The sequence below is a fragment of the Lethenteron reissneri genome, chromosome 43 (assembly GCF_015708825.2).
Source record: "Lethenteron reissneri isolate LAM-NWPU_2019-01 chromosome 43, ASM1570882v1, whole genome shotgun sequence".
Lineage (NCBI taxonomy): Eukaryota > Metazoa > Chordata > Hyperoartia > Petromyzontiformes > Petromyzontidae > Lethenteron > Lethenteron reissneri.
This window is the reverse complement of record NC_083821.1, coordinates 6,646,287-6,764,174: the sequence shown is the minus strand read 5'-3', so window position 1 is coordinate 6,764,174 and position 117,888 is coordinate 6,646,287. Positions and strand designations below refer to the sequence as shown.

The 117,888-nt window shown below is 45.5% G+C and overlaps 2 protein-coding genes across 4 annotated transcripts; both read left to right on the top strand.

The window, feature by feature from the left end:
• Positions 1 to 13,171: 13,171 nt before the first annotated feature.
• Positions 13,172 to 66,831, top strand: LOC133353350 (protein delta homolog 2-like). 3 transcript variants are annotated; one of them, XM_061569523.1, is made up of 13 exons: positions 13,172 to 13,392; positions 19,440 to 19,636; positions 23,549 to 23,702; positions 29,942 to 30,061; positions 41,648 to 41,761; positions 42,348 to 42,461; positions 44,270 to 44,383; positions 49,406 to 49,519; positions 51,979 to 52,092; positions 58,050 to 58,247; positions 63,484 to 63,579; positions 64,612 to 64,952; positions 66,695 to 66,831. In XM_061569523.1, exons 1-13 carry the CDS (start codon positions 13,329 to 13,331, stop codon positions 66,719 to 66,721), a joined length of 1,767 nt encoding a protein of 588 aa, XP_061425507.1. In that variant the 5' UTR covers positions 13,172 to 13,328; the 3' UTR covers positions 66,722 to 66,831. The 3 variants fall into 3 exon arrangements, with proteins under 3 accessions (XP_061425507.1, XP_061425509.1, XP_061425508.1); XM_061569525.1 differs by lacking the exon at positions 44,270 to 44,383; XM_061569524.1 differs by lacking the exon at positions 63,484 to 63,579.
• Positions 66,832 to 88,331: 21,500 nt separating this feature from the next.
• Positions 88,332 to 110,622, top strand: LOC133353410 (serine/threonine-protein kinase 35-like). Its single transcript, XM_061569669.1, has 5 exons — positions 88,332 to 88,883; positions 95,336 to 95,619; positions 97,702 to 97,911; positions 102,366 to 102,719; positions 105,735 to 110,622. Exons 1-4 carry the CDS (start codon positions 88,568 to 88,570, stop codon positions 102,564 to 102,566), a joined length of 1,011 nt encoding a protein of 336 aa, XP_061425653.1. The 5' UTR covers positions 88,332 to 88,567; the 3' UTR covers positions 102,567 to 102,719; positions 105,735 to 110,622.
• Positions 110,623 to 117,888: the final 7,266 nt, after the last annotated feature.

The window sequence follows — 117,888 nt, the reverse complement described above, 5'->3', positions numbered from 1 at the left end:
TCTGTGCCACCGTTAGATCGATTCATAATTCAACGAATACCTGGTGCGGTGTATACACATCGGCAGCAGGGAGACAAAGGCGGTCGGGTGTGGTGCTGGCCACCCACTCCCTCGTGTGCCGTGCCGGCTTTCATAGATTCTCGCTAACGGCACTTGACCCAACAGTCTGTTAAGGCTATAGGGGTGGGATCTTTGTCATTGTTTCTGAGTGTACGAAAGCGATGAGCGGTGGCGCAGTGGTTTGCGCATTGCGCTACAAGCCACACTTCTAAACACGACGATCATCTTGAGTTCGACTCCCGGGCCACGGCTAGCATCACTGCGACGTTTAGAACGGATTCCTGAGCCTCACTCTAGGTCAGCTCGGCCTGAATACAGTACCCGCTGCTGTAAAAGCTTTCGTGACTGCAATGATTCATACTCTTAGTTTTGTCGGTAAAGTCACGTAGGTAAAAAATGAAATTAAAAATAATAAAAATAAAATAATAAAAATCACGACGTTTTGGAGGCAACACAAGTCTCCGTCATCCTGATGACGGAGACTTGTGTTGCCTCCGAAACGTCGTAATTTTTACTAAACGAGTATCTTGTTCGCTAGGTAAGCATCGAGAACGGGGAGACAAATACAAGCGCAGCGCTGCCAGACCATAGCCTCGCGTTCAATGTCGACCTTAATGGGCGATCTCCTATCGATACCAGGGAGGTCGGCAAAGAAAACAACAACAACAACAACAAGACATTTTTCAAAAAAATATTCGGTAAAAAAAAACCAGCTCAATAGTCCAAGAGCCGCAATGCACTGCGTGGTCGTGAGCACGAGACGTCGGTCCTTAATACATCCACGTGTCAAGAGGCAGTTCCTTAAAAAGCCGCATGCTGCTTCGAAGCCGCAGGTTGGCGATCCTGGGTCTATGCAGCAAGGCTCAACGAGGGATGTGTGCCTCTGTGTCTGCATCTTTGCAACATTTCCACCGGCACGAAAGCTTAACACGGCGCTGAAATCCAATAATAATTTCACTAATTTCCACGGATTGTTGCGGGGGGAGGGATGCGACGCACATATCGTGCTCCGCGTAACTCGCTGCTTTTTGTTGTTGTCGTTGTTGTTGTCAGAAATTCGTCGCAATGCAATGGACGCTGATTCGCGAATAATGCGTTCATCGGGTGCGACGCGTGGCGTGGATTTGTAAGCGGAGTCTGAAGCACGCGGGCGTCAATCTGCTGCGAGTGCAACGCACTGCGAACTCGGAATCGATTCCCAGCAACGGCTCTAATCATCAGTGGCAAAGCGGTATCAGAAGCGGTGCTCTCGGTCGACTGCCTCTCTACCCTTTGGGTCGATTGAACATCAAAGTGTTACCTTGATACGTCGTGTAAACTGTCAGCATCGGCGAGACAAAGGCAGTGCGAGGCGGGGCGGTGGTGATGTCCACGCCACCCGTTCGTACGCCGCGCTGGCCTTAATAGGTGCTCGCTAACAGCACTTGCCCCAGCGATCCGTATCATTTACACGTCAGTGTGTTGTCTGTATTGCACTGGGCCGCTCTGGCTACACGCGCGCGCGCCCTGCGTTGTATGTCCGAGGAGCGGTGGCGAAGTGGTTGGCACGCCGCGCTACGAACGCAGCGGCCGATTGCTCCATCACGGGGCGTGCGAATAACCCGAATCAGGGACCGGGCATCAGAGATTCGGCGGAGCCGTGAGTTGCGGCCACCGATCCTGAACGATCGGCCCACGTTGCAGGCAGCCGCTGTCTCCACTGCTTTCGAAGTGGAACGGATGAGATCCACTCCGCTTTAATATAGCAGGCAATTTGGGTCGATGAACAGCATCTAAAGTTACATCTTTAATCCGCTGCTACGAATCCTTACGAAAGAAGAAGGGAGGAGGAGTAGGAGGATGGTAACGCTGTCAGCTGGTAAACGATTCTGGCGCGGGCCTCCTCTACGTTGACTCAGCCCTAAATAGGAGCTCTGTCAACATTGGCGGTGGCGAGGCGATGCGGGGCGAGCGTGCGCAGTGGAATGGGGCTCGCGAGAGTCAAATGACCCCTTTGTCGCGTCCTGCTGCCCTTGATGCAAGGGGGGGGGGGGGGGTCTGCAACCTGCGGCTCCGGGAGCCGCACGCGGCTTTTTGCTTCGTGACGTTCATTTGTAACACCAACAACAACAACAAACAATAACCACCGTCTCGTCTTCACCCGCCACGGTGCCTCGGTGGCTCTTGAAATATCGAGGGGGGTTTTTGTATTATTATTACCGAATTAAAAAAAATGTCTTCTTGTTAATTTGATTGCTACCCCCCCCCCCCCCCCCGCTTTAATAGGTGCTCGCTAACAGCACTTCAGAGTCTAACCTGATTAATAACGTAATAAAAAGGTCGTCTTTTGTCACTCCACTGTTGGATGAAAGCAACCCCTTCCCTCGCACACCGTGTCGGAACACGGAGGGGGGTTTGACCGAGCTTGACCACGCCAGTTCAGTGCTGGTTGGGGCTGAAATACGAGGGAGTGTTCAGATCTCGCGAACAGGTTCGGACATTGCTCGCTGGCGATGTTTTGATAGCCGCGGGCGCGAATGAAACTGCAGCGGTGGGTCCCGTTCACAGCTCACCCTGCTAACAAACCACGCCACCACTCTCCCAGCCGCTACAACGCAGAGCTTCGCGTTGAATAGGCTCGTGTGTGTGTGTCAGTGTGTGTGTGTGTCAGTGTGTGTGTGTGTCAGTGTGTGTCAGTGTGTGTGTGTCAGTGTGTGTGTGTCAGTGGATGTGTGTGGGGAGCGGTTAGCGCGCTGAACTATGAACCTGGCGACCAGAGTTCGAATCTCGCTCACGGCCAACACCAGTGACGATTATCTGATCCGGTCCTGGACCTCCCCTAGGTCGACTTAGCCTCAAATGTGTACCTGGTGCGGTGTATAATCATCGCCACTAGGGTGATAAAGGCGGCCGTGCGTAAAAAAAACACACTGACCTGGGCATTATGAAACAAATGCAACGTCCTAAACAAATTCGTAAAACTAATTTCGAACAAAAACAGCAAGTCGAGTCGAACAGTGCTCGCTGAGTTTAGTTCGTTAAATGACGGTAAACATCCCTAATTCATATCCTCATTCACGTGGACCGGCGCTAAAACAGTGCCCGCGTCACGCCACGGGGCACACTCCGCTCAATGAGTGAACCGTAGGGGCAGTACCGGATTAAGCTAGTGCGGGGCCTGTAGTATATCTTGTAAAGAGGCCCTAAATTAAAAAAAACACGTAAATATTAAAACACAAATGTTTTACTTGCATAGTAAAGTAATTGTATTTTTTTTCGTTTGCTATACAGCCAGATAATCCGACAAATCGCTAACCTTAAACACCCAGTCGTTCATAAAAGTTGAAGGCGGTATAGTACTATAGTAATAGAGCAAGTGCGGAATCACTGAATCGGAAATGATAGCTTGAAAGCATTTAGCGCGGGGCCCTTGAAAGTGCGGGGCCCGTAGCCACCACACGTGTAGCTACTACACGTGTAGTAGCTACAGGTGTAGCTACTACACGTGTAGCTACTACACGTGTAGTAGCTAGTAGTAGCTACTACACGTGTAGCTAGCTACTTGTGCTACTGGGACAATCCGGCACTGCGTAGGGGACGAGTGCCATTGATGGGCAATCACGACTGGCACGACCCATCCACCTGTCGAACGGAGCTGTGGACAAGTGTGTCTGGCTGCGTCGTCTGTGCGCATTTAGTGTTTGTGACTGTGAGTATTGTATGTGTGTTGAACTTCTTTCACACCGTACGTAGCCAACCATTTTGTGTGTGTGCGTTGTCTGTGTGTGTGTGCGGGTGATCTGTGTGTCTGTGCACAATGACTGTGTGTGTGCGTGTATTGTGTGTGTAAGTTGTCTGTGTGTCTGTGGGCAATGTCTGTGTGTGTGCGTTGTCTGTGTGTGTGTATTGTCTGTGTATATGTGTACAATGTCTGCGTGTGTATGTTTGTATTGTGTGTGTGTGTCTGTGCGCAATGTGTGTGTGTGTGCTTTCCATTTGTTGTGAGGGAACGGTGGCGCAGCGCTTAACGTCCTGCAATATGTACCTTGCCACCCGAGTTCGATTCCCGCTCACGGCCACCAAACACAGTTAATAGACGATTGTCTGAACCGGTACTGGACATCCCCTAGGTCGACTCGGCCTCAAATAAGTATCTGGTGCGATGTGTAAATATCGCCACAAACGAGACAAACGTGGCGGGGCGTGGTGGTGGCCAGCCACCCACGTTGCCTGCTTTTGTAGGTGCTCGCTAACAGCACTTATATATTTTATAAAAATGTTTCTGGGAAGTAAGTGTTATTTTCCAATTGCCTCAAAAGTACAGAAAATGGCTATTATTCCCTGCAAACTTTGCTTTTGTGACCAGCACAGTGATATTTTGAAATGTACTTATTTTCAATGAGAAAACGTGGTGTGCATTTGTGTAATTCCTTCACATAAAGTCCTGGCCACAAAAGCAAAGTTTGTGGGGAATAACAGCCATTTTCTGTACTTTTGAGGCATTAGCAATTAGAAATAACGCTTACTACCCAGGAACAAACATCGCTTTACATAGTGTAGAGTAGCGCGCTCACCGCTACAAGACCGCACGCAAACACAAACACGCACACACACACGGCCAATGTCAATGTTAACCATGGCTCTCCAAACCATCATGGGACGTGAGAATAGGTTTTCACCTTTTTTCTGGCAAGAAAACAGGTGTTAAGATGTTAAAACACCAAACTGAAACCTTTCACAAGGAATCATGTCTGCGTTAACTGCAATACTTGTGGTCAGAATGCAAACAAAAACATACTCTGTTTAACACGTAAGCTTTCGCGACCAATATGAATCATAATAAAGTTTTTTTGGGTTAAATCGCGTTATTTATATATGTGTCATAACCCTCCACCACCCGACACGGCCAATCAGCAAAAAAGTGTCACGTGGACAAAAGACAAATAGTTAGGGTTAAATGTTGTGGTTTCACTCTTCAACACACCGGTGGGCTAAAGTAGTGAACTATTTGTCTTTTGTCAACGTGACACTTTTTTGCTGATTGGCCGTGTCGGGTGGCGGAGGGTTATGACACATTTATAAATAACGCGATCTAACCCAAAAACGTTTATTATGAAAAACACACTCTGATAATATAGGCATTGTCTTTGAAACTGATTGGTCCACACCATAGACAGCTTTCTTTTGAGCCTCGTCTCAAACGGTGTTAGACTAGAGGACGCCAACAGGCGTACAGCTCAAAGACAATGCCACTATCAAAGTAATGAGAGCTCGGGGTGAGCATCTACATCATGGGACTTCCTTTGCCAGTACCAAAATATGAATAAAGGTTTTCCCCCTTTTTTCTGGCAAAAAACTGGTGTTAAGATGTTTATCAATCATCGCGGGGCGTGCAGCATGCACACAACTCCATTAGTGTCGGATCGGGCAGAACTGGCCAACGTGTCAACGCGTGCCTTGGTGCCAGAGAAAGATAAAGTGCCGGAGTGTGATGGAGGCCTTGCTCCTAACCACCTTGTCGCCATCCTGTACCAGCAGGTCGAGCATGACCTCTGGGAGACAACCATAACCCCAGCGCCTTCCACCTTCCTCGTCTTCTACCCCCTCGCTGCCGAACCCGTGGCGCTCTTCACGTCGTCCAGCCACTTCATCGTCCGTCCCTTCTCCTGCTGATCTTCTCCGATTCCAAGCCGCGACTTTTTAAATCCTTTATATTAAGTTCACTTGCTTGCTTGCTTGCTTAGGACCGTGCAAATCTTTCGGTCGTTTTTAAACCCACTTTCCGTGATCCAATCGAGCTGACATTTTGCACACAGACTCGTTGTGCGTGACAATTTATTTTCGTGAAAACATTCTTCCAAAATTTTACACTTTTTAGGAAAAAATAAATTATATTTAATTACCAATTGCTTAATGGTGGCAGGCAATCATCTGACCCATAGGTGGCAGCCATCTCAAGCCAGAGGACGAGAGGACTCTAGCCGCCCGTTTCAAAGACCAATGTGGGCTGGGTTGTGGCCCATTGAACACGCATATAAAGGATTTATAGTGAAAAACTTTGTTTTTACGGGTAAATGTTTTTCTCTTCCAGCCCTTCATTCCCAATTCCCTGACCGAAGTACACTTTTTAGGAAAAAATAAATTATATTTAATTACCAATTGCTTAATGGTGGCAGGCAATCATCTGACCCATAGGTGGCAGCCATCTCAAGCCAGAGGACGAGAGGACTCTAGCCGCCCGTTTCAAAGACCAATGTGGGCTGGGTTGTGGCCCATTGAACACGCATATAAAGGATTTATAGTGAAAAACTTTGTTTTTACGGGTAAATGTTTTTCTCTTCCAGCCCTTCATTCCCAATTCCCTGACCGAAGTAGAACGAGTTTTTTTTCCTTTTTCCCTCCAGGATCGCGACTTGCAAATGTGGAAGTCGCGCGCCTAACTCGTCCCAGAAATTGAGACACGTTTGCTCGTCCGGCCTCTCCCCGGCTGAATGTGCTCAACGCGATTTTATTCCAACCGGAGAGAGAGAGAAGAAAGCTGCCCGCACGGCTTTTACGATCGCCACCGCGTGTCCCCGTGGGTGGCGGACAGGAAGCCGATGAAGGACGAGGACCAAGATCTCGTCGTCGTCGTCATCATCTCTTGACGCAAATGAACCACGATTCCTCGCTGGATCTCGTCAAAGGAGCATAAACCGCCATCACTCGACACTCCGGTCATCTCGCAGTAGCGGTGGCGGATTTTTGGCTCGGCCATCAAACAAAGACGGCGGTCACCGGCATCGCGCGGCGCTTTCAGATGCGCTTCTGCGGCCGTCTGGAACGCTCTTGCGTCCGATATTCAGAGCCACTGGAGATAGGCGCGTTTACATCTAAATTGGAAACTCGTTTCTGTAGAACCGCTTTGTGTGTTGAGTTTGTTGTCCTTCCCCCGCACCTCCGATTATCACGGTTGACTACACAGCCCTTGGGGAATGCATACTCTCAGCTGCATTGGTTCAGCACAAACAAACTCTAAACCCGTTTGGGCATTCAGCAGAGGTCAGTCTTGCTTGAACCAATGCCGGTGAGCTGCCAGAAGTCTACAGGCAAGGACTCTCGTATGCATGCCTTGAGGTTCTTTATCTGCCTGCAGGAAGATGATTCTAAAAAATGTACCCGTAAAAGCAAAGTGTTTCACTATAAATCCTTTATATGCGTGGCGGCTAGAGTCCTCTCGTCCTTTGGCTTGAGATGGCTGCCACCTATGGGTCAGATGATTGCCTGCCACCATTAAGCAATTGGTAATTAAATATTATTATTTTTTTCCTAAAAAGTGTAACATTTTGGAAAAAAATGTTCACGAAAATAAATTGTCACGCACAGCGAGTCTGTGTGCAAAATGTCAGCTCGATTGGATCACGGGAAGTGGGTTAAAAAACGACCGAAAGATTTTGCACGGTCGTAAGCGCGCAAGCAAGTGAACTTAATATAAAGGATTTAAAAATACAAGTTAACACAGGTCCTTCTTTCCCACCATCTGAAACGAGTCTCAACAGTCGAGATGCTTTGTGTGTTGAACTTCTTTCGCACCGTACGTAGCTATCCGTGCTCATCGCAGCTGCGGTGGCAGGACACCACTACAGTAATAACGTTTCTATTTTCAGTTTTAGAAATTGAACCACTGTACGTACTGCCAAACAAGGCACCACCTGAAACGAGTCTCAAGACTCGGCGAGGCGTAGTTGTATGTTGAAACTTCTTTCGCACCGTACGTAGACAGCCGTGCTAGTCGGAGGTGCAGTGGCAAAGGCCAACGACAATTGGCCTTTCGGCTCATCAGAGTTTTAGGAATGAAACGACTGTGCCGGATTAGAGCGGTGGTGCAGTGGTTAGTGCAACGATAGCCGAGCACGGCCAAGGGCAGTAGGGAGGCGATGATCGAACTGATCGCGGTCCCCCCCCCCCCCCCCCGTTACTAACCTGCACTGGCCAGAGTGGTGAAGTATGGTCAGAGGACCCCCACGACCGACGCGGCGCGGAGAGAGCCTTCATCCAGCAGTGAATTAACAGAGGGCTGCGATATATGCTATTATCACACGGTACAGTTGTGTGTTCACAAATAATGTTTACACGTGGAAATTTTACCGTATTTAATTTTCCGTATTGTCCGGATTTACAAGACGCACCCTCCCCCCTCCCTTCATCGTATTTCAAAGCAACAGCTGGTGGGGGTGGTGCGTCTTATAATCCAGCGTGCGACAACATTTGTATAATTCTTTGGGTCTTTCGGTAAAGTCACGTAGATAGGTTCAAAGCAAAGAACAACAAAACGACGACATTTCGATCGCAGCACAAGCTCTCGTCACCCGATGACACGATCTACGCGATGAACCCATCACCGTGACTCTACCGACAGACCCAAAGAACATGAATTCCTGCAGTCACGAAAGCGTCAAGATTTGACATTTGCATAACTCCATTGACAGCGGGTGATGGCACGCGAGCTCGGTGATCCGCGAGAATGCGGCAGTGAGTCGGCAAATAAAAACCCCCGTCAATTCTCTCGTTCGAGCCCGTGGTGCAATGCCCACCAGAGAACAGCAGCGGGCAGAAGCGACTCTCGAAGCCAAACGCGGTGGTCGGTGGGTCGCCACGCGCTCTCTTTGATGTCTTCAAATATCACACTTAATTTGGAGCTTTCGTGACTGCAGGAATTACTCTTTGGTTCTTTCGGTAAAGTGACGTATAAAGAGAAAATAATAGATTAAATACTAGCATACGACGTTTCGATTGCAACACAAGCAATCGTCATCAGGTATAAATGAAATAGAAATACAAATCTAGTATACTTGGAAATGTAATGTAATACAACAGAGAGTCGGATAACATAACAGTCAACACGCTATCTGGTTGATTACGTTCTTCCTGAGAATGCTAAATTTGAGAGAGAGATAAAATACAGAACCAGAGTGTACATTTCTCAGTATACTAGATTTGTGTTTCTATTTCATTTACACCTGATGATGATTGCTTGTGTTGCAATCGAAACGTCGTATTCTAGTATTTAATTTATTATTTTCTCTTTATACGTGACTTTACGGAAAGAACCAAAGAGTCAAATTTCGATTTAAAGCTTTCGTGACTGCAGGGATTCGTCTTCTTGGTTCTTTCGGTAAAGTTACGTAGAATGGAAATAAAAAAATAATAAAAATAAAACATAATAAAATAATTATCACGACGTTTCGGTCCAAACCGCAAGCAGCCGTCCTCAGGTGGAGGACAGGTCTGTCGAGAAGACAGAGACTCTGTCTTCTCGGATGATGATGACGATGATTATGACGACCTGTTCTCCACCTGAGGACGGCTGCTTGCGTTGTGGCCGAAACGTCGTGAGAATTATTTTATTATATTTTATTTTTATTATTTTATTATTTCCATTCTACGTGACTTTACCGAAAAAACCAAGAAGAGAAAAAAAAGTCTTCAAATATCACTCGGCGCGCCCAGCGACGTGGGCTGCGGCCTTTCCGCTGTAGTTACAGCAACCGAATGTCGTGTTTGAAGCCTTGCCAAGTGCGCGCAGGTCTTGAAACCCGAGTGACATGTGTGTATGCTGGGCTTCTTTCGCACCGTACGTAGCCAACCGTGCACACCGGAGGTGCGGGGGAAGGACAACAAACTAAGCACGAAATGCGGTTTTAAACAAATTAGTTTTCAATCTGGATTTCAAAGTGCATAGCTCCAGTGGCTTTCTAATATCGGAACTCATTGATGATCTCGTCAAGGAGCATAAACCATCACGGGAACTCCGGTCATCCTCGCAGCGGAGGCTTTTGGCTGGCCATCGATCAAAGATGATTTATCACCGCATCGCACGCTTTCAGATGCGCTTCTACGGCCGTCTGGAACGCTCTTCCTTCCGATATTTGGACGCCACTTGGAGCTATCCACTTTTAAACCGATTGAAACCCCATTCCTTGAGAACTAATTGTTTGTGTTTAGTTTGCTGTCCTTCCACCCGCACCTCCGTTTAGCGCCGTTTGCTACGTAAGTTGGGAATTAACTTCAACATGTATCAGAATTAAAGTATGTATTCATGCTGGAGGAATGCGATGAGCTATAGAGACCAGGATAAGGAGACAATATTGTCAGCTGGCTGCTCATTCCTCTATATGTCCCTCCACGTAACATTTGTCTATAAAAAAAATGTTTTACAAATCTCATCAGCCACACGGCCTTCTGGCAATGCACAACTGCAGCAGCATTGGTTCAACAATAAGTTACTCTGAATCGATTTGCACATTCATTGTCTCATCAGCACAAGCCAAGCTTGCTTGAATCACTCATGCTGCTGAACTGCCAGATGTTAAAGGCAAGGACCGTCGCATGCGTGGGGATTTCTCCGGGCACTTAGGAAATCACTCGCTCGACCAGATCAAAACTCGCATGCTACTGTTGTTAGCCGTGGCTGGGAATCGAACTCGTTCTTTAAATGTTCCCGATCTCGGAGACGAAGCAGAGATTTTGCCTGGCTCGCACTTGCGGATGGGCGGATGGCATCAACGTGTAATTGTAATTGGAACAGTTCAAGACACCGCTTTATCAGGATTTGTTTTGACTCACAGCAACATTCAACTCGCCTTATTAGATAATTTTAACCTGTTCCTCGGATTATATAAAAAGAGCGTGCAATGATTTAGGAATGTAAGTCCCACTGAGCCGCAGAACATTTTTTCAGAAGCGTCCTGGCCACAAATGATAGCTGAACGAAGTGGCTTACCACGTGGAAATGTATTGGTGCCACGTGCTCTTAAATGCGCGATGTCGATTCTAATCGTGGAGGGAAACCCCCGAAGGACCCGGAGAAGAATCCACGCGACCACGGTGAGAGAGAGAGAGAGAGAACACGTACACTCCAAATATACAGGCATCGCCACAGTCGGGATGGAACCCACGATCTCCTGCGTACCAGGCGAGGTAGTTGACATATCTAGATTTGAAGCTTTCGTGACTGCAAGGATTCATATTCTTAGGTTTTTTCGGTAAAGTCACGTAGGTAAAACATTAAAATTAATAAAAGTAAAATAAAATAAAAATCACGACGTTTCGGAGGCAACACAAGCTTCCGTCTTCAGGTGGAACCGTCACAGCCACGACAGCTGTATCATGTCGTGGCTGTGACGGTTCCACCTGAAGACGGAAGCTTGTGTTGCCTCCGAAACGTCGTGATTTTTATTTTATTTTACTTTTATTAATTTTAATGTTTTACCTACGTGACTTTACCGAAAAAAACTAAGAATATGAATAAGTTGACATATCGCCAGCGAGGCGACATGTCAACTACCTCGCCACACGGGACAGTGTCACGAGCAGCTGCGACTCTCGCCAAGGCATTTAGAAACCGCCATGAGCGCGATGGATGTCAGGTGTTGGAGCTCAGTGCTTCTTTGCTTCAGTCCTTGCGGGCTCTTCCCGCGGTGTAGCCGGCCACTTGAAACCATCGTCACCCGTTGGCGGCGGCAGGCATCGGTGCACCAATAGGTTTTGGGTAAAACGCGGTGATCATGCGTTGGGCACGGCCGTATGCAGGGTAGTGGTAGCCATCAAGGGGCTCTTTCGAACGTTCCTCCCGATGTCGCGTTCCATCGCCCCGAGCCAGCACACTTCCTCCTGGATAGGCACGGCGCCACGACGACGACGATGATGATGATGACGACGATGATGATGATGACGATGATGATGATGATGATGACGATAATGATGATGATGATGACGATAATGATGATGATGATGACGATAATGATGACAATGATAGCGATGATGATGATGACGATGATGATGATGACGATGATGATGATGATGACGATAATGATGATGATGATGACGATAATGATGATGACGATAATGATGACAATGATAGCGATGATGATGATGACGATGATGACGACGATGATGACGATGATGACGATGATGATGACGACGATGATGACGATAATGCTGACGACGATGATGATGACGATGATGATGACGATGATGATGATGATGACGACGATGATGAGTGAGCGCCAGGGTTGGGCATGGACGTCCCCTTGCACCGTTCGGCTTCTGTCCCAGATCTATTCTCGACAAGCCCGCATTGGCAAGGCGAGCCGTTGCAACGTCTGATTGAAGGCGAGCCGCACCGCTCCGTGAATGGATGGATCGACTTGCCGGACTGTCAACGGATGGACCCGGAGAACAAGAAGGAAGCGTGAGTTTGGATCTTCGCGCTATTAAACAAGCAGCGATCAAACTCCTATTATGAAAGTTTTATCGACGAATGCGTTGGGAGTTTTCATGTTCGCCAGTTGTGAAAACGAAAACTCGACGTGCGTTCGACCCCTGCGCGTTTGCCAATCAACAGGACTGTGCCGTCCGCCGTTAGCTATTTTACACGCGAGTTGAGCATATCGATGTCGGCATTTGCGACCGCTGGTTTCAAAAACACCACCGGCATCACCAAGCAAGACGCCGCGCTGCAGCAATAACCACACAACGCGTCGCGAGTAAGAGCGGGCAGATTTTGCCTCGGTTCTTGCTTCCGCGCGAGAGCGCACGCAAAGCGGGTAGCGGACTGCATCCAAATTTAAAATCGTCGGGTCGATCGTGAACCACTTGTCCCTTGCATATTCTTGGGTTTTTTCTTGGGTTTTATTTCCACTTGTCCTTTGTATTTTCTTATATTCTTGGGTTCTTTCTTGGGTTTTTTTCCACTTGTCCTTTGCATATTCTTGGGTTTTTTCTTGGGTTTTTTCTTGGGTTGTTTTCCACTTGTCCTTTGCTCATACGAGGCGGCCGCAAACATGACCCAACAAACTCCAACCAAATTCCCCACCCGCCCACCCACCCGCCCAGCCACCCGCCCAGCCACAATCACCAACCAGCATCCACCTCTCCACCCAGACACGTGGGCGGCACAGCAGCGCAGCAGCTGCGCTTCAATGACCCTTCACGACATTCGAAAAGAATCCTTAATTATGAACGCACGCATCAATCACGTTGTCTTTCTACTGGACGTCAAAGGCAAGTAGAGGCTATCGGAGGGTCCGAGGATTCACTCGAGTTGTGTTCTCTGTCTCTCTCGGTCTCTCTCTCCGAGTTGTCTCTGCGTGTTTCACAGCGGCCACGTCTAATTGTATTTTTTTTGCCCGTGCCTGGTTTTTGTTGTTGTTGTTGGGCACTTGTAGTTCCAACGATGGAGGGCCGCGCGTGATGAACCCGCGGGCGCTCGCTCCCTCGTGTTGCTGAGCTGGCCTCGACGACCGCTCATGGCTTTTGTAAGGACGAGATGGGCTCTCATCTTCTTGCTTCTGTACCTGAGCTGGCGCGAAGGTAAGACTGCCCTACCTCGGCATCGTCCGTGCGAGTGTCAGCGACAAAGAGCGTTGCGCATGCTTAAGCCGATTCTCATCCGTGAATTGAAGTGGACTTATTTGATGCAGCGGACAATCACGTTAGTTTCGCTTACAACGGGTTTTCTTCCCACTTAACTTATCAATATTTGGGGCACTACTTTCTCAAGACTCACTACGACAAATTCCAAGGTGACAAAGTCATCACGGCCAAAGTTGGTGATGCGTCCGCACCTCTCGCTATCGCTTCCTTCCTCCTGCTAGATCCTGTAGTCGACCACGAGTAAGTGTTTTCACACTTTGTTGATTCGCCCCTGATCTAACTTTCCCATATACAATCGTCATTTTCTTTCCACCCCCCAAATCACAATTTCCGTTGCATTTCTTCCCTATCTCTTTTCTATTCTTGTTTCTATTTCCACTATTCTCCTATTTCTCTATCTCTCCTTAGATCACAGCTGAAGACTGCTCTGCTTTACGATCGCTTTATGGCGGTCGCTTGGAATTGTAGAGCCGTGGTTTTGGTTCCTTATGTTGTTGATGTGTCAATGAAAATGTTTAAAAAGGTAACAACCAACCCTTCAAGGACCGCTCTTACAGTCTCACTACTACCATCTATCTTCAGGTCTTCCTCTTCACTGTAGGTCTACCCATTGCATTAGGTCTTCCTCTTGGCTGTAGGTCTACCCCTTGGCATAAGGGTTTCCTCTTGGCTGCAGGTCTACTCACTGGCATTAGGTCTTCCTCTTGGCTGCAGGTCTACCCACTGGCATTAGGTCTTCCTCTTGGCTGTAGGTCTACCCACTGGCATTAGGTCTTCCTCTTGGCTGTAGGTCTACTCACTGGCATTAGGTCTTCCTCTTGGCTGCAGGTCTACTCACTGGCATTATGTCTTCCTCTTGGCTGTAGGTCTACTCACTGGCATTAGGTCTTCCTCTTGGCTGCAGGTCTACCCCTGGCATTAGGTCTTCCTCTTGGCTGTAGGTCTACCCACTGGCATTAGGTCTTCCTCTTGGCTGTAGGTCTACTCACTGGCATTAGGTCTTTCTCTTGACTGTAGGTCTACCCACTGGCATTAAGTCTTCCTCTTGGCTGTAGGTCTACTCACTGGCATTAGGTCTTCCTCTTGGCTGTAGGTCTACTCACTGGCATTAGGTCTTCCTCTTGGCTGTAGGTCTACTCACTGGCATTAGGTCTTCCTCTTGGCGGTAGGTCTACCCACTGGCATTAAGTCTTCCTCTTGGCTGTAGGTCTACTCACTGGCATTAGGTCTTCCTCTTGGCTGTAGGTCTACTCACTGGCATTAGGTCTTCCTCTTGGCTGTAGGTCTACCCACTGGCATTAGGTCTTCCTCTTGGCTGTAGGTCTACCCACTGGCATTAGGTCTTCCTCTTGGCTGTAGGTCTACTCACTGGCATTAGGTCTTCCTCTTGGCTGTAGGTCTACCCACTGGCATTAGGTCTTCCTCTTGGCTGTAGGTCTACCCACTGGCATTAGGTCTTCCTCTTGGCTGTAGGTCTACCCACTGGCATTAGGTCTTCCTCTTGGCTGCAGGTCTACCCCCTGGCATTAGGTCTTCCTCTTGGCTGTAGGTCTACCCACTGGCATTAGGTCTTCCTCTTGGCTGTAGGTCTACCCACTGGCATTAGGTCTTCCTCTTGGCTGTAGGTCTACTCACTGGCATTAGGTCTTCCTCTTGGCTGTAGGTCTACCCACTGGCATTAGGTCTTCCTCTTGGCTGTAGGTCTACCCACTGGCATTAGGTCTTCCTCTTGGCTGCAGGTCTACCCCCTGGCATTAGGTCTTCCTCTTGGCTGTAGGTCTACCCACTGGCATTAGGTCTTCCTCTTGGCTGTAGGTCTACCCACTGGCATTAGGTCTTCCTCTTGGCTGTAGGTCTACTCACTGGCATTAGGTCTTCCTCTTGGCTGTAGGTCTACCCACTGGCATTAGGTCTTCCTCTTGGCTGTAGGTCTACCCACTGGCATTAGGTCTTCCTCTTGGCTGTAGGTCTACCCACTGGCATTAGGTCTTCCTCTTGGCTGTAGGTCTACTCACTGGCATTAGGTCTTCCTCTTGGCTGTAGGTCTACTCACTGGCATTAGGTCTTCATCTTGGCTGTAGGTCTACTCACTGGCATTAGGTCTTCCTCTTGGCTGTAGGTCCACCCCTGGCATTATTCTTCCTCTTGGCTGTAGGTCTACTCACTGGCATTAGGTCTTCCTCTTGGCTGTAGGTCTACTCCCTGGCATTAGGACTTCCTCTTGGCTGTAGGTCTACCCACTGGCATTAGGTCTTCCTCTTGGCTTCAGACATTCCCCTTGGTCTCTGACATCTGGGCCAGGCTCCAGTGCCTACCACAGTATGTGTCTCTCCAACATCTTGTATATGTCCCACCCATTGCCACCTTTACATTTTTCTTCCAAACATGCAAGTCGCTTACCCTATACCCTTCAGTTTCGCATTGAACAGTATTTGGACAGTTTTGTTTCAAAAACAGAATGGTAATAATTTTAATGCCTGACTAATAAGGTGCGAAACTTTGCTACGATATTACATTCAGCAATACCTCGATATACGAAGTAGATGTGTTACTGGAGCTTCGTTCGTATATTGAAACTTCCACTATTGAATAACTTATCACATTGGTACTCATGAGCATGCGCTCATAGCCTTCGGAAATCACTATGTCATGCTATAAACACTTCACAACTTGCCATCCATATTGTAAACAAAAGACAATTCATATTGAAAATAACATTAAATTTATACCCTACATCATTCAAATAAAATACAGACATGAATTAAATAAACATCGTGATGCGCAACCCTCAACAATCCATACCTTATTGCAATTCTATTCTCATTTATATCTTACCACGGACAGAAACATTTGCAATTTATTCGTTCGTGTCAGTGAAATGTTTTTATTGCTTAACTTAATTGTTAGCTTTCTGTTCAAAAGTAATAACATCCAGAGTTCAATTTGACCCGAAACTTCTCTTTGTATCGAATACATGCGCAACATCGAGGGCATCGCTGCGTGATGTAACAGCAGCAGCGGTCCAGTCGGTCAACATGCGTGGGGCCAAGGGTTCTAGATTTGAAGCTTTCGTGACTGCAAGGATTCATACTCTTAGTTTTTTCGGTAAAGTCACGTAGGTAAAAAAAGTCACGTAGGTAAAAAATGAAATAAAAATTTATAAAAATAATAATAAATCACGACGTTTCGGAAGCAACACATGTCTCCGTCATCAGGTGGGACCGTCACAGCCAGATTTGCTGTATCAAGTGAGGCTGTATCACTGTGTTGCTGTATCACTTGATGCAGCAAATTTAGCTGTGACGGTCCCACCTGATGACGGAGACTTGTGTTGCCTCCGAAACGTCGTGATTTTTAATTATTTTATTTTGATTAATTTTAATTTCATTTTTACCTACGTGACTTTACCGAAAAAACTATGAGCATGCCAAGAGTTATGTTTACGTGGCCTGCCAGGGGTGCGGGAAAGGCACCGAGAGAGAGAGAGGGGAGAGAGAGGGGAGCGTGGCCAGGCAGGCTGCAACGCGGTCGGCACTGAAGTTAGACGAATCCGCAGACGTTGAGCCGCCGACTTTATTGACTTCACCGGAAGAACTCAACGTCGGCGTTCGTCTGCCACGTGCGTTTAATTCCCCCCCGCACACAGCCTCGCGTCACCCGATTCTGTCGCATGCGGTGTAATTAAAGAATGGATTTTATTAGTCGGACACGTCAATTCCAACTGACGTGTTGCCAATGGCGCCCTTAGCCTCGGCGTCGGCGGCGGATTTTAAAGCGCCCGAGGCAATATCACTCGTGACAGATTTTTATTGGGGAGTCGAGTGAGGGGTTGACGCCGCTTTCCGCGCCCGCTTGAAGTGAGATGCCGTCGCTCTTGCGCGTTCGGACCGTGCGCGCGTTTGGACGGCATCTCGCGTTGTCGGATGAGCGGGAAGCGCACTGCGCCACGAAGCCGGCGACCCGATTCTTAAACTTCCCCGCGTCGCTGACGGATAACTTCGCTGGGCGCGCGCCTCCCGATAGGTCTGCTCAGCCCTAAACGAGCACCACATGGTGCCGTGTGACAACATCGGCGCTGGGGGAGACAAAGGCAGCCGGAGGTGGTACTGGCCAACCCACCACCCCCTCGTGTGCTACGTTGGTCTTGATGAGTGCTCACGAACAGCACTTGCCCCAACAGTGTGTTAAAAGCTATACGGGGAATCTTTGTCTTTTGCACGCACGCTGAAGTGTACCGCGTGGCGCACTGCGCTACAAACTCGGTGGCCCCGCGTTTGACTCCCTCTCACGGCAAACATCAGTGGTTATTATCTGAACCGGTCCAGGGCCTGTCCTAGGTCGACTCAGGCTTAAATTATTACCTGGCGCTGCGCATAAGCATCAGTACAAGTCCGCAGCGACGGTCATCGTGACTTGAACTGCGTCGTTTGGCTCCGTGGCAGAGAAATTGAGCCAGGATTGGAGATTTGCAACTTTGATTCCCGCTCAGGGGGTTGAATCCGAGCAATATTGTGGTCGTCTCTCAGCATGAGCTATGTATTTTTGCCTATTGCCAAAACATACGTTGCAGCCTAGGAGAACTCTGTTAGTGCGCTGCGCTGCGAACCTGGCGACCCGAGTTCGATTCCCGCTCACGGCCAACACCGGTGACGATTATCTGAACTGCTTCTGGGCCTCCCCTAGGTCGACTCAGCCTCAAATGAGTACCTGGTGCGGTGTGTAAACATCGCCACCGGAGAGACAAAGTCAGTCGGGCGTGGTGCTGGCCACCCCCACCCCTTTCGTGTTCCGTGCCTGCCTTTTATCAGCGCTCGCTAACAGCACTCGCCCCAAAAGTCGGTTAAGGCTATACGGGCGATCTTTGTCTTTGAGACGGGATTTGTACAACTTTATTGACCCCCGGGGGGCACGCATTCGGGACGCGGGGCGGGGGAGCCGCATCGGGCGACCGCTCCCGGAGGTAAGCGTCCGATTGTCTGCCCCGGATTGTTAGATTTAATTGCAGCCCGTAATCTTTGGCGGAGCGCGAATGCCACTCTCTGCACCCGGCGTCAAAGCGCTTCGCTTTCCACACCGCCACTGGCGAAGTAAACTACGTTATCAGCTCAGGGGGTTGCGGAAATCACTCCGGTGGAGCCCCAATATTTTATGTGCGCAATTTGCGGAAGCCAAACCCGTTACTGCTCTAAATTAATTTCAATAAAACGTGGAGCGCAAATGACAGCATTTTCATCAACAAAAGTAAAATTAAACCGCGTTTTAAATATTTTTTGTTCTTTCTTACACCGTTGTTGAAAACACATCTCAGGATGGTTGTCAAGGGTGGCCCCCCCAACTCGGAGCTTTGGCGACCAAGGGGTTGGGGGGGGGGGCAAGGCACCCCCTGCCTCCAATGAATGGTCTCTGCATCGCCGCGCTTCTGCGGCCGTCTGGAACGCTCTCCCTTCCGACATTAGAAAGCCACTTGGTGCTCTGCACCTTCAAATCTAGATTGAAAAGAATTTCTTTAGAACTGCATTTCGTGTTTAGTTGGTTGCCCTTCCCCCTGCGCCTCCGATTAACACGTTTTGGCTACGTACAGTGCAAAAGAAGTTCAACATACATACGTAGGGCCGAAAGGGATGGCAAAGGCTGGCGAGCATGATTTTATTTTCATGGAATTTCTCTTCTATCCTCGCGTACGGCGGCAATGTTCACGGCAATGTTCACGGTAATATGTCCACGGGCTCAATGCCAATGTCGAGTTCTGTTGGCCACGAGAAGAATGGAGGAGAGAGTTCGTGTAATTTTGCTATTCCCCCGTTGAATGAGAGCACAGACTGCGATAATCTACTACTGCAGTAGTTTGAGTTGCATGGCCACAGTCTCACTGCAGCTTAAACGCACGATCTTATCAAGGGCCGCACCGCCCAAAGCAAGGAGTTTGACCTTCACTTCGTCCGCCTCGCTTTTGTGTGTCCGTCGGGACGCGCGTCTGCAACCAGCGAGCCCCCAGCCATGCGGCGGCGTTCTGACCGAGCGGCGGGGAGAGGTGGCCAGCCCCGGCTACCCGCAGCCCGGCTACCCGAACCGCGTGCGGTGCACGTGGGAGATCCGCGCGGGAGGCCGCGACACCGTGCGTATCCGCATGCGCTCCATGCGCATCGAGGATGACCCCACCTGCCGCTGGGACTTCTTGGAGGTAGGGGAGCCCGGCGCGCGGTCGGTGCCGCTCGACGCATTTTGGATCGGTTCGTTTCGGTTCGTACGGAGGTGGGGGCGGGGGGGCGTGGGGGCCTGTGGTTAGCGGCGACTTTATACGTTAGTTGAACACGTAGGCTTTCGCGACCAATATTATTCATAATCAACGTTTTTGGGTTTAGATCGCGTTATTTATAAATGTGTCGTAACCCTCCACCACCCGACACGGCCAATCAGTAAAAAAGTGTCACGTTGACAAAAGACAAATAGTTCACTGCTTTAGCCCACCGGTGTGTTGAAGCGTGAAACCACAACATTTACAATTTTTGAGTACGACGTTTCGCTGGTAATTGCATCCAGCATCATCGGGCAATTCGCCAGAATGGTGAGGCTCTGCTCTGTCTCCCGTTCTTATATAGAGCAGCAGCAGGGTGACGTCATCATTAACTCATTAACTCATCAAGTGCAAAGATTTGAGGGGGGGGGTTATTGTAATTATATACTAGATTAGTAATCAGGCTATTGTTACGATGCGAGTTGTAGATTAGTAATCATATACGTTGATGTCGAGGCCGGGATGAACCTCTGCTGGGAGGGCTGCGGGAGCGATGCTTGTGAACGCGAGACATTCGGGAGGATGCGTCGTTATTGCGCGGTTTGGCTTTGATGTTCGCGGCCGCAATCCTGAAGGTGGGCTGCTCCTCGTAATGATGGGTGGCCCACAGCACCTGGTCGAGTGAAGGATTCAACAATTCGAATCTATTTAAGACACGTAGGCTTTCCAGACCAATATCATCCATAACTATTACCGTTGGTACGGCTATTTTAATTCGCGCAATAGACAGGAAGGACAAGTTCAAAGGGCTCGCATAATGCATAATGTACGTTGCCTCAGTAATCTCCACCGAAACAGGTGGACTTCTCCACAAATCTGGCTGTTGCCTGATGAAGCTGGTTGTAATTACTGGCGAAACGTCGTACTCAGATTGTAAATGTTGTGGCTTGGCTCTCCAGCACACCGGTGTGCTGTACTAGTGACGAATTGGCCACGTTCTGTTTACGTGACAACCCTTACTAGTTGGCTGTGTCGGGTGGTGGCGGGTTTTAACGACACATTTATATATTTACGCGATTTCACCGAAAAAAACCTCTATAATTTCTTAATTCTAATCATCACTGTATGTATCACGTAGATTTTTGTTGTTGTGGATTTGCACAAGTTGTCCGGATTGGGTTTCCTGTCACCGCCTGCAGCCACGACGTACCGCGATGTTCGAAATAGTCGCTTGTTAAAATCAATTTCTTAAAACAGTTTTTTTTATTGACGATATTTTATTCACCAGGTTAAGCTCACTTAGCTATTCGCTCTTTTTCAGAGGTGACCTCTGCGTGCTTGATAGCTCATGTCAGTGGTTTATATCATCACACGTGGGGATCTACAGTAGCATGTGAAGGCACGTATCTTATTGTGACGGGGGCGGGGGGGGACCGCAGGAACCGAGAGACAAATCCATGCAAAGACCACGGAGAGAGAGAGAGAGCGAACACGCAAACTTCAAACACACAACAGGCATCGTCAGGGTCGGGATCGAACTCACGCCCTCCTGCATACCAGGCGAGGGAATTAACATCTCCTTGACACCGCGATGGGCCATTGTAACCTTGAATCGTCACAATTCGGTGCAGAAGGATTGGGGGGGGGGGGGAGAATAATGGTGGTGGAACGCATTGCACAGGTTTGGGGTGCATCTTGGCAGAGGTTCTTATAATTCGGGGCATACGGTAGAAATCAGTGCAAGGGTGTTCCAAGAAGTACAGAGACACAATATATTTTCCAATTTGTTTGCATCAACATGACACGCAATTATGTTCCGCAGTCACCCTCTGTCACATCATCGCACTCCTCGTCCTAGCAGCCCGCAAGCTTGCCGATTTCGATTTAAAGCTTTCGTGACTGCAGGGATTCATCTTCTTGGTTCTTTCGGTAAAGTCACGTAGAAGGGAAGTAATAAAATTATAAAAATAAAACATAATAAAATAATAAAATAAAATAATATAATAAAATAATTCTCGCTATGTTTTATTTTTATTCTTTTATTACTTCCCTTCTACGTGACTTTACCGAAAGAACCAAGAAGAAGCTTGCCAATTCCGCCGGTGCGGAAGCGTTTGGGTTTGCCTTCGTGCCTTGGCTGCACCACCACTCACACTGCTTTCACGGCCTCGGCAATGTCAAACCCGTCCTGAACATTCGGCTTTTTTTGTTTGTTCACAAAACAGATGGAAGTTTGAATGGGCAATATCTGGGTTGTGTTCCCTTTGATGCGGAACTTCCCAGCCGAGATTTCACGGAAATGTCACCGTGCGTGTGCCGAGTGTGGGCGTGCATACACGTGTGGACACAGAGAGCGCGCGGGAAGTCGCATTACTCTGCAGCTGCATGCACATTTACTACGCAGCAGAACAGGGAATGGCAAATGCGGTGCAGCAGTAACATCCTCCCATCAATGAAAAATGAAGAACGGTCCGTCGTGTGGCTGCTATGGTCACTAGAGCCTGGTCCAGCATTGCCGATTTGTGGGCAATATCCATTAAGCTGCTAAAATGTCCACGTGAAAAGCCACTTTGTTCAGCTATCATTTATGGCCAGGTCGCATCTGCGCAAAAAAAGTTAATACCACAGTAGGTTTTATCTGGTAAGGTAGAAAAAATAGTTTAGTTTTATTTGCATATTTTTTCACGTTACTTGTTTATCTTTCCTGATTTTTGCATTCCTATGGTGTTTTTGGTATTGTTTTTATAACGTTCTGACCCGCTGGACATCTGTGAAAAAGAGCTTTATAGCTCATCGGATTCCTCCAGTATAAATAAATATTCAGATTCTGATGTATGTTGAACTTCTCTCGCACCGTACGTAGCGAACTGTGCTAATTGGAGGTGCGGGGGAAGGACAACAAACTAAACACAAAACGCAGTTCTGGCGTGGATGTGGCTTTGACGATCACGATAACAAAAAACACTATCGCCCGCCTGCTCATCTGCCCTGTGTGGAAAAACAACCTCGCGCGTAAAACTCTTAAAAGACTTTTCAACAATTTTTTTCTTTTACCAGCTCACGGCCACTGAGCTGTATATATCTTTTTAAGAAGCGACCTGGCAACAAATGATTGCTCACCAAAGTGGCTTATCACGTAATTTAAAGCAGCAAAATAATTATAATTGTTTTTTTTATCAAAATGCTCTAAACGCGTGATGTCGATCGTAAATGTGTCGGGCCAAAACCAGAGGACCCGGAGGAAAAAATCCACGGGGAGAGAGAGAGAGAGAAGATTTCTTAATAACCTCAGCGTGTGAACCCTGACCCCCGCCCCCCTGAACACCCCCCCCCACACACCCCTCAACCCACCTACGACCTCTGACCCCCTCAACCTCCCCACGACCCCCGCCCCCCTCAACCCCCCCACGACCCCCGCCCCCCTGAACTCCCCCATGACCCCCACCCCCTCAACCCCCCCACGACCCCTGACCCCCTGAACCCCCCCACGACCCCTGACGCCCTCAACCCCCCCACGACCCCCCCCTGAACCCCCCACGACCCCCGCCCCCCTGAACCGTCCCCACGACCCCTGACGCCCTCAACCCCCCCACGACCCCCCCCCCCCTGAACCCCCCACGACCCCCGCCGCCCTCAACCCCCCACGACCCCTGACCCCCCTCAACCCCACCACGACCCCCGCCCCCCTGAACCCCCCCACGACCCCTGACCCCCCTCAATTCCCCCACGACCCCCGCCCCCCTCAACCCCCCCACGACCCCCGCCCCCCTCAACCCCCCCCCACGACCCCCGCCCCCCTCAACCCCCCCACGACCCCCGCCCCCCTGAACCCCCCCACGCCCCGCCCCCCCCCCACAGGTGCGCTTCACGGGTCGCGAGCCGACGCGGCTGTGCGGCAGTGACATGTCGCGCGTGCCCAACGGCGGCGTGATGCAGGGCCGCGGGGAGACCGTCATCTACCTGCAGAGCGACGACTCGGTCAACGACGCCGGCTTCCTGCTCAACTACGAAGGCACGCTCGTTCCTTGCGGAGTGTGTTTGTATCGAGCGCTTTGCGGTTCGGGGAGGGTGGTGGTTGGGGGAGGGGGCAGGGGAACGGTCGGCCGCCCTGGTTAATACCGTGGGTGTTTTAGGCACGGGAATAGAATGCGTGTGTGTGTATGGATGTGTGTATGCGCCGTCTTGCTTCACGGTGGATGTTAATGGTCCCCCCCCCCCCCCGTGGCGTTATTCGATAGAGAGTTGGCCACACGTGCGCTGGCGTCACGGTCCATATTTGGCAAATTTGAAAATGTACAGTACCAACAAATTACTGAGCTGGGTAAAACCCCATAGTTACATTATGCGCGACTATCAAACTATATCCGCCTGTGAAGCATAGCATTTTCGTGGTAACATAAATAAGCAGACAATACGTCTCCTTCCCATAGATGTCCCTCCTCGTTAAAAATAAATGCCGACTTACACATCAGTCGCAGTGCCTTCTGGGCGTGCAACATTTCAGCGGCATTGGCTCAACGCAAGCAAACTCCCGAAACGGGGCATTCGACATTCAGTGTCTCATCAGCAGTCAGCCTTTACTTGAACAGATGCTGGCAAACCGCCCGATTTCAATAGGAAAGGAACCCATTATAATTGTCTTGCGTTGGAGGAATAATGCAATGTGCTACATTATTATAATTATTGGTTCTTTCGGTAAAGTCACGTAGAAGGGAAACAAAAAATTATATACATATAAAACAATAAAATAATATAAATATAAAACAATAAAATAATACAAATATAAACCAATAAAAAAATAAAAATATGAAACAATAAAATAATAAAAATATAAAACAATAAAATTCTCACGACGTTTCGACTGCAACACAAGCAATCATCATCAGGTGTGTTTACCTTCTACGTGACTTTACCGAAAGAACCAAGAATACGAATCCCTGCAGTCACGCAAACTTTAAATCAAAATGTACATTATTATTACCAGCGAAACGTCGTACTCAAATTGTAAATGTTGTGGCTTCAACACACCGGTGGGCTAAAGCAGTGAACTATTTGTCTTTTGTCAACGTGACACTTTTTTACTGATTGGCCGTGTCGGGTGGTGAAGGGTTACGACACATTTATAAATAACGCGATCTAAACCCAAAAACGTTGATTATGAATTATTATTATTGTTGGGATGCCGACCGCATTGATGTTAACTGCCACAATCTGCGGCTGCCCGTGTGTGTGAGACGCTAAACGGTAGAGGCGCAGGCCTGCAATTGCTCGCTCACGGCACTGCTGGTGGTAGGGCCTCCACTAAGAGGGCGCTCCGGAGTGCCCCTTCTAAGAGTGTGTTTTTGGCCTACTCGTCCACACTGGCCAGACGACGCACCCAACCACGCACGACCTGGAAGGTCTAAACGAGGTCTCAACTCGTCCACAGTTTGCGTGGCTATGTACGTGTGTGTGTGCGTGTGTGTACGTGTGTGTGCATGTGTGTACGTGCGTGTGCATGTGTGTACGTGTGTGTGCATGTGTGTACGTGTGTGTGCGTGTGTGTACGTGCGTGTGCATGTGTGTACGTGTGTGTGCATGTGTGTACGTGTGTGTGCATGTGTGTACGTGCGTGTGCATGTGTGTACGTGCGTGTGCATGTGTGTACGTGTGTGTGCATGTGTGTACGTGTGTGTGCGTGTGTGTACGTGCGTGTGCATGTGTGTACGTGCGTGTGCATGTGTGTACGTGCGTGTGCATGTGTGTACGTGCGTGTGCATGTGTGTACGTGTGTGTGCATGTGTGTACGTGTGTGTGCGTGTGTGTACGTGCGTGTGATGGGAGCGGTAGTGTAGCGGTTAGCGCACTGCGCTATGAACCTGGTGACCCGTGTTCAATTCCCGCTCACGGCCAACACCAGTGACGATTATCTGAACCGGTCCTGGACCTTCCCTAGGTCGACTCAGCCTGAAATTAGTACCTGGTGCGGTGTATAAACATCGCCACTGGGGTAGGAGACAAAGGCGGTCGGGCGTGGTGCTGGCCACCCACCCCCTCGTGTACCGTTCTGGCCTTCATAGGTGCTCGCTAACAGCACTTGCCCCTACAGTTTGTTAAGGCTATACGGGGGATCTTTGTGTGTGTGCATGTGTGTGCGTGTGTGTGTGTGCGTGTGTGTGTGTGTGCGTGTGTGTGTTGAACTTATTTTGCACCGTACGTAGCCGACCACGCTATTCGGAGGTGCGGGAATCAAATGCTGCCACACAGTACGAGTCCAGAAGGTCAATAAAGCAATGTACTCACATTATTTTATTTTTCTTAGGTTCTTTCGGTAAATTCACGTAGAAAGAGAAAATAATAAATAAAATAATACCGAAGAGTAATTCCTGCAGTCACGAAAGCTCCAAATCAAGTTTGATTAATTTATTTGTATTACCAGACAGGTGGACTAATGGAACGTATTGCGTTGTACATCATGCTGCATGCACGAGTGAAGGTTGATTGATACGCAATATACGACCAGTGTAGTTTCTCAACTAATTCAACTAATTCACACCGCATTAATGAATAAACGCAGCAACTGAAGCTTCGTGAACGTGTCCAGACGAGGGCTGCAGAAACACTCAAGCTGCCACCTCACTGTCGTTTTGACACCGTTAATTACATTCAAGTCCCCCCCTTTTTTGTAAACGAGCCAAGGCGATTGGTCCGTGAGGTCAGAGGGCCCTAATAAAGACGTCACCGAAGCAGGGCCCCAATAGGACATCCTGCGTGCGCGTGCGTTGCTTCACGACTCTCGGCCATATCTTAACAACAATAATAACAACAAAAATTATCGTACGCATTCGTCAATATAACACTGTCAGCCTCATAAAGGAAACAAATATGCAACGGGTGACGTTTTGGGCGATGGTCCTCCTTCACAACACATAGAACTGAAAACAAAACTAAAACTACGTTTTGTATTTTACCAGGTAAGGCCCACTGAACAATATACTTCTTTTTCACAAATGATAGCTCAACGAAGTGGCTTATCACGTGGACATTTACGTCAGTCAAATATCTGAAACGCTTGATGTTGATTCTCAATGTGGAGGGAAAAACTGGAGGACCCGGAGAAAAATCCACGCGACCACGGGGAGAGAGACACGCAAACTCAGGCGTCAGGGTCAGGATCGAACCCACAAACTGCTGTATACCAGGCGAGGTGGTTAACATCTCGCCACAGTTTAACCACAGAGAAGCATAGAGAGGGACGTGGGGAGGCAGTTAAGGCAGTGCTAGTAACGAACGTATTGAGTGTTGCTGTTGTTGTTATTTGTGTGTTTGTGCTCCACTGCCAACACAGCAGCAGCAGCGGCAGAATCGACAAATAATTCACATAGGCCCACATCTGCGTTTAACACAAAAATACATCGTTATTGCGATCAATTTTTTTTGGCTGACGGTTTTGAATCCGTACGGCGTAGATTTTTACAGTCACCCTAGGCTCTGCGCAGAAGGCATAATCATTAACATCTTCATCATCGTCGAGCAAATCTTGGGAGACCCTGCCCTACCCTTGCTCAAACAAGCCGCGGCAATGTCTCAGCTCTGCTGCACCGCAGCGACCAGGATTCATCAAGTGCCTTTCAAGAGATGCCACATCTTGACGCTCTCTGCGTTCCGGCGAATGTCAAGTGATAGCGCCTGGCTCATCAAGCGTACCCCCCCCCACCCCCCGCGGTCCACTCGGCTGAAAAGCTCTCAATTTTTTTTTAAGTTAAACGGCAGCGATTTTCATTGCAGAAGGGCTTTAATTTGCTCGAGGGCACCACAGGACTCTTGAATTCACCCCCCCCCCCTTCCCTCACACCCCACCCCCCCCCCCCCCCCCCCCGAGAAAAATCCATACGAATCGATCGCAGCCACGAGTCTGGGCCAAACAGGACGCGCGATGATGCGAGATCGAGTTTGGGGGTCTCGTTGGTGGTGGGGTGGTGGGGTTTAGGCGCGGGGGGGGGGCGGGGGGGCGGGGGGGTGGGTGATGAGCGCTGAGAAAAGTCGGAGACGCGCCGCTGGGTTTTCGAGTGGCCCGGACCGTGCGCGCGTTCACGCAGAGCGACACCGAGCAGCGCGCACGCGCGTTCAATCGTTGCCCTTCCAGTCGTTGAATACGAGTCGCACGGACAATGATGAAAGGAAAGAACGAGAAGCCAATATTTTGGCCTGTTTTCCAAGATGCCAAATTCTTGGCCTCGTGAACCTAGAAATCGATCGTGCATGCAACACCCATATATTATCTATGGATGGTATTCAAATGATGCCGCTGCAATAAGTCTTGATTGTGAAGATTATATGTTAGAAATGTTTTGCTTCATGGACCCTTGAAGGAAGTGTTGTTGACGTGGCCATCAAAACGCCGATTGCCAGCGTGCAATATTGACCACTTGCCACCTTATAATTACTTTTTGGCTAAGTGAACCTAGGAGTGGCTCAAGCCCAGGTTTATTTGTCATTAATTGTCATCCGGATGACTAGAGCTGCAGCCGAGCATATCCATATGGTCATGATACATCATCCAACAAACTGTGCGTGTTCGATGTAATTATTTCATGGTTTATTTGAACTGTGTAGCGTTCAACAGATGGCATTGGCAGTGGCGCAAAGCACAAATGACAAAAATCAACACATTCGTCGATAACACTTTCGCCTTAAACGCAAAGCAAATATAATAAGCGACATTTCAGGCAGTGGCCATGTATAATCTTACATTTACGTGAAGAGAGCAAACACATCCATCGAAATGTTACAGTTTAACACATAGGCTTTTGTGACAATATCATCCATAATAGAGGTTATTGGGTTAGATCACGTAAATATATAAATGTGTCGTTAAAACCCGCCACCACCCGACACAGCCAACGAGTAAGGGTTGACACGTAAACAGAACGTGCCGTGGAGGTAAATCGCTATGTGCCTGATGCAATACGCTCCGAGGCTTGACTCAACCCATCATCCACCAGGGTCAATAAAATAAGTACCGCTTTTGTGGAGACTTGCCCCCCACCGAAGGCACTGTGAATCTCCACCACGAGGCTCAGGGCTGTAAACACTTCAACGCTCATTTGTGCAGGAAATCACTTTGACCTTTGACCTTCTCCAGGGTCATGCCTTAGCAACTCTGGTGAACAAACGTCGGCAAACAAACAGCCTGCATGTTGACCGATTCGTGTGCATGCAGCGAGCGATCTAATGGGCTATGGGACCTGTGCGGATGCAGTTTTCTTGTTAAATGGCTGATTAACCCCCCCCCCTCTGCCCCCCTTGGGGAAAAATAAAATAATGTATTCTTCTGCCCCTCACCTCCTGTTAAAAACAAAATAGTAATGAAATCCTCCCACTCAAAGCAACTCGACAAATTAAACGTAGCCCTAATTACAAACTTGGCCCCGTGTGTCACAGGGGTCACTGTCACACCTGGCCGGCATTAACAATTGAGGCACCCGGACGGTGACCTATTGACCTATAACCCACGCATCATCGCCCGCGTGTCGTAGAGGATAATTGTGCAGGGATCAGGAGGGGTGGGTGGAAAGCTGACCCCTCTCTAGCCATCACCGTTGCCACCCAGGGCTTCCATCAGATCCGTCTCAGCCAAGGCCCTCAGATCTATCACAACTCCTTGCTTGATCGACTATGTATATCAATGGGCTCATCAAAGAGTTAGGCAAAAAACAAACGAAACACACTAGTTAGAGACATCTAAGAAAATAATGTTTTTATCTAAAAAGAGATGATACATTTTAACCGTCATCATCGTCAGCAGCCTTTCTCTACGCACTGCTAAATGAAGTCCTCTCCATACCGCCACTTTTCGTCATGGCCTTGCGATGCCACAAAATCCACGCCGCTCCAGCGCATGGACTCATCCCATCGCTGCTCCTCTGTGGTGGCATTCAGGCTCCGTCCCAACCTTTGGCTGCCACTCCATCGCAGTCTCTCATTGCATTCGCCATCATCACTTCTCCGTGACTCCATACCCTTGCACAGGCCCACTTTATTTTCTTTTTTATTTTGTTCATGTTTCCAAATAACAATCCAATTGCATGTATGTACGTTGAACTTATTTCGCACGGTTCGTTAGCCAACCACGCTAATCCGAGGTTCGGACGCTGCAGCTGCAACTGTGCCTCCGTTGAAATATGCGATGTTCGCAGTACTAACCCAGGTACTTGCGTTGCTGCGGCATCTCTCTCTCTCTCTCTCTGTCTCCTCTCCTTCCCATCGCAGTCATCCCCCCGCCGTGCGACTCGCAGCCGTGCCAGCGGGGGGCTCGGTGCGTGGAGATCAGCCAGGACGACTTCAGGTGCAACTGTCCCAGAGGCTACACGGGGAAGGTTTGCGAAATAGGTGCGTGAGCGTCGCGGTCCATCGCTACCTCCAGCGCAGCTGAGCAATCGCACGCACGCACACACAAAGCTCTCCTGGGGAGCAAGTGCTGTTAACGAGCACCTATGATTATAATATATCTTCTTGGTTCTTTCGGTAAAGTCACGTAGAATGGAAATAATAAAATAATAAAAATAAAACATAATAAAATAATTCTCACGACGTTTCGGCCACAACGCAAGCAGCCGTCCTCAGGTCGAGAACAGGTCTGTCGAGAAGACAGAGTCAGTCAGACTCTGACTTCTCGACAGACCTGGTCTTCACCTGAGGACGGCTGCTTGCGTTGTGGCCGAAACGTCGTGAGAATAATTTTATAATGTTTTATTTTTATTATTTTATTATTTCCATTCTACGTGACTTTACCGAAAGAACCAAGAAGATGAATCCCTGCAGTCACGAAAGCTTTAAATCGAAATATAATATATCTGTCAACCCCCTTATCAGTGCCCTACCTTATTACAGACCAATTCAGTTTAACACTTAGGCTTTCGCGACCAATATTATTCATAATATAGGTTTTTGGGTCAGATCGCGTTATTTATAAATGTGTCGTAACCCTCCACTACCCGACACGGCCAAACAGTAAAACATGTGTCACGTTTTTCAAAGGACAAAATCATTCACTTCTTTAGCCCACCGGTGTGTTTAAGAGAGAATCAACAGCATTTAAAAATTTGAGTACAACGTTTCGCTGGTAATTACAATCAGCTTCATCGGGCAAGAATGGTGAAGCTCTCCTGCACCAGATTGAATAAAATGATGACGTCACCCTGCTGCTGCTCTATATAAGACAAATTCAGACATTATTGCTCACCCCGTGCCCCTTATCAATCTCAACGTTCATCCTACAAGGTCCCATAACAAGGGAGAAACACAAACAAATACACGCAAAAATGTGCCCGTATGGACCTGAAAACTCAATTCCCCTGTACAAAAATACGGGGTAAACCGTAAGGGTTGACAGATATGTAAGAAGGTTGGCACGGGCACACGATGAGATGCCTGGCCAGCACCACGCCCGGCCGCCTTTGTCTCCCCAGTGGTGATGTTTTACACGCACGCGCCACGTACTCATTTGAGGCTGAGTCGACCTAGCGGAGGCCCAGGACCAGTTCAGATATTCGTCACCGATGTTGTTTGACCGGCTTTGTAGCGCAGTGCGCGAACCACGACACTACCTGCTCACTCATACTGGCACACACTCGAACACTCGCCCACACGGTTTACCAAGCACAGCAAATAATACAGCTGCGAAGATCCACTCCCTTCCCCCCATGACGATTGGAATCATTTATTTTATTCAGGATCGTAACGCGATTCGGGACATGTTGCGATCCAGGTGAACACCTATTACACTGGTCAACAAAAAAAACATTTTTTTCTGGCCTGGACTTTTGCAGCTGTTTTAGACTAATTTCAGGGTGCTGATTCCAAATCTGATCTCAGATTTGCTCTATCACATTTCATTTTTATGCTATCGGCATATCCCATTTTCATTGATTTTACCCGAAATTAACTCTGTCACTTATGATTGCAAGTTGTTGCGAGTCAGTGACTGCTTTAGTGTTAAAATATGGTGCTGTATTTTTAGGATAGTGTGTTTATAATATAATTTTATGTAGATATCCACATTTATTTAATATTTTTCTTCTGCAGTTTTTATTGAAATGCAATATTTGATATCTCAAAAACCTGATGTGATAGACAAAAACTGATTTGGAATCAGCACCCCAAAATTACCTTTAAACCGTTGGAATACCTTATGCCAGAAAAAGTGTGTTGACCAGTGTTATCCGCCACCCTGTTCTCCTGTTACCTGCAGAAGCTGTTGGGTTTGCGAAGACTCCAACTATAAGTGACCCTATTTTTTCCGTAAACCGCTCCCTATGATACTCTTAGGTTTTTTTTCGGTAAAGTCACGTAGGTAAAAAATAAAATTTAAATTAATAAAAGTTAAATAAAAAATCACGACGTTTCGGAGGCAACACAAGCTTCCGTCTTCAGGTGAAACCGTCACAGCACGATAGCTGTATCAAGTGAGAGAAATTCTAAGAGACCCGACCTTGTATATCTACTGGTTGAGGGGGGGGGGAGCCAAGGTTGGCCCCTGGATCGGAGTTTTGTTTTATTATTGTTGTGAGGTTGGTGCAGCTGAGGCTGCTGCTAGGACTGAGCCTTTGTTGTGTAGACTGGTTGAGCTGGGAGGTGCCAGAGTTGTTAAGGTGTGGCTGCTGCTAATGAGACTGAGCCTTTGTTATGTAGATGGTAGAAGCTAGTTGCTTTTAGAGTTAAGCGCCAAATCTTTCTTATTATTCGCATTTTTTTAACCGCGGAATAAAATAGCGGATAACCCCACAGTTAATAGGATCTGTGATATCGATCCCTCACTGTACTGTGGTGAATGCAGCAGCCGCGAGTATCTGCAGGGGTCACGTGAACTCATGGCATGTACTACGACAGAAGGAAGGAATTTTACGATTTCTATTTACAATTATGATGATGATTGAATGTGTGTGGGGCTTTTTGAAGTGCTTAGTGGGCATGTAACAAAGCAACCCTCTCCGAATTAGATGAATAGTAGCATTATGATTCAAGATTCGTTGCATAGCCATGTGTAGTGAATGTAGAATGTATAACGGCCGCATGTGTCACGTGAGCCAATTACATGCAACAAATATACAAATTGAAAAATATTGATTTTAACACACACGTGAGCTTAAATATCGATATCAATCAATGAATCAATGCGACGTAACACCCCTTAATAACAACAACAACAACCACCATTTGCCACTAAGTGGCGGTGACGTCACCACGACGCTTGTGCCAGGCCATGTGCACCTTGAGGCCACGTGAAGTGTCGAACGCCCGCTGGCAGGAGGTCACGGGGCAGACCCAGGTGCCACCGGTAGACTGACTGAGATGACTGAGATGACTAGCTGATGCACCACCTGTGCCCCCTACTGTGTCAACTTCACCACCGTTTGCATCACATAGAGGGATTTGAGCCTGACTAAAAGGCATCACATGTCATGAGCTCATGATAATAATATATAATAATATATGATTATCATGACTCATTCAATTATCGTGACGAGTTGATGATCTCAACCTAGTTACCGATGACTGCACGAAGCTCACCAGTAATATTAAATTAGTTTTCTCACTTGATCAATATATTAATTTCCCTTAAATGCTCTGGTTCGATTGGCATGTAATGAGTGTATGGGAACCTGTAGCGCCCCTTGATGTGAAATAAATTGGTCAATGAAAGGGATTTCAGAAATAGTTACCTGATATCACCTTCCGTAGGCCATACTCTAACATGCATACCTGTCAACCCATACGCTTTACACATATAGTTGTACAGAGAAATTGAGTTTTCAGTTCCAAACGGCGCAAAGCCGTTTCAATACGGGCAAAAAAAATCATGTTTTTGTATATTTGTTTGTGTTTCTCCCTTGTTGATGGGACTTTGTAGAATGAACGTTGAGATTTATAAGTGCACTGGGTTACTAATAAGGTCTGAATTTATCTGTAATAAGATAGGGCACTGATAAGGGGTTGACAGGTATGAACATTCCACTGCTCTGCTCTGAAAGAGTTTCAAAAGGGGTCTTAATCTCGTATGGATATGTACGTTGACCTTCTTTCGCACCGTACGTAGCCAACCGTGCTAATCTCGCGAAGTGACACCGACAGCAGAATTAACATTCAACTCTGAATCAGATTTTTTCTCGAGCTTCCAAAGAAACAAAGACATTGCTGCGGCCAGAATGGTCCCGCACTAATGGCTCGGTGCGACCGGCCAACGACAGCCTTGTACGCCGCCCTTAATTGGAACACCTTGACATGGGGATGTGGAATTTTTACGCACGGACATGACCACGTGCCCTATCGATCGTCGAAGCAGGGAGACACTGCCGCTCACGTGACTGCGCCAGGTTGATTGCAGAAATCCGGCGGAGAAAGCGGCAGTGGTCATGTGATCTTGATTTATGTTTGGGGAATGTTTTTCGATTTTTTTTTTGGGGGGGGGGGGGTTCTCACGTGGTACAGTTGATTTTGTGCCGAGTTATATTTGCGTCATTTGCTGACAGTTTTTGTTATTTCTTTCGGGGGGGGGGATGACGAGGGGGGGGGGGGGCAGTGCCAGATTATCCCAATAGCAAAAGTAGCTACATATGTAGCTACGGGCCCCGCGCTTTCAATAGCCCCGCGCTAAATGCTTTCAAGCTATCAATTCCGGTTCAGTGATTCAGCACTTGCTCTATTACTATAGTACTATACCGCCTTCAACTTTTATGAACGACTGGGTGTTTTAGGTTAGCGATTTGTCGTATTATCTGGCATGTCTCGGAAATAAATAAAATACAATTACTTTACTATGCAAGTTAAACATTATGTGTTTTAATATGTATCTCTTTTTTTATGTAGGGCCCCTTTATAACATATGCTACAGGCCCCGCACTATCTTACTCCGCCACTGAGCGGGGTGGTCACTCGTGCGCTTCGTGAGGCTCCCCCATCCTGATCTCACGACTTTCTCGCCCGGGTTTTAAACACCGCGAGCTTAAGAGCCCTGGATGTGCGTGCGATGGCGCGCCCGCGCAGGGCAAGGTGCGTGAAATTGTTCCCGAGGCGCCCGTGACACAAAGTCTCCATCATCCGTGACACTCCGGGTGCGAGCCCTGTGACCCAAACTGGACGCGTTTCTCTCGCGTCTAAGGGCAGCAAAACAGTGGGGGGGGGGGGCCCTCCGTGGTCCTGTTTACTGCCCCGGCACCAGTATCGACTGACCGCGTGTATCGTACGAGCTACGGCGGAGAACTCGCTCGCTGCTTCAGTGAATCGTACACGGTGTTATTAGAGTAAATAAAAAATCGGGATGTTGTTTTATCGTCTCCCCTGCCCCCCGGTCTCTTGCTGGCAGGAATAGAAAAATGAAACATTTTGCTCGCGGGGAGGAAAATGGTTTTTGTGTTTTTATTTTGTTCTACTTAAATCAAACCGTGTAATGTTTGCTCAAGCATCAACGATTCAACTTGCCGTGTGTTATGTGTACAGCCCAGCCCCCCGTCTCCCCTCCAGCACGGAAGCGATGACCTCAAAGAGAGGTGCCTTGCACTCACGGTACATTTGAGTTACCGTACTATCCGGCTTATAAGGCACTCTGCTTTTTCTCAAGGTATCTTAGAGCAAACGGTGGGAGTGCTTCTTATTATTATTGTTAGCTGAGTGCATTGTCTCGTGGAAGGGTGTGTTTCCATCGACTAGTCGCTTCATCGCATTGCATGATTAGGCAGAGGGCAGAAGACACCACTGACCATTTAGAAAAATCTTCCAAATGACGTTTCTGGACGCCTTTTGGCGTCATCTGGTCCAACACCATGTGAGACTAGGCTCTAAGGAAAGCTGTCTCGAGTGTGGACCAATCAACTTCAAGGACAGTGCATACATTATCATAGTTATGTTTTTTTGTTTGCATTACGACTGCAGGTATTGTGGTCAATGCAAACATGACTCCTTGTAAAAAAAGGTGTCAGTTTTGTTGCCAGATAAAAGGGTAAAAAAACAATTATCATATTTTTCTACTGGCAAATGAGGTTCCAATGGTGTATCTGTAAGATTTATTAAAATCATCCAGAAGATAGTTCTCCAAAGCAATACCGTATTCTCCAAATAATGAGAAGCATTTTGATTTAGAATGAGCCAAACGTTTAAGGTGCGTCTTATTTTCCATAGCATCTTATAATCTGGAGAAGACGGTCAATAAATACCATGGTTACCGTTGCCCCTGAAACTTCACTCGTCAATCCCTCCACTCAAGCGTAGGACTCAGTCCACTGCTCCATTTCATCCGCACTGCGTTTAACCACCACACCGCAAGATTACGACCACACACCCACTCAGTTATCCACCTCCTCACCCACTCACCTATTCACCAACTACACTGCGTGTCACGAGAGCAAACTCACTCATCCACCACCTCCTCTCACTGACTCACTCACCAACTACACTGAAAGATTACGACCACAAACTCAGTTATTCACCTCCTCACCCACTCACCTATTCACCAACTACACTGCGTGTCACGAGAACAAACTCACTCATCCACCACCTCCTCACTCACTAACTAACTATACTGCAGGTCACAACAACACACTCAGCTAGTCACTTACTCACCCACTTACCTACTCACCTACCACACTGATGACCATGACGCTTCTCACTCTGTTATGCCCCTCGCATCTCTCCACTTTGAAATAGCCTCTTATCCTCTTTTTCAAAGCTCTTGCAATAATAATAGCCTTGTTCCATTCAAGAAAGGCGCTAACTCGTAACTATTCCAACCTCGAGAATGCTGTTCGTTGCTGGTCCCTTGACGTTTTGGACCTTTGGATGCTGTGTTCAGAAGCTGTGTTGATTACATTCAAATCTCACGCTCGCAATGCGTTTCATTAAATACTCTTTGCAAGAATTGATTATGGAATTTCAGTTCCATGTGCTGTACTATTATCTCGTAGCAGGCTTTGCAGGATGATTTATTCACAACTCTGACCGTCGCCTGATGATGCTGGTTGTAATTACCGGCGAAACGTCGTACTCGAATGGGAAATATTGTCGTTTTACTGTCCAATATACCCGTGTGCTGTACGAATAACGAATTGGCACGTTTTGTTCACGTGAAAAACCTTACTAATTAGCTGTGTCGGATGGTGGCGGGTTTAACGACACATGTATATTTACGCAATCTAACCCACGTCTTTGGAGTCTTTGCCTTCTTTCTACTGGCCTTATCATCACACTCAACTTAGAATTTTGACTTTGACCTCCAAATCTATCATCATGCCCTATCAAATATAACCCCACGCTCGCGTTTTTTTTTTAAATCCCGTCACAAACGCGTTTAACTTAAAATTAAAAACAAGCGTCCTTAACCCAAACAACTTGCAGTTAAAGGGACCGTAAATGCCCTCTGCTCCCTTGCAATTTCGTCTTTTTGTTCGTTTGTTTTTCTTGAGGGGTTAAATGCTCAATGCATGGCTCGTAACGCCAGAGCCCGAACGGCGCAAATTGCTCGTAATTGCACGCACTTCCCCGGGCCACGTTCCCCAAGAGTTCTCTGCGAGCACGCGTTACTCACTTATTCCTCGCATCTCCTCGCAAGCCAAAACAAAATGGGAAAATTCCGCTCGTTACGTCTCCACGGTGACTTTCCTCAACCTTATTCTTGGGTTTTTTCGGTAAAGTCACGTAGGTAAAAAATGTAAATGAATACAAGTAAAATAAAAATAAAATTAATTTTTATTTTTTACCTACGTGACTTTACCGAAAAAAACCCAAGAATATGAATCCTTGCAGTCACGAAAGCTTCAAATCTATAATTTCCTCACCTTCCCTCTCGCGGCAGCGCTCCCGCTGCTGCTTAAAAGCCCAAATTTGCAACCTTTCACCCGCACCACCGCCCGTGTCCCAGGTGTGCGTGCGAGTGTGGGGGGTGAGGGTTGTGTGTCGTGGAGCGGCGGCAACAGACTACGGAGGGTTCACGCGCCAACCGTTGACCCGGGAAAGCGTCGCCGAATTCTCGTGCCTCGTTTTTCAGGAGGGTCCTGCCAAGTTATTTTTCGGTTTGTTTTCCGGTAGAGGGAGATTATTTTTTTCGGTGTGTGATTTTACGTGTGGCATGTTGACCGTCTTTCGCACCGTACGTAGCCTACCGTGCTAATCGGAGTTGCGAAGGAAGGACAATAAACTAAACACATACAGCAGTTCTCAAGACATGAGTTTTAAATCAAGCTCAAAAATTGCATGGCTCCAGTGGCTTCCTAATATCGGAAGGAAGAGCGTTCCAGACGGGCGCAGAAGCGCATCTGAAAGCGCGCGATGCGGAGACCGCCGCCTTTGTTCGATGGCTCGCCAAAAGCCGGTGCTGCGAGGATGACCGAGTTCGCGTGATGGTCTGTGCTCCTTGATGAAATCACCAAAACATTGTGGTTCATTTTTGGCAAGCACTTTGTGTGCAATGAGTGCGACCTTGTAGTTTATTGATATTCATGATTAATTTACAGGCTTAATTTGGCAGATTTGGACCATGATCTCTGCACAGAATGGCCTACTCTTACGAATGACATGACGGGATCTTTAATGTTAAATGTGCAGCAGATGGCGTGTAGTATTTCTTTGGTTGATACGACAGGATGGTAATAACCAGGGCGGCCGCTGGTTTCGAACCGTGAACCTCTGCAACAACAAGCGGCTACCGCTGTGCCATGTCATGTACCCGGTGACCTGAGTTTGATTAGAGGTCATGGCTAACATCAGTAGCGGCCATGACTAACATCAGTGGCAAGTTGTGTGAGTTTTAAATGAGTGCCAGGCACTGTGTGTACACATTGCGTTGTGTACCAACTTTCATCTGAACATTGAGCCTAGATAAATACAATTTCTGATTAACCGAAAATTTTAATATTATCGAAGTGATATAAAAATATATCACAAAAAGTGACGTCGCTTCAATGGCGACTTGCCTGCTCTTTTCCCGCCAAAAGTGGCATCACGTGGTATCAGGTGACGTCACCTTTGTTATCACAACGACACGCTGAACTACCGCAGTGTTCATGAAACGTCTGGAAAAGATTCGAAATTGTCCTCGAAATACAAAATCCAAGGCTTATCCCGAGTAAAACATCAGCTCTTCGGAGACAAAAGTGACCTGGAGTGGTCCTGGGGCTACACGAGACCCTGTACTGTTCGTCTGTTGGCCTCCTTTGGTCTGATACTGGTGAGACTAGGCCCTAAAGAACAAGGTTGTCTGGTGTAGGCCAATCAATTTCAAAGACAATGGGTATATTAATTATCAGAGCATGTTTATTTGAACGTTTTGCCACAAGCAGGTGTGGCTAATACAGACTCGATGCCTTCAACGAGATGTATATTCGGTCTTCTTGGTTCTTTCGGTAAAGTCATGTAGAAGGGAAGTAATTAAATAATAAAAATAAAACATATGTTTTATAATTTTTACATGTTTTATTTTAATAATTTTATTACTTCCCTTCTACGTGACTTTACCGAAAGAACCAAGAAGATGAATCCCTGCAGTCACGAAAGCTTTAAATCGAAATGTATATTCGGTGTTTGAATATCTTAACATCTGTTTTATTTCCAGAAAGGGTAAAGCCTATGTTCTTTGGCCACTCCCTTGCCTGCCATGTCATTCTAAATAGGCGCTCGCAAACAGCACTTGCCCTACCAATCTAGTATTACTATATGGCATCTGTACGTGTGATGATCGATTAGATTGAGGAGCAATGATGAAATTGGTCGAGAGCTCTTCACTGTGATTTTATCAACCATAGTTGTGTGCAATGCCATGCGCAGCAATACTCACGTTTGGCATATAAACCTGGCATTGGTCAACGTTTGTTTGACAAGAACCCACGTCATCACAATGGACCAAGATGCATATTCAGTTAACATTGAGGATGCCGTTTCTTCGATTATATTTTGGCAAACCCTTTGATACATTTACCCGTCTGTCGATCGGATAAGTCCTAATTAGCAACATAACTTCACGTTCACATTCTTGGTTCTTTCGGTAAAGTCACGTAGAAGGGAAATAATAAAATAATAATAATAAATGACAATAAAATTCTCACGACGTTTCGATTGCAACACAAGCAATCATCATCAGGTGTGAAAACCACTTAATCGAAAGAACCAAGAATATGAATCCGTGATGTCACGAAAGCTTTATTTCGAAATTTCACGTTCACATTTAATGTATAATTAGTTCGTGTTTACGAGAGTAACCGTGACGTCCCACCTCCTTTACAGACAGACATACGCACAGAGCTAATCCATTATCGCTTCCAACCATCCCTTTGGGCTTTGTGTCCTCACCTGGAGTACTAGCCCTGAAGTTCAATCTGTACACACGTCCAGACATAACCCCAACTCCCACTCTATGTCGTTTGGCCTCTCTACGTGCTGTGAAGAAGGGCCACTGTCTGAAAGAAGATCCGCAGTGTTGTTGACGACTGTGTTGAGGTTTTTTGTTATGTGTGCTCACGCATACATACATACATCTTCTTGGTTCTTTCGGTAAAGTCACGTAGAAGGGAAATAATAAAATAATACAAATAAAACATAATAAAATACATAATAAAATACAATTCTCACTAGAGAATTGTATTTTATTATATTCTTAGGTGTTTTCGGTATTCCTGTATTTTATTATACAATTCTCACTAGAGAATTGTATTTTATTATGTTTTATTTTAATTATTTTATTATTTCCCTTCTACGTGACTTTACCAAAAGAACCAAGAAGATGAATCCCTGCAGTCACGAAAGCTTTAAATCTAAACATACATACATGTGTACATACATCTGTACATACATGTGTACATACATGTGTACATACATGTGTACATACATCTGTGTGTGTGTCTATGGAGCAGCTGCACAGTTGTTTGCGCGTTGCACTATAATCCTGGTGACCTGGGATTGATTCCTGGTCATGAATAACATCGGTGGCAAATGGTATTAACCGTGTTTAGGCCTTTTCCTAGGTCGACTCGGCTTTAAATGAGTACCATGGTGCATTGTGTGAACACAATCTGCTGTAATATAATTTTTCATTCCAGAGGTATCTGGGGCAGAAAACTATGCACCTTCAGTGATGTGGAGGGTGGTTTTCCGTCCGTTCTGGGTATATGCATTTGTGAGTCGGTGTGTCTCAGTGTGAATCTGTGTGTCTCAGTGTAAGTATGTGTGTCTCAATGTGAGCCTGTCTGTCTCAGTGTGAGTATGTGTGTCTCAGTATGAGTCTGTCTGTCTCAGTGTGAGTTTATGGGTCTCAGTGTGAGTCTATGGGTCTCAGTGTAAGGCTGTGGGTCCTAGTGTGAATCTATGGGTCTCGTTGTGAGTATATAGGTCTCAGTATGAGTCTATGGGTAGCAGTGTGAGTCTATGGGTCTCAGTGTGAGTCGATAGGTCTCAGTATGAGTCTATGGCTAGCAGTGTGAATCTATGGGTAGCAGTGTGAATCTATGGGTCTCAATGCGAGTCTATGGGTCTCAGTGTGAGTCTGTGGGTCTGGCTGATGTGGAGGAGGATGCGTCACATGCTGGGTGGCTGCTCTTTTCCATGCTGGACTCCACCAAGAGGTCTTAACAATCTGAACACCGCTGTCTCGACTGCTCGAATGAAATCTTCTCTCGCAAAACGCAGATTTTTCAGAGGCCACCGAATGGCCCGTGACAATTTGCCCGCATCTTAGCATCGTGAACCCGATCTTCGCTTGTCTCGTCTTCATGTGAACCGCGTTATACACACACACACACGGCGCTGGCGAGACAATGGTTGAAGGTCGGCTCAGAACACGAAGTGCGCCATTCTGGCTAATCAACGCCTTGTGTCACGAGCCGGCCTTCGGTAGGTGCTCGCTAAAAGCACTTTCGGCGGCAGTCAAAGATGTTAAATGTGGTGGGGGTGGTGTGGGGGTGGTGGTATCGTTTGTAATTTTTTTGTTCGCCGGTGCAGATATCGACGAGTGCTCACCGAACCCGTGCCAGAACGGAGGCCGCTGCATCGATGGCTCAGCGTCGTACACTTGCGACTGCGCGCAGGGGTTCACAGGCACGCGCTGCGAGACTGGTGAGCCCACAGTCAGCGCTCACCTCGCATCGTTCTCCCCCCCCCCCTCCTCATCCCCCTCCTCCTCTTGCATCGCCACTGGGAAGACAAAGGCGGTTGAGTGTGGTCCTGGCCACCAACCCCCTCGTGTACCGTGCCAGCCTTCATAGGTGCTCGCTAACAGCACTTGCCCCAACAGTCTGTGAATGCTTAACGGAGGATATTTGTTTTTTGTGCTGAGGTGTGGCACAGGTGTTAAGCACACTGTGTAAAGTCCTAACAACCGGAAGTTAAATTCCTCGGCAAGGATACCGTTTGGCCTAGTTGACCCAGACGACGCTCTTCTGGACCTTCCCTAGGTCAACGCAGCCCGAACTCAGCCTCTGGTGCAGAGTGCGAACATTCACGTGTCAATATCATTATCGGAACACAAACGGGAGGGGGGAGGTGATGTTGGGCATGTGGTGTTACACAACGCCACCCATTGTGTCGCACGCCACGCTTAATAGGTGCTCGCTAACGTCACGTGATCCTACGTCATACGATGGGGCCTTAACGAGGATCTCCGCCACGTGTCCGTGCACGTGCTTTATTCCCGCGGATGCAGATATTGACGAATGCATCTCGGATCCGTGCCAGAACGGAGGCCAGTGTGTGAACGGGGCGGGCTCGTTCACGTGCAACTGCCTGGCAGGATACACGGGGACGCTCTGCGACTCAGGTAAACCACAGCGAGACTTCGTTATTGACATTGGGGTCCCGACATTGCCGGATTATCCTAGTAGAAAAAGTAGCTACGTATGCTACGGGCCCCGCACTTTCAAGGGCCCCACGCTAAATGCTTTCAAGCTATCAATTCTGGTTCAGTGATTCTGCACTTGCTCTATTACTATAGTACTATACTGCCTTCAACTTTTAAGAACGACTGGGTGTTTATGGTTAGCGATTTGTCGTATTATCCGGCTGTATAGCAAATGAAAAAATTAAATAACTTTACTATGCAATTTAACATTTACGTGTTTTAATATTTACGTGTTTTTTTATTTAGGGGCCGTCCATAAATGACGTCACGCACCTGGGGGGGTTCAGACATTTGTGACGATGTGTGACGAGGGGGGTGGGGGTGAGAAATGTGACGTCACATCAAAATGCGCAACTTTAAATAAATATAGACAACACGTTCTACTGAATTAAATATACTTTTTAATAAATGTTTTCTCCTACAACACCAGAGTGCAGCGCCACATTAAATACGCACTACAATGACAATAGTTTAAAGCGATTTGAAGCATGCTTTATTTTCAAAATAGAATTATTATTTTTATTTGGGGGGGGGGCAGAGCTTTGTGACGTCATATTTGAGGGGGGGGTCTGACTTTTTGTGACGCAGTGTGACGAGGGGGGGGGGGGGTCAAAAATCGTCCAAAATCACGTGACATCATTTATGGACGGCCCCTAACTACCAGCGAAAGTTCGTACCAAAGTATGAAATGTTGTGTGGATTGCTCTCAAAAGCAATGAAAATTGTCCACACGATGCCCTTGATATATCTGGCTTCGTTGGGTGGAGGTGGGTATACCACATAGCTTGCCATTTTAATCACGTGACAAACCCATCCACAAATCTATTATGAATCCCAGTAGCATCCGTTTTGAAAGCAAAGTTAACCAGGGGTGGTGGTGTTCTCTCTACTGTCTGTTTACATGCTTCTCTACGTCGTGTCACTCATGAAGTATAGTCAAGTAACCACTTTGTATGCCAAGAAAGCACATCATGTGCTCACTTACAGCACTTGAACCCAACGTAATAACCAGTCTAACAAGGGTGACTTCTGTGTGAGTGTGAGTGTGTTCTGATGTGTGCTTAGCAGTGAGCGCAATGCGCTACAAACGTGGTGACCTGAGTTTGATTCCCGCTCACGGCCTACATCAATGCCGATTATCTGAACCGGTCCCGGGCCCTCCCCTAGGCCGACTCAGCCTCAAATGAGTACCTGGTGCGGTGTTTAAATGCATCGCCACTGGAGAGACAAAGGCGGTTGGGTGTGGTCCTGGCCACCAACCGCCTCGTGTACCGTGCCAGCCATCATAGGTGCTCGCTAACAGCACTTGCCCCAACAGTCTGTGAATGCTCAACGGAGGATATTTGTCTTTTGTGCTGAGGTGTGGCACAGGTGTTAAGCACACTGCGTAAAGTCCTAACAACCGGAAGTTAAATTCATCGGCAATGATACCGTTTGGCCCAGTTGACCCAGACGAGGCTCTTTGTGGACCTTCCCTAGGTCAACGCAGCCCGAACTCAGCCTCTGGTGCAGAATGCGAACATTCATGTGTCAATATCATTATCGGAACACAAACGGGAGGGGGGAGGTGATGTTGGGCATGTGGTGTTACGCAACGCCACCCATTGTGTCGCACGCCACGCTTAATAGGTGCTCGCTAACGTCACGTGATCCTACGTCATACCACGGGGCCTTAACGAGGATCTCCGCCACGTGTCCGTGCACGTGCTTTATTCCCGCGGATGCAGATATTGACGAATGCTCTTCGGGTCCGTGCCAGAACGGAGGCCAGTGTGTGAACGGGGCGGACTCGTTCACGTGCAACTGCCTGGCAGGATACACGGGGACTCTCTGCGACTTAGGTGAGCCACAGCGAGACTTCGTAATTGACATTGGGGTCCCGACAGTGCCGCAAATGTAGCTACAGTGAGGGAAAAAAGTATTTTATCCCCTGCTAATTTTGTACGTTTGCCCACTGACAAAGAAATGATCGGTCTATAATTTTAATAGTAGGTCTATTTGAACAGTGAGAGACAGAATACCAACAACAAAATCCAGAAAAACGCATATCAAAAATGTTATTAATTGATTTGCATTTTAATGAGGGAATAAGTATTTGACCCCCTCTCAATCAGAAAGATGTCTGGCTCCCAGGTGTCTTTAATACAGGTAACGAGCTGAGATTAGGAGCACACTCTTAAAGGGAGTGCTCCTAATCTCAGCTTGTCACCTGTATAAAAGACACCTGTTCACAGAAGCAATCAATCAATTAGATTCCAAACTATCCACCATGGCCAAGACCAAAGAGCTCTCCAAGGATGTCAGGGACAAGATTGTAGACCTACACAAGGCTGGAATGGACTATAAGACCATCGCCAAGCAGCTTGGTGAGAAGGTGACAACAGTTGGTGCGATTATTCGCAAATGGAAGAAACACAAAAGATCTGTCAATCTCCCTCGGCCTGGGGCTCCATGCAAGATCTCACCTCGTGGAGTTTCAATGATCATGAGAACGGTGAGGAATCAGCCCAGAACTACATGGGAGGATCTTGTCAATGATCTCAAGGCAGCTGGGACCATAGTCACCAAGAAAACAGTTGGTAACACACTACGCCGTGAAGGACTGAAATCCTGCAGTGCCCGCAAGGTCCCTCTGCTTAAGAAATTACATATACATGCCCGTCTGAAGTTTGCCAATGAACATCTGAATGATTCAGAGGACAACTGTGTGAAAGTATTGTGGTCAGATGAGACCAAAATGGAGCTCTTTGGCATCAACTCAACTCGCTGTGTTTGGAGGAGGAGAAATTCTGCCTATGACCGCAAGACAACCATCCCCACCGTCAAACATGGAGGTGGAAACATTATGCTTTGGGGGTGTTTTTCTGCCAAGGGAACAGGACAACTTCACCGCATCAAAGGGACGATGGATGGGGCCATGTACCGTCAAATCTTGAGTGAGAACCTCCTTCCCTCAGCCAGGGCATTGAAAATGGGTCGTGGATGGGTATTCCAGCATGACAATGATCCAAAACACACGGCCAAGGCATCAAAGGAGTGGCTCAAGAAGAAGAACATTAAGGTCCTAGAGTGGCCTAGCCAGTCTCCAGACCTTAATCCCATAGGAAATCTGTGGAGGGAGCTGAAGGTTTGAGTTGCCAAACGTCAGCCTCGAAACATTAATGACTTGGAGAAGATCTGCAAAGAGGAGTGGGACAAAATCCCTCCTGAGATGTGGGCAAACCTGGTGGCCAACTACAAGAAACGTCTGACCTCTGTGATTGCCAAAAAGGGTTTTGCCACTAAGTACTAAGTCATGTTTTGCAGAGGGGTCAAATACTTATTTCCCTCATTAAAATGCAAATCAATTTATAACATTTTTGACATGCGTTTTTCTGGATTTTGTTGTTGTTATTCTGTTTCTCACTGTTCAAATAAACCTACCATTAAAATTATAGACTGATCATTTCTTTGTCAGTGGGCAAACGTACAAAATCAGCAGCGGATCAAATACTTGTTTCCCTCACTGTGCATCTGTAGTAGCTATGGGCCACGCACTTTCAAGGGCCCCACGCTAAATGCTTTCAAGCTATCAATTCCGGTTCAGTGATTCTGCACTTGCTCTATTACTATAGTACTATACTGCCTCTTTTTGGTTCTTTCGGTAAAGTCACGTAGAAGGGAAATAATAAAATAATAAAAATAAAACATATCAAATAATTCTCACGACGTTTCGGCCACAACGCAAGCAGCCGTCCTCAGGTGAAGACCAGGTCTGTCGGGGAGACAGCGTCTGAATGGATGGCAATCGAACTAGGTTCGCCGGGTTTATAGTACAAAGGGTTTTACATACCCTCTGTGGCAACGCTCCCCTTTTCCCCCAGCATCATCGGGCGAATTGCCCGATGATAATTGCATCCAGCATCATCGGGCAACATTTTAAAATGTTGCGGTTTCACTCTTCAACACAACGGTGGTCTAAAGTAGTGAACTATTTGTCTTTTGTCAACGTGACACTTTTTTGCTGATTGGCCGTGTCGGGTGGTGGAGGGTTACGAGACATTTATAAATAACGCGATCTAACCCAAAAACGTTGATTATGAATGTCATGTTTTATCTGACACTTTGTAAATGGAACAAATAAACAAGCTCAATCGTTACCCCTGACAAGGCGGCGAGCCTAGATGCACCCGTCAGTTCGTTATGAAGGTGCATTACGCCTGGCCTGTTATATGCTTACAAAAAAACACAAATAAGCAGACGACATATCTCCTTTACATGTCCATCTCTACTATGGGAACCTCATTTGCCGGTAAAAATATGATAATTGTTTTTTTTACCCTTCTATCTGGCAACAAAACTGACACCTTTTTTACAAGGAGTCATGGACCAGATGACGCCAAAAGGCAAAAGTGCGCCTTTTGGCGTCATTTGGTCCAACCCATGTGAGACTAGGCTCTAAGGAAAGCTGTCTCGGGTGTGGACCAATCAACTTTAAGGACAGTGCACATTATCAGAGTTATGTCTTTTGTTTGTATTATGACTGCAGGTATTGAGGTCTATGCAAACATGACTCCTTGTAAAAAGGTGTCAGTTTTATTGACAGATAGAAGGGTAAAAAATACCAATTATCATGTCCATCTCTCTACGTAAAAAAAAAGTATTTCTTATACGACCCACAAGCCGCACGGCGTTCTAGGAGTGCATCATTTTCTCAGCATTGATTCAAGACGAACACAACTCTGGAACAGTTTTGACATCATCAGCACAGTCTGTATGTGTAGATGAATTGATAGCAACGACCTGCCCAGACATACAACCCTTTTTTGCCACGGCTGGACGTGGTGCCTGTGTGTTTATTATTGAGTGTGCGTGCAGACATCGATTAGTACGCGTCAAATCCCTGTCAGATTGGAGGCCGGTGCGTGGATTTGCTGGGAGCGTTATCAAGCGAGCACCCACCTGGGTTCACGTTGAGCAATTATTTATCAATCTGAATTATCAAATGTAAAAATAATTATCAAATACAGTCGTGCAACAGGCATATTGAACACAATACTCAACGCGTTTGTCAATAACATTGTGGCCTTAGAAGTAAAACTATATATAATAGTTGACATTTTTGGGCAAGGGCCCTTCTTCATAGCACATGAAGAGAAAGTCCAGAGAGACAATACGAGTTGTACGCTGCACTTCACACCATGGGGCCTTGAAGATAATTGAATGTAAATCGTCTTCTGATGAGAAGTTCTTACTGGTAGGAACCTCCTGGTTACACCAGCCCACAGGGGATTATTGTGTCCGTCCGTCGTGCAGGGAGGGGCTGGGTGGGGAGGGAGGGGCTGGGTGGGGAGGGGAGGGTGGGGAGGGGCTGGGTGGGGAGGGTGGGGAGGGGCTGGGTGGGGAGGGTGGGAAGGGGCTGGGTGGGGAGGGTGGGGAGGGTGGGGGTGGGAGGGGTGCGGCTGGGTGGGGAGGGGTTGTTCACCCCGTGGTGCCCTTATAAAACTCAACGTTTAACCTACTCACGCCGGCTTGTGCCCGCCCTCACAGTCGGCCATATTTGCGGAATACACCACGCCGCCGTTGACCCTGCAGGCCATTGACCGAGCAACCCAACGTTCCTACCAGCTCCCTCCTTAGGAATGTGTTAAATTGGCCTATGAATAGTTACGTTATTAATAGCGGTTGTGTAACAGATACAATCTTCATCAATAAAAAAAGTATGACTAAATAAACTCATTCATATTCCATTTAAAAATAAAAATAAATTGCATGCACATTGCATAGTGGGAAGACTTGTTCTTGTGAGCACAAGGCACAATCCACTTAGCAATGCATTCCTGGGCCCAGTCACCATCTGAATTAAACAGAACGACTCAGCACATTCGTCAATTCCAATAAAAGGATTGTGACTGCCCTACACCCCTGCGGTGGAGAAATATGAAAAATAAAATGTGAGGCACACAAATATTTTAATCCAAGAATCCATCTCTGCATCTTCGAATTAAAACAAACATTTTAAAACTTGTCGGGCTCTCACCTGCAATAATATTAATGTTTTGACTCGCGATATATTTGATCACATTGTTCATGTAAAAATCAATTATTGTATTTCTGGCTCATTTAGGTTTCCCCTTTGTCGGTCACTTGCCATTGTATAGATTCATACCACCGTACATTCTTTACGCAACCAAAATGGGAAACAGAATCGACTGGTGAACCTATTCATGAACACGCTGAATCCCTACTATAGTGGGGTCAATGGTGACGAAAATATTAATCGACGAAGCGTTATTTTTATTTTACTCAACGACGACTGTGGGTGAATGGAAATCACACGAAGCGTGATTGATGACTCTGGACTGCTCATCAGAGACCAAAGCACCTCTGACTATGACGCAGAGGTCGCAAACGGGTTTTGATTCCCTACCCGTACACTACCCGAAATGAGTGACAAACGGTTACTCACCAGTGACTCACGGCCTACCCGTACCCGTACCCGGCCGCACCAGGGTCGCAAACGGCTACCCGTACCCGTACCTGGCCGGGTATGGGTAGCCGGGTATCGGGTAGGGTACGTGTATCAGGTACCCGGTTGCGACCTCTGCTATGACGAGACAGACTCAACTCTTCGAAGATAATTGAGTAAACGCTATTCGAGACTGCAATGCATGAAGGAAGACCAAGCTTGGTAATTGTTCATCTCAAGTCAGTGAACCCCCGGAACGCCTGGGTCATCCAGCGGCGAGCCTTTTGACACTTTGCCGTGACGTCCTCAGGAGCGCACGTTCGGCCTGGCGCAAGCGTCTGCGGTGACTTCGAGGCGTGCGGGTGTTTGTGTTTGTGCGTGCGGCCGCTGCTGCTGCTCTCTGTCGACTTCGCAGACGTGGACGAGTGCGCGTCGAGCCCCTGTCTGAACGGAGCGAGGTGCCGTGACGGAGTGGCGGTGTTCACGTGCGAGTGTGCGCCCGGGTTCACGGGGACGCGCTGCGAGACAGGTGAGCCCTTCACGGCCGTCGTGAGGTTTGCGAGCCGTTAAAAGTAACACAAAGACACGGGCACGCAAAGACACACGCACACAGATCACCCGTATTGCCTGTAACTGACTTTTGGGGCAAGTGCTCTTAGCGAGCACCTATGAAGGCCGGCACGGCACACGAGGGGGTGGGTGGCCAGCAACAAGCCCGACCGCCTTTGTCTCCCTCGCGGCGATGTTTACACATCGCACCAGGTACTTATTTTAGGCTGAGTCGACCTAGGGGAGGCCCAGGACCGGTGCAGATAATCGTCACCGGTGTTGGCCGTGAGCGGGAATCGAACCCGGATTGCCGGGTTCATAGCGCAGCGTAGCGCTAACCGCTACACTACCGCTCCCCACTAACACACACTGACACTAACAAAGACAAAGATCCCCCGTATAGCTTTAACAGACTGTAGGGGCAAGTGCTAATAGCGAGCATCTATAAAGGCTGGCACGGCACACGAGGGGGTGGGTGGCCAACACCACGCCCGGCCGCCTTTGTCTCCCTAGCGGCGATGTTTACACATCACACCAGGTACTCATTTGAGGCTGAGCCGACCTAGGAGAGGCCCAGGACCGGTTCAGATAATCGTCACCGGTGTTTGCGGTGAGCGGGAATCGAACTCGGGTCGCCAGGTTCGTAGTGCAGCACGCTAACTGATACACTACCGCTCCCCACTTACACACACACACACTGACACACACACACTAACACACACACACTGACACACACACACTGACACACACACAATGGCGAGTCCTGTATTGATATTCTGGGCGGTGGAGGAGGAGGGCTATGGGGGGGGGGGGTAATAATTTGTGTGGGATGGTGAAGTGGAGGGAATGGGGGAAGGGAATAAATAGATGCAATCTGAAGTAAATGCCAAGACGAACCGGCACAATTTGTATTATTATTTTACCCGCTAAGGCCCACTGAGCTACGTAGCTCTTCGTCAGCAGTGGCCTGACCACAATTGGCAGCTCAACCAAGTGTCTGATGACCACGTGGAAATTAACAGCAGCCAAAAATACTACCCAACGCGTGTTTCCGAACGTGGAGGGTTAAAAAATTAACCCGTAAAAACAAAGTTTTTAACTATAAATCATTTATATGCGTGGCATCGGTTTTATTTTATTATTCATTTCTGTTTTTCTTGAGTAAGAGTTTCATTTTTATCACATTGGTATTTTTAATTAAATATAAGGAAAGTCGTATATAAGGATTATAAGGTTTTCAGTTTTGTGTGATTGTTTATATTGTACATTTGTGTTGTTTTCTTGAATAATTTTCTGTGTTTAGGAAAAATATATGATTGTGTTAGTGAAATTTTTTTTTTCCTAAAAAGTGGAAAATTTTGGAAAAAAATTTTCAAGAAAATAAATTGTCACGCACAACGAGTCTGTGTGCAAAATGTCAGCTCGATTGGATCACGGGAAGTGGGTTAAAAAACGACCGAAAGATTTGCACGGTCGTAAGCGCGCAAGCAAGTGAACTTAATATAAAGGATTTTAAAAAACGGACGAGCCGGAGAAAACAACAACCGATGTCCACGCGCATGAACCACGCATCCTGGGCATTATAACTGCTTTAAAATCATGCATCGAATTGTTGTCAATTGCGTGCCGGCTTAATAAACTGTTTGTGAGTGCATATTCTTGTAAAACCCCAGACAGGCTGCCACCTGTCTGGGTTCAACTCGGACTGCCCGGGAATTGGTGTCTGTGTTTGGGTGGCCTGGAATTCCTTTGTACGGAGATCTGGTAGCATTGTTTTGAACTTTATTGTGGTAAACCAGGCCGAGTTAGAAATATGGAAATCAATCGGCGTCTTCGTTCAGAGACAAAGGTCACCCCGCAGCCCCGTATCTCCAGTGAGCTGTCTTTGTCCAGGAAGATGCAGTGTGTGACGAATCAATGATTAAAATTCATCATCCTAACGCTCAAGTTGCGAGCACTGAGCCATGCACATGAGAATCACTTAATTTACAATTTAATCAAACTATATGGCAGCATTACTTTTAGCCTAATTAAATTAACTATTCAAAACAAACAACTTTTGCACTTAACGAGACGCCACAAGACGCTGCGTCAAGCGGCGTGGAAAACAACCCGGGACAAAGTCTGTACAACAGCACAACCGAGACTCAAAAACAGAGAGAATTCATGAACTCGCAGGGGAGGTGAATCTGTCAAACCAAGCTGCTCTTGTATTCAAACATGTGCCTGTGTGCTTGGGCGTTGCAGTTATCGCCGTGCCAGTGGCACAGAACGGGACGCACCGGCAGCATCATCTGCCATCGGTCGTCTCAGTCAGTTAACCCCCGTAACGCCTGGGTCAGCCAGCGGCGAGCCTTTTGACACTTTGCCGTGACGGGCCCGGGGAGCGTGCGGTGACTTCGAGGCGTGCGTGTGTGCGTGTGTCTGTCGACGTCGCAGACGTGAACGAGTGTGCGTCGAGCCCCTGTCTGAACGGAGCGAGGTGTCGTGACGGAGTGGCGGAGTTCACGTGCGAGTGTGCGCCCGGGTTCACGGGGACCCGCTGCGAGACAGGTGAGCCCATCCCGACCCTCTTGAGAATTGTCAGCCGTTTAAAACCTCCCCCCGTTGCCATCGAAGCGTACGTATTTACCGCTGAGATTTTTTGTCAAGATTTTGCAAGGGCCTTTCAATATTGTGTGTTCCTGAATGAACAAAAAATCAATTAGCAAATGTCCCCATGTGACTTCTCGATTTTATTGACTGTGGGATGGTGGAGGGTTATAATTATAATTAATAAAATTGACATTATTCTTACTCGTTCTAAACTATTTGTTTTTTCTAATGAATCTGAAAACTGAAACCACACATTACTCTGTAAGTTTTGTAAACAAATTGGTCATTGTTTGTATTTCCTTCCCTATTAAAATAGACGATGTTGTCTTCCCATAAAATGAACGAAGAAGAACCAGCAAATTACGGTCGTAAAATATTGTTTTGGTTAGGATGTAATGTTTTAATAAAAACGTCTTCGCTAGTACAACCGCTCAGAGATTGTGTGACACACGTTTTTTGTTTTAAACCCAAGCACAGAAATGGGCAAAGACAAAGATCCCCCCCTCATAACCTTGACAGACTTTCAGGGCTGTTAGCGAGCAACCTATGTAGGCCGGCACATGCCCAGTCACCTTCATCTCCCCGGCGGCGATGTTTACACACCGCACCAGGTACTAATTTCAGGGGATGCCCAGGACCAGTTCAGATAATTGTCACAGGTGTCGGCTGTGAGCGGGAATCGAACTGGGGTCGCTGGGTCCATCGTGCAGCGTGCTAATCGCTACACCACCGCTCCCCACACGAAGGACACACGCACACACGTGGACACACACACACAGCGGTCACTCACACTCGGGCTTGCGTAAATTCCACGTGTGATCGAGCGATCGATCGACTCACTGGATTTCCAGCAAACAAAGGGGGGGGCCTGCATGTGGAGGCCTGTGTTTGTCATATCTCGCAAAGGTGTGCCTGGATTCAAATGCCTCATTGACCGTGGTGGAGTGTGAGGGGCGCGATGCTTCCGGACCCACGCATTGTGTTCGTTTCATTAACCGGGCGTGCATTAGTCACCCGCGACAATGGACAGTTTGATCCCAATTGATTTAAACAAGGCAGCCATTTTTTATTGTGTTGGTTTTCATTGTAGAAGAATGGCCTTGTTTCGTGTCTGCGCAGAAAGGCGCCCAGCTTTCTTCGAACGAACTTCTATAATGATTAAGGCTTTGCTCAAGGAGGGCGGTTGTGGTGAATGTAACAACATTTAACTTAATATTTATAAAGATGCACATACACACTACTAACATATAACATATTTGTATCATTAGTCAATAATATTCATCATAATTAGCTCTCTGTTAGCTCGCTGAAGGTGCCTTGTACCATATCGGCCACGGGGATTCTTTTAGCCATACTTCACCGCGCTGAGCAAGTTGGAAGGGGGTGCCCTGGGACCAGTTCAGATATTACTCACTACTGATGTTAGGCATGGCCCAGGGATCGAACTCAGATATTACTCACTACTGATATTAGCCATGGCCCAGGGATCGAACTCAGATATTACTCACTACTGATATTAGCCATGGGCCAGCGATCGAACTCAGATATCACTCACTACTGATATTAGCAATGGGCCAGCGATCGAACTCAGATATCACTCACTACTGATATTAGCCATGGGCCAGCGATCGAACTCAGATATTACTCACTACTGATATTAGCCATGGGCCAGCGATCGAACTCAGATGTCACTCACTACTGATATTAGCAATGGGCCAGCGATCGAACTCAGATATCACTCACTACTGATATTAGCCATGGGCCAGAGATCGAACTCAGATGACTGGAGTCACAGTACAGCGAGATAACCACTTTGCCACTGCTCCAACCAATGCATTTATATAATTGCAAATGTATAAAATCTGTACAGCTTATTTATATATATGCTTATACAATACAGCACTGTATATATGTTTTATGTTATCGATATCCACTGGTACTGTCGTATCAGTATGCTGGGTGCATGCGTGCGCACGTAAATCTGTGAAACCCGACTGAAAATCTGTGAAAAATACCTGTACAGCTCATCGGATTCCTCCAGTAAAAATAGATTTTCTGATTCTGATAATATTGGTGTGGAGGAGGCTCCTTGAAGGATGCTGGACTGTTGGAGGCAGTTGCCCTCCAGTAACAATGGACTGCACTGCAGTCACATCAACGAGCGGAGTGCCGGGCGGCTAAAACGCAGCAAGTTGGCACAGTGGGGAGCACAGGTGGTGCATCTGCCAGTCATCTCAGCCAATCAACCCATTACACCCTGGGTTTGTCCCGTGACTTCCTGCCTGCAGCAAGCCTTACGCATTTCACGTGACGGCCTCAAAGTGCACATAGCCTGGCATAAGCACTGTGGTGATGTCACCGCCACTTAGTGGTGAATGGCAGCTCTTATTGTAAAGATTATCCAATTCCACGTTTTACTAATAGCCTATTGTGCTGAAATAGGATTATTATCTTGAGTTGTTATTTCCCTATAACTCTTTCCTTGGACTTCATTTTCTCAAAGGAGGTTGTTTTCCATCAATTACACAAACATTGTTATGGTCACAGCATGTGCACCTTTGCAGGAAACGGACAGTTATGATTGTGCACACAAAGCATATCCTTCCATTTCTGAAGAGGACAATCATACTATATTGCATTTCAATTGTCTGCAATTGAAAATTAGAGGTGAAATTCGAAAAATACTGTACATTCTGAATGCCCAACAATAACAACCATAATTCGCTACTAAGTGGCAGTGAAGTCACCACAGGTCTCGTGCACTTTTGAGGCCATGTAAAATGTTGAATTCCTGCTGATTCGAAGTCACGAGACAGACTGAGATATCTGGCAGATAAATTACCTCTCCTTCCCATTGTGCCAGCTGAATGTGCTTTAGCCGCCCGGTGTTAAGCTTCTTGTTGTGAGCATCGTTCCTCAACGCTTTATTGTTGCCGGAGGGTGGTTGCCTTCAATTGCCCAGTAGTGTTCTTCGTGATCTTGACACTATTAGTCATTTGCAAGTCCAATCAGCTCCATGTTATTCTTTACCGCATCAGCCCATCTCTTCTCTAGCTCGTGCCGTGCCCGTTTAGCCCCCTCTATCTGGCCAAATGTAAGATGCTTGGGCATGCGGTGGCTGGGTACGTGTGCTACTCACCCAGCCCATTCATCATACTTACGGACATGCATATGCACAAAATCAAAGCATGCCATTTTCCTGGCACAAATCCATAAGTGTATTATCAATACACCTGCAATTATCTAGTTATATATTTAATTACTTATACATGAATTTCGATTTAAAGTTTTCGTGACTGCAGGGATTCATCTTCTTGGTTCTTTCGGTAAAGTCACGTAGAAGGGAAGTAATAAAATAATAAAAATAAAACATAATAAAATAAAATAATTCTCACGACGTTTCGGCTACAACGCAAGCAGCCGTCTTCTTGCGTTGTAGCCGAAACGTCGTGAGAATTATTTTATTTTATTATGTTTTATTTTAATTATTTTATTACTTCCCTTCTACGTGACTTTACTTATACATGGTGAGCATACTATCAGAGCAACAAAAGGAATTTACATTCATGCATGGTTTAGACTTATTTTATTTGTAAGCCAACTCAACATGCCCTATACCATTTTATATACGCGTGGAAAATTCTAACTAGTCTTAGCTCCCCGATGTAACTCGCTGACGCACCCCAACTGGACATCAGCGCAAAAGAGCTCCATAGCTCATCGGATTCCTCCATTCTAATTAAAAAATTCTGTAAACATTCTGTTCATGGGTCGCACTGAAAGGAAGCTTGTGTTTCCTCCGAAACGTCGTGATTTTTATTGTATTTTTATTTTACTTTTATTAATTTTAATTTTTTTACCTACGTGACTTTACCGAAAAAACCTAAGAATATGAATCCTTCAAATCTAGAATGGTGTTAAGTTAGTTCCTGGCCCAAAACAATTTTTGCTGAAAATTCAAGAGTCCAATTTTTGATCGAGCGAACCTGCTGCTAAAGTGCGAGTTGGTGGAAGGGGGGCGGGCTAAAGGGGGGGGGGCGGGGGAAGGGGGGGGAGGGCTAGGACCGATCCAGATATCACAAGGCAACGTGTCTTTTCCCACTGCATATTCTCACATGCCTTTTACTCATTCCCCATTCATTCGATCCATTCATCATCATCATCATTTCCCGTCATCAATTTCGCTTTCACCGATGTCACGCATCATCACGGATTTGCCCCCCATTGCTTCCTCTCATCCGTTTCATTCACCCCACCGTACGAGTGTTGATTCTGTGTAGAGCGCCTTGCATAACGCGCTATATAAATTATTTTAAAATTAGATAGTATGTGTGTTGAACCGTGCTAATCGGAGGTGCAGGGGAAGAACAACAGCAATGACTGGAACTCAAACTCAGGTTTGCTTTTTAGTCATGGCATTACACACACACATATATATTATGTGTCTATTGTATGGCTACTTCTTCCCCCAATGCGTTCTTTCCTACGATTTGGCACAGTGTTTTGAGATGCAGGTTGCATTTATACGCTGTTCATATCCAGGTTTTATTGAAATTTTCTTGTATATGTAGCAAATGGGGTTTGGAGTGTTTGTAATGTTACCGTATAATTTACTCTGAAGATGAGGTCACATTTTAAAAATTGTATTGCCCCAAAGAAACACGGTCATACATTCCATTTCTCAGTCACTTATTACATTGGAATGTGGAATGACCACCACGCAGTTTCTCATTTGAGTAGGGAAACAATTTTAACTTCATTTAGCAAATTGGAATCAGATGTATAAGACTAGATTGGTGATGGGTAGTAATATTGATGGTGCTCTAATTTACCCTGGAGAGCCTCATTGAGTCTTAAAACTCTTTATTGTGAAAGTTCCTCTGAGTTGAGATGCGTTTGGACAATCGCATTGATGGTCATTTGGCTTCGCGTGGAAGAAAACCTGGAGGATAATAATAGGGTTTTTCCCCTTTTTTCTGGCAACAAAACTGAATCCTTTTTACAAGGCTTCATGTCTGCATTAACCACAATACTTGCAGTCAAAATGCAAACAAAAAACACACTATGACCACTGCAAGTATTGTGGTTAATGCAGACATGAATCCTTGTAAAAAGGTTTCAGTTTTGTTTGCCAAAAAAGGGGAAAAAACCCCCTATTATTATATTTTGGTACTGACAAAGGGGGTCTAATGATGAAACCGGAGGACTCGGAGAAAACCCACCACGCACACGAGCGGGAGTAATAATTAAGGCTCTGCATGGATATTTTCAAGAATCCATTGCTGTACCCCAATCTCCTGGACATTTCACAGCCCAAGCGAGCAATACCTGGTATTCCCAGGCAGTCTCCCGAGCAAGGCCTTAACCAGGTTGAAGCCTGCTCAGCTTCCACACCCTAATGAGATCGGACGCACTCAGGCTGATTGGGTCATAGGTGAAAGTGGGCCTCCAGTGTGGTCGAATGTTGCCCGAAGCCTCGTCGATTACAGCTCCTGCATTGACCGTGCTTGTGCTCACTGTTGCCACTGCTTTTGATGCTGCTGCGACTGCTGCTGTTACTGCTGCCGCCGCTGCTTCTGCTATTGCTGGTGCTGCTGCTTCTACTCCTGCCGCTACTGCTGCCACTGCTTCTGCTGCTGCGAATGCTGCTGTTACTGCTGCCGCTGCTTCTGATGCTGCTGCGACTGCTGCTGTCACTGCTGCCACTGCTTCTGCTGCTGCGAATGCTGCTGTTACTGCTGCCGCTGCTTCTGCTATTGCTGGTGCTGCCACTGCTGCCGCTTCTACTCCTGCCGCTACTGCTGCCACTGCTTCTGCTGCTGCTACTGCTGCTGCTGCCACTTGCACTGCTGTTGCTTTTGCTACTGCTGCCACCGCTGCCAATTCTGCTGCTGCCGCTGATGCCGCATCCACAGCGGCGCCGCGAGACCCTTGCCAGCCCAATCCGTGCGCGAACGGTCGCTGCGAGGGCCAACAAGGTGAAACCTTCCGGTGCGTCTGCCTGCCCGGCTTCACGGGCCGGCTGTGCGAAAGTCCCGTCGCCCCCCCAACCGCGCCACCCCCACCACCAGCGCAGCCACCGCCGCCGCCACCCACGTCTCCGCCACGCCGAGGTGAGCGAGCGAGGGAGCACGTGCGGTGCTGTTGTCTCTGGCCACTGCTTGTACGGTGCGAAAGAAATGCAACGTGCATGCGTGCAACGTGGCGATCGTTGTCGTGTGGAGGTGGACCTGTGGAGTGGAATTATATCCGCAAAAGTCCTAGTCATCTGGGTTTGTTTTGATGGTTCTGTTTTTTTATTTTATTTTAGGTCGCAGCCTCTGTCCGGTCAACGACAGCCTGCGGAGTTTTAATGAAATATTAATCCGTGGATTCCGTGGCGTCGTTCGCATCGTGCAGTCAACCAGAGCAGTGAAACATTTTGTCAAATGTTTAGTTTAGTGAATGTTGGTGTCAGGGGTGTGCAATCCCTCTCCCCGTCTCCCCCATTCGCCCTTCGGCAGCCAATTCGTAAATTCAATAAACAACCAATTACCACTGTTGGTCTTCCTCAGTGCACTGCTATCTCTCACTACGTGACTAAACAAATGCAAGTTTGCGTCCTCATTCAAGCTCTTTCATTTCATGTCGTCACGCTTTGAGCGCCGATGGGTGGCCGTCGTAGTCACTGTCACGCTCGGTGATTTACGTTTGCCCGTATTCACCGTTAAACTAAACTACAAACTAAACTTTTTATTTTACCAAGCAAGGCCCACTGAGCTATATACCTCTTTTCAGAAGCGACCAAACCACAAATGAAAGCCCAATTGAGTGGCTTATCACGTGGAAATTTATAGCAGCCAAATACTATAAACGCACGTTTCTAAATGTGAAGGTGAAAAGCGGAGGACCGGGAGAAAAATCCACGCGACCACGGGGAGAGAGACATGCAGACTCCAAATATACAGCAGGCGTCAGGGTCGGGATCAAACCCACGACCTCCTGTATACCAGGCGAGGCAGATAACATCTCACCACCGGGATGTCCAACAACAAAGGAAAAAACCCCTCTGTGTTGTTGATGGATATATTCACTGCTAGTTATGTGAACAGAAAGTCTAATACTGCTCCAACGCCAGAGCTGCGTTTACACCTGGGAATCTTCCTCCGAACAAAGGAGCGGTTTGATCGGAGCAGAAGAAAAATTTACCCGTAAAAACAAAGTTTTTCACTATAAATCCTTTATATGCGTGGCGGCTAGAGTCCTCTCGTCCTCTGGCTTGAGATGGCTGCCACCTATGGGTCAGATGATTGCCTGCCACAATTAAGCAATTGGTAATTAAATATAATTAATTTTTTCCTAAAAAGTGTAAAATTTTGGAGAAAAAAAATTCACGAAAATAAATTGTCACGCACAACGAGTCTGTGTGCAAAACGTCAGCTCGATTGGATCACGGGAAGTGGGTTAAAAAACGATTTGCACGGTCGTAAGCGCGCAAGAAAGCAAGCAAGTAAACTTAATATAAAGGATTTAAAAAAGAGCAGAGCTCGAAACGCCGATGTCAAACTCGTGTCGCACTGCACGCGGCAGGTTTGTTGAGGCCACTGAGCGAGTGGCGCAGAAGCTCCGCGGTGGAACTGATTCGCTTAAACAGAGAACGGCGTTGTGAACGCACGTTCGAAGCAGAATCTGTTGCCATTCGTAATTGACGTCTGTATACCTACGCGTTAACCGTAAGGAACCCAATGGGGATCGAGGCGAGCGTGGCCACTTGGCCAAGAAATGAGCGAAGTTTTGCTGCGTGAAACAAGCTTTAGCCTATATTCTTGGTTCTTTCGGTAAAGTCACGTGACTTTACCGAAAAAACCAAGAATATGAATCCCTGCAGTCGCGAAAGCTTTAAATCAAAATTGAAGCTTTAGCCTGTGATGACCTACAAGTTGCGCTTACTTCCTTTATATATGAGAAGTGGACACAGCTCTAATTTCGGTTATGCTAAACAGAACACCTCACTTTTGAATCAGTGTTCTCGTGTAAACGCAGCTCAGTTGTCCAGCAACAAATGGAGGAGAGGGCATCTCTGAAGTGAACAACTGTCCGAAATATTCTTTGGTTCTTTCGTAGATAAAAAAAAAGTACATAAAAAAACCACGACGTTTCGATCACAACACAAGCGATCGTCTTCAGGAGGAAAGAGGGGAAAGGTCAAGGAAGGCAACCGTTTTTAAAGGTTTCAAAAATGGGCGTGGCACAAGCGGAACGAAGTGGGCGGGGCATATGTGCCTGGGGTCAGAGAGCACCAAGGTGAAACGTGGTTTTTTATCTGTCTTAACTTTATTATTATTTCCATCTACGTGAATTTACCGAAAGAACCAAAGAAAATAAATTCCTTGCAGTCACGAAAGTTTTAAGTCAAAATTTAACTGTCCGAAATATTTCTGAAAGTATACCGAGGCCAACATCACCCTGCACAGTTGACAGACCTCACGAATCACATGCTAATTAGGGAGGATATGACGACAGTGGATGAGTGTAGTATAGTCGCAGTTTTCTAGTTTTAAAATCATAATGTCTGCTGCTTCGTGCACACAAAATGCAATATTCTTTTACAGTCTTAACGAGTAAGTTTCCGGGTTGATCTAACCTGCATCAGAGGTCGCAACCGGGTATCCGATACCCGTACCCTACCCAATACCCGGCTACCCGTACCCAGCCGGGTACGGGTACGGATAGACCGTGAGTCACTGGTGAGTAACTATTGAGTAACTGTTTGTCACTCATTTCCCAACGTCTTGTCTCTTCTCACAATTCAAGTTCCTAGAATCAACCCACCCGCGCCTGCAACATGGCTTCATCCCAGAGGTCGCAATCGGGTACCCGATACCCGTACCCTACCCGTACCCGGCCGGGTATGGGTAGAGTACGGGTACGGCCGGGTACGGGTGCGGGTACCTGTTTGCGACCCTGGTGCGGCCGGGTACGGGTAAGGAATCAAAACCCGTTTGCGACCTCTGACCTGCGTGTATGGACACTGCAGTGAATGGACAGTTATCGCGAAGCAAGTCATGTGCTCAGGAATAGTGCCCAGGCACTCCTTTAAAATGATCTGTCAACGGCTCGACGGAGCTGTGCCACGTAAGCACATTAAATTGCTGTCGTATTGATAGTAGTAGTAATGATAACCATCAATAATAACGTTCTTTTTTGTTACACAGCAAATCCTTGCAGAGACTTAAAGTCTTTTACACTATGAGACCTCCTTTACCAGTGGCAAAATATAGTAATAGGTTTTTACCCTTTCAACTGGTACAAAAAGGAGGTCTCATAGTGTAAATGTTTACCCCGAGCTCTCAATACTCTGATAGTGCGCTATCTTTGAGGTGTACGCCTTTTGGCGTCATCTGGTCCAACACCAATGGAGACTAGGCTCTAAGAAAAGCTGTCTCGGGTGTGGACCAATCAACTTCAAGGACAGTGCATATCATTATCATCATCAGAGTTGTTTCTTTTTGTTTGCATTTTGACTGATTGTATTGTAGTTATTGCAAACATGATGCCTTGTATAAAGGTGTCAGTTTTTGTACCAGTTGAAAGGGTAAAAACCTATTACTACTTAAAGTCTTGTTTTCAGGAGCAAGGGTCCTGCCAATGTTTAACCAAATCCACTCTTGAGTGTTTGGCACGGGGGGGGGGGGGGGGTGCAAAACTAGAGAAGATGCACACAAATATGGTGGGTTGACGCTCGAAAGCTCCACACATATAGATTCAACAATCTGTTGCTGCACTGTCGTCCGCTGGCCACCTCGCAGCAGCTGATGTCTGTAATCTCCCATGCTCACCGGGTTCAGCCCTGCAGAGCTGTAGGGATCTGTCGAGGTCGGGTGGATTGGGGGTTGATTGGTTTGTAGGCCATGGGCGTGGTGTTCCCTCTCTACTCGCTAGGGATACGTTGCGGAGATGTCAGGGATAATGATATCGGCCTACGAAAACCTAGCTTTTTAATAAATGACCTTAAATAAATACATAAATCAGCTATTTGATACAGGAAAATTATCATGACACAAACTCAAATTGGTTATAATAAACATAAAGTAAAGAATACATGTTAAGTTATTAAATCATAGTTCATTAATTAATTTGCCACGAAATTATGAGGTTGTGCGGTAGCATTATTCCGTTATCTCATCACTTTATCTCTCATCACTTTAACTCATCACTTTCTTTCTCTCTTTCTCGATGCAGTCGTGTAGACTTCCAGATGCAATTCGCGTATAGCTTTTTGTGTTGAGTTCGTTGTCCTCCCCCGCACCTCCGATTAGCACGGTTGGCTACGTACGGTGCTAAAGAAGTTCAACATGCATACATAGCCAAAATTGCGAATAGCAAGTTCGCGAATAACAAGGGAATACCGTACTGATAATATACAAACTCACCAGTCGTCGAGTGGAACATTATAGGTGATAAAAGAAAATAAGTAAACGTGTTATTTTCTGGAGCTCTACATTTATTAACCGCATTTTAGTTTTGTCTGTCAGCTTATTGACCCCCTGGACTCGTATTTGCCAGGAGCGTTCGTTACAGCAATAAAGCTTTGGGCCGGAACGCTTCAAAGGCAATTTTTAAGAAACATTTTCACTCAAAAGGATCTTGCTTGAGACATTTGGCATGCATGTGGAAGGAATTCAAGAGCACCTGGAGAAAGCCCATAGGGTAGCAACTCACTAATCCGCAGAAGGCCAGTAACCAGAGGTCGCAAACGGGTTTTGATTCCTTACCCGTACCCGGCCGCACCAGGGTCGCAAACGGGTACCCGGCCGGGTAGGGGTAGCCGGGTATCGAGTAGGGTATGGGTATCGGGTACCCGGTTGCGACCTCTGCCAGTAGCTCAGCAACTGACTTTGCTCTCCTGCCTTCTACAGGCCACCTCATAGCTCCACAGGCAGTGCAATAGGGAACAGCAGCGTACGGTGCAGGAAGCTCAGAGAAGCCCTTAAATTAAACGGGAAACTGCGCCCACTCCGGACTTAATCCCATCAGTATTACCGCATTCTCCGTATTATAAGAAACGCTCGTTTTCCTCCGTATTTTAAAGCAAAAGTCGGGGTTTTCGTCTTATATGTGTGTGTGTGCGTGTGCACGCGTGACCAGATTTTAATAACGTTATTGACAAGATTGGCGGTCGTTTTACTTTCCGGAGCATCTTCTAATCCGGATAATACGGTAACCGCAGTTGACGCATGGTGATGTTGGCTCGGTCGAACAACAACAACAACCACAACAAACAACAAAACTAGGACGATAAACCCAGCCGCAGTCATGACAAGCCCCCATCAGCCCGCATGTGCTGTAACGTTGCACCATGCGGCTCAGGGGATCCTGACGATCTTCTCGAGGAGACGTGGTCCGAAGCGGACCTCGCTCCCGAAGGTGGTGGCATCGCAGACGCCAACGAGTACGTGTTCACAGGTACTTGCCCTCGCGCGCCGCCACGGGACAGCTACACGCGGACGTGGAGATTATACCAAGCGTCCTGGTTTGACCGGAACACTCGCCGGTTACAGAAAGGCTGTCCCGATGTCACATCGTGCTTTTTATTTTTTATTTTTGTCACCGGTTTGGAAAATATTGGCTTCATGCCGCGCGATTCGTGACAGGCGCAAGAGGCGGCGGGTGCTGCTACCTGAGCAGTTGGCGGGGTTTCGCCAGAGGATTAGTCAGGGGCCTAATGAGCAGTAGGGTGGGGACGATGTCATAAGCGGCGAGAAGGACGAGGCCACTCACTGTGGGAGCAGGGCTCGTGATAGAGCGGCTGTGGCTTTGTAAAAAGTTGGTGAGGCCGCAGGACGGATGGGCTGCCAGCTCAAAACCATGTGTCCTGGTTGAGCCTCCCAGAAATTCGGTAGCCTCACAATCGGCCCCCTTTGCCGCACCTCACGATCAGCGATCAGGAGGAGTACTTTGCGATGCGATGCGATTACCATCAGGAATGAAAGAGTGCATTTCAATGTGACTGCGTCTCAGGTCACTGCTGAATTGAAATGTGCTTTGTCACGTGTTCATATAGTCCTTTCAGATTTTTATTATTATTAATGATAATGTTATTTACCAAGGAAAGCTTCACTGAGGCGTCAAGCATTTCTAAAGAGGGACCTGCATAGCATATTTTAACCAATTCCTTTAAGACATGACAACAATTTGTGGCACAACAGTATATTTATTTGACAAGTGCGATATTTGCAGGACAGAGATTTTCGCGGCAATTCTGCAACCCATGTTCGCTGCCATTTGCCCTCTGCGGAAACATCATAGCGTGGGAGTAGAAACGGTTCCGAAAAGTGCCGGTTTACGCATTTGGTCGCGTTCCGGCACATTCCGACTCTCGTTCCGCGACTCTTCCGTTACGCGGAGGAAATCGAGTCAGCGCGGCCTAATGTCGACCTGAGCGCTCGTGCGGGTACAGCCGTTGTCCGACCGTGGGCCTTGCCTGTGCTCGCGCAGACGATCTCTACGACCAGCTGGGCAGCGTCGTCCCCAACTCCGGCGCAGAGGTCGGCGAGGGGCGCGGCTCGCTGGCCGAGGGGCCGCTGGCGGCCGTCGTGCTCGGATCGCTGGGCGTCGCTGCCCTCCTGGGCGTCATCCTGGCGTTCCGGCTCGGCGGACGGACCCGACCGGCCAGCGGCGTCGTCCCGCCGGCGGATCCCGACCGCCCGGCCGCTAGCCGCCACTGCCGCCGGGCTCCGGTCACCCAGGCTACCCCGGCCACCTCGGTCACCCGGAGCCGCACGGGAGGCTCACGGCCGCGTTCCGCCGCTCCTGGCAAAGGGTACTGCGCCGAAACGGTACGTGGCTGTATGTGCGCACTTGAGACTGTCCCTCCAGTGCAGCGGTTCTCAGCCCGTGGGTCGTGTCTCTCGCCCCCCCGTACCAGGAAGGGCAGGTTTCGGCATGGATACCGTGCAGGAAACTTTTTTAAATGCGCGCGGGGAACTTCAGCGGCACGATTGCAGCGACAAAGGACACTGGTAGTACGACGTGACACTAAAATTTTATATATCTTTTGTATTTTACCAGGTTACGGCCCACTGAGCTATGTAGAACTTTTTTCAGAAGCGACCTGGCCACAAATGATAGCTCAACGAAATGTGCAGCAGTCAAATACTCCAAACAGAATTGTTGCTACCCAGGTCTCTATTGCAAAACAGACGTTTTGTCTCAAAAAGCAAACACTTTATTACGAAGTTCATGATGATGATAACATTTTAAGAGTGCTTAATAAATAATACAATTAATAATCATCTCTTATATGCATGGATTTTTCTTCAGATTTCCTCCTAAACGTCAAACACAAATAATTGCATCTGCCAAACATCCCACTCAAGAATCCCTCCTGGAAAGGGAAAAAAAAGAACAATGTTGACACTCAGTAAACACAAAAAAAACACGTCATTAGTTTTGGCCAAACATCCCCATGCTGAAAAAATCACCTGCAAATCGCTTGATTGCAATCGCACACAGCAGCAGCAGCAGCATCACGTGCTACTGTGACACGACGGCAAAGGCCCCCTGGAAAATCATCTCGGGACTCAGTGAGGCTTTCCTGGGTAAACAAGTGTCAGGAATAATGAAAGTGAGGCTTTCCTGGACACGTAATGGGTAACATTTTTATTGTTGTGCATCTTGGCCTCGAATTAACACGCACATTTTATAATACTAAATAAATTAACAGGTCATATGCTTCCTTCGCATATCTGTCCCGGTCACATTATAATCAAAGTGTGTCTTACACGTAGTAAATTATGATTATTTCGCTTTTAAATGCTAGTAATGTCATAATGAAACAATGTAATTCGTGATACTGCGTTGGCAGTGGTGCACAAGCAACAATGACAAAAATAACTGAACACATTCCTCAATAACGCTGTATGCTTCATATCAAATCGGTGATGTTGTGGGTCGTGACCCTTCTTAAAAGAAAAAAGAAAGATGTTGGCTTCTTTTTTATTGCTATAAAGAAGGGGGACATTTCCCGAAACATTACCTGTTATATATTCCTTTAAGGCCTCGGCGTTATTGACGAATGCGTTAGGTTCCAAGTAATTCAGAGCAATGTCCCTGCTCAAAGCAGTATTGAGGCTGCATATTCCACATTTTTGTGTTCATCGAAAATTCCAATAATACAATGACCACGGTTGACCTTTCAGAAAGTTGTACTAATTTTAATGAACATAGAGGGAGGATGGGCTGAGTTGACCCCTAACTGGAATTTCAACTCTTCTGATTGTGGGTCAAAAGCACCCTAACTGCAGCGCCACTCAGAGAACGTGTGTTATAGTGCCGTGTTCATCCATAAAAAAAAAACGAATTGAGTCGAATTACTTTTTTAAACTGGTAGTTCTGTATAAGAATGTTTGGCCAGTCCAGCTTTGACGAGTGTATTACAATTGGGAGGAAACTGTCACATTGAATCTGGAGAAAATCGATCCACATCAAGGGATAGCATTTAATGTTGTAAAAAAAAAACCGTTGACCGAATGCTCCTTTGAGTGGCGTCTAATGATAAATACATGCCTTTGATCCACAGGCACAACTGTGCATCCAATACGGTTGATTGTCCAACCGCTAGCACAAGAAAAGCCCGTGAACACACAGAACAAGCCAGCTGTGGATGCCATAACGAAGCCAACTTCCACATCAATGGATAAGCCAGCCATGGACAATGTAAACCAACCCACAACATCCACCATGAACAAACCAGACGTAAACAATTTAAACCAACCCACAGCGCCCACAATGGATCAACTGACCATGAGCAGTCTTAAACAACCCATGGATAAACCACCCATGGACACAGCAAACAAGGCAAACACCGCGAATATGGACAAGACAGCCATGAACTCAGTAAAAATTCCAACAGCTGTAACGCAGGATACACCTACCTGTTACTGAGTCATTTAAAAATACAACAACCCCAGCGATGGATAAATCAGCCATGGACTCGGATATAAACCCAACGACCACAACAATGAGCAAGCCAGTTACGGATTCGGTGAAAAAAAAGCGAAGGTCAGTTAAGAAGAATAAACCAGTCACGGACACAGTGACGGAGCCGCCAGCAGACAAGCCGGATACTGAGCCGGTGAGGCAGATACAGAGCACACCAACTGAGCCACTGCCCTTGGACACACAGGATTCAACAGGCACACGGGAAGCCCCGACGACAGACTTCCAGAACCCAGAGAACCCCGAGGACGAGGAGGGCACGCCATCAAGCGACCCGCGCAAGCCGAAGCGGCCACGCAAGAAGAAAAAGGCGAGCGAGCGCTGGTCAAAGCTCGCGAGCCCGGCCGTAGACGGCCACGACCCGCTGCCCCCTCTGACGATGCCGCGGCTGCAGCGAGAAGCGACGTTCATGCCCCCGCTCGCTCCCACCGTGGCCCACGAGCTGCAACTCTTCTCGGCCGATTTCCGGCGGCCGGTGGCCCGCCTGCCGACGCCGTACGAGGGCCGGGGCCCAGGGTTCCTGCCGCTGGAGACGCTGATGGAGAGCCGGGAGGAGCTTTCGGTCCCGTCCACGCCGCCCGCCGGCGTTCGAAGGCCGACGACGCCGATGTTGATGTCGGAGGAGAACAGACGGCCGCCGCAGCTGCCACCGCCGCCGCCGCCACCGCCGCCACCGCCGCCACCGCCGCCGCCACCGCCGCCACCGCCACCGCCGCCACCGCCACCACCGCCGCCGCCTCCTCCTCCACCTGTGATGCCCCTCCAGGCCCACAGTGGGCCGACCATGCCGGTCAAACCGGCGGGTGTCGCCCACCGTCAGGGCCACGTTCCTGCTCGTCTCTCTCCCGTCCAAAACCCTCGCTGGATGATCTGACTCCGTGCTCCGCGAGTCGCGCGAGATGTGGGGCCCGAGACACGCGCTGTTGGGCCCTTCTGCCAGTCATTTTTGGTGACCCTACACAATCTCTTTGCTGAACATTAGCTTCAATGGGGAAGTGGAAAACTGGGATTCTTTTTAGCCGATTCATGTTACAAGATGCGTTTCTGCCAGTGTCTGGGTGGTTCAAGAGCCGAACACTGAGTCAGCACTGCTGAGAAAAATGGGCTTGATTCTGAGCAGCCCTTCTTAAGTGTAGTTCGTTGATATATGTCGCAGCCTGGTTACCAACGACTGCACACACACACATAAAATCTAATCGTATAAATCGTTCCTTTTTTTTTACTTCATTTCTTATTCCAGTTCTGAAAATGAAAGCACGTGTAGTTTGACGTGCGATGAACACTCTCTGCAGGAGCATATAGCAGGTATGTTCCTTGTGTGGTATAAGACACCGTCTTGTATGATGTCTTCATCAAGGGCCGTTCTTTAACCACAGTAAGATCCATATGAACCCCAAGACATCCGTCAATAACAATGTGGCCTTATAATGAATATATAAAAGGTGACGTTTCGGGCAATGACCGTTATTCATAGCACATAGATAGGGTGGCCAGAGAGACAGATGGGACAATAGAGGTGCATTGGGGCACCATAATCGACTGTATTGGTTCTTGAATGGAATCGTGACCCCAAATCGTGATAATTCATGACATCACAGATGGTTATTCTCAGGTTTTTTCGGTAAAGTCACGTAGGTAAAACATTAAAAAAATTAAAATTAATTAAAGTAAAATAAAATAATATTTTATTTTACTTTTATACATTTTTATTTTACTTTTATTAATTTTTAATAAAAGTAAAATAAAATAATAGTTTATTTTACTTTTATTAATTTTTATTTTTTACCTACGTGACTTTACCGAAAAAACCTAAGAATATGAATCCTTGCAGTCACGAAAGCTTCAAATCTAGAATCACAGATGGTGGCAGAGGGGCGAGGGTGGGGGAGGGGTGAATGATCTCACCCCTCCCCCCGACAACCCCCTGAGGTTGCCAACTGTCCGGGTTTAACCCGGACAGCCTGGGACTTAGCAATTGATTTCGACAGAGATCTGCCACCGATGTTGCATTGAAACCCTATTAACGGTATACTGGACCGCACAGATCGCGGTCCCAATTCTGTTCACGCATTGATTCTCTTTGCTGTATAATTGAGCACTGTGAGGATTGTGGCACACTAGCGCTTCGAGTGACTGCGATGGATCAATTAGGGTTGTAGGTATGCACGTTGAACTTCTTTCGCACCGTACGTAGCCCCAACCGCGCTAATCGGAGGTGCGGGGTTGAATAATGAACAAATGTAAATTGAGAAAGTATCAATAAAGTTTACAGGGTTTTTTTTTAATGTGAAATTAAATCTCTTAGATCTGGAAGTGGAAATGTAAACTGTGAACTGGCACAAACGTGTAAGCACTCGCACTTTAGTCTTTTATCTGAACACTGTTACGGGTTCATAATTCACTTTTTTAGGGTCTGATTTCGAAAGTAAAGCGTGTGTTACAGTCCCTCCTCCAGCAATAATGATCGTTTTAACTTGAGCAGACGTGGCAAATTATTTCTGCTGCAGCAGACCGCTGTGTTGGAGATAAATCCGCAACATTTAACAATTTCAAATTGCCTGACGGTGCTGCTGGTTGCAACTACCCGCAGAGACATCGTACGAACCCAATTTGATAAATGTGTGTGGAGCGCTCTCCCAACACACCGGTGGTGCTGAATCAGTGATAGATTGGGACGCGTTTGTTCACGTGACAATTTTATCAATCGGTTGTGTCAGGTGGAGGAGGGTGTACTACACACATTTTACTTAGGCGTTCTGACCCCAAAAAATATATTACGAATCATAATTGTCTTGAAAGCCTACGTGTTCAATTTACCGTCACGGGTTTTCCTTGTCTCATTTTCTGTTGGATTTGTAATTGTTAAGCCTAAAAGAAAAACAAAACACTGGCATCGCTTCGAAAAGTTTGAGTTTATGTTGATTTGTGACGAGGATCATCTCGTTTCGCCAGTTGCCCGGCTATTTTACACGGGAGAATATCGGTGCATGAGCATTGCAGCAGCAGCAATACAATTCCAAAGAAAAAAAGCATCAACATTGCAGAGAGCAAGTACAGGATCCTTAAGTAAAAAATATTCAAAAAATACATTAGCAGGTAAGGCCCACTGAGCTATGTAGCTCTTTTTCAGAAGCGACCTGGCCACAAATGATAGCCCAATTAAGTGGCTTATCACGTGGAAAAATTAGAGAAGCATGTTTCTAAATGTGGAGGGAGAAACGAGAGGCCACAGAGAAAAATCCACGTGACCACGTAGAGAGAGACACGCAAACTCCAAATATACAGGCGTAAGGGTCGGGATTGAACCCACGACCTCCTGCATACCAGGATGACGGAGTTAACACCTCGCCACCACGGCACCCCAAGCTTGTCTTCAGGAATATACGATGTACTCCAGTGCCAATAAAGAAATAAAAATGTGATCACACACTCACCTACCATATGATAAAATGCAACCCTCCCACCCCCCTAACTTTGAACTTTAAATACAGGCGGAGGAAAGTATGACCACGATTAAACCCTGGAACCAGGGCAAACACAGTATGTTTGGTTGTGCCATGCTACTTGGATGTACAAATAATACAATTACTGTATATATATCATTATTATATTAAGACTACAAATATCGTTTAACCTCACTTAATAGATGTTCTGCTCTTGTAATATTTATCATGGCTGCTTCATGTAGTCAAACATATAGTTATACATTAATTTCATTATGCATGATTATTATCCTATAATATTTGCATTGCCATGTAAATGGAAACTATTAATGGTGTGCTGGTTTGCTGTATAAATTCCTGTTTTGTTATCAAATGTGTACATTTCTGAATTGAGACTTTTTGGGGGAAATTACTATATTTTTTTATACACGCAATCTTTGTGTGGCCATACACTCATCCGTTCATGACACGTGGAGACCATATATACAAACCTATACAGACAAAGATCCCCTGTAAAGCCTTTGAACAGACTGCTGGGGCAATTGCTACTTCTAGATTTGAAGCTTTCGTGACTGCAAGGATTCATATTCTTAGGTTTTTTCGGTACGTGACTTTACCGAAAAAACCTAAGAATACAATTGCTTTTCGATTTAAAGCTTTCGTGACTGCAGGGATTCATCTTCTTGGTTCTTTCGGTAAAGTCACGTAGAAGGGAAATAATAAAATAATACCGAAAGAACCAAGAAGATGAATACAATTGCTAATTAGTGAGCACCTATAAATGCCGGGCACAGCACACGAGGAAGAAGTGGGTGTCCAATAACTACAACCGATCACCTTTGTCTCCCCAGCGCCGATGTATACACACCACACGAGGTGTTTGTTTAAGGCTGAGTCGATCCAGGCGAGGCCCAGCACCGGTTTCAGATATTCGTAACCGTCATTGAGTGGGGATCGAACTTCGGGTCGAATGTTCGTAATGAATAGCACGAACTGCTGGTCCACCACTCAGCACAAGTCCGTGTAACACACTGCTTCTTGCAATTGATGGCAACTGCCTTCCCCATTCAAATCTCAGACATTTTGCTGATTTAGTATCATATAAGCTAGGCGCAGGAGAGTCCATCACATACATTATGGCTTTATATCTGCATATATATATATAACTTAAATCTGCGTGCCTTGCAAATATAATAAATAAAACGTCAGCCACTCGACCTGTTCCAGTGCCTCGTTCTTTTATGTATTACTCTTTAAGTATTTATGCTGAGCAGTGAAACTTATATTTGTAACTCAAATCGAAACTCATCCAATACCAGACGTATGGTGAATCGTGAAAGAGCACACTCTAATCTTCTTGGTTCTTTCGGTAAAGTCACGTAGAAGGGAAATAATAAAATAACAAAAATAAAACATAATAAAATAAAAATTCAAAAATTCTAACGACGTTTCGGCCACAACACAAGCAGCCGTCCTCCCCCGACCCAGCTTAAATATATGCTGCCAAGCTTGGCGGTGTTCATTGGGACGCTGTCTTTCCGACTGCTTTGTTTCCCTTCTACGTGACTTTACCGAAAGAACCAAGAAGATGAATCCCTGCAGTCACGAAAGCTTTGGTCAGTTCAAATGAGCGCTGAGGGCGGCGTGTAAAAAGAACACTTTTAAGATATCACCACAAATCAAACTCAGGTCATAGGATTTATAATGCTGTGCACTAACTACCGTACCATCACTCCATCCATCCCAGACATTAAATTAGTTTTGATTGTGATTTGTTGACATTATTCACCTTGCTATGTACCGTATCCGGAGATGCTTTTACATTTGAACATAGTAGTCCTGTATATAAAATATATTATTAAATACTATACATTTTTGGAGTGGTGGTGTAGGAGTTAGTGCGCTGTGCTGTGAATCCGGCGACCTGACTAAAACTCCTGGTCACGGTCAACATCAATATTATCTCAACTTGTCCTGGGCCCAACAAACCTTCAGCAACCTTTGATGACCAGCCACAATGAAGTATGATCAAACAGCCTCAATGACTGACACGGCGTAGGGGGGAAAAGGGTGTTCATATGGCAGTGGATTGGTAAAAACCGTAACAGGCTGGAAAGTATGACTGAATTTTGTTTCACTTAAAACTTTCGTGACTGCAGGAATTTATATTATTGGTTCGTTCGGTAAAGTCACGTAGATAGAAAATAAAAATAAAATGCAAAATATATATATAAAATGAAAGCAAAAAACCACGACGTTTCGGTCGCTTGTGTTGCGATCGAAACATGTTTTTTGCTTTAATTTTATTTTATGAACGAGACTTTACCGAAATAACCAAGAATATGAATTTTTTTTTAAAGGATAAGAGTGTTGCCTATAATCCTCGATAAATATACAATACTATTCGACTTGATGTAAGCCACGTCGCCTATGCAACAGAGGCAATGTATCATGCGCCTCAACGAGCCCCATATTTCATTTGCTCGCTAAATTATGGATAATAACTACGACACATTATCAATATCACCGGGAAGCGTCACCGACATCCACCGAGCCTCCACAGAGGCTACTTAACGGCTTAATCACCCCGATATCTACACAACGATGTTACAGACGATGTCACCTTGCCTCTCATATACATGGCTGTTGAACTTCTTTCGCACCATACTCTCACCGTGATAATCAGAGGTGCGGCGGGTTGGGGGGGATACAACACACTAATACAACAAGCAGTTCTAAAGAAATGAGTTTTCGATGTAGATTAAAAAGTGCACAGCTCCAGTGGCTTACGAATATATTCGAACGCCGCAGCGCTGGTCTATGACACACATTCCTGCGGAGGGAGCTGGTAGGAACGTTGGGTTGCTCGGTCAATGGCCAGGGTCAACGGCGGCGTGGTGTATTCCGCAAATGTGCCCGACTGTGAGGGCGGGCACAAGCCGGCGTGAGTAGGTTAAACGTTGAGTTTTATAAGGGCACCACGGGGTGACCAGCCCCTCCTCACCCAGCCCCACCCCTCACCCAGCCCCTCCCCACCCAGCCCCTCTTCACCCAGCCCCACCCCTCCCATTTTTTGATGCACGACGGACGGACACAATAATCCCCTGTGGCCTGGTGTAACCAGGAGGTTCCTACCAGTATAACAAGCGAGTGATGTAGCCACATTTGTGAAGCTCATCAGCTTCCCCTTGCAAATTGACGTGACAAAAATGGCCTTCTGTGGTTATTTGGTATTTCATATTTTTTTTACAAAATCCACCTCGCGGCAGGAGCCATTGCTCGATAATTCTTATTTTTATTCTGCTTAAAATCCATCTCGGCGGTTTGCGGTAGCAGGCGAGTAAAGGAGTGACTCATCACCACCATCATCATCACCCGCCCGCGTGTGTGTTGCGCGTGTGTGTGGGGAGGCGGTAGTGTAGTGGTTAGCGCTACACTGCGCTACTAACCCGGCGACCCGACTTCGATTCCCGCTCACGGCCAACACCCCAGTGATAATTATCTGAGCCGGTCCTGGGTCTCCCCTAGGTCGACTCAGCCTCAAAGGCGTACCCGGTGCGGTGCGTAAAAATCGCAACCCACTCGTATGCCATTCCGGCCTTCATAGGTGCTCGCTAACAGCACTTGCCCCTACAGTCTGTTAAGGCTACACGGGGGAGGGGGGTGGTCTTTGTGCGAGCCACCTGATGAAGCACCTCGGACGATGGAGGGCACGGAGCAGCCCCCCAATGCGTTCGGATCGATTCACGGCGCAGGCTTGGAACGCGCACTGCTCGCTCCGCCTGCTGCTGCTGCGACAACACAAAAAAACCTCGGCGTCAATCGGCCCATCGATGTGCAGGGGACACCCACCGGGGGTAAGGAATGTGCGACCGCTGCAATTGTCCCCAGCGTGTGTCCCCTTGAGAATTGTACTGCCAAGCCCTTCACGGTGAAGATCCCCCCACCAATCAGCTGCAAGCAAATGCCCACCTGCGTTACGTGTCCCCTCCCGCTGCCCCATGAGCCATGGATCAATAGGACTATGAATGCACATATGGGGCCCAAAATACAACCGCTGTCCATTTAGGCAGTGCCTCAGTCAAGCTCTATGAGCAGAATTAAGCACAATAAAGGTGTTTTGGGTTAGATCGCGTAAGTATAAATGTGTCGTAACTCTCCACCACCCGACACAGCCAGTAAGGTTTGTCACGTAAGCAACTCGCCAATTAGTTACTACTTCAGCCCACCGGTGTGTTGGAGAGTAAATCCACAACATTTACCATTTGAATATTCTTGCAAATCACCCAATGATACTGAATGTAATTACCAGCGAAACGTCGTATTCAAATTGTGAAAGTTGTGGATATACTCTCCAACACATCGGTGGGCTGAAGTATTAATCAATTTGGGCGTTGTTTATGTGACAACCCTTGCTGGCTGTGTCGGGTGGTGGAGGGTTACGACACATTTAAACTTACGCGATATAACCCAAAACACCTTTATTATGAATAATATTGGCCGCGAATGCCTCCGTTTTAAACATTGTGCACCTTCACTAAAATACTGTGCGTATATCCAGTGCTGCAATTTCAACTGGAAAAGTCCTGAACACTGTTTTGGGAATTATTGATGGCACGCCACGTGCATTTCGCCTTGCGTTGTCCTCGTTGTTCAGTGGTGGTGTGTGTACGGTGGTGTGTGTACGGTGGTGTGTGTACGGTGGTGTGTGTACGGTGGTGTGTGTACGGTGGTGTGTGTACGGTGGTGTGTGTACGGTGGTGTGTGTACGGTGGTGTGTGTACGGTGGTGTGTGTACGGTGGTGTGTGTACGGTGGTGTGTGTACGGTGGTGTGTGTACGGTGGTGTGTGTACGGTGGTGCGTTATAAACCTCCCCTCAGTGAGGAGCCACAGGTGGTGCATTTGCCAGTCATCTCAGTGGGTCAACCCATGGGCACATTTGAGCCGTCTTGTCACCTCCTACCAGCGGGCCTTCGACACTTCACGTGATGGCCTCAAAGAGCACCATAGCCTGGCGCAAGCACCGTAGTTACATCACCGCCACTTAGTGGCGATTGGAAAATCGTTGTTGGGGTTGTCATGAATTTATTAATATCAAGGCCGTAGCCATGGAGTCAACATTGGGAGGGACCAAATCTTCCAGGGTGTCTGGGGGCCCCCCCAGAAAAAAATCTAAATTTGAAAACTAATTTCCTGCCTAAAATATTTTAAAATTCACTAACAGATGGGATGGACTTTTTATTAATTGTATTACATTGCTCTGTTTTTCTTTTTTACCTTTTCTTGTTTCATTGTATGTAATGGCAGAGATTAGGGATTAATAAAGTACAACCATAACCACAATCATATAAACATAAATCTATGCATTGTTATATGAAGACAAGTCCAGATATTGTGGCCAAGGTTTAGCAAATAGTTTTTTTTTTTTACATAGCAGAGCAATGATTATTTTTAAATATTTTTGATAGCAATATATTTGGGGGGGGGACATTTTGAGCATATTTGAATATTGGGGGGGATGTGTCCACCGCAATATATATTTTAATTACGGCCTTGATTACGGCCTTGGTTCATATGCTTAAAGTATAGGAATATAAGATACAATTATAAATGATTGTTATAGAGAGGCATATCTTGAACTCTAGTGGTAGCGCCTTACACCGATAATCCAGACTCCAAGTCAGCCGAGTAGCAGCGTTCTTGAAAATATTGCGTGACAAAACGAAACCCTGCATATATATCTGCCAGCCACGTTACAATTCACAGGCTCATTGATTAATCGATTAGGCGTAATTCCTTTGCTCGTGATGCGTGCACCATATAATGCGCCTACGAATTGATTATTTATGATGTATGCGCATTGCATGGCAATATACCACGAGGCTAATAGAACGAACATGACAGAGCGGGACAGAACGTTGCGAGGCAGAGAACTCAAACAAGCCGATAAATAATTGACGGTCGGGTTGAATTGTAACCCTGAATTGTGATGATTCGCCGAATTTCTAGGGGAAGGATGGTGGTGGGGGCAGTGCCGGATTATCCCAGTAGCACAAGTAGCTACATATGCTACGGTCCCCGCAATTTCAAGGGCCCCGCGCTATAAATGCTTTCAAGCTATCAATGCCGGTTCAGTGATTCTGCACTTGCTCTATTACTATATTACTATACTGCCATCAACTTTCATAAACGACTGGGTGTTAAAGGTTAGGGATTTGTCGTATGATCTGGCTGTATAGCAAATGAAAAAATACAATCACTTTACTACGCAAGTAAAGAAAAATGTGTTTTAATATTTACGTTTTTTTTTATATAGGGCCCCTTTATAACATATGCTACAGGCCTCGCACTAGCTTAATCCAGCGCTGGACGGGGGTGTAACGCGTCCATGTCATGACATTAAACTATGCGGGTTTGAAGTCGTTATTGCACTGAGCTTTGAACTCAGCAATCAGAGACTTAATTCTCGGCCACGGCTAACATCAGTGGTCGGTAATATTCGAACTCTTCCTGGTTTCCCTCACTCTGGCCAAGCTGCTCTGACTAGTGTAGTGGTCTCGAAGGAAAACAAGGACACTTCCAGGACTGTCACGTTATAGGGAGGCCTTCATCCACCAGTGGATTGACAAAGGGCCTACATTATTCTGAGACAGTATAACATTGTGACTAACTGCTTATCTATAACTAATCATGTTCTAGATAGGCTTTGAGTTTACCCCTCACAATCACATGACAGAATATATTATTATTATTTGTATGCCTCAAATTGTGACGGCTTGGTTGACTGCAATCTGTTCCCATTGAGTCTAATGCATTTTCCTCATCTACTAATAGCAAGCATACTGGTATTTGATGTTCAATGGTCTTAACTAGAATCAAATTGATAGTATGTGTCGACAACTGTAAGTTGTCGTCATGTTAAAAGGGGCGGAGCTGTTTTTTTCCCCATAGTTTTGGGAAAGTGAGGCACAGCTGAGGCCGTGCTTTGTGGCCGTCCGCGTTTTTCATTATTGTTAAAGGGTTGTATTGTTAAAACACATTCCTGCGGAGGGAGCTGGTAGGAACGTTGGGTTGCTCGGTCAATGGCCAGGGTCAACGGCGGCGTGGTGTATTCCGCAAATGTGGCCGACTGTGAGGGCGGGCACAAGCCGGCGTGAGTAGGTTAAACGTTGATAAGGGCACCACGGGGTGACCAGCCCCTCCCCACCCAGCCCCACCCCTCCCACCCCCCACCCAGCCCCACCATCTTCACCCAGCCCCACCATCCCCACCCTCCCTTCCCCACCCAGCCCCTCCCCACCCTCCCCTCTCCACCCAGCCCCACCCCTCCCATTTTTGGATGCACGACGGACGGACGGACACAATAATCCCCTGTGGGCTGGTGTAACCAGGATGTTCCTACCAGTAATATCATCCTGAGTGCGATCACCGTTGACTAGACTAGTTGGTGTAGGAAACAGACTACATATGTAAGTGATTGGTGTGCAGAAAAATATTTTCTAAATTCAGCTTACTCACATTGTCGGTGAACCTCTTGGCTTGTCCATTATACGGTGCCCTATTATTTCTGTGGACAATGCACAGTGTGTACGTGGGGTGTCAACGATTCAGAGACAGAGTTTATAGGAGGCACCTTCTTTATTAACAACTTCCACGGTCTCGTCCGCACACTCTCCACAGTAGCTCAGCCTAGCCTGCACACAACACCAGCCGTCTAACACTGACGGCACTGACTGAGATAACCAACTACTCTCCTTCGTCGCGCAATATCTAGCGGAGACGTTTAGTGACAACGGCGACGAGACGACAGCGACGACAAGATTAGTCCACTCCCAGAACCGGCAGCCTCGAGCCCCCCCCGCCCCCAGCTCCTTTTATGCTCCCAGCGCGGCCTGGCTCCGCCCTGACCGCGCCTCCCTTCTCGAACCCGCTAGCAGGTTCCAGGGGCCTCTAGGCGGGGTCCTCCATGACCGTTGCCCCAGTTCCTCCGCTCTGCCCACACCCCGTGCTCACGCCCTCACCGGCGTGTGTGCTGCCTGTCCACTACAGTGGCCCCCGCTGTCCACCAGCTTGCGCTATTACACTACACACACGTGTGACAGGAGGCTCATGGGTCCCTATTTCTTAAAATCAGTTTTGTTTCCTGCACCAGGTGGAATTTATTTTAACATCGCCGCCAAAGAAGGGGAACCGGTTTCTGGAGAGAAACAAAAAAATTGTTAACCGATTTCATAAACATTTGCACAAATATTAAATACATATTTGCGTAAATGTTTATAAAGACCGTCCGGCATGACGTGGGCTTGTTGCGGCCTTATGCTCCACCTTCGAGCAAAGAGAAGTAAGTAAGTCATACGCAGTACCTCAATTGTGGAATGATGCCTCATTAATTCTTGCATTCGAACATGGCATTTCCAGTCACATGAAGTGAAATCCAGCCCATAGTTTGTGGAATAATTTACACGTGGATTTCAGATTTACTTGCATATAAACATGGACTGAATTACTAGGTTCATAACTACATATAAAATGTTCATTTAATATACGCCGCTGTGAAATTCTGGCATTCACACATAGCGAGGCGCCATAGGTTTAGATGACACATTCGTTATCTGTGTTAACGGGTCGTACCACGTGTTGTTCGGCATGATGTCCGACGATCCGTTCTGCGTGCTGGGAGCTTCTTTTACAAATGTATGTTGAACTTCTTTCACACCGTACGTAAGCCAACCGTGCTATTTGGAGGTGTGGGGGAAGGACAAAAAAACTAAACACAAAAAGCAGTTCTAAAGAAATGAGGTTTCAATCCCGACTTAAAAGTGCATAGCGCCAGCGGCTTCGTAATATTGGAATGAAGAGCATTGCAGACAGCCGCAGAAACGCGATGTGATGAGGGGCCGTCCATAAATGACGTCACGCACCTAGGGAGGGGGGGAGGTCAGACCTTTGTGACGATGTGTGACGAGGGGGGGGGGGTTTGGGGAAATATGTCGTCACATCAAATTCGCAAATAGACTTTTAAATAATTATTTTCTCCTACAACATCAGAGTGCAGCGCCACATTAAATACGCACTACAATGACAATAGTTTAAAGCAATTTGAAGCATGTTTTATTTTTTGGGGGGGGGCAAAGCTTTGTGACGTCATATTTGAGGGAGGGTCTGACTTTTTATGACGCCGTGTGACGAAGGGGGGGGGGGGGTAAAAAATCGTCATTTATGGACGGCCCCTGAACTGTCTTTGTTCGATGGCAAGCCAACAGCCGCTTCTGCGACAATGATGATGATATTCCTTGACGACATTCAATTCTTGAAGCTGCTGCCAGCACGTGGAGACATCTGACATCGGGAGAGCTATGTGCAGACTGTTAGAGCAAAACTGTCAACAGCCACGCCAGTGACAGATTGTGGGCAGTTAGTTCAATCCTCATTTCTTATGGTTAAACCGCCCCCTGGTGAGCTTTTGTGCATTTCTGCAATTACATTACTTTAGTTGCAGGGCTCTGTTGACATCATTTTCTGTCACCATTGGAACCTCCTTTGCCAGTAGCAAAATATGATAATTGGGTTTTTACCCTTTTATCTGGCAACAAAACTGTTTGCATTCCGACCGCAGGTATTGTGGTCAATGCAAACATGACTCCTCGTAAAAAAAAAAGGTGTCAGTTTTGTTGCCAGATAAAAGGGTAAAAACAACTATCATAATTTTTTGTTTTCTAGATTTGAAGCTTTCGTAAATACATAATCAATTATACTCGTTGGGTTTGTCGGTAAAGTCACGTAGTTACCTAGGTACCTCCGTGACTTTACCGAAAAAACCAAAGAGTATAATTTTCTGAAATTTGCCAACAATGTCCATTGAAACGATGTTATTTGATGATGTATTTATAACCAGGTGAGAGCGCATTGAGTCAAACATCTTGAGCATGCGACGCCTCCGATTAACACGGCCGGTTATTGTACGGTGTGAAAGAAGTTCAACATAGTCTTTCCAAAAGCAAAATAAACTAAAAAAAACTGAACAAAAAACTGCTGCATCTATCACACGAGGAATTAAACATATTGTAAAGCGCAATTCTCTGCAACGCAAATCGGCTTTGGGGCATATTTGCCTCTCAGATTGAACACAACGCAAATTACAAAAGTAAGTTACAGAAATATTCAATATGACACAGATACAGGGTAACTATTGTGCCAAAAATGTAAACAAAACGCAATTGCAAATGAGGGTATCGTAAATAATCAACAAAAGTAATGTAACGGTGTATGTATGTTGCGTTCTTGGAGTTGTAAGTAACGTGGTGCACAATTAATTTCACGAGTTTCATTCTTAGGATCTGCAGTGCTCGCAGTGCAAGCACAATAAGAACACATCGTGTGGATAGAGTGTATGCATGTCAGGAGTGCAAAGATGCACATATGTATCATATAGTATCAATCCGTAAAGCTGACGATACTTGCAATGAATTGCATGTTTAAAAAAAATTATGTTTTAGATTGGTATACCGTTGTATGTAACGGGCGAATTGTTAATCGGATAGTGGTCATAGTATGTACACACATTAAGTGCCAGTTGGCATTACCAACGGCAGAATGCATTCTGTCGGAATAACTGATACGATCAGACTACAATGCATGCAAGAGACTCATGTCTGCTCTGGAAAACTGAAGGAATTGTCTTTTTTTTCCCTTTAAATAACCGCCACATTGGTATGTTTGAAAAATGCACGCGGGGAGTTCATATGTTTGGCAATCTAACTGCCACAGGGCATCTTACGTAATGCAACGGATGGCATTTCAAAGACTTTGCGTCCATGGGAACTCTGCATGGCACTGAATCTCCGATTGGCATCTGTTTGCACAAACCCTGAGCCGCATTAACCAGGAAGAAAATAAACAGACTGCATCACTGCCTGCCATGAATACTGTCTTTACTGCACAACCGTGACATGTATTGGCCTGGACTAACCCCGTAATCGGAACGTTATAGCTTTTACGTGCCATTGCATATGTGAAACAAGTAAACCCGTAAAAACAAAATTTTTCACTCTAAATCCTTTATATGCGTGGCGGCTAGAGTCCTCTCGTCCTCTGGCTTGAGATGGCTGCAATCTATGGGTCAGATGATTGTCTGCCAGTATTAAGCAATTGATAATTAAATATTTAATTTGTTTTCCTTAAACAGTGTAAAATTTTGGAAAAAATTTTTCACAAAAATTAATTGTCACACACAACGAGTCTGTGTGGAAAATGTCAGCTCGATTGGATCACGGGAAGTGGGTTAAAAACGAGCGAAAGATTTGCACGGTCGTAAGCAAGCAAGCAAGCACGCAAGCAAGCAAGCGAACTTAATATAAAGGATTTAAAAATACCGAACGGCCTGTTTTGTGGGAAGTCCAGCAACAGTGGTTGTCCTGTAAATGATGAAAAAACCCATCACAAAAGGAAAATGCATGCAGACTGGAGGCAAATGGAAACGACGAGACGTTCAGCTCTATTATGCTGGTGGTCTAGACAAGGCTGAGAACATTGTAAGTGCAATGTTGTGCTCACAAACAGCAGGAAGGGTTGACTCCCATCACAAACAGCAGGAAGGATTAACTCCCATCATGCCGTCCTGCTGTTTGTTAGCACACCTTTTGTATAGTGTTATTTCTATTGATGTCCTATGGAAATATTGGCCTCTGAGATAGACATGTGGAATACCTATCACTGCCTTGAGTCTTCCAATAGAGATCAGTGACGTCTCATCGCTTCTTTGAGGAGCCAGGCTCTTTGACTGTACTCTTTCTATTTGTGGACATTCACTGTGTTTTTTTTTTATATTATTATGATGAATTGGACAACAAAATCCGAAATGAAAAATGTACATGAGTCTTGAGACTAAGCAAAGCTTATCTGGATGAATAAATTAAATTTCTGCGTCATGAACCAACGTATTAATGCCCAAAGCTCATCCTTAATTTTGGCTCTTTGGTTGCGATTGTAATGCATGTCATCATCGCACAATGTTGCTTACAAAGTTGTGACCTACACACAGGTTGTTTTTACACCTTCCATAAATACCGTACGTCCTGACTAATGACTAATAGTATGCGTATCATCCATCCATCTCCTGTAGGATCGTACATGGCAAATCTCCCTTTCAAGAAATTCCATCCACACCCAAAGTGCACTTGGTGCACTTTACATACGGTGTAGGCGGCCTGCAGTGACATATTCATTAATATTGTCCCATGAGAACAAGTTGGCTGAAACTGTACTCGAGTTTCATCCCCCCTACCCCCCAACACTTTCAGTTAGTCATACAAGTAGCTATTTAGTCAACAACTCGTAAAAAAAATTTGTAATTAAAAAATGATGGCCAGTGGCCCGAAATATGCATTAAGTTGCGTTAAAATTTGACGCGTGCAACAATTCACGATCCTCTCAACCAATGGTTGAGCTGGCCCTGAGGGGGGCCCGAAGCATGAATTGCTTTGGGGTGAGTTGGGGGGGGGGCACACTTTGAATTTAAACTCCTAAGTGAGATGACACAAGAGACCTAGGAAAGAGAGATAGATGTGGTCAGATGAGAGAAGTCTGTAATATTAGAGAAGGGAAATACGGGTGTGACAAGAGATGTAGTGAAATTATAGAGATGTAGACAAAAGACAGAATAGTGAGTTAAAAGAGACAAAATAAATTAGAGATATATTCGCGTTTTACGTTTATTGGCAGTTTATCTTTATTAGGATCTGTGAAAAAGAACTTTATAGTTAATCGGATTCTTCCAGTATAAAATAACTAAATCAAATCTTAGTAAATATAAATAGCGCGCACGGGGTCACGTGGCTTTTTTATGAATGGGCCGAATGACTCGTCACGTGACCGCCGTGGCCACGGATGACCTGTCACGTGACGACTTCTTCATCCGTTGAATGGGAACCGAATCAGAAACGTCGCATCAAGCAGGCATTGACCAATTGATGTAATTACAATTGTGAATTAATTACACGCAAATCGGGAATGGTAGGGGGGTGGGTTGCTAATTTTTATACATTATCGCCCTTTAAGTAATTAATATTGTAATCAGTGTGCTGGTGGTCACAGTCCGACTTTGCCGCCACGTGATTGGCTGAACGTTTTCCCGCGCATTTCCCCTCACGCAAATGGCCCATTTTTTTACGCCTTGCGATGTATTTTTTGTTGTTAAACGACTAAAACGTAACACTTTTAAGATGCTTCATCGAGCTCACTTTGCGATTAGTACAATCTAAATCGCGCTCGGCCAAAAAACAACAACAAAAGTGATTTGGCAAAGCCGGCCTGAGTTTTTAACCGCCCCATTGAGAAAAACTTTGGCGGGGAGGGGAATTAATTATTCATGAGGGGGGCGGGGCGTTCGCAACGCCCCGCCCCCCTCATGAATAATTAATTAGCCTCGTCAGCTGGCTCCTCCCACTGCCATGTGATTATTGAAAGCATCATTTAAACTGGCCATGCGCGCGTAGTCATAAAACTCGGGTCCACTTTGTTACTGATAATAATTAACAAGGTTAGTCCGTGTAAACACGTAAGTTAGGTCCTAGATTTCGATTTAAAGCTTTCGTGACTGCAGGGATTCATCTTCTTGGTTCTTTCGGTAAAGTCACGTAGAAGGGAAGTAATAAAATAATAAAAATAAAACATAATAAAACAATTCTCACGACGTTTCGGCCACAACGCAAGCAGCCGTCCTCAGGTGAAAACCAGGTCCGTCGAGGCGACAGAGTCTGAATGAAACAGCACACATATATGCTCCAAGCCCGTGTGCTGTTTCATTCAGACTCTGTCGCCTCGACGGACCTGGTTTTCACCTGAGGACGGCTGCTTGCGTTGTGGCCGAAACGTCGTGAGAATTGTTTTATTATGTTTTATTTTTATTATTTTATTACTTCCCTTCTACGTGACTTTACCGAAAGAACCAAGAAGATAGGTCCTAGATTTGAAGCTTTCGTGACTGCAAGGATTCATACTCTTAGTTTTTTCGGTAAAGTCACGTAGGTAAAAAAAAATGAAATTAAAATTAATAAAATAATAATCAAATAAAAATAATAAAAAATACAGTAATAGAAATCACGACGTTTCAAAACGTCGTGTATTTTTAATTGTTTTATTATTTAATATGTTTTAATTATTTTATTATTGTTTTCTTTTTTTATTAATTTTTACTATTTTTAATTTTATTATTTTATTACTGTTTTATTTCTTTTAATTTTAATTTCATTTTTTTACCTACGTGACTTTACCGAAAAAAAATAAGAGTACGTAAGTTAGGCTTTCGCGACCAATATTAGCCATAATAGAGAGAGGGGGGTTGTGGTTAGATCCCGTAAATATAAATGTGTCGTTATTAAACCCGCAATTAGTAAGGTTTGTCACGTAAACAGAATGTGGCCAATTCTAGATTTGAAGCTTTCGTGATTCATACTCTTAGGTTTTTTCGGTAAAGTCACGTAGGTAAAAAATACTAAATAATAAAATAAAAATAAATGAAAATAAATCAACGTCGCCAATTCGTTACTCGTACAGCACTAACTGGTGTGTTGGAAAGTATATGATCAACATTTACAATTTGAATGCTCAAATTTACAAACAAAACACGTGGATTTACTCAGTGTTGTGGATAACGTTAGTTCATCACTGCAGGATAATACATGACTCACACAAATACACATTTTCTGATGGTTATTTTGTAATTTCTATTTCATATCGTTTTGACTACGACTGTGGGACCCATTTATTAAATCGAGGGTCATTCGCTATCATAACATCGGTCAGTTCGCCAGCATTCAAGTTTCAAATTTCATTAATTAGGTATATCCCTGTGAGCCATGCGGCTTTTGAGTCGGGTGCAACAAACAAAATATGAACGGAGAACATCTTAAAGCGACGACACGCAACAGAGACATCCTGGATAAATCAGCAAATCTTCCAGGAGAAAACACCGTATTACAATGCTGTGTGAAAAAATCCCAGTGTGATGCAAGTCAAGCAATAACAACCATAAGACAATTTAGATCAAAGTTATCAGGCCAACTCCGGACTTAACCATATGTTTTCGAAATCACCAAAATAAAGCTAAAAAAACAATGTAACAACAGTAATCATAGAAACTGTAATTCAATTCGCGCAATGAATGATGAGGCAGGTGTCTTGCTGATAAGACACTCAGTCAGAAATCCCATAATTCAGGAATAATACTAAATAATAGTGCAGGCTTGAAAATCATTCGTTTCAAGCAACAGCATGAAAGTCAAGACTGATGAAGAGTTATCTTGCGTTTAGCCCAATGCTGCTGAACTTATTATGCAACCTATTGGCCCGTGGTTGTGTAAGATATTTTGTTTTCATTTGAAACGCCAGATAAAGAAGGCATTGTCTGCTCATCTGTGTTCTCATGAATAATACATGGTTTGCAAACAAGGTCTGCTATTACGTAATTAAATAATGAAGTAGTTACGCCATCTCCATATCTATCTATCTATCCACATAAAATAATAAAGTTTTTTTTACTGTCTTCTGCGTGGGAGTGCATCATGTCAGCATCATTGGTTTCAATGCAAGCAACGTTCTCGGCAGGTTTCGATATTCAGTGTTTCATCAGCAGCGAGAGTGAGGCTTGATTTAACCAATTAATAGTGGTGGACTGCCAAATGAACCAGTAAATAAAAACACATCAACAATCTGCTCTAACACACGCGATTCGATGCACTTGTGATCCAGACGTAAACCAACCAGTGCGTCTCATCTTGACATTCACATGCCTGAGAATACGTTTTTCCCCCCATTTATCTGGCAACAAAGCAGGTGTTAAGATGTTAAAACAGCAAACTGAAACCTTTTACAAGGAATCATGTCTGCATTAACCACAATTGTGGTCAGAACGCGGTGTGGACCAATCAGTTTCAAAGACAATACATATATTTCGATTTAAAGCTTTCGTGGCTGCAGGGATTCATCTTCTTGGTTCTTTCGGTAAAGTCACGTAGAAGGGAAATAATAAAATAAAAATAATAAAACATAATAAAATACAATTCTCACGACGTTTCGGCCAAAACGCAAGCAGCCGTCCTCAGGTGAAGAACAGGTCTGTCGGAAAGACAACGTCGTGAGAATTGTATTTTATTATGTTTTATTTTTTTTATTTTATTATTTCCCTTCTACGTTACTTTACCAACAGACCTGTTCTTCACCTGAGGACGGCTGCTTGCGTTGTAGCCGAAACGTCGTGAGAATTGTATTTTATTATGTTTTATCTTTATTCTTTTATTATTTCCCTTCTACGTGATTTTACCGAAAGAACCAAGAAAATGCATATATTATCAGAGTATGTTTTTTTTGTTTGCGTTTTGACCACAAGTATTGTGGTTAATGCAGACATGATTCCTTGTAAAAGGTTTCAGTTTGGTGTTTTAACATCTTAACACCTGTTTTGTTGCCAGATAAAAGTGGAAAAACTTATTCTCATGCTTTGGTACTGGCAAAGGAGGTCCCATGATGTAGATTCACATGCCTGTAAACCCTTTATCAGTGTCCCTACCTTATTAACAGACCAATTCAGACCTTATTGGTCACCCCGTGCCCTTATACATCTCAACGTTCATCCTACAATGTCCCATCACATGGGAGAAACACAAAAATTAGACAAATAAAAATGTTGTGCCCGTATTGAAACGGCTGTACACCGTATGGACCTGAAAATTCAATGTCCCCATACAAGAATACGGGCATTAAACCGTACGTGTTGACAGCTGTGCATTCAAAACATAACCAACTTCGGTTTAACACAGGTTATCGCCACCAATATAATCCATAATAGATTTTTTTTTGTGTTAGATCGCGTAAATACGAATAAATCTCCGATCTAACCCAAAAACCTCAACTTCACCATCAAAACCATTGAAAATGTGCATTGAAATTTTTTTATACTCCGACTGATGCTCCTGCTGTTGTGGAGTGACTCATGCAGCCAGGTATGGCTACAGGGTGTTTGTTGGTAGTACATGTTGTTTATGTCGTTTATTGTGAAAATTCGGTCACAGTTCCTATGATCACTGTGACATTGCTTTTATGGCTTTATTTTGGTGATTTCGAAAAAAAAATTGGTTTGGCCATGTTTGTTTGTTGTAGTACAGAGTTAGACTGATGGCTTTAATCGAAGTTGTCTTGTGGTTGTTGTTGTTTGACTTGCATCCCACTGGGATTTTTGCACACAGCGTTGGTGCACGGTGCTTTTTCTGCAATATTTTGCTGTCTTTTCTTCTAATTTTCTGTTTGCACTTAGTCACATAATCATTTGACGATGTTTTCTTCTTCATGTTTTTTTCTTTGTTGCGGTTGCTATACCAAATAAATATAACTGAAAAAACTCGAGTTTCATAAACACAGCCGAAGCCCCGCCTCCTCATGAATAATTAATCAGGCAGGCTAAGCCACGCCCCCTGCAGCAGCAGCATTAACGGCGTTGCAAAGCCGCCTCGAAGCCCCGCCCCCTCATGAATAATTAATGAGCGGCTAACAAGCTACGCCCCCCTGCGGCAGCATTAACGGCGTTGCAAAGCCGCCTCCAAGCCCCGCCTCCTCATGAATAATTAATGAGGCGGGCTAAGCCACGCCCCCTGCAGCAGCATTAACGGCGTTGCAAAGCCGCTTCGAAGCCCCGCCCCCTCATGAATAATTAATGAGGCGGGCTAAGCCACGCCCCCCACCCTCGTGAATACCAAGCGTATGCAAATAAGGCACCATTTTGAACTGCAAACAGCAAGAACGGTGGGGAGACGATGATGGTGGCGAGCGTGACTGCAGCGGCCGGCGCTAGCACCGTCGTAGCTACAACAACAACAACAACGGCGTTAACGACGAGACAGCGTGCACAGTAACACCAGGCCATTGTCACAGCGGAGTAGGGGAGCACGGACGAGGCGGGTGTAGAGAAAGAGAGCGAGATAAGCAAGTGTGGAAGGCAGCCAGTCAGGAAGAGAACGCCATGGCCGCCGAGCCCAAGTACGAGCTGCTGAGGGAGCTGGGCCGAGGCAGCTTCGGCGTGGTGTACGAGGCTGTGGTACGGGGCACTGGTGCTCGCAGGGCAGTCAAGAGGATCCGCTGTTGCAGCCCCGAGAGTGTGGAGCTCGGCCTACAGGAGCTGTGGGCGCTGAAGAGCGTGCGACCGCCGCGGGGACACCACAACGTGGTGCGCTTCGACGAGTGCGTGCTGCAGCACAACGGGCGCGCTGCTCGCATGGCCAGGGACGACTACGAGCGCGGAGAGGCGTACCTGAGGCTCGTGGAGACGTCCCTCAAGGGTGAGGGGACGGTGGTGTTTGTGTGTGTTTGTGTTGTGAGGACGCGGCAAAGTTGTGCGGTGTATGGGGCGCGAGTGGTGGTGGTGCTTGTAAGTTATCTCGGGTATCCTGTGGCAAGTGGGTCTGTCCCGTGGCCTTGTCTGCCTTGTGTAGCTTCAAAGTGCACCTAGCCTGGCACGAATGTTGTGGTGTCACCGCCTCTTGGTTGCAAACGTCGGCTGCTGTGAGAGGAGAGGTTTGTTTACCTGAGCCTCCTGGAGACATCCTGGAGACATCTTATTCATAGTGAAGGACATGGGTGTTGGTGTGTGTGAGGATAAATGTGTGTTCGTGTACCTGAGGCTCGTGGAGACGTCCCTCAAGGGTGAGGGGCAGTGGTGTTTGTGTGTTTGTGTTGTGAGGACGCGGCAAAGTTGTGTGATGTATGGGGCGCGAGTGGTGGTGGTGCTTGTAAGTCATCTCGGGTATCCTGTGGCAGCTGGGTCTGTCCCTTGACCTTGCTCTGCTTTGTATAAGCACTTATTGTGGCTTCAAAGTGCACCTAGCCTGGCACGAAAGTTGTGGTGATGTCACCGCCACTTGGTTGCAAACGTCGGCTGCTGTGAGAGGTGAGGTGAGGAGAGGTTTGTTTACCTGAGCCTCCTGGAGACCTCTTATTCATAGTGAAGGACAGGGATGTTGGTGTGTGTGAGGATACATGTGTGTTCGTGTACCTGAGGCTCGTGGAGACGTCCCTCAAGGGTGAGGGGCACTGGTGTTTGTGTTGTGAGGACGCGGCAAAGTTGTGTGATGTAGGGAGCGCTAGTGGTGGTGGTGCTTGTAAGTCATCTCGGGCATCCTGTGGCATCTGGGTCAGTCCGTGACCTTGCCTGCCTTGTGTAAGCACTTATTGTGGCTTCAAAGTGCACCTAGCCTGGCACGAATGTTGTGGTGATGTCACCGTCACTTGGTTGCAAGCGGCGGCTGCTGTATGAGGTGAGGTGAGGAGAGGTTTGTTTACCTAAGCCTCCTGGAGACTTCTTATTAATAGTGAAGGACAGGGGTGTGTGTGTTTATGAGGATAAATGTGTGTTCGTGTACCTGAGGTTCGTGGAGACGTCCCTCAAGGGATAAGGAGATACAGTAGATAGAGGGGAGTGTGTGTGGAGAGAGAAAGTAAAAACAGGTGTGAGTGTATCTCAGACTCGTACAGACACATCCCTCAAGGATGATTGACAGGGTGTATGTGTGTGTAAATATCTCGACAAGAGTACAAGGGGTTGTGATCTCTGGGGGTCATTTCAGCTGACTCGTCCATAACACCTGGGTCTTGTCCCTTGACCTACCCAGCGGGCGCTTAACACTGAACGTGGCCAAGGTGCACCTAGCCTGGCACACAAGGGCCGTGGTAACGTTGACTCCAACTTGGTGGCAGATGGCGGCTCTTGTTTACCTGAGACTCGTGGAGACTGCTCTCAAGAGGGAGGAATGCAGTGGGGAGAGAGGGAGACGCGGGGGCTAGTTTGTGTTGTGTTGCTCGTCCGAAACCCCAGAGAGACAAAGGCGGCCGGGCGTAATGCTGGCCAAAGTTGCTATTTGCTAACATTATTTGCCCCCAACATTATGTTGAGGCGATACAGGGGGAGGGGACACGGGGTATTTGTTTTTGTCATGAAGTACACTTTGGGCTCGAGGCTAAGCCACCTTGAAGGTTCAAGTTCATTTATTAGGTATAGCCCTGTGAGCCATTCGGCTCTTGAATCGGGTGGGTGCAACCGCAACAAACAAAAAACATGGACAAGAAAACATCTTACAGTGAATATGTGACTAAGTGCAAACAGAAAATCCAAGAAAAGACAGCAAAATATTGCAGAAAAATCACCGTACACCAACGCTGTGTGCACAAATCCCAGTGGGATGCAAGTCAAACAACAACCACAAGCCAACTTAGATTAAGGCCATCAGTCTAACTCCGTACTACAACAAACAAACATGGCCAAACCAACAAACTTTTCGAAATCACCAAAATAAAGCAATGAAGCAGTGATCATAGGTTGAGGGAGATGGTGAGAGCCGTGTTGTCAGACACTGGTATTTGAGACTGGCAACTAAGGCAAGTAAAGTGTGTTTACCTGAGACTCGTGGAGAGAGTTCATTCGAGGTTGTGTGTGGGTGTGAGAGAGAGAGGGGGATGTGTGTGTGCACAACGGAGGGCGGAGGAGCGACGCTCACAACAACGAGCGGAGCGCCGGGTGTCTAAAGCACAGCAAGTTGGCACAGTAGGGGGAACAGGTGGTGCATCAGCCAGTCATCTCGGTCATCTCGGTCAGTCGACCCGTGGCATCTGGGTCTGCCCCGTGACCTGCCAGCGGGCGTTCGACACTTCACGTGGCCTCAAGGTGCACATAGCCTGGCACAAGCGTCGTGGTGACGTCACCGCCACTTAGTGGCTGTAAGGAGTTTGTGCGACCTGTGTTTGAGGTGTGTGCTGTGCATTGTCGGGAAAGCTTGGTCTTGTGGGCAGGGCTTGGGGTTGGTGTGCATGTTATGAGCATTTTTTGCAATGTTTAATGGAAACTAATTTCTGCATTTTATGTTCAGTTTCCCTTCCTCTGCACCTCCGATTTTGCACGGTCGGCTGCGTAGGGTGCGAACAAAGTTCAACAAACGTGTGGGTTTGTGCAGGGAGTTCATTGTGGGCTTTGTCTATGCGTCAGGTTTGCGCTACGTAACGTACTAGGTGCGTGTGTGGGTGGTGTATAATGTGGGGATAATGTATAGTGTCCGTGCTGAGGGTGTTCATGATACTTTGCATGTATCGTGGAGCGTGTGTTTGTACGGCGTGTGCCTGGCTTGACGTACGTTGTCTGCTTGATGTGAGGATGTGTGGTATGGTGAGCACACGGTGTTGACGTGTTTGAGGTGTGTTTGCATGGGGTGTAATGTGAGGGGGAGGTGGTCTCTGCGATATTGTAAACAGTGCTTTTTCTGTATACCATTCACAATATTCAAACCAATTCGCAATAAGGCACCGCGCTGCAATGTAATAGGGGGTTAATACAGTGCATTACTGTACAGTGTCCGAGCATAAACACTAGTGCTCTGCACAGTATCATTTCCGCACATTACAATGTCCAATGCAATTTCCAATGGCAATAGGAGTGTGTGTATGTGCATTGGTAGTGAGATACTGGGGAGGCCTAAGGCTTCTATTGAGAGCATTTTGTGTATTTGTTACCTGTTTCTCTGGACGTTTCTTGAAGTCGTTTTTTTGGTCTTGTTGATCCGCGTGTGGGTGTCTTGGGTTTGTTTCCTATATTTGCATAATTATGTGTATTGTTTTTATTACAACGATGTACATCTGGCCTTGTATATGCTTTCGTGTGCTTTTATGGCTTTATTGTGTTACCCCTGCATGTGCATTCTCGCAAGGACGTTACTTTAGATGTGGTGCTCTCTGTTACAAAAAACTGCCATTGCCCCCCTGCATTCCATTTTGTTGTTATTTAACAACCTTTCATAAGGAAGCTCTGTAGGGCAGGATACGGCATGTTGTATAAGCAGATATACTGTACTCAGAATATTACTAGCCTCACATGGTGGCTTAAGCTGACAGAGTACAGGGGATGATTTAATGCTTCTACAGGGAGACAATCTGGGAAATCTCTCCTAATCTCCACTGTTGGGAAAACATACTTTTAACATGTGCTGTAAACTTTACCGGGCGTTTAAGATAGTTGGTAACCACGATGTATAAATATGCGTGTCTCGGCAAGGGTTTAATAGTGAATTAACATAAATGCCCAATTTTTACATAGCCATTTCATTGTAAAAACGTGTTTTATATTTATAACGAGTGCCAGGTATTTGCTGCTTTATATACGAAGACGGTGGTGGGCAATGACAGCTGGTTGAAAGAATGAGCACAAAGAACAACTTCATCAGATCACCTAGCAAAACCAGGGTTATTCAGACATGTATGATACGTCGCATAAATAGGCTTTTATTAGAACAACCCCTGGGACACATCAACAAACGAATGTATCATGATTGCACACTTTTGAGTGTTTGCAGATACTCCATTAAGGGCCCCCAAAAAGAGAACCTGGCTTTGCCCAGTGTTTAAAAGCAGCAAGGTGAGGCATCAACCTAGCAGACAAATAGTGGTTTGTTTAATTCTGCTCATATACAATTCCATATCTCCTCAAAGTCAAAGGTGCAGTCACAATACTACTAAAGTTACATCATATATGTTTACTTAAGCCCAGGTGTGTTGTTGAAATTCTACACATTGGCATGTGATGACATTGTATGGAGTAATCGGAGCTGTAAATGGAACACTTGTATTTCCCATGAAGCAGGCTACAATGGCTGTGAAGGTCTTAAAAGATAGCGATGTTAAGGCAACAGCATACCACTTTGATTCGGTGGAGGTTTTTCCCAAAATTGCCAAAACTAAATACAGAATAAATGATGTATATTTATATGACACTGCTTCGTCAAAGCAAGTGTTTGTGCTTGTTTTACTGTTTATTTGAACTTTTTAACTTTTTGTTAAACTTATTTTAACTGTTTTATTACTTTACCAACATGCTGAAGGTGTCATTCTTTGAAGGAGACATCCCCTTGCAAACTGTAAACAAGCTGCAGTTGGGCAATTTAAATCCTAACGAACATTCCATTTATTGGGTACTAGCTTTACTACCCGGCTTCGCCCGGGACGTGGATTCGCCACGCCCGGCCGCCTTTGTCTCCCCAGTGGCGATGTTCACACACCACACCAGTTACTCGTTTGAGGCTGAGTCGACCTAGGGGAGGCCCAGGACCGGTTCAAATAATCGTCACCGGTGGTGGCCGTGAGCGGGAATCGAACTGGGGTCACCGGGTTCGTAGCACAGCGCGCTAACCGCTACACTACAATGCGTTACGCTTCCACATGCGCGGGTCACGTGACAGATTTGACGTCACAGCTCAATTGCCGTGCTAAAAATATATGCATTATTGAGCTCCCCCCCCAAAAAAGGTGTATTTTTATAATGTTTGCATGGTCTACAGTCTGGAAAGTACCCACATGGCAAATTTCAAGTTTGTTGCATGTCGGGAAGTACGCTAAACATTTTGAACAGACACACATATTCACAACTTTGCCTTTTATATACATGGAGATTAATGTGATGACATTGCAGTACATCCTGATTCTCAGTCCACAACTATTTTACCTTGCTACACAAATGAAATGAAAAGGCTTTTTCTGCATCATAACTATTCTTAGCCCCATTTATTCACGGATATATAAGTGAGGTAATCACACATTTTTTAAACAATGTTATTTCTGAAAGTATACAGATATGGAGGCAAAATGCAGTATTAGTCTCTTTACACAACTTTGAGAAGTTTTTCAAGCTTAAGTAATTTAGTCTACACGAAATACTATGTCAATGTGTTCATAAATCTGTTCATAAATACCTTTTATTAATTTTCTATTTGCATAGTACACAATTTGTTCATTTATCTTTGATGGCAACAACCTACATTTTGACCCATTTAAATAGGTACCCATAAGATAATGCTGTACTGTGACATTTGGAGGTAATAAAATCACAAGATTATAACAGCATGTAAACTGCATGGGTAGGCAAATGCTAGTGCAATTGCACCACAACTGGACTTGGTGGAATGATGTCAGTGCAGCCACACATGAACAAAGGTTCCCATGAGGGCCCACGTGCAGCAATAAAGCAGATGGCCAGGCTTATTTATTCTCTTGAGAGGATCATGGCAGCATTGGCCTCTCACTGCCCTTGTTAGTATTTGCACTTGAAATCCGCATTCATCACTTTCCCATGTATAATATTTAACATGGCAGAGGTAGTGAAATGCATCTGTTGCTGTTTGCATCTGCATATCTGATGAAGACTAAACATCTACCCCTTGAATTTTACTTTGTGATATTCACCCTTTGTTAAACACCCATTGGCATAAGTATAGCAATGCTCTTTGTTAAATAAAAAGTTGGTACAACCATGGCAGTCGCACAAAAAAAATCGCCATTTTACACCGCTGTATAACAGTCTGGTTGCAAAGGGGAAGGGTACACATTTATCTGTGATTCACAAGGTCAGTCCTCTACACTATGCTCAGGTTAAGGAATATGAAGTAGTTAGTCCATATGCTAGTGTGCGTGTTGTGTGACATGGTCCATATGCTTGTGACTGTGCAAGTGGTCGTGTGTATATGATCTCTATCTATATCGCCTTGTGCACTTGCACTGCATGTTAGATGTGTTTTGTAACTCCCTGCCAATGACCCTTCACCTCTATATGGCCTCCGTGAACCAGGTGTGGCACAGGTCATCTCATTAGTTGTGAACTGCAGTAGCTGCTGCTGCTGCTGCTGTTTGAGTTCATGTTTGCACGCCAGTAGCATCGCTAACTGTATTTCGTTTTCCTCTCCTTCTCTGTGTCGCCACACAGGTGAGCGCTGCTTCGGTCCGGGCAACTCCTACTACCTGTGGCTGGTAATGGAGTACTGTGACGGTGGTGATATGAATGGCTATCTGCTGTCGCGCCAGCCCGACCACTGGCTCAACACAAGCTTTGCAATGCAGCTCAGCCGCGCTGTCGCCTTTCTGCACCGCAACAGCATCGTGCACCGAGACCTCAAGCCCGACAACATCCTGGTGGCTGAGAACTCCGGCCGGCCTGTGCTTAAGGTGGCTGACTTTGGTCTAAGCAAGATATTCGCTGGCCAAGGACAGGTGAGTGTGGGGAAATATTTTGTATTCTTACGTCATGCAATGTGCGATCACTTGTGTTGTTTACTCGCCATGGCGTGTTTGTGTCTTTGGACAAATGCACTCATAATCGCAAGATGTGTCCCATCACTGGAAATCCCCTGCCAAAGGCAGGTCATTGCATTTTGGCAGCACGTTGTCAGTGTCAGTGCAATGAACTTAATGATTGAATTTTATCTGACTCGCATAGGTAAGGGTTGGCTCTTGTCAGGGCACGGCATGTTCCATTCCATCCCTTGATACAGTTATTTGTGCCCTCCGATTTGTATTTATTTCATAAATGTTCAGTGCCCTTTTTGGTGTTTGGTCACAATAGAGATATTAATGACTTGATATTAACAACAACGCTTTTTTTACATTACATTTGAAAATTATTTTAAACATTTAGATTTTGGACAATGCAGTGGCTTTGGCAAATAATGCTACAGGGTATTAAGGTCCACTGTGGTAATTCTAGGTGTCAGACTTGGCTAACAGCCATCGTGTAAAGCTCATCATGGGAGCACATTAGGCCTTTAAGCACGGCCGTGTCGAATATAATTGTAGGGGATAAATTAGTGTGCCCCATTGGGAATAAACTAAAAACAGGTGTGAGACCCGACAGAGCAGCGGGGCCAATGCCAGTCAGTGTTGGTTGCGGGCCAGCATTTTTATGCCAGGTCCTCGGGATCTGTCACAGAGCCCAGAACAGCGTCTGTTGTCGAGACTCGAAAGGGGGCAACATGTGGAAAGCGTTCTCCTCCAAACCAGACGCCTTATTAAATTGGCAATAATGATGCAAATGTCATATATAAACGAAAAAAGATGGCAAACAAATATTCCAATATATTACGATAATTTTTCATTTCTGATTTGGCAGTCTTGTTAATACAATGGCAAAACTTCACTTTCGGAGGTCTCTTTGCTGGAATTCTCAAATTTCCACGAACTGGAACTTCTCTTGCTTATTGGTAACATGACACGCTTAAAGCTTGCTTTACAAGAACACACGGAGGCTTACTTTAATCGTAAATCAACAACATCAACAATAGCCACCATTACCCCAGAGCAAAAGTGACAAGTTTGTGGATGGCACCTCTATTTCTTTACAGCAACTGTCTATTGTTACTTGTGCCATTGCTTTAAAGTGTGGGTTTTTGGTTATTGCTCATGCACTGATTATGGTTTGTCAGGTAAGTGTACAGTGGAGTCTATGGGTCAACACCAACTGCTTTGTCCGCACACTTTATTTGTAGATAGCTGATGTGTCCCCTTGGCTGGCACATACAGGGGTCCAATTGTTTCTTCCTTGGGAATGGATTGTTGCTGATAGCAGCTGATCAAAGTGCAGTGTTTGGAATTAGGTTTCAATCTCATTTGCAGGTGCCCGCACTTTTGCGAATGTTTACCTATTAATTGTGATCGACTTATGCAGCTTATGACGCAACAGATTCCAGAGCCAATTTGTTCAAGTGTATAAACTGTATAGGTATAGTATATCTGATGGGTGCAGCACTTGGCAACACTCCAATATAAACCTGGCAGCCTGTGGTTCAATTCAGGGCCATGGTTAACGTCAATGTCGAGTGATATCTGGAGTATTCCTGGGTCTTCCCCATACATATATTCTAGTCATGTTATTTTTTTTTATAACGCTGTGTGTAACTGCTCTGTGAAAGCCTCTAAAACAACGTGACATGCCACAATCCTGATGTAATCAGAGGTAGACCAGTAGGCATATAACAATCCCCCACCCTTGCAAATGGGTGAATACATAATGATTTGTGGGTCACAAAATATTATTTTGTGTTTGTCCTGTCTGGTTTCTATGGCCTAGTTTTGTCCGTTGTTTGTATTCCCACTCTTGTTTTTACTGCTTTTTCCGAGCATTCACGTAATGAAAATCAAAAGCAATAAATTTGTATACGTGTGATTCCATACATATTGTCATGAATGTAACAATCCATACTCGGCTCGAAGCTCTGACACAGCAGCGTGAGCCACCTGGCTTCCCTCTATTAGGCCTCATTCCACTAAAAAGAGTGGGTGTTTGTGGGCACTGCGCAGGGCCCGAGCAATGGCGAGTCGGTGAATCGCCCATGGCTGTCTCCTGCATGCGGCTCTTCCTTCTACATGGCACCCGAGGTGTGGGAGGGTCACTTCACTGCCAAGGCCGATATCTTTGCGCTGGGCATCATCGTGTGGGCCATGCTGGAACGCATCACCTTCACCGATGCCGAGTCCAAGCGCAAGCTGTTGGGCTCCTACGTGCGCCAGGTACACGCCACGCACACCTCACGCTTTCACATAGCAGGGGTCGCATCCAGGCTGGGGTTATGTTTATTCAAGGGACGCCACTTGTGTCATTATGAATCTCAAGTTAAATGGTGGATTAATTATACTTGCTTTATTGTGTGTTTCCGTGTTGGTTTTTGTTGTGGTCTGCAACACTTAAGTTAAATGTAGGTAATCAACTTGCATAATCTTGATTTGAAGCTTTCGTGACTGCAGGTATCCATACTCTTTGGTTCTTTCGGTAAAGTCACGTAGTGAGAAATAATTAAAATAAAACATATCACGGAGTTTCAAATGCAACACAAGCAATCATCATCAGGTGGGAAAACCACAGCAAGAAAACTAACTTTTTGCTTAAGTGGGAGAGAGAGCTGTCGTGGCAAGAGGTTATATATTTAAGAAGGGGGGGCAAGGGGGGAGAGAGAGAGAGAGGTGGGGTAGAGGAAGGGTACCGCTGCGTGAGTGCTAGGAGAGGGGACGTGAGGCTGGGGGGGGAAGTGGGTAGGGCTGGAAGTGGGAGGCCGAGAGAGCTGGGGATGCGGGGGGGAATTAACTCTGAATAAGTATAACCAGTAAAAACAAAGTTTTTCACTATAAATCCTTTATATGTGTGGCGGCTTGAGTCCTCTCGTCCTCTGGCTTGAGATGGCTGCCACCTATGGGTCAGATGATTGTCTGCCACCATTAAGCAATTGGTAATTAAATATTTAATGTGTTTTCCCTAAACAGTGTAAAATTTTGGAATTTTTTTTTCACGAAAATTTATTGTCACACACAACGAGTCTGTGTGGAAAATGTCAGCTCGATTGGATCACGGGAAGTGGGTTAAAAAACGACCGAAAGGTTTGCACGGTCGTAAGCAAGCAAGCGAACTTAATATAAAGGATTTAAAAATATATTTGCCTGTGGAGGACGCGGGGATCGATCCTGCGACCTTTGGAATGGGAAGCGAGGGCGCTACCAACTGCGCTACTCTGCCACGGCCTGTGGAGGGGTTACGCTCTGGGCTCTTACACTGTGACGTTCAGCCAAAGCCATGAATGAGTTCTATTTGAATATATGTAAAATACATTTTTTTGCCTAAAAAGTGTAAAATTTTGGGAACTTTTTTTTCACGAACATTAATTGTCTGGCACAACGAGTCTGTGTGGAAAATGTCAGCTCGATTGGATCACGGGAAGTGGGTTAAAAAACGACCGAAAGATTTGCACGGTCGTAAGCAAGCAAGCACGCAAGCAAGCAAGCGAACTTAATATAAAGGATTAAAAAAATTGACTAGTACCCGGCAGATATGATAGACAACCATAAAGCAGTTTAGGTTTTACCTGGTTAATAACATGCTTCCAATAATTGCTCAATTTGTATACATCTTCTCGTTTTAAGTTAAGTCTATGTTTATATATCTGGATTGCTTCATGAACAAACCTTTGATAGTAGCCAGAAGGTTTGCAGAGTATCTTTGTCTCGGAAAAAACAATATCATGCGAGCCCACAGTGTTATAAAAATGGTCAGCTCTCTCCCACTTAAGCAAAAATAAATTCTTGCTGTGGTTTTCCCACCTGATGATTGCTTGTGTTGCAATCGAAACGTCATGATTTGTTTTATATTTATTTATTTCTAACTGTACCTCACTTGACTGTCATAGAGCCAAGTGAATGGGGCCGTGCTAAAAAAAATAGTCAGTAAAGTTTAGCTTCATTGTATTGGTGAGGCACAGTGCAAGAATGCTATGTGCTGCCGAACTGTGAATTTGCGTGCACACGTGTGGAAGACTGGCTGCTGCCAAATGAAAGTTGGTCTTGTGGCACCTATGGGCCTCCTATTACAAAAGCTTGCGTTGGCCACATTCTTGAATGATAAGAAAGCCACGTTGTGTTTTTCGCTTAATTACCTCCCAACTCTTTACAAACTCCTCGCCAAGAGCATTGCAAGATTGGATGCCAAATCCAAATATAGTATTTGTTAGCCAGTGGGACATAATAACCCATGATGTTCTAGCTCACGTAATTAAGTTATACATAAATGTAAAGTATGTATTTAAAGTTGCTTAAAATGTCTGAAGTGAATGTTTTGGAAAATAATTGTCACAGTGGAAGGGTTCACTTTTTCTTCCGTGTCTAATGATTCCTCGGTATCATGTAATGTTAAAATAAATTCAGGAACCAATTTGTAAAATGAGTCACATGCACTGCCTTTCCTGCAAACACAATAATGCAGGTTATGTATTTTAATTGGTATTGATGAAGGTACGTCTTGGCAGGGCATCTTCCTTAACTCTGTGTCCTGCTGTAAACCAACAATTCTGAAAACAAATTATAGTAGTGCAAATTTGTGGGCATTTGTGAAATGTATAAAATCTCTCTTGATCCCCAAATACTAATTTCATGGCAGGTACAACAAAATCATTATAGATTCAAACACCGTTTGTTAATTTAATAATTGTAACCCACAATCATAACCACCATTCCAAAACGTAACCAAAAAAACTGATGACAGTCCTCCCATGTGAAAACACTATGCTGGCATCATTGATTTTGACGGAATGTTGATATCTTTGAAGTGTGTGTATCTTCTCTTCTTGCATTGCAGCACCATAATAATACCATTGCATGCCATGAGTATTGCATGTGTTTTCAGCAACAATCTTAATCAATTTAACATGTAGGCTTCTTAATCAAAAGCCAACATCGTAAATGCTTTTGGGAGCTTTATGTTATAAACCCTTGCACTACTGAATATGCCACTCGAAATAAACTGAATATGTAATAAATACTATTGACATTTGGTGAAAATGTATTTGAAATTTTATTCTGCTGTATTTGTGATTGGCACTACTATTGGAAACTAGTGGAAATGAAACCCATAAGTATTTCTTTCATTACTTGAATAAAATTAAGAAAACGTGTGTTACGTTAAATTAGTTTTTCTTTTGGCCAAAGTACATGCCAGTTTATGAGTGGCACATGTTCCCACACTCAACATTTGCTATTCATAATATACTTTTTCTCTTTTACAATTAATAGATCCACATGGGAATACTAACATTGCTGTGTGCATTCTTAAATGTTATTCATTCCAGTAAACTTAAGATGGAGCACGTTTAATAACAACGCATTTTCGTACCACGTATACCAAGTTATTGAGCACATTCTAAACTTCACCTGCACGGTATTGATGCCACAGCCTGCGACATGTCTTTCAGGGGGTGTGACCTTATGTTTTGAGAATCACTGTTCTTGGTGCTTTATATAAAAAAAGTGTAATTTTAATTATGACATTTATTTTTAAGTGTCGCCTCCTGTCGTCTGAAAGCTGACGAAAGGGTGAAGCCACTATTTAGTTCTCATGCTACTTTACTGCTTTTTATATTTTCATAAAGGCACATTTTAACAAAAGAAAATTAGCTACATAATGCATTGTGGTTATATTTGCTTTTATAAGGCTGCAAGACACTTTCCGTTTTCCTGCAAAGCAGTATCATCCTAATTGCCCTTCATCCAAGTGTGTGTTATGTAATAGTTATGTCCTGGCCTAGTTATGGGTTTTTTCCCCATCTAATGGGGCTGAAAAAAAACAGTCCCCTGGGAATAATGTTAGCTTCATTGCACCACTGTTCATACAATAAAATGTTATTAAATCACAGGAATCTCAAGATTGATTTAATATAACATGCTCAGCTAATTCCCCACACAAATGACTGAGCAGCTTTAAAAATTAAACCTTTGCTGCTTTGCTCTTGTGTCATTGGCAAGCATTAGCCACTGATACGCGATCGACTCTTGCAAATGTATCTACTGCTGCAAATATATTGCTATGTAAAATAGAAATGGGTTTCTTTCCTTTGAATGTATGTGTATGCAAATGATGTGAGGATTGTAAGATAGGGAAAGGGTGAGTTTAGAATAGAACGAATAGATTTTGGATGATATCAAGAAGAGACTGTTGTGATGGGTGGGTACGTGCAGGAAATAAGGAGAGCAGATTACCGGGACGGGAACTACAATAGCTTAGCAATCCAGCAGAAGGAGGAAAGCTATGGGAATATGTGGTGTTTTCAATGTCATTGGCCGTAATGGCCTCATCTTAGCAGAATAATAATGTCCTTAACTTTTTTTTATCAGAGTCTGTATTATATATAACCAATACCCTGGTGGAGTGTTTGGTCCTTGGGTGGACCCAGAGAAAACCCAAGTATACGAGTGGGTAACATTCATAGCTTTGCATAGATATATAAAAGAATCCATGGCTGCGATGCCATCTCAAGCCAAAACTTGCAATATTCTGGCATTCCTGGGCAGTCTGGCATCTGGGTATCAACCAGGCTCAATCATGCAAAGCTTTAAAGATCAGCAGTCGGCATCGTGACAGATTGATCCCAGCAATCTGCCTCTTGCTCGCACTTTTCCATTAACGTGCACGTGTGCGTGCCGCACAGGGCCGGCGCATCGTGCCGGTGGGCGAGGCGCTGCTTGAGAACCCGCGTACGGAGCTGCACATCCCACGGCGCCGCCACAGCCCCATGAGCACGGCGATGGCGGTGCTGGTGCGCGAGATGCTGTCGCCGCATCCACAGGAGCGGCCCGACTCGGTCACGCTGGAGGCTCGCGTGCGCGAGGCTGTGGCCTGCGCCGTGTGACGTCCGCACCGCTCTGCCTGCCATCTCCACCGCTGACACCCCTTGACGCCCATTCTGCTGCCTCCCCAGCCTCTGCACCTGCCCTTAGTGTGTACCTACTACCTCCTGGCTTCATTCTCCTCAAGCCCAGCCAAGAAAGCATCCTTTGATAATGTGAGTTCACCACCAGCAGGGAATTTCGATTTAAAGCTTTCGTGACTGCAGGGATTCTTCTTCTTCGTTCTTTCGGTAAAGTTACGTAGAAGGAAAATAATAAAATAATTAAAATAAAACATAATAAAAAGACGCTGTCTTTCCGACAGACCTGTTCTTCACCTGAGGACGGCTGCTTGCGTTGTGGCCGAAACGTCGTGAGAATTATTTTATTATGTTTTATTTTTATTATTTTATTATTTCCCTTCTACGTGACTTTACCGAAAGAACCAAGAAGATGAACACCAGCAGGGACTTAATACAAACAAGTCAGAATGCAAGCTGTCCTCAGGGTAGGAAATTTTAATGGCTCATGTGTCTGGCAGTTTCATTGTGGCATGTCAAGTCTCCAGATTGAGTCCTATGCACACCCTTGGGAAGACACAGGTCTCCTGTTTAGCCTATTAAGTCCTAGAGACAGTTCACAAGTGTCTGCTAAGATCGAAATGGTTTGGCCAGCATGGCTGCTTTTTCCACAGTTTGCTAATCTTTTATACATTGCACCCAGTACACATTGTAAGGCTGATTTGACAACGGGGAAGTTAATGGCAAGTAAAAATTTGCATGGCCGGTAGTTGAAACAATGTAGCCAAGATTTTAACACAGTGCACTGCATCACCACTGTGGCTGTGTTCATATACACACATGTACTATACAGTGCTAAAACTAGGTTGTCACTATTTCATTGGGATTGCCGGTTGCATATTCATACGTGACTAACTGCGGTATGTTTGCTCTACCTGCCCACTAGTTAGGTGGAGAATTATTCCACTGCATGTTCAGAGACCACTTGTAGAAATTCGTATTTTTCCATGGCTAATCACACTCAGCCCTGTCTAATGGTAGATCTTGGGTCTCTGTTCTCTATTGGGAGCCTGCAAGTTGACATGTCTTCTGTCCAACCAGCGTTGGTTGCAAATTCAATTCAGATGAGCAGTGTTCAGCCATGCCTAGACATTTACAGCAGGCATTGAGAAATTGGATCCATGTGCACAGTTGATGTTGATGTTGATTTATTGTAATAGGTTTCCCCACTTGAAGATTGTTTCCCCGCATGGAGATGGATTTGAACACACAGGATCCCTCGCTGCTCGTTTTATCACAGACAATCTGACAATCTGAATGTGCATTGCTTACTTAAGCAGTCGAGCAATAAAATGTTAATTCAGTTGTTCTTGGGGTTGAACATTTACCCACCAGTACCAGCATGTCGAATTTTTGTTTAAAAAAATCTTCAAATGTCAATTATTCATGTTAATATCCTGTACTCTACAAAGATTATTATTATTATTTAAAAATTCACTTACAAAGTGAGAATATCCTGTCTGCATTATGAAAATGTTGTTGCCCTCGAAATATTGTTTGACGGCACGCTGGGATGAAGATTAATGCGTGTCCCTTTCAATCAGAGTGATCTTTTAAACAAAACAAAAACGAAGGCAGCCTATTGAATGCACGCGGACATAAAAAAAAATCTCATTGAGTGCCAACGCAACCGTGGCACAGAGTATTACAAGACAACTTATTTTCGGTAGACTGCACGGCATTGTAAGGCTTATGCAAGCTTTACCGCAGCACTATATAGTACCAGCGCTTTGAAAAGTGCCGTGTTGTCAAATTACATTGCCAGCTTGAGAGTGAAAATACTGGGCCGCTTGTAATGAGGCCAGTATATTACTCGCATTCGGACGAATGATCATGAATCATTTGTAAAGCTGGCTGTTGGGGGAACAATGGTGCAGTGACAATTTAGTCAGCATTTTAGTACTTTCAGTCTTAGTCTAGTCTGACAATGTGTGAAACTTTTGTCAAGTTTTTTTGCGGATTTAATTTTTTATCTTTCGTCATTGCTCTTATTATTATCTTTATGTTAATAGCATTTAATGACAACAGTGACTAAGACTTTACTCAATTTCCAGGGCTTGTCATTGACTTGTCTAAGACTGAAATGCCGATACTGCAATGGTTGGTGCATTTCTTTTACAATATTGTTTCCAATAATTATTCTTAAGTTCCTTTGCCTGGGATGAGATCGTTTACAGTTTTGTACCGTTTGTAATTAACATTTTTAGATACTACATTGGTGAATCGACAATACCAGCTTAAATATAACAATTCAGCAGTCACAAACAGTTTATTTTCTCTTGACAAATCGATCACGACAGCTCATTATTATTTCCCTGCAGGTGAGCGCAGTGATTCATAACAAGGCTGGCATTTGGTTAGAAGAGACGCCCTGCTTAATGTCATCGCTCAGAACTGCACCCAACATGATTTACCTGCTGAAATAGACAGCACTGCTTGAACCCACAGTCCATATATTAGGGACTCGCAAGAGCACTCTGGGCACAAATTGTACAGGTCCTAACACAATATGGTGCCCTTGAAATTTGAAAATCTTTGTCGGCACTTCAAGAGCCGCAGGGAATGTATTCATGAAGAACTGGCTTTTAAACAAGTTATCTGTGCGTCCCCCTCCATCAGCTGTCAAAAATGCGCTCTTTGTTGGCAGACACACCGAAATAATTAATGATAGCAAGCATATCACTGTGTTGCTCAGCATACATCTCGAAGAGGCATTTCGGTGCACTCCAGAAGGATAAAACAAAGTGCTTACTGTAACCGCCGTTTTGAAATGGTAACAATTCTACAGTGTAAACTGGAGGTATTGCTGATGAGTAAATTAAAAATAAACTTTCCATATTCTTGGTTCTTTCGGTAAAGTCACGTAGAAGGGAAATAATAAAATAATACAAATTAAACAATAAAATTCTCACGATTCTGAGTTGCATGCAGCACATTTGCAAGAAAGCCTTCGATGGTAATTCTTGGCCATGTTCAATCACATCTGGCTGTTTGCGCTAGCACACAGTGACCTACACTTACACACGGAAGCTTCCAAACCTCATTTTAGGTTTCTCTAATTTTACTCGCAAATGAGTTCCACTGAATTAACAGTGTCCCTTGTGTTCACAGGTTTCCCGGTTCTCAAGCAAGCCATTTAACACCACTGCAAGGCATTTACGTGGGGGGGGGGGGGGGGGTGCGAGAAGCGTGGAATCTGGGAGGTGGGGGCGGCGATAAGGGGGTGATGCGGTTGGTGAGGGGGCAGCTGGAAGGGCTCGGAAGGGCTTTACAGCATCCATCGTGAATCCACAGTACAAGGGGTGGTGGCTGCTACAGGGCGGGGTGACACCTTTCGGTCAAAACAAACGCAAGGCACAACTGTTTGAGTGCCACTTGAACACTGTGAAACATAGTAACTTAAGTAATAAAGGAATATAAACTGACCAGTGATTTGTGCGTGGTGGGATTGGCCTTCTGAAAATGACCAAAGCTGGCTGCTTCCGCTTGTTTAAGAGGAGAACTGATGGGTGAATGTAGCCATGATTGTGGCGCTGTTTTAGCATACTGCTGCAGTTTCCTCTGAATGTTAAACTACCTGGCATTGGTTTGAAAAACTATATGAATAAGGTGATGCCCACCACATCACTGGACTTGAAATGGACCATCGTTGAGTTTATGGTGTAACTTTATTTTTTATGTTGTCATCATTTTATGCGAGTACATCGTGGCGGTGACAAATGTTTGCGCTGCACTCGAATGTTCTGGCTGTGTGGGTCGATGATGTGAGTGAGCGAATGTGTCGGTGAATTAAAGGGACATGCAAATAAAAAGAGTAACACCTTCCCTTAATCATTCCAGGTGAAAAGTAAAGCCTAGTTTGAATTTCCCTTTGAATTGAATGTCCAAACAGCATGACGAGTGACCTAATGATATTCACTAGGTTAACTTTCCACTAACATTTGAAAGGGATCTATGCAATTACTTTTTCAGTTAGATTTTTGAATAAACTTCTTTAAAAGAAAAACACAATTTTATTCATGTTAGAGCAGCATGTCGCCCACAGGGATTGTTTTTGTGGTCGGGTGCATTTTTTTTTCATTGGCGATTTCAGAAAATGTAGATATATTTCCTTGACTGCATGGCACACGGGTGGCTGGAATCCACTCTAAACGCAGCATTTTTGGTCTGGACAGCATATTTACGTTGGTCCTGTTTCACATTGGTCCTATGTCACATTGGTCCTGTTCACATTGAGCAGTGATTTGCAACTGCTTTTTAGAGTTTGGCCCACATCTCTCAGTGTATGGCAGTTTAATTCCTAAGCCATGCACAGAGCATCATCTCAATTTCTGTCATTTGGTTGTTGGACCAATCTTTGGTACACGGGGTACCTACTCTGGCACACATGCAAGGGTATAACATTACTATTTGAAAATTGGAGATTGGTACCACAATTCTGATATACCGTGAAATATTTATTAAATCTTTGTCACAATCTCTAAATTCAAATACATTCACCAGGTTGTGTGTTCCACTTAACATTCTGCGAAACAAGTACAGGGGGGATTCACAGTCGTGAAAGATTTGACGTCTGCTTTACATGGCAATAATAGGCAATGTTAAATAACACATGCAATGTAATATTAGTGGAATTACTTTTGGTCAGTATGTGGATTTTGAAAGTTAAACTGTCGATGGACTGGGCTTTTGGCTGGCACTGAACGGTGCAAATGGTGCATCTACATTCATCAAACTGGTTTCACTTGTATAGGTGCACTGCCAATGGCTAAGAGCTGCATTTTCTTTATGCAGTCTTAGGGCAGGTAACATGACAAAGCAAATCCCAAATATGCTTTGGGCAGTGTAAATACACCTTTAATTGTCGGGCCACTACCCTAAATGCCTCGCAAGTAGCACACGCCGTTTGCACTTACGACCAGCAGAAGCGTGTTTATCCTGCGACGCATTCTGGTGCAATATATGGGTATAGCAGGTGAGATTGGGCAGTAAACAGAAGATGAAATTGGTCATTTTAAGCACTCAAAATAGAAAATGTAATTCAGATTTTAAATGGCTGATTTCTAAAATTCAAAACGAGGCAAATTCTCATCGTTTTGCATAACATTCTGAGCACTTAGAGCGATAATGACCTTGTTCAATAGCTCTAAATGATTACAGTGCACCTATATTTAAGAAACTAAAAGCCACTCTTATGTCAAAACAGCACATGCCACTCCTACTGCGTGATCTGTAGTGGGTCCTTGGTAAAAAAAAAAATTAGATGCCCATTGAGCATAGCAAAATACCTTAATTGGCAAGATATATTACACGCCAGAAACGGTTTCCCTAGCATTTTAATTCATCAATTTGAAACGCTGAATGAGTTTGCTGCAAGGTGAAGTTTATGTTGTAAATGGCCTATCGATTACTGAATGTTCAGGGATGTTGCTTTGAACACTTGCGTCAAGTCGGCAGCAATGAATGGGCCCTTAAGTGCATTTGACGGTAAAAAGGTGTATTTTACTCATTTGTTTGGTGACATTACATGATACATTGCAGCAGTGAATAAGTCTCCATCCCTTTACATATGCATGCCTTGCAAAGCATTCCTTGGTCAACTTGGCTAATATAATTTCACATCAATTACAGTTACTATTAGAGCGTAATGTATGGTTTATACATTTCCGTGCATCTCAATCATTGAAAATTGTTCACAATTCATGCTAGGTTGTTACTATATGGGTGTTTTTAATTGTTAAACGCAACATTTATTATGCTACAGTGATGTACAAAATGGTTTTAATTCGCACGTTCTAATATGCATGCTTTTGTTGCACTCGTGTGTGTAATTTTTACCAACAGACGTACACTAAGCCAGGACGTAATACATGCTAAGCTTTCAGTAAATCCACACAGTTTCTAATGACAGATTGCTGACAGAATCTTTTGGAGGTTTAGTGGCTGCTGTGATGGCATTACATTGAGCACCAAATTATTACACCATTCACCCATTTAAAAATGTTGTTGTAACAACATTTTAACTTCATCTATACATTTTGATTTAAAGCTTTCGTGACTGCAGGGATTCATATTGGTTCTTTTGGTAAAGTCACGTAGAAGGGAAATAATAAATAAAAATACAAATATAAAACAATATAAATTCTCACGAAACGCCGTGAGCATTTTTATTGTTTTATATATTTTTTTTTCCCTTCTACGTGACTTTACAGAAAGAACCAAGAATAGTAATCTATACAATTGTACACCCCAATCACACGTGCCCAGAAAACAAACAAAACATGATATTTTAATCTTGGTTGCAAATTCCTGTGTTAAAATGAACGTCTATAACAGTTGATCATGTTGTGTTGCTACCCTTCTCAAAAATAATATATCTGCTAAGCCAGTTTGCATCAGTACTGAGGAATGGAAAGTTGTCACTACAAGATGAATTTTAACCCCCTGTTATTTGCACCCACCATGTGCTTTGTTGTTACGACAGGCGTTGTACAATACCAAATGTTTACCGGTTATGTGCTTATGTGCGTTTCCTACTACGACCAAACTGCACCCTGTTTGCATCTGTCTCAACCGGCTGGCTTTGTTTATTGCCCTCCTTGCATCGGACTCATAACAGGCCCTTGCTGCGACTCGCAAATTTGCTGGACAATGGGACTTTTACTTACGGTTAAGAAACAACTTGGGGCCCAGGCAGCGGGTCGTTGGCAATGTTACGTCTCGTCTGTTTCACGTTGAATTCTTCCTGTCCGTAAGGTGTGCAGATGGAGGGACAGTTACAGTTTTTTTTTTAATGAGATTACACAACCTTGCACCAGCACCCATCGGTCCTATTTCTAATAAGTATCTCATCACCCAGTACTATTTGATGATCATTTTAATCAAACGTTCAATTCTTTTTTTTTCCCACTGAAAGCATGACGAGGCACTAATCTGTTTACAGCCCTAAGTTAATGGTGGTAACTCCACATTCCTACAACCGGGATTAAATTGAACGAGTCGGTGTTGACAATCCCATGGGGATGAACGGCTGAATTAACTTCTAACTGGGACTTCTGGTAACGTTCCGATAGCGGTGATTGGCCTTTTGCTTGCGCTGCTCCCAGACTATGGATACTTTGGTAATTAGGCAGAGCCATTAGAGTTATTTAAATATGTAAAAAAAACACCTCGTTTTAATTTGACCTTTACCCCCTAGTCTTAGCCGTTTACCCTGGTTCTGTTTTATTACCTGTTTTCCATACACGGCGCATTGTGATCTACGGATGAAATGGACTTCACAAATTCAAATTATTGTTATTCTCTAACCACTACACCACTTAGCTGAATTGTAATGTAGCGATCGGGATGACTTAAATCTGTTCTTTATATAATTTAAGCATAGGCCACAATATATACATTATTGACAGTAGATGAATTAGTGGGAGCAAGTGCCTACTTTTAAAATCCTATTATCGTTTTTGGACTGCCCCATGTGCTTTAGAAATAATCGGAGATAAGTTTTTTTTCATTAAGTATTTAAATCTGGGGAAAACCCAGCGGGGTTCACTTTGCCTGCTTTTCAAACAGTGCAGGAGAGATGATACGTGGCATTTGACAAGCATCTAGGTTTACTATCGGTGCTTACATTTTAGCGTGTTAGGTGACACGGCTTGAGTCAATATACCTTGCACAAGTGGTTCACCGAGCTTTTTAAACATAAACAACCAGCTCTAACCATTAGTGCATTAGGCATCCATTGGTAGGTTTACCTCTTGATTAGACGGGCAACTTTAGAGAAACCACATGAACCCTATATAAATGTGCTGATGATTTTTCTACATCCATTGTAGGTGTTCGTCGACTGTTCTACAATCAGTGTATCAGTGAAACCCCCAGGTTAATGCAGCAACGAAACTTCAGTGTAAAAAAAAAGTTCAATATTGTTATTTATTACATCCTAATGTTTAAAAAAAATTGGAAAGTGTGAGACGGTAATAAACGAGCTGCTGAAATCATTTTTGCTGGGTTTTAGTCTTTTGTTATTAATTCCCTGTAACGATTGGACGTGCGAATTTCCGGAGGCAGAGCGCACTGCTTAGTAACCTGAAGAAATGCAGAGAGAGAGAGAAAAAAACACGAGTTCTGAACAATTAATCTTGCTGTGGGTGTGATGACGCGTGGGTCGGTGTTTTCAACCGAACATGTCGCACGGCATTACGAGAAAGTTTTAGATGATCGCGCGTGCCTTTGTGCAGGATACGAGCGGATGGTGTGGGAGATGTGCTTCCTCCCTCCCCGTGTGACGTGTGAGTCGGAGGCTGCTTTGTTTATTATACCTGCATCCACAGATTGGTGCACTTTTGGCGCAAAAAAGAAAGCCATATTCATTTTATTCTGTTACCTTCGTTATTTAAATTATTGCTCGTTATCAATGCTGTCTAAATGTCATTTTGTGGTAAAAAAAGTGAAAAAAAAATAAACAATGTGATTAATTTGGTATACTCTCGGCTTGCAAGTTTTTCACACAGTTTGTGATACGGTAAACACGTATATTTATTTCTGAAATATAGATTTAAACGTTTGCTCAAGCTATAGTTCAACTATGCTTCTTAATCCTGGAATACCTATCTTTGCTAATCTATTTAATTATTGTGCTCGTTCCCATACTTTTCATGTAATTAAGCTTTGGACTCCACTATCTACTGCCATTTTTAAATCCTTTATATTAAGTTCGCTTGCTTGCGTGTTTGCGTGCTTGCTTGCTTAAGACCGTGCAAATCTTTCGGTCGTTTTTAACCCACTTCCCGTGATCCAATCGAGCTGATATTTTGCACACAGACTCGTTGTGCGTGACAATTAATTTTCGTGAAATTTTTTTCCCAAAATTTTACACTATTTTAGGGATTTTTTAAAAATATTTAATTACCAATTGCTTAATGCTGGCAGACAATCATCTGACCCATAGGTGGCAGCCATCTCAAACCAGAGGACGAGAGGACTCTAGCCGCCACGCATATAAAGGATTTAGATTGAAAAACTTTGTTTTTACGGGTTAATTTATTTGTCTTTCTGCAAGTCGAGCTCAACAAAGCCGGTATCACAATTTCATCGCGAAAACATTCACCACCTCGGAAGCCGGACAATCGAATATTGCACATTTCGATATAGCACGCGTCTAAGGAAATTTAAGTTCGTGTCGAACTCGGGTCCATTTCCTATAGAAACACATTCCTGCGGAGGGAGCTGGTAGGAACGTTGGGTTGCTCGGTCAATGGCCAGGGTCAACGGCGGCGTGGTGTATTCCGCAAATATGCCCGACTGAGGGCAGGCACAAGCCGGCGTAAGTAGGCTAAACGTTGAGTTTTATAAGGGAACCACGGGGTGACCAGCCCCTCCCCATCCAGCCCCTCCCTCCCCACCCAGCCCCTCCCTGCACGACGGACAGACGGACACAGTAATCCCCTGTGGGCTGGTGTAACCGGGAGTTTCCTATACCAGTAATATGGTCTTTGTCTATACTGTATGCATCAGGTAGTTCACCAACATTGGCCTGACTGCTTGATAAACTAAAATTTCGACAGTGGCCCAGAGTTTGCTTGTATTGAATGAATGCTGCTAATAATAACATGCGCATCATGTGATCGATGGGTTGTGTTGAATGCTCATTTTTACAACGTAGAGAGGTAAATATGTGAAAGAGACATTATTTACTTTGTAATATATACGCTAATTATGCCAGCTAGGAACGACAATACATTAAATTCAGGGTTAGGTCGTAGAGCTAAGAGTTGGAGTGCTTCGACAGTTAGTCACTGCATTTGCCGCAAGGATCGCTCGTACTTTGTTACTAAAGCAGTGCGTTGTCATCAAACACATTGAACGAACGATGCCAGCGTGCGCGGGTTAAGTAACATTGGCAGCTGGGTCAGCTGTGAGCAGGAACACTGCTGCATCAGCCCGGCATGAAAGGCGCTTAACAGAGGTCATGATAAGAAATGTGTGGATGCCACCTAATCCGCGGTGCGGCTTTCCTTGGTAAACAAGTGTAATAAAAATGGTATACAATCTAATATACAATCTCATAACTCAGCTGTAGATCTACTGGTAGGTAGGAAACACTTTTTATAAGGGCTATCGCCTGAAACGTCACTTATTATATATTTTTTGTTCCTCTTAGCGCCAATATTATTGTAGAATTTGTTTTGCTGTTTAATATCTGTTAATACTCGTCACATCCATCTGTTGTTGTGTACACTATATAGCAGGTTAAATGCATTTGCAACCTTGAAGAAGGAATTGACGTTGTGGTTTTATTTTTTCCGGCAACCAAATAGATGCGTTTTTTTTCACGTGAGACTTGAGCCCGCGATAAAGCATCTGCCACGGGACTTCAAAAAGCAGATTCAAATCCATCACGACGAGGACACGTTACGTAACCCTCGCTAATGGAATTACACAATGCAGACGTTATCTGCCGCTTTCACCACGCATGGCCAAGCACGTGTTGAGACACACCGAGTATCATTTTGTCCAGCTGTGTATATATAAACCCTGAACAATTGGAGAGACCTTGATAATTTAAAAGATCGATTTAAAGCTTTCGTGACTGCAGGGATTCATCTTCTTGTTTTTTTCGGTAAAGTCACGTAGAAGAGAAGTAATAAAATAATATGTTTTATTTTATTACTTCCCTTCTACGTGACTTTACCGAAAAAACCAAGAAAATTTAGAAGATGTTCATGGAATACAAGTGTAATCCAAGCGTATTACAAGTGCGTGCTCTGCCTAGTGCCCTCATTTGCCCAGGAGCCAAACGTGATTCTCGTGCATCCGAAAGCGCAGTTTCGATCAAAAATAATCGGAACACATGGATTGTCGCCGTTTGCGATTGCAGTATCGTTACTTTGGCAATTATGCTACCGCGGTTAAAATCGATCCTTGCGTTTGACGATCCGGGCATCAAATTAAAGAGCGGGATTATTTTAGAAAAGATTTGAAGCTTTCGTGACTGCAAGGATTCATACTCTTCGGGTTTTTCGGTAAAGTCACGTAGGTAAAAAGAAATAATAAAAATAATATAAATAAAATAATAAATCACGACGTTTCGGAGGCAACACAAGTCTCCGTCATCAGGTGGGACCGTCACAGCTAAATCCTCACTTGATACAGTAAATCTAGCTGTGACGGTCCCACCTGATAACGGAGACTTGTGTTGCCTCCGAAACGTCGTGATTTATTATTTTATTTCTATTATTATTATAAATTTTTACCTACGTGACTTTACCGAAAAAAACCGAAGAGTATTATTTTACAATGCATGCGAAGTAGCTGTCTGCAAATGTTACGTTCGGACAGATGGAGTGAATGAGAGTGTGCAAACGAGACGGCATACAAACGGAGGCACGAATCACGAGAGCTGAGCCCTTCCGTGCAAAAGGGCCCATCTCTATTGGTGTCTCCAAGCCAGTGGTGGAAATTCCACATTCCCATGGTGGAGCCTGTTATCTTCATAGGACATCCACATTTGACTTCCCACCGGGCAGTATCTATTTTAACTACCCCCACCTATGGATGATGGGCTGTATGTAGCACTGATCACAATTTGAAATCACTACATTCCGAATATTATTGTGATTCGCGCTGCAAATCTACACGCCATTTAACAGCCTGTTATATAATGTGCGTTAATCTGGCATGTCGGCGATTGCTCTGGAGGAAGCAGTGTGCGCATTTAATCTGGTTGAGCGAACATTTAACGTGCCCCGATTCCCCTAACCCCTAATCTCTGCTCAGCTGGCCCATGCAATGCACATAACTCCTCTCCATCCCCTCCGACTATGGAAATAAATCCAACCAATAGGGCCACGGAGGGTTGCCACCTCTTTCCGCAGATTAAAAACTTGGACACGTTTTTTTCAGTCAGCACTCGGTCTATTGTCAAAATTGTGCAGTACACTATGTACAAATCTATCCGTTACCTGTCGTGAACGGGTACTTCAAGATCCGATCGTGCCTGTCCAGTGCTCACCTGAGCTGCAATTGGCTTCCGTTTTCCGAACGAATAGATTATAGGGTCGCACTCGTCAAACACAAAGTGCTTGCCACATAATGAACCACAACACATTGTTGATCTTGTCAAAGAGCCATAAACCATCATCACGCGATCTCCGGTCATAATCGCAGCGACTTGTGACTAGCCATCAAACAAAGACGCTAACTATGCCGTGCGCTTTCAGATGCGCTTTTGCGACCGTCTGGAACCCTCTTCTTTCCGATATTAGGAAGCCACTGGAGCTATGCACTTTTTATAATCTCGATTGAAAACTAATTTCACTTGCTGTTTGTTGTGTTTAGTTTGTTGTCCTTCCCCCGCACCTCTGATACGGTGGGAAAGAAGTGCTGTACATTCGTACATTTATAAAAAAAAACATACATAAAGTTTCACACAAATAACCTGCACACCACATCGCAGTGCAAGTCAATACCTGCCATCGGAACAAGGATGTCAATTTCTCAGACTGTCCAGATCGAACACGGACAGGTGGCAACTCTCGGCATGCTGACAGAGATACGTTTTGGTTTTTAACATTTTGTGTTTTCGGATTTTTTTTTACGGACAATTTTGGATCTCGTTTCAGATGTTTGAGGTTTCGAATCGTTTAGCTAATATTTGTAAGTGTCTTCGTTCTAACAAAAGTGGCGTCACTGGATGGCACGTGACGCTGAGAAACGCGTGGACGTGATGACGTGCATGTGACGTAACTTCCGGTGACGTGTTTTAGGATTCATCTGAAATAAACAAAATGTTCGATTTCTGAAATTTCATTTCTAGTCATGAGTTTTGTCTTTACTTATTTTTATTAGCAGCGCCAAACTTTGGGGACCACATCCCTCCACTATAACACATTCCGTTTGTGGGGGGTGCCGCACTGCGAATCGATCATCTCAATGAAATGAAGGAAGCATCAGTAAATCTTGCAGATATGGTGCCTGAATTAGACACCCACCTGCACTGCAATTTAGTGCCCGGTTTACAGGATGCAGTAGAACAAGTAGGTTGATTTTCTCTAAGCCATCAACATCTCCACTGACGTGCAATGACCAATTGACCAAAACAAAGCAAGTAGGAGGACCCTTCGAAACATTATTCTTGAGGCTCTGTGTATGGGTATAGAACTATAGATTAACGACCGCTATCAATTATTGTGGATCAGGGTGAAACTGAGTTCTGAAGTGTAGGCAGTTGGTGGTGTCGGTCAGGTTAGCAATGACTGCATAGAAATTATATCATATCGACTCTGGGGTTTCCACCCTGAGGCTTTCACATTTCTTAAAGTGCAGTGCGCAAAGCGTGGATGAGGTCACTTGAATGATGTCTGACACAGCTCCGTGATTTCAACGTCTACGGACCATTCTCTAACAGAGGGTGATGCACTGCTCTTGTGAGAGTTCTGAATGGACATTTCTTCATCTTGCGACATAGCTCAAACGAAATAATACTGCGAAATAGGCAAAGAAAAACACATCAATGAAATTGAATACATTTTAAGATGGACGTGAATTGATACATTTTGGACGACTGACTTTGGAAATTAAAAGTAACTTAGCAATGCGCCTAAAGAAGAACGTCTTCTATCAGTGTACGTTACACAACAAGAACAAAAACAACTGAAAAGAGTGCGGAGAAGTGTGGAGAGATGCATGCTGGGAATTTTAAATGAGAGACATAATAAATAGGAGCGCGTGGATACGAATGAGAGACCGCATGTTGACTTAATAAAAATTAACCCGTAAAAACAAAGTTTTTCACTATAAATACTTTATATGCGTGGCGGCTAGAGTCCTCTCGTCCTCTGGCTTGAGATGGCTGCCACCTATGGGTCAGATGATTGCCTGCCACCATTAAGCAATTGGTAATTAAATATAATTTATTTTTTCCTAAAAAGTGTAAAATTTTGGGAAATTTTTTTCACGAAAAGAAATTGTCACGCACAACGAGTCCGTGTGCAAAATGTCAGCTCGATTGGATCACGGGAAGTGGGTTAAAAAAGAACCGAAAGATTTGCACGGTCGTAAGCGCGCAAGCAAGCAAGCAAGTCAACTTAATATAAAGGATTTAACAAAGTAAATGGCCTTGGGCTAGCAAGGGTTGATGGCCAATGAATGAGGCTGGTGACGGAATGGTAGCCAGAGGCAAAATCGTGCCCGAAAGGACGCTTGAGGGATTAGCTCGTGTACCCCCGAGTGAGACGCATTGTGTTGCAGCGAAGCGATGGAGATAACCATCATGCAGCAGTGGATGTACAATGGATGATGATTATAACGACGAAGAATGCTCAAATTGTGTTGTGTAGTACGTGCCAGTCTGTTCTCCTATAACGCGAATTGTTGGGGGCCATCCATAAATGACGTCACGCACCTAGGTGGGGGGGGGGGGGGGTCAGACATTTGTGACGATGTGTGACGAGGGAGGGGGGGTGAGAAATGTGACGTCACATCAAAATGCACAACTTTAAATATATACAGACAACACGGTCTACTTAATTAAATAGCCGTTTTAATAAATGTTTTCTCCTACAACATCAGAGTGCAGCGCCACATTAAATACGCACTACAATGACAATAGTTTGAAGCATGTTTTATATATTTTTTTTGGGGGGGGGCAGAGCTTTGTGACGTCATATTTGAGGTGGGGGGCCTGACTTTTTGTGACGCTGTGTGACGAAGGGTTGCGGGTCAAAAATCGTCCAAAATTGCGTGACGTCATTTATGGACGGCCCCTTTTATATAACGCGATCGCCCCGGCGCAGCGTCACACAAGGCACTGGGATGCTGCTGGATGATTCTAGCTGCTACCCACGCGCCCCAGTCTTTGTTCAGCCTGTGTACGCAACTCACTGTGCTTTGCCACATATTTTTTATTCTCACGCAATTTCTCCGTAACACGGTGCTGCTCCTCAGGAACGCCGCGTTCAAGGAAAACTGACGGGACATACAGTAATCTTTGTTTTTAAATCCTTTATATTAAGTTCACTTGCTTGCTTGCTTGCGCGCTTACGACCGTGCAAATCTTTCGGTCATTTTTTAATCCTTTATATTAAGTTCACTTGCTTGCTTGCTTGCGCGCTTACGACCGTGCAAATCTTTCGGTCGTTTTTTAACCCACTTCCCGTGATCCAATCGAGCTGACATTTTGCACACAGACTCGTTGTGCGTGACAATTTATTTTCGTGAAATTTTTTTTCCAAAATTTTACACTTTTTAGGAAAAAAATAATTATATT

Excerpts from the sequence above, each read along its gene's own strand:
- LOC133353410 (XM_061569669.1), top strand. The coding sequence starts at position 88,568 with ATGGCCGCCGAGCCCAAGTACGAGCTGCTGAGGGAGCTGGGCCGAGGC. Across the intron at positions 95,620-97,701 it reads TATTCGCTGGCCAAGGACAG|GGCCCGAGCAATGGCGAGTC; the intron begins GTGAGTGTGGGG and ends GGCACTGCGCAG. Across the intron at positions 97,912-102,365 it reads TGGGCTCCTACGTGCGCCAG|GGCCGGCGCATCGTGCCGGT; the intron begins GTACACGCCACG and ends CGTGCCGCACAG.
- LOC133353350 (XM_061569523.1), top strand. The coding sequence starts at position 13,329 with ATGGCTTTTGTAAGGACGAGATGGGCTCTCATCTTCTTGCTTCTGTAC. Across the intron at positions 30,062-41,647 it reads GGGGAAGGTTTGCGAAATAG|ATATCGACGAGTGCTCACCG; the intron begins GTGCGTGAGCGT and ends TCGCCGGTGCAG. Across the intron at positions 58,248-63,483 it reads CACGTCTCCGCCACGCCGAG|GGGATCCTGACGATCTTCTC; the intron begins GTGAGCGAGCGA and ends CATGCGGCTCAG.